Here is a 116,177-nt window from a genome sequence, read left to right on the forward strand (position 1 = left end):
AGCTTTTTAACTTTGCCTCACTTCCTTGCATGACTGAGTAAGGGTTGTGACAACCTATCACCTAACACCTGTAACTTGGGATCACCTATTAAAAGAGAATAAGCAGCTGTTCAAGGATGTGGAAAGCAGCACAGCTATTACTCACATGTTCTGTTGTTAACAGTTTGCTAACACATCGTGGGGCTTTTTTGGAGTTTGTGACTAATAGCTGAACACCCTGCAGAGTAATAAAACCAGATTCTTTCTTTGTTTCCACAAAGGAGATAATTCCTTTGTCTCACTAATTTAAATATTAATAAATTACCAGGAACCTAATGAAGATCATGCTCAGCCGGAACTCCAGCAACCTGCCTAGAAACTAGAATAAACTAGGGAGAATCTTTCATTGTAATCTCAGCTACAGCAGCATTTGCCATTTTGTGTCAGTCCCTTCCTCTGGACCCAATAACAGCTGCATCAAATGGCTGGCAGAGGGCACTGCTCCACAGTGTCGCCTCTGCATTGTTCTCCACAAAGTGAATGCCCCTTGCAGCCTCCTTTTCGCTGGAGACCAAGATTCCTAGTAACACCTCCAGCCTCCAACGTAGTCCTGTGATAAGATCTGGCAACAAAATATTTGTTATTATTTATTCGTCCCCTTTCACAATCTTTTTCCAGATAAATTAGTTGATAAACATTTTTTTTCTCACTATTTCCCACAGACTGGTCAGCTGAGAGGTCAATTAAAATACAGATACGGTTGGGAAAAATTCATTTGACGAATTTCACCAGATATTTAGATTAAGGTATTTAACCTTTTTAAAAAATCTTTTACTGTGCTCTAATCACAAAAATACTGGTGTCTCCACCAGTGTTTCTAGAGAAACATTAAATCTGAAGAATACCACAGAGCAAGACTCTCTAGCTAGCCTGCCCTTTCTGGAGTCCTTAAAAGGACGTTTCTCTGTAATTAAATTAATTGAAAACCAAAGTACCAAAGGCTTTTAGGCGCAGCCCTGAGAAAAAGGCAGTGTTCTTAGCTTGACGCGTCAGGAAACAGCACCTCTGAGCACCACTCCCTCCCTTCTTCCCCCACTTTACTGCTGGTCTACAACAGCAGCATATCATAACATTCTGCCTAGTGGCTCAGACCCTCCGACTGCTGTATTGGGAGTGTGTGTAAACAAAGCCCCTCTCAACCCAACTAGCCCAAGTAGCATGCATGACAGATGTAAGGTGGGGTCTTACTCTCTCTTTAGGCCTTGTATGGGCTTGTAGTGACAATCTGGCCCCAATGTTTTTTTATGGAAATTGGAGAGACTACTCAACCGGCAGTAGAACCAAACAACCAAATCAGATCCTCAGGTGGTGTAAATCAGCAGAGTTTCACTGTCCTTAATAGAGCTACCCTGTTTTACACCAGATGAGGATCTGGCCCATGATGGCTCAACAAAATATCCCATAATCTGACTACTGTAATTTGAATAAATGAGAAAAATGGGTTTCAACCAAAAAAAGCCACCGTTCTTCCCCTTGCCACCTGAGTTCTGCCATAAGAGCAGAAAAGATGATGGAAATTGAAGTAATTGCTACATCACAATGGTAAAATGATTCCAAAGTGTGAATCTGAGTGAAAATGTCCTGAAACTCAGCCATTTAGTACAGGCACAAAGGTGCTAGAAAGTGAGGGTAACCAGCTAAATGGAATATTCAAGCCTTTACTAAAAATTATCATGCTGCTGAGACATGAGCAACATAATCCATTCAAAGAAAGGCAAGATTCCAAAGTTCAGTAAAAATGCATCACTGAATTTTCAAGTGAAAGGTATGGGAATGACATATTGTACATCTCTCCTTTATCCTCCTATTTAGATTATGCCAGTCTGGCCCAGAGTGCACCATTAAGGAAAGCTGAATTGCATGTAGGTAGCTAGCCAATTTAGCTACATAATAGAAAGAGTTCTGAAAATGCTCATAGGCTGAATTAAGGGCTCCACAGGAGCCTTTGGCTCATTCCTTGAAGAATCTATTAGTTGCTCTTGCATACATTGTAAGGTTTACAGGGAAGGAGCCCAGCTCTGAGGCTTCTCAGCACTCCACAGCTTCTAAGGGTTGCAGGGAAGTGTGTCACCCCTGCGGACCTCCTAAGGGGTTGTGGAGAAGGATTCCCTCCTGGGGAGCATTGGACAGGGCTTGCCAATGTTTTCTAGTCAAATAGCTCTTGATCATCAAATTGACTCAGACAATTGCCATTGAATATCTAAGGTTATAGAGAAAAAAAGAGGACATACTATATTATTTGAGAAACAGCATATGATCATGTAATTCAGGACAGGATCATAATACATCGACAGGGGGCGGGAGGGAAGAGTTAATTTGGATTGCTGCTGGATTGGAAGCAACAGACAATCTATCCCACCACATCTTCTAAGAGGTCACTGCTTTTCTGCCAGTTAGAGATGCCATTAGTACTCATAACAGCTGTGGAATGAAGCCCTGGGTACTAGAAGAAACCAACATACAATCTTTATGTTTCTCCATCAACTCAAGACTACTTTGCACTGAGTTACAAAGTGCAGACTCTACCCATGCTCTCAGATGAATTGAATTTCAACCAGAACTAGTCCCAAGCGAAAGAAATTTCCCTAATATTAGAACTCTACCCCCTCCACTTTAGGAATACAAGCACCGACACTCATGCACGCAGGCACAAACACACACAGCCAGCTATCCCCAGTTACATAATGTAGGTTCAAATCCTGCTTCCCTCCTCACTGGAGTAGTCTCATTGCTTTCATTGGGACTATTTGCAGGAAAGCAGGATTTGGTCTATCATGTTGTAGATTTCATATACAAATATTTAGACATTTGAGGGCTGCAGAAGACATACATGTTCATGCACTTTATATCGTGTTCATAATAAACATTTTTAATTAAAAATCTCATTATACAGCAATTTTTCACTATTTAAAGTATGTAAATCATGGATAATGTTTGAAAAAGCCAATCATCAAACATACCTACAAAATGTCCTGGTAAAAACTGGATTTAAAAAATGTACACCATATGTGTTATTATATAATTTTGGCATACCTTTAGTTAGTAGTTTAACTATATTATTTTGGCTTACAGAACCATGCCACAAATGAACACAGATTTCAGAATATAGAAGAGTACGGCTTTCAAATGTTTACATAGCAGTAAAACGTATCATGTTGACAGTTAAGCTATTACATGTAGATACTAGCCCCAAATCATTACTCACTGGAATCATCTTCTCTACTGCCCAGCTCACATGGATACTGCATGAGCAACTGTACTCTATTTTTAAGTGCAGAAGTGTTTGTTCATATTAAAGCAAAGGAAAGTTTTGGAAAGGGGGAGAGGAGGTGGATTAAATTACGCTGTTGAACACTTGTTTTCCTCTGTCTTTACCATTCTCCACAAGGACTTTTTTGACAGTGGCACAAAGTAAATGGCTAAGACAAATGTAGAAAATCCTGATTTGACCCATTTTTATGTTGTTGGTGATTTTTTGCCCTCCTGTGTTTGCAGGGAGATCTAATGCTGCAACTAATGTTATGTGGAGAACCATTCCATGTAGTACCTAAAGAACTTAAAGAAATTGGACAGGAATGAAAGTTATTTTTTTCCCTATAGTGAGTTTTATGTCCCATAGGAACGTCTCAATTAAACAAGTAACGTAAGCAATTCTAGAAGTGCCTCTACAAACGCTATATAGTAGTAGCAGCAATAATGTACATAATTTGTGTTCCAGTTTAAAAGTTTTATCACAATCCCAGTATACCCATTATTAGATGTGTGATAAGTCAGAGTGCAGGTGAATAGTACGCCCTACTAATAGGAAGAGCATTCCTGCAATCAAAGCAAAAAATATTCCGATAGGAGCCAGTATGAAAGACCAGCCATAGTGCACATAAGCAACAAAGTCTGGGCAATCAATTTTTTTCATATTTATGTAGTTTTCCAGATCAGCCATTGCCTGGACCCAGATGACATACATCACGACCACCAGTGAAAACAAGATGCCTGAAAAAAAAACATGAGAGTTTTACTGTTAATGGATATGAAATAAATAATTATTATATTTACCGATTATGGTATCACCTTGGAACCAGTCAATGATCGAGTCCTGTTTGCTAAGTACTGTTAGCTATCTTCACATATTTGTTGCCTACTGCTGCTCTGAGCAGTATTAACTTCCCCTTTTTTGTTTCTGAACTGCTCCAGAGGTGCACAGGGAAGCATCAGCCCAAAGGGAGCCAATTGCAAGAGTGCTGCTGGTTCTGGTATGCAGTTCAAAGCCACAATGAAGCAAAACAGCAACATGTTTATGTCTTGGATTTGGCTGGGTATCCACTGTATTGTACTTGAACCTGTGAGGGCTCTAGAGATAACTCTCTGCTCCCCAAGTTCAGGGATTGCTTCTGTGTCTTGATCTTGTGCAGGATGTCAAGAGGGTGGGAGGGAGACTCCTGCATTCCCTTCACCTCTTTTATATGTCCACGCCAAGGCACTTCACAATAGTACCTAATGTCAGTGGCATCATTTAGAATGTATTCAGTTCAGAGATTCCACTCAATCATTTTATGGGCAAATCCTGTGGCATCACACTGGAAATGTCCCCAAAATTTCCCTCTGGAATAAGACTGCAATATGAAAAAAATTAAAATTTTAATAATAAAAATGAAGTTGTATGTTAATATTTACATCAGATTTACAATAGCTTCCTGAAAGGAATTCACCATAATACAAATGGCCTTTTCCTCCTGTCACCATTCTGGAGATCCCTTGGATTGCTTACAAATGGAAAAATAGGAACACACGTCCTGTAAACTTTATTAATCATTTTTCTACTACTTTATGTACCAGAACCAGGTAGATGGAGCCAAATGCACCACCAGTGCTGGCTGAGGTATTGGTTACATCCCCACTACTACATTTTATTCAATGGAATATTAGTATTTCAAAAATACGACCTTGCAGCATGGATGCCAGTCTGGAGTTGGGGATCATCTGTTAAGGTAAGGACCTGATCCTGAATTTTTTGCACACTCCAAGACTCCCATTTATGACAACGGGAATTCTGGGTATACTGAGATTACAGGATCAAGCCCTCAGTTTACTGCCTTCCATTTGTTCAAATGTTAAAATGTTAGAGGGATGTTCTACTTATTAAATCTCCATTCCATTATGCTAATATGAAGATTCCACTGTTCAGTAATATTAAAAAATACTCATTCATGGGCACTTTGCAACAAAATATGACAATCAATAGATTGCACAGGAAAGAGCAGGGGAGTGGGAGTCAAAGGTTTCTTCTGTGTTTATTCCAAACTCTGCCAAAGTAACATAAGCTAAAATATATTGAGATGTTGTCTGTCCAATTTGAGTCACCTTGGTACTAATTTTCACAGCTCCCTTTGATTTCAATTGGTGTGGCATATCCCGGCACTTCTGAAAAATCAGACCAAGGATAGGCACCCAAAATCTTTTGTAAAATTTTAACCTGAACTTCTCTGTGCATCATCTGTAAAATGGAGATAATATTTACCTACTTCAGAGGTTTATTGAGAGACTTACTGTTGGTGTGACCCTTTGAAAAGACAAGTGCTATGTGTTATTAAATAAATAAAGGGGTTTCCAGCCAGACATTCATTTTTGGAATGTGGTAGCATATTTGTGAAAACTGGAGGATTGAAATAATAATTGGAGGATTGGAATAATTGGAAAACAATTATTTTCTACTAGGAGCTTGGTTTTCCAGGTCTCCTAGTATGAAGTCAATTGCTATCAAGTAGTTAAATATAAAAGGCCTAAAACCAGCTGAATTGTATTCATGAATCATTAGTCAACCCAAATTCAGAGAGTTAAGTGCACTGACATGGTGCTTTATTGTCAAAACACAATACATTTATACTGCCTCATGAACATCTGACAGGAGACAGCTCACAACTGTTTAAAGTTTATGAAAACTAGACTTTGAAGACTACCAAAAAAGAGCTAAAGTGGTTAACCTGAGGCATAATCAAACCATGACTTAAATTCCCAAAGGATCTGCAATTTTAATGAGATTGAAGGCAAGCAGAACTGCTATATAAAGAGTGCGGCAGGTCTCTATACACACTGCCCATCTATGAAATACACATTCGGGATTACTTATTTTCCAAATGCTTGATTTCATGACAAAGTCAAAAACCCCAACTCTACAAGGTATAAATTAAATTTTGAAAATCTTTTAAGCAACATGTTGCATAAAGTCAACCTTGATTACATGTAGTACTGATGTTGTATTAGACAATCAACTGGTATCAGTGAAACAATCTGAGATAGAGGATCACCTTAGGGCAAAACATGCACAAGAAGAAATCAAACTGCAGATTCTCCGAATAAACGTGAAATTGAGCAAGAGAATCTTGTAACAGAACACCTAACAATAACAGATACTGTAGAGGACTAGCACAAAAAATTGGAACCAAACAGAATTATAGAGGACACAGTCTAGTATTTTTCTGTGTAACGGGAGAAAAGTCTCAGGGCCAAATACATTAATGGAGTACAGCAAAGATGGCGTTAGCCCAAGACAGTACCCAAATATTGAAAGATGCCTTAATAATAATGTGACAAAATCCATACATAGATTAAATTATCTCTCGGCAGATGGTCAACTGTGACTGTCCTTGGGGTACCCAGGACTGGAGTCACCTTGTTACCTCCTGCCTCTAGTGAGAGGTGGCCTTGCCCGTAGCAGGTGGATTGTTAGCTTCCTAATACCACCAGCCTGTCTGCCATTCAAGCACTAGTCTCTGAGCTATGCCAGCTCTGTCTTTGCCTTGCAGGTTAACAATAGGTGCGCCCCACATCCCTTTGAAGCATTCCCCTGTGATATCCAGCCCCTGACACTGGCTTCTCACAGAAATCCCAGATCCTCTGCCCCCATAGGAGAACTTCACCCTAGTCTACTAGTTTTACCTTGAATCACTGCGCCTGTATAACACACAGCACTTGTAATAAAACAAGAGAAGGTTTATTTAAGAAGGAATAGAGATTCCACTAGAAACAAATGAGTGGTAGAAATAAGTGGTTATTAAACAAAATCATAAAATGCGAACTACATAAACTGCCTACACTTATTAACAGTCACCTTTCCTATGTAAAAAGAAAAGGAGTATTTGTGGCACCTTAGAGACACGCCACTAGTCCTCCTTTTCTTTTTGCGGATACAGACTAACAGGGCTGCTACTCTGAAACCTTTCCTATGTAGTAAAGTAGGTGTTCCCCTCACTGTTCAGTCTATCGGAGAGCCGACTGGTTTTATAGGAACCAGGATGCAAACTTTCATGAAAACACCCCTGCTCCATAATGTCTCCTCCGTTAATGGATACAGAGTGCCCCTCCCCACTGTGTGTTATACTGAAACAGCCTTTTGTCTTTATTCACAGGCAGGGCGATCCCCTGTCTATTGTAATATTTTTTTTTTACCTCCAAGTGGTTTTGATTATTTGCAGTTGTCTCTGATGATTTTCCATTGATAGTCCTGGGGTGGAGCAAGGCTAGACCACTGAACTTTGCATTACGTCACCAGCTAACCAGGCAGAGGTGACAACTCCCTCCTGCACCACGACATTATCCCCTGGTGACTGACTTTTACTTGAAGTCCACAAAGCATACTTTCACTATAGTTACATTATTCCTTAAGTACTACCCATACACACATCTCACAATGATTATGAGTTTCGATAAGTTATGAGCTTTCTGTGGATACCTTATGTTATCCCCTCTGGATAAATAACCTGGAAGAGATGTGATCGGTGCAGTGAGTTTGTTAAGTCTGAAACAAGAGTTGTTTGCAAAGAACAGGGGACCTTTACCAAGGGGCCTACACATCATATCAACACCATACCTGCAGATCATTTTAATTCCCTCAAAAGAGGGTGCAAGTACGACCTCAGTGGCACATGGGCCTTGTGCTGGCCCTCTCCACAGGGATGTGTTTCACCCAGAGTAAGTAAAAAGGTGAAGTGGTGACATAGGTGCTTTTATTGTAACAACAGCTAAAAATAACTAGTCCTTATAGACCTCTAGCACTTTCAATCTCCAGTGCATTGTGCAGCTATGTACTAGATAACATGATTAGAGCTTCTGGTATTAAAAATGACTGATTCCTGAAATGTGATATCTTACTATCAGCACCGTGAAACGTGATATCTTACTATCAACACCCTTCATACTCACAGCAATAGTGAACAACCCTTATAAATTGTTAAGTAAGGGCCCAACTTTGAATAGCTGCAGAGAGGGGAGCAAAAACTGCAAAAGCAGTGAAGCAACATAGACTAAGACAGATATCATCATGTGATTTCAGAGCAGGGCATTGAGACTTATGTGTGCCAAACTGTAATGCAGGGAAACCTACTTAGGAAAATGTAACCTAAGCAGAGAGAAAAATACTTCTGGAAAAGGTAGAAGGAAATGAAAGGGACCACATATAAACCACATTTGTTAACTGAGGCACTAAGACCATTTTTATTGTTTCTAAGTGCCCCCAGCAGGTAATAAGGACTAATAAGTTTTCTACCTTTTAGTTTATTGCAGAATTCAAGTCAGATCTTAAATCCTTGTGCATTCCATCACAGAAAAGAACACATAAAATGGGTTGGGAAGCAGAATTTAGTAAGAGGCAAAACCCCACTTTTTTACTCATTTCATCCTGTATTCTGAGATATTAGAAAAAAACACCCTATTAATAGCAATGTCAGGATCTGAGGAGCAAATCATCAGCGTACAGTGTTTGCTTTATTGCTAAATCATCTGCTTGGAAACTTCTGATGTTAGGGTTGGAGGCTTCCTTTTAGTAAACCATCCCTAAGGGAAACCACACGTGTGTGCTAAACTTTAAGCACATGTTTAAATTAATTGTCTTTAATGGGACTTTCCTCCTGTTACCCATACTTAACAGATAGTGATATTCATTCAAAGAGAAGCTGTTTGCTTAAGGGTTTTAAACTGGCACCTATTACCATTGTATGTAAGTACTTCATTTTATATACAGGGAATATAATAATTTTTAAAGGAAGTTTCTCTATAAGATAATAAGAAAAACATAACTTGTTTTGGTGTTTGAAGCGTTGAGACAGCAAGCTAAATCAGCATAACGCTGTATATTCCCTGATATGTACAAGCTTTGGGCCTCATTTTGAAGCTAATTCACTAGTGTAAATCACAATAAATAACGAAGTCAGTGTAAACCTTATATGAGTGAAATCAGAATTATGTGCGTCATTTGTAATGAGTATTTATTTAGATAAAGTTTACATCACTTGTGGAAGGTTGCAGGAAATAATTTCCTGTTAAATAATTTGCTGTGGCTGCTCCATCTTATTTTTATAGACACAAATTTTCACCACTAGCTCATCTCTCTCCTTCTAAATATTAGCCATACCAATAAAAATCTAGCAAGCATCCATTCAAAGTGTAATTCGAATCTCAGTTCATTACAAAGCAGAATGTAGCAAAATGAATATCTTTATTGGGGAAATCTTATGCTGACCATCTGTCATGAACTCTCTTGGCCAAGCTTCCAGCCAAAATGACTGAGATTAAAAAAAAAAAAAAAACCCTCACAATTTCATGAAACAGATATTTTTAGCAACATTTCAGACTGTGGTATATTTCTACATTTTTTAGATTGTAGACCTTTTGCAAAGGGTGTGGGTGTCCATTTGCCCTTGCAAAACACAGAATAAAACAGCAGTTGGATGAATCAGGAATGATGGGTGAAATTATTTCGAGAACATGAAATATGTCTGAGAGAGATTAGGATAAATAAATACTTTCCCCCCCTTTTCTTTCCATTTTGCATTTATTTTTTTTAAGAACACACATGTTTGATACACAGCACTGTGCAGTGTGATAAGACATGGACTTCTCTGAGGTCACTCTTTTCTGTTGTTAGCATTTGTTCTTTTGAATTTCTTTCAAACAAATACTTTTGCATATTGCAGAAGAAAAAGAATACCGAACCTTTAGAAATGTCTATGAATTCAAGAGGCAGTTTCTTGGCCTTTAATACTCATTCTTCCCTCGCAGAAATGCCTTTCACTTGTCAAAGGAAAATGTCTGTTTATAGCACAAATCTTTCACTACATAGACATGAAGACAACAGGTGCTGGACAGAATGATGTGAGCCTTTTGCTTGTGCCTAGGAGATTAGAACTCCTCTAATTTGTAGGCAACTTTTTATAATCCCATTTTTTTTTATTTTAATTTTTTTTTTTGTCCTCATGTTTACTTCAGGCTTCTCTCACACTCTAACCACTGTCATTATCACTCCTGGGACCTTTATAGGAGATAGTGACAGACAAATTCTGCTCTTAGATATGCGTACCAGATCTCACGTAGAATAATAATGGGGTTGGCATGTACATCGGAGGGCAGATTTTGGCCATAATTGAGCAGCTAAAAAGAAGACGATTCCCTTCACATATTCTGTCTCTATCCGCAAAACAGTGAAATAATCCTCAATACATTTCTGATCTCAAGTGCCCACAAGGGCCTGATCCTGCAACGTGCTGTGCGTCTCATGGGGACTAGTGAGTCCCATCAAGAAAGCTCTAAATTCATCCCAGGAGGTGCACAATACCTTGCAGGATTACGCCCATGGTAATTATAGGCTTTACTGCTGTCAGTGAGTATGTTATGGAATGCACCCATTCCCCTTCTGTAATATATTCACACAGGAGGCAACCATAATGCTACTTACTTGCCTGCACTATGAAAGCCACTGTTGTTGCATGCACCGTAATGCTGAAGGAGGAGCTCTGGCTGCAAGGTCAGCATTCTCAGCACACCTCCTCAAGCATCCAGCAGACATTATTCCTTACACAAGCATACTGCCTCCCTCCACACTGCTCGCTCATACACACATACACACACACACACTTACACTTGTTCTTTACTGGGTCTAGCAGCCATATTTTGGTTCAAAATGTACCAGTCCAGATAATGTCACAAGTCATTCTCTTCGGTATCACTCCTGGTAAATCAGAGTGGGATTTTGTCCAATTTCTCAGCTTTTCTTCATTATTATTGATATTTCAGTAGTGCCTAGACTAGGTCCCTAGTGACCTAGGTACTGTACAAACTAATAATGAGAGGTAGTGTCTTTCCTGACATGTTTACAATTAAAATAGACAAAAGGTGGGAGAAGAAATGGAGAGATGTGAAGTGATTTGTCCAAGGTCACTCACTAGACCAGTATCAGTCAAGAATACAACCCAAGTGTATCCAGTGCCCTATCCACTAGTTTATACTGCTTTCCTACTGCCTCGTCACAAATACAAAAATTCTGCTGTCTCACAAGTCCAGACTAATGTCTTCAGAAAGAAAGGAAGAAAGAAAGAAAGAAAGAGCAGGGCTTCCAAGGATTTTTAGAGTGTAAAAGAATAAAGCTGTACAAGAGAGACAAGGTGGGTGAGGTGATGTCTTTTATTGGATAGTAAAAGACATTACCTCCTCCACCTTGCCTCTCTAATATCACAACACCACTACTGCATAAAGATTTACAAAGCATTTAAAGCTAGGAAAGATAACCTATGATTTTGTATAAATTCTTAACTTTTAAAAAAGAAATGATTACGTGGGAGCTAGAGGAACAAATGCAAATGTTTGGGTTTTTTTAAATAATCAATAATAATAATAATAATAATAATATAAAATACTTAGTACTTGTGCAGGGCTTTCCTTAGGTTGATCTCAAAAGTCTGTTAAAGGGATGTAGAGACTATTATCACCATTTTACTCAGAATTTGGGCCAGGGTATAGATAGATAAAGTGGTTTGCCCAAGGTCATGCTGCAGGGCAATGGCAGAGCCAGAAATGGAGGCCAGAGCTCTTGGTTTCTACCTCATAGAATTTATCTCCAGATTTTGTACAAAATAAAACTTGTTGGGTACCCCAACATTTATAGACTGAAACAACTAACTGAGACACATAACTTACATACCACCTTACATGTTTCATGACATTTGTTTGCTACCTTCCCTTGTTCCCGATATATTGGACACAACATCCCTATTCATTGTTCTGTCAAACCATCTTATCTTGTACTAAATTGTGGTGTATCTGTACTAACTTTGAAATATATTTACATATTTAATGCCTAATATGCTAGCAACAACTTTGCCAAGTTCATATACTGGACAGTGAACCTTTAAGAATCTGCTCTAATACATGGCCTGACTTTAGTTTACAGCCTTTGGCTTAGGCCTTAGATCTTGCACCAGGCCCAGTGCTTCATACTCCCCCTCTCTACTACAAAATGATACCTCATACTCTCCAACACTGACAAAGCAATGCTTCAATACGATGCCCATATCAATTGTGCACTTGTACATTGGGAGACTATCTATTGTGTAATATATGAGTTTAAGAGTAAAAGTTGCAACTTCAGCTCCGAGTGTTTGTGCTTTTGTAATATTTACATTATACCATTAAAGAGGAGCAGATGAAGTGTAGTGGGGGAAGGAGGTAATACCCTTGCAACTTAATAACCTGCCAACATAGTGTTATTTTTGTTGAGAAAGTGGTACTTTGATGGAAAATGGTAACCAGTTCCAATGAGCTATGGGAGTCAATAAGTGAGGGAATAGCATAACACTGCTTATTCTTTTATGTAAAATGTAGGCATCAGTACAAAAGGAGACAGAAAAGTGGCAGGAATATAGAAGAATATATTTAGGGCAAATTCAGGGACTCTAAGTTGCTATAAACTTATGCCTTTTTTCGGCACCCTTCATGTATTTTCATAGCAGCTTAGAGTCCCTGGGGGTATGTCTACACTGCAATGTAAGCCACCAAACCACAATGCCATCTGCACACATCTCTCAGACTCAGGCTTGGAACTAGGATCTTAGGATCCTCCCGGGGTGGAGGGTCTGAGCCCATATCAAGCCAGGACTCAGGGTTCAAGCCCTACTGATGTGCAGTGTAGATGGTAGATGCTTGAATCAGGTCCTGAGAGTCCACCAAAAGTATTTCACAATACCATGGGCCAACTTCCTTTGTCCTCTCTATCCCAACAATCTCCAATCAACTCAAGTAAAAACAGCATTAACCCTTCCATTGTCTTCTGACCACTGAGCTGCAAACGCACCATCAGAGAGCCTTCTGTGTTTGCAATGGAGACTGAACAGAACAAGCCTTTTGCAAAATGTGCTGCTTCATGGTCATGGGAGCACAGCCAGATTTTGGTGACTCTCTGGTCTGAGGCTAGCACAACTGTGGCCTTTAGTAAAAGTACCAGGAATGAGCATGTATACAGCAGATAGTGAAGAAGCCGGCAGCTTTACACATTTACCAGACCGGTAACCAGTGCAGGGAGTGAATTAAGCAGCTCAAGAGCAAGTACTGGAAGACCAGGGATCAGAACCACACCTAAGGCAACTCACCAAAAAACTTCTCATTTTATGAGGAGTTTGACTGGGTACTGGGCACTGCACCCAGCAAAGAGCCAATCATGGTGCATGATGACCTGGTCAGCTAGGATGATGCCCTGCTGGCCCCAGAATCCAGCATGGGGACTGATGGGAGTCAGCAGCAGGCACCGACTGAGGACCAGGAAGTTATTCTGTTGCTGAAACTGGTCCCAGAGCAGGCTTTGGAACAGGATCAGCAGCAAATTCTGGGTCCACACTCAGAGGAGCTGTTTGATACTCCCACAAGGAACATCCCACTGCTGAGTCTGCAGCAGACACAGAAGGGACAGAAGCCGTCCTTGATCCCACGAAGTTCCTGGCTCCAATTTAATGTTAATTGCTACACTAATGGGAGGTATTTCTACTCTAAGAACCAATGCAAAAGTTATGAGAAACATGCTGCAAGCCACGGCACCTGCCAATGGCTAGTGTCTTGTTGTCCTCCTTTTCCCCCTCCCCCACCACCTGGAGTTCAAAAGGGTGCCTGAGAAACGCAAACAGTCAAGTACACCTTTAAAGAGTATTTTTACTGGAAAGACACAAATTTTTGCTAGGGCCATTCCGGTTCTTAAAAATAAGAACATCACATTGCCATGCATTTAAGCTTGCTGCTCTAATCCGCAACAGTCTATGGAGCTGCCTGGAAACAGTGAACTGTGTGCGTGTGTTTGGGGAAATGTTTTCCATTTCCAGAACGAGTTCATTTCAATTAGACATAGTCCATGCCAACCACAGGTGACAAAATCCTGTGTCTCAAAAATTACTGTAGTTTGAATTTTTATCCAGATATGTGCTGGCTGCGGGGTGAAGGAAGGCTGTGGAGGTCTGCATGTTTGCATGAAGCCACAACAGGGTAAGCCAGGTGGAAAGCCAGTGCAGCATCCTGTTGATTCCTACATGAATTCTGACCCAATCGTGGGTGCTGATAGCTGCAAACTTTTTCTGAAGCAGGAACCCCATATAGGTAGTCACACGCTGGATAAGGGTGTATTTTCCACGGCCACCTCACATTGACATTATTTTATGCTCACTATCTTGGGGTAAACCACATGCCTGATTGCCTCAGAAACCTCTGCCCCCACCTTACCCACAGTCGACTTTCCAACACCAAACTGGTTGGCAATGGACCTACACCACCCTCGGGTGGCCAGCTTCCAGATGGCTGTAGCAACCCACTTTTGGACCGGCAAGGGAGGCCTCATGCATGTATCTTTACGCTGGAGGCTTGGGGCAAGTTGCTCACAAAGCTCCAGAAATGTAGCTTTATTCATGCAAAAGTTCTGGACCCGCTGCTGGTCATCCCAGGTCTGCATGACGATGTGATCCCTCCAGTCTGTGCTTGTGACCCTGTGCCAGAAGCGCTGCTCTAAGCAGCGGGCATGAGCGGCTATAACAAGGGTACTGAGCAGCATCAGACAGTGCTAGTCTGCCATGCCAGTGTACTCTTCCTCCTCTGCCTTCTCCTCTTCCTACTCCAAAGCTCTATCAGGTGCCTTTGGTGGGTCAGAAAAGGCTGCCAAAATGTCCACCAGCACCTCTCCCTGTTTTCTCACACAGGAGTGAAAGCGCAAGCAAGAGAACTTCTTGAAGAGGGGTCTCCTCCATGTTGCTCGACAGGCTGCACTGGCAGGCTGTTCAAACTTCCTCTAACGTGCAGGGTGGGCAGCAAAGATTTCCCACATGTTCAAAGAGACCAGGTTTTGAACCATGTTCAAAAGGACCACAGCAGCCACATTTCAGAAAGGCACTAGGGAGTCTGGGATATGGTTGGTTTGATTCGGGTCTGCATAGTGTAGGGTGGATGCCAGAGCCCCAAATTCGAGCCCCAGTTAGAAAAGTCTTGATGTAGGGTTAAGAATGAGTGTAGACACTCAAGCCCCAGTTTCTCTAACACAGGTCATCTGATTCATGTCCCAACTAACCCTGGGCTTACACTGCAGTGTACACTTTCACCTTGCAATTTGGGCAATAGTTTTGAAATTTTCTCAACACACATCCGTCCCCAGTTTAATAGGCCTAAATGGACTTTGCCTCAGCATATTTGAATATATGTTGTTTGTGTTTATTTTAATGTATATTATACATCTGAACACCATCCCTTTGGAAAATTTTCTTTCTGTACTCTGATGTGCAAGAACCAATGGAAACACACAAAAACTTCTCTAGTTTTTTATTGTTCCGCTCAATTTAACTGGGCTGTTACTATTCCTGTACAAGTCATATTTTGCTCTTCATCATATTTCCTGGATAGTAATTGACATTTTCAATAAAGAAAACGTTAAAAAAGGACAATATGCTAGTGTGTAACAAATGAAATCTAAATCAACACATGAACTTTAACTAGGGGACATATTTAGGGACACCAGAGAGTCAGAAGAGTCTTTAAGGTTACAATTTCACAAGGAGATGGGAAGTCAGCTATAAGCCATCCTTCGTTGATAATTTTTTTAGAGCTACTATTTATTCAAGTTTCACTTTACAAACAATACTCCCATGCACTCCAATCTCATTCAAAATCTTTCTGATATAATGCTCATATGAATGTACTGTGGCTTGCAACTTCAACAAAGTCCATTATGATCGTTTTTCTTGCAAAAATATCACCTTAAATCCAGCACTCAGAAATCACGTTACCATGGGCAGCACTAGTAAATATTATTTCATTTTGTTTGTGAAAAGTAGTCTAAAATTGAAATGTAATTGTGTGATTTAACTTAAATCTTGGGGTCTTTATCTTAACCCAAATGTAACTTTTATACAGATGTATGTCTAAGAAACATTGGAAATAGCATCTCCAAGTGAGGTCCTTGACGTACCCAGAGCACGGACGTATAGGATTTTTTTTTACTACTGGGGCTAATCAGGTAGATATTTAAAAGTGGGGAAAACAGCCCCACTGTGTTGACAGCTACCATTGACTGAGTGTACATGATACCCACCTGCAGCGATGAAAATGCCTCCTCCTGCTTTGTATAGAATATGGCTGGCAAAGGGAGCTGCACAGATGATGAAGAAGCTGGCCACCAGAACAGTGATCACCCCCAGGAGCATGAGCACAGTCCAGATACCACGATAAACTGGCAACCAGAAAAGAGGGAAAGAACACAAACATCCTTAGAACTCAAATACAGTTTTGTAGTAAAGATTTTTTTTTCTCTTTTCATTTTTCTTATTATCAAACCAAACAGTCATTCCAGGACTGCTTCCATTGAGTATACATTTTACCATATGGACTGAATTAGTTTTGAACCCTAGATTTTATCTGGTGATCATGAAATATATAATAGAGGGGTATGAAACCCTGGAACTCTGTATTTACACAGTGTATGTATGCTTAATAGGTTCATTTACTTGACCAAATTTAAGTAGTTTAAAAAATGGTGCACCAAAACGGTAGCCAGGAAACGTTTGGATCACTGCTCAGCTTGACTGGGTACAATTGTTCTACCAAAGTTGAAGGGGGGGGAAAAGTAGTAACATATTGAAATATCACCACTCAACAATCTAAGATCCGGCCCTGAATAGTTTTTTAAGAAACCTATCGCAGCAAAAATGTGAATGATGTTTCTGAAGAACAACTAAGTGCTTTTAATTAGACCCACTCTGTCAGTAAAGCTCTTTGTACTTTATTAAATTCAAAATGTAAACTTTCAGAAAACCCTCTTAGTCAAGGACAATCCATGCTGAATTAATGGATGAAGCTGGTGATAAATGGGCTAAGAGTTTTGTAATACATGGGCCAAAAAAGTGTTTCTAACAATTTTTTAACTGGTTAATTGCATGTCTCTTAAGATAAGTCATCATTTGACAAAGGCTAATATAGCAAAATTAATTCCTCTTGTAAATTTAAGAAGTGGTGTACTAATGCAGCCCATTAGCCAAATTAGGAGTTGTTACAATCTCTAACTCTGGATCTGAAAACTGCAGAGTTCTGGAAATTCAGTCAGTAAAAATATTTCTACCTGGCTAAGGAAAAGCATGCAAACCAGATAACATCGAAGAAAAAGTGACTTCTTAGTACCATTCACCACTTGTTGGCATGACACAACTAAGCAGCTTTTACATTTGGATTTGTAAACTGAAAATTTCAAATTTACAGCTCTTTAAAGCAGCCACTCTGGAGTCACTCCGATTTTGTCTAGACTAGGATTTTAAGGTGCACTGTTGGGTGTTAGTTAACACCTTCTAAGTAATATGTTCTAAAAGTCTACAGGCTTTAACTTGACCAGCTTAGCTTGTGTTGAAGTATACACTGCCTTGTCCATGGTAGACTTTTAGAATGTGTTAGTTATAATATGTTAACTAATACCTTCTTGTTAACAGAGATTTAAATATTAATCAGACAAAGCTTCAGAAAGGTAATCATATTCCTGTAGCATCCATGGGTCAGCTCAGGGGTAGGAAGGACTGCCCTTCCATCATCTGTCCTAAAGTGGCTATCAGAGCAGCTAACTGTATTTTTAGGTTCACAGCCAGCACAAAGGGTTCTTCCTTCACAGATAAACATTGATGGAGAGATCTCCTGGGAACTAGGGCCCCAGTTCAGTAAAGCATTGAAGCACATAGTTAAAGGTAAACACATACTTACATGATTTATTTAATGGACAGTGAATCACGGGCTGAAGGAATAAATCTCTCAAGGCCTTCAGTCTTGGGCCTTAAAAGAAGTGTCATATTGTGATATTCACATGGGTAGTTCAGGAAGTTTCATGACAATCTGCAGGCCCATTGGACATTACTTCCCCATTTAAAACCTAAGCTGCTAAACTAGTCTATAACCACCCAACTATTTTGTGTTGATGGCTCAGGAGACTTGGAAGTCACATATAGAGAAGGACATATTGGCAAAAACAGACTTGGAAAAGCTTTCCTCTGTATCTTTATGGTTGGTCAGAAAAGTCACATGGAATTATTTCTGTTTTCTGAGTGGACAAGAACACAAGCACCTCCAGCATAAAAATTTTGGTATATAATCTGAATATTTCTGGAACTACTCATACAGGCAGCTTTGAAATTTGCTTTGTGTGAAAATTCTACGAGCAGACCCTGATTTGCTTAAATGTTCATGGAAAATGAACACAAAGGGAGTACAAATGTAACTAATTCAGATTCATTAAAACCTTCACTTAAGTAAGGAAAGCTTTCCCAGTTCTACTAACATAACTTTCTTATTAGTATAAACTAAATACTGCTAACATCTACATGTGACAGGTGGTTTGTGTGTGTATATACATTTTTTGTTTAAAATATTTACCTATGACGCCTGTAAAAATAATGGCAAACTTCTATGATGATCCCAATCTCTTTTCTTGTAGCCAACAACACATTAATTGCCAATTTTCCACACTAGAAAGTGAAGCGAAGTCTGACAGGCAAGAGTATATAACTTTGCAAAATCAAAAATTGGGATTTTTCAAATCCACTATTTATTTGCCAAACCATTGTCTCTTAAAAGGGAAAAAGAAGAAGTCATAGTAAAATACATGGAGGGAAGCACTACCGGTAATGAAATACTCAGTTGTCAATGACATTTGTGGTACTTGTCTGGGGAAACACTCTAAAATGGTGTGCCTTCTTCCTGAAGGGCTGCACCCAGAAGCTGGTAACAGGCAACTTCTCTCCTGGTACCAGAGCTCTCAACTGTGGTGTTCTGTAGGATTCAGACCACTCTCCTAGCCTATTCAGTATTTACAAGTGGCATGGGGACAAACTGTGAGTCTCTATGGACTCAAATGCCAACAATGTTTAGATGATACTCAACTGTTTATCTTTCAGTCATGAAGCCCTCTGTCATTCAGCTATTCCACTATCCAGCCAAGATCAGCATATGGCTGTGAAAGAGTTGGCTGAAGTTAAACTCAAGCAAGAATGAATTTATTCTGGTAGTTAAAGGGAAAGATTTTACAGTGCTTGTCACTATGTGATGTCTCCACTAGTCAAGGAAGTTTGCCCCCAGACTTTAAGGTAGTCAGAAGTCTAGGAGTCCTTCTGTAGTGTCCACTGAAACTGGCCTCCCACATAGCGTCAGCCACAAAAAATATATTCATTCATCAATCACTAGCTAGGAAACACCATGCCAACTTGGCCAGGTGTCCATGAACTCCTTCATTACTTCCAGACTGGAATATTGCAATTCCATATATGGTGGCTTGAAACCATCATCCTTTGAAAAGGCTGTAACAGGTCAGAATGGAGTAGTTTGCCTTGTCAGCAACAGTACGCCAGTACTTTTCCACTCCGCTGGGTTCCTATTGAACAATGAGTCAACTTTAGGACCTCAGTATTCATTTTCCAGGTCCTTAAACACTTAGACCCAGATAACTAAAGGACTCCTTCATTCTCCAAGATCTCGCCAACTCCGCTTCTCAATAACAATGCAACGGTCTAAGGGCTTGTGTGTGCAGGAGACAGGTCATTCTTGGTGGTGGACCACTGATTTTGGAATACATTCCAGCGGGAACTATGGATGACCACGAACCTCACTACCTTCAGATCCAAATGCATATCCCACTTCTTTGACCTTGCTTTCCCACACAGCAACACTTAATCTATTGGCATCTCTGGAATAAATACACCAAATCCCACCTAACTCACTCCCCTTGGGGGCAGAATAGAAAGTATCTTTATCTGATTATGTAACACACATTCTTGTCATTATTTTAAACTCTGGAAGATATTTAGAAACCACATTGATGGGCCTGTCTAAGAACAAAAACTTAAATGTTTCAAAACTTGATTTACATGTAACATTGCCATTTTATTTTAGACTGATTGTGTATAAAGCGAGTACTCTGCATTAATGCATTCTGAGCCATGGACCTGTGCTACCACAGGTGCCCAAAATGAAATTACAAAATACTCCCAAATTGCACAGGAATGATATGTAAAAACTTGCCAACCACCTGGGAAAACTAAGGGTCAAATTATGCAGTCTTTACTCAAACTGAATAATACCTTACGCCACAAGTCAAACCACTACTACTCATAGGAATTTGGACATCAGTTTGCAAAACAGCCCATAGAAAGGGACAGTATGTTGTTGTGCTGCCTGAAGCTGCCTGGGATGGGGAGATTATAACTCCCCAAATCACTATCTCTCTGTCTCCCTGCTGCTCTGGAGAGTGAGTAAACTACAACCGGTCTATAAGGGTTGCAGCGTGCATTCCTCTACATGCCAGTGTGCTGCCAGGCATTCTGTGGGGAAGGGAGCAGAGTCAAAGCTCTCCACATGCCCTCCCTCTCCACACCTCTTTAAGGAGGGACATAGTAGTTCAGGGGAGACTGCTTGCAAGAAGCGATAGTATTGTGTGCCTGTGCAAGGGATTAAAGGGGAGTCTTACACCCCTTCTACTCCCTTGAGACAGTGCTTAGGATAGGCTAGGTTCTGGCTCAAAGTAAGGTACTACTCAACCGTAGCCAGGGTGGAAGAATCAGATCCTAAGTGAATTAATTTCCCGGATGTACTGAGTTGGCTAACTTCAGTACTGTATTGGTAGTATTTAAGTCAAATTAAGAAAGTACAAGGGAATACTGCACGTTCTGAGGTAACCCTATAGACAGTATTTATCTTACATACCACCATTTTATGGTGCAATAATTTAAAACTGAACAGTTCCATAAATCAGTTCAGCAAACTTTCCCTTCATCTCGACACAGAACTTCCCTTGGGAGTGTCAGGCAAGCCTGAAAATAGAATCGTGCTTGGAACAAAACAGGAGAACAGGCTGTCTGTCTTTGTGCTCTGCTCCATTCAGAATAGAGCACAGGAACATTAACATTTTCATGTGCTACCAGTTTTCCAAATTGCTTGGCATGTAATTTTGTCTTTTTATTTATTTTTCCTGAAGAACAACATCTTCAGTCACTAGTGAAGCACTCAGGTTGATTCTCTTGTTCCCTTATTAGCCTGCTTTATTCCAAAAACCCTATCATCTTTCCAACTGAGGATTAAGGGGATTCCCTTCAGAGCTTCTCTACATCATTTATTAATTAGCTGAAGTGGCTGGTCTTCAGCAGTGAACTGAATATTGAGAAATGGTTCCCGTGGTAGCTGGGGGAAATAGCTCTCTACCCCTGCTAGCAAAGGAATTCATGATCTGGTATTTTAATGCATACCTGTACTACAGATAGAGAAGACAAGTAGTGGTATGTTTGATCTAGGAAGACTTAAAGGGTGCCTAATGTAACTACAGCAGTACAACAGTGTCAGTGAGGTAGAGAAACATGATAGGACACGATCATACTGGCTTCATTAAGCATTACTCTCAGCTGTTTTAAAGCTTATGTCAAGGGATGTGAGAGGATTTTCCAAAGAAAGAGGGCATCCAAAGTATCACTGGTGACAAATATATTGTAAAATGTTATGCAGAGAATCAGGACTTGAATAGTCCACAACACACACATCATGTGCAAGGGTGATGCATACCCCAGAAACTATAAAGTAAGATATTCTGGCATAGGCTAGTTGAGGATACAACTGTAACAAGGGTGTGCACAGATCTCTAGCTGGAGATCTTAATACCAAATTCATGAAACTATACCAATTATTTTATTAATCTTTCTGCAACACCTAGAATTCTAGCTGCAAATGCCTTAAAATTTGGTCCATTCAGAGAACATACTGAATACATTTCTGACAGTCTATAGCAGTGGGTCCCAAACTTGTTCCGCCGCTTGTTCAGGGAAAGCCCCTGCCAGGCCGGGCCGGTTTGCCACTGCTTCCCGCAGCCCCCATTGGCCTGGAGCAGCGAACCGCGGCCACTAGGAGCCGTGATCGGCGCTGCGATTGGCCAAACCTGCGGACGCGGTAGGTAAACAAACCAACCCGGCCTGGCAGGGGCTTTCCCTGGACAAGTGGCGGAACAAGTCTGGGAACCACTTGTCTATAGAAAGCAACAATTTAAAGCAAAAGATACATTTCTTAAAATACTGTAAAGCCAAAAGCCCTTTTGACATGTGTGTGGGTACAGGTGTATGCAATCATGAAAAAGGAGTGCTAACTGATTGGGAGAAGAATTGACCTGAACATTAACCCACAAACTCCAATACTGAACTAAACTTTGTTTTTCTTTGCCTTCTTGTGTTCTGCCAGGGACAGAAGTATCAAAATGTCCCCCCAAAAATATAAAATAAAAGCTAGACGTAGAGGGCCTGATACAGCAGTGTAAATCAGGAGTGGTTCCTCTGAAGTCAAAACCAATGTAAGGGAGATCAATTGGGCCCATCCTGTGAGTATTGGGCCAATTCTTTCTGAGACCCAGCTGGAAACAGTATAAATCTTGCCAGACAGTTTTTTCTCATAAGATTTCTATTACCAGCAATTACCGCTGAGTAATAATTACTTCTTTTTAAAACAAAACAAAACACTGAATCTTAACAGTAAAATAAACACAATTTTCATGCTGCTGATACATTTCTCTGTTAAATATTTCTCCCTGGAAATGTATAGCTGGAAGATTGTTGGGCTCAAATATGTGCCCGTATTATACAAAACAATTCTTGCCCTGGAGATAGAAACCTTAGAGGTAACATATGACATTTTTATTTTCAAATGCCAGGGCTAATATTTCACAGACTAATCGACTAGACATGTACGCTAGTTCTATTAGGTTGGTCTCAAAACAGGAACACAGCTGCCAAAAATTTGATTCAGTCATTAAAACATAATAGTTGAAAAAACTGAAATTCTCCTAATCTCTATGGTCATTCTGCATCCATATCATTATGTATTATATGTTAAGTGCTGACAGTGTGTGCTCAGTACTGTACAAAACACAGACTATAAATAGTCAGATAGAATGAGGAAAAAAAGCTAGTAAGGGCTACTGTTAGGGTTCCTTCCCCACTCTGAACTCTAGGGTACAGATGTGGGGACCCGCATGAAAGACCCCCTAAGCTTATTCTTACCAGCTTAGGTTAAAAACTTCCCCAAGGTACAAACTTTGCCTTGTCCCTGAACAGTATGCTGCCACCACCAAGCATGTTAAACAAAGAACAGGGAAAGAGACCACTTGGAGACGTCTTCCCCCAAAATATCCCCCCAAGCCCTACACCCCCTTTCCTGGGGAGGCTTGAGAATAATATCCTAACCAATTTGTTACAAAATCATCAAAGACCCAAACCCCTGGATCTTGGAAAAATCAGTCAGGTTCTTAAAAGAAGCATTTTAATAAAAACAAAGAAAGGTAAAAATCATCTCTGTAAAATCAGGATGGAAAATACTTTACAAGGTATTCAGATTCAAAACACAGAGGATCCCCCAGAGGGAACAGGAATAAATCCCCCACAGAAAACAGGAATAAATCTCCCTCTTAACACAGGGAAAATTCACATAAAACAAAAGATGAACTAATCTGCCTTGCCTGGCTTACCTATACTGGTTGCAATATTGGAGACTTGGATTAGGATGGGTTGGAGAAGATGGATTTCTGTCTGGCCTCTCTCAGTCCCAAGAGAGAACAACCCCATAAACAAAGAGCACAAATAAAAACCTTTCCCCCGCCCAAACAAGATTTGAAAGTATCTTGTCCCCTTATTAGTCCTTTGGGTCAGGTGCCAGCCAGGTTAGCTGAGCTTCTTAACCCTTTACAGATAACAGGATGTTACCTCTGGCCAGGAGGGATTTTATAGCATTGTATACAGAAAGATGGTTACCCTTCCCTTTATATTTATGACAGCTACATGTCAGATTATTCAGATGGTATAAATCAGTGTAAATTCATGAAATTCAGTGGCTTTCTGAGTTGGCTTCAAAGGAGCTATGCCGATTTACAACAGTTGAGGAATGGCTCTTTATTTGCAAATCAATTTGGAAATATCAATTTTAAAATCAAATGAATGTCTTGACTAGGGACCAAATGTTACAACCCTCATTCTTGGGAAGAGTCCCAAAGAGGCCAATGGGATTACATGTGCAAATTAGGACTATTTGCATTGCAAGACCTGCACAATCAGTTCCAGATTTGAAAAAATAATAATAATATTTCTTTAATTCAAAAAACATGTTGTAGCAAAAGTTATTCGACAACATAGGTGATACTACTTGAACTTTGGTGTTAAGTGATCTGGTATAAGTCATGAGATAGAATACATTAATAATGATATCACTGCATTACTATTTTAATACCATATCCTTACTTTTTCAAAGTAGTGTGCAGCATTATCTGTGCGATTCCCACCAATATCATGAGAATTATGTGGCTAAAAATGAGCGTACATGTTTCTGATTAATGTATTTTGACGATTTATTCATTTATTTATGCACAGAATAATTTTGGTTTTCTTTCATTGTTCGTTTGTAACTTTTATTACTTTATAAAATTCAGTGCAAGTGGATCCAGTGGCAGTACAGCTAGAGTCTGTAGGTGTTTGCCTATTATCTGCACACTGTCATTGTAAACTGTCATTCTATCACTGAAAGACATATGGTGTTTACAAAAGTGAACATGTAAAGTAGCACAAAATAATGGTGACTGTATAAAGTGTAACAAGTTACAGTTTTGAAGCTGTGACTCTAACTGTTAAAAGCTGATCATGTAAGTGTGGGCAACAATGCAAGAAAACCAGGAACACTACAATGTACATTTAAATCTCCGAAAAAGCCAAGATTCTGGGTGGCTTGTGTCACCACATCTCTACCCCAGTTGCCCACTGAAGGCGTTGCAGCCTGAGTTTCAGCAGCAGAATGAATTGGGCTCTGTGCCTGATGTTTTATAAACTTGTATTTTAAATGTATCTACCAGTGTTTAAAGACAGCCATAAACTCTAAGGCCTCCATCTGCATGCACATTTTTGATCACTGTCACTGAGCATACAAGCATTGCAGCTTGAAAACTGAGCATGCAAAGGAATAAGCAAACAAATGGAGGGTGGACTGAGGCGCCTTTGAACTGTTGCCGCAAAATGCTTTGGGCCAAATTTTCACTGACATAGAATCATAGAATCAGAGAATATCAGGGTTGGAAGGGACCTCAGGAGGTCATCTAGTCCAACCCCCTGCTCAAAGCAGGACCAATCCCCAATTAAATCATCCCAGCCAGGGCTTTGTCAAGCCTGACCTTAAAAACTTCTAAGGAAGGAGATTCTACCACCTCCCTAGGTAACGCATTCCAGTGTTTCACCACCCTCCTAGTGAAAAAGTTTTTCCTAATATCCAACCTAAACCTCCCCCACTGCAACTTGAGACCATTACTCCTTGTCCTGTCATCTTCTACCACTGAGAATAGTCTAGAACCATCCTCTCTGGAACCACCTCTCAGGTAGTTGAAAGCAGCTATCAAATCCCCCCTCATTCTTCTCTTCTGCAGACTAAACAATCCCAGTTCCCTCAGCCTCTCCTCATAAGTCATGTGTTCCAGACCCCTAATCATTTTTGTTGCCCTTCGCTGGACTCTCTCCAATTTATCCACATCCTTCTTGTAGTGTGGGGACCAAAACTGGACACAGTACTCCAGATGAGGCCTCACCAATGTCGAATAGAGGGGAACGATCACGTCCCTCGATCTGCTCGCTATGCCCCTACTTATACATCCCAAAATGCCATTGGCCTTCTTGGCAACAAGGGCACACCGCTGACTCATATCCAGCTTCTCGTCCACTGTAACCCCTAGGTCCTTTTCCGCAGAACTGCTGCCTAGCCATTCGGTCCCTAGTCTGTAGCTGTGCATTGGGTTCTTCCGTCCTAAGTGCAGGGTCCTGCACTTATCCTTATTGAACCTCATCAGGTTTCTTTTGGCCCAATCCTCCAATTTGTCTAGGTCCCTCTGTATCCTATCTCTGCCCTCCAACGTATCTACCACTCCTCCCAGTTTAGTATCATCCGCAAATTTGCTGAGAGTGCAATCCACACCATCCTCCAGATCATTTATGAAGATATTGAACAAAACCGGCCCCAGGACTGACCCCTGGGGCACTCCACTTGACACCGGCTGCCAACTAGACATGGAGCCATTGATCACTACCCGTTGAGCCATTAACCCATTAACAGAGTTATCCCAGCAGGGAATTTGGCCTCCTGTGTGCTACTTAAATCTTCCAGGTTTAGAAACTCCTTGGCCTTGGGAGACTATTTTCTTTCCTCTGCCTGAGCAGCTTTAGCTGGGCAAACTGGAAATGATGTTCACAAATAACTGATCTCAGTGTGGTACCGGAAAAGCATGAATCTTAGTGTTTCTACTACAGCCTGCAGCTAGCACCAAATTGTTCTGATATGATGCAAAGCCCATTAAAGTCAAATCACACATACAGGGTCAAATCCTGTGCCTTTACTTGGCTTGAAAAATAAATAGCTTAGAGAAAAACTTTTGAAAATTGCATAACATGCATACATATATTTTTTCACACAAGTTTTAGCTTTAAAACTTCAGTTGTTGTTTTTACTCAGATTCATAGATTTTAAGGCCAGAAGGGCCTACTGAAATAATCTAGTTTGACCTCCTGCATAACACAGGCCATAAAACTTCATCCAGTAATTCCTGCATCAATCCCATAACTTTTGTTTGAGCTTAGAGCAGTGGTTCCCAAATTTGTTCCACTCCTTGTGCAGGGAAAGCCCCTGGCAGGGCGGGCCGGTTTGTCTACCTGCTGCATCTGCAGATTCGGCAGATCGTGGCTCCCCGGTGGCCGTGGTTCGCTGCGTTAGGCCAATGGGAGATGCTGGAAGCGGCGGCCAGGACGTCCCTCGGCCCGCACCACTTCCAGCAGCTCCCATTGGCCTGGAGCAGCGAACCGCAGCCACTGAGAGCCGCAATCAGCGAACCTGCGGACACGGCCAGTAAACAAACCGGCCCACCCTGCCAAGGGCTTTCCCTGCACAAGCGGTGGAACAAGTTTGGGACCCACTGGCTTAGAGCATCTCTTTTGCAATATGCATGTTCCAAAAAGGGTGGCTAGAATTTTTTTCAGAAGGAAAAGTGATTTTTTTTTCCCTCCACAGTTTCACAGTTAAAATGTGGCTTGCAGGATTCACTAAAAAAAAATAGTTCACCTTCAGGAAGAGACAAACTGGTGAATGTCTCCAAGGGTGAATGTCTGAGAAAGTTATAAGCATGTGAAAATGGGGGTTATAATAGAATTTGTTTTGCAACCTTGAGGTTGAGGTTAAGGTAAGCTGGGACCATCAGCAAACAGTAGAAGCACAGATAAAGGGAAGCAATAATATCAATATTTTAATAGTTTCCTTTTGTTGTATGGTTAGTTGAGATACAATATTGGACACTGCCAAACAGATACAAAAAGTAATAGGTGAAATCCTGGCTCTATTGAAATAAACAGGCGTTTTGCCATTCACGTCATCAGAGCTAAGATTTCACCCAGGGTATGTTAAGAATAAGAGGATACACTTCTAGTATTTCTAAATTTAACAAATGCTGATCCTGCAAGTTGTCAAAAGCTTGTTCTACTAAAATATTGTGGATATGGGAGTGCTAGACTAAAGATGAGTAAGTTTCTGTACTAGCAAAAACGATGATAATGTAAAAAGGCATTAAATAGCAAAGGGGGTTATTATGATCATGATAAAATATTCTTGAATGTAAATATCTGCTCTAATAAAAAATTAGACTCAGATGCTGAAAATGAACTTGTGTGCCATGAACTGGATGCAGAAACAATCTCTTTCTTACCAGACTTTTAATGAGCTCCGAAGCAATCCAACTGTATCTATTTGTACAGTAGGGATGGCTCTGAATATAGAGTTCCTGGGATATCACCTATTGTACAATTTTCTCTGTTTTTAATCTCCTAATACAAAATATTGTTAGGTAAATTATATTTGAGCAATGGATCTATTGGCAAATATTAACTAAAATTAAAAAGAAATGTTGATGATGTTCCTTTCTCCCATTCTTATTCTTTGTTTGTCGACTTCTGTGTGTAATCATATAATGTAATTTGGGGATTCCTTATGAATTTATGAATGATTAGTTGAATGCAAACTCCTCCTACGGTATTAGGAGAGGAAGGTTCCACAATATGTCATTGGAAAGACAAATTTCTCTGGTGTGCCGTAAAGTCATGGATTTGACCTGTGACCTTGATTGGCCACGTTTGACCTCCTCCTGGACTACTAGTTAATATTTTTAAAACGTCAACAGAACTGTTGACAGTACAAGTTATTTTCTTATGTAAGCAGTATATGCTACAAGAATCAGATCCTGAAAACACTTACTATTAGGTATACCTAGTTCATGACAAGAAGGTTTGTCCTAATGGGAGGAACACAGGACAGACTAAGAGTCCCACCTGTTGCAAGAGCAGGAAGGGGAGGTGCCTGTTTTTTCCTGTGAGGAACTGGGACATGTGAGGAAGCATAGTCCTCACAAGAAGGTAAAACATAGCCAGGAAAGGGGCCAGGTTTCAAGAGAGGAAGAGCCAGTTGCCCTCAATATGGGGCATAGTAGTGGTAGTAGCAGTAGCAGAGAAGGCCAACAGATTTGTAATGACAGAAAGTGGGAAGGAACTAGAAGGAAGAAATGGTCCCATGAAGATAAAACTGAATGATACTAGGACAATTACAGAGGCTAACCAATATACAGTGGGGAACTCAGATCCTGAGGGAAAGGCTGCTGAGGGAGAGCAGACCAAGGCAGGAATTACAAGAGAAGTTGGTAGCTGTAGAGCAAGCCATGCAAGTGGCTTCACAAGACTTAAAGTATTAGCAGAAGTACCAGAACACCATGGAAGAGAAGAGTAAACTTCTCTTGGTGGGTGACCCAGAGATGGAGCAAGATGACTTGCAAGCCCAGCTTCAGCAACTCCAGGATAGAAGGTATCCATACTCACCTCACACAAGGCATGAGCTGGTTAAATACGGCCAATTGACCTTATAGGCTGCACCATGAGGAGAACCAGGGACAAAATCTAATTGAAGATGAAGCACACCAGGGCAGGAGCAGGCTGGGGCTTATATAAAGCCTGGAAGTTGAGAGCAGGAGGGAGCTATAGGAAGGTGCTCTGCAGTCACTCCAGAGAGAGAAAGGGAATTGGCAAGAGGGAAGGAGATCTATGGGGAGAGTAAGCCCTGGACTACAGAGTGGCAAGAAGCCGAGAGGGGTGGGGTAGCCACTGCAAATAGAAGAAGCTTGCGTTGGTAAATCCTGAGGTGGGGCAGAAGACAAAGAAGTGAGGTAGGAAGGTGCCCAGGGAAATAGCAACAAGGTCTGAGATTGAGCAGATGGTGATTGCTAGGCGTCGGGTCCCTGGGCTGGAACCTGGAGACAGTGGAGAGCCAGGGTTCCCTACCAGCCAGTGGACCTGGACTTGGACCAGAGACTGTCTGACATGGGATATGGACAGCTTGTCCCGTGGGATGCTGACACCTGGAAGAGGAGGACTAAATAGTGATCTAGCTGGAAGGCCGAGTCACGGAGAGGGAGCACCCTAAATCCCAGCAGGGGGAAGGGGCACAGTACAAGGAACCAATGGAAGGGAGTGCCAGTCCAAGCAAGAGCTGATCTCTAGACCCAAGCACAAGGAGGCATCCCAGCAGTGATCGAACCCCATTACAAGCCCAACACGAAGACACAGGAACAAAAAAACATTGAGGGAACCACTAACTCAATCAATCAGAGAAAAGCACAAATAAATGCAATAGGATAATTCATCACATGAACAGTCTAATTCTATGAGACTGGCTCTTAGTTTAGTGGAGTTTAAGATAAATCTTCTCTTTGAAGACACTAAATTGTTCTTTTATATTCTTATACTATCTTCAATTTTAAGATTTTTTTGGGAAAGATACTTTGTTTATTGGGAAAACAGAAGAACAGATTCTTAAAAAGGAAATTGCACATTTGGAAACTATGCCCCCCATCCAGCAAAGGCCTTAAGCACATGCTTAGCTTTAAGGATGTGAGTAGTCCCATTGACTTCTATAGGATTATTCACATGATTAATGTTAAGCATGTGCTTAAGTCTTTGCTGAATAGTAACCTAAATATTATGGCTTCCAGAAATGAGCAGTGCAGTCCTGGTGAAATGAAATGATAGAATTTTTACTTACATTTTTACTTCCAAACACATTTTAAAATCATATGGACTATGAAATTCCAAAGCTCCATTAATTAAACTGCGTGAAATGATAAAGCTACTTCATACTGAAGTATCCAAATTGTTTTCCTGAAACTATAGGCACTGTATACATTTGAAGCCGAGAAAGTACTTACTGATTGCAGAGTCATAGGAGGTTGAGTTGTGTTCATCTCGGATAAAAGGAAATGGAGAAAGGTAGGCATGTGTGCAATTCTTAGACGGCGATTGGTTGGCTAGGGGGAAAAAAAGCCTAAACATTAATGTCAAGTATTTATATGATCATGAGTTGTATTTGTGCTGAGTAGAACACTTTTAAACACATTCTCTAAAGTGGCAGACTGAATTCTATGGGTCCAGCCTCCAAGTTCTTATTCAGGCAAAAGCCCCATTAACCTCACTGAGGGTTTTGCCCGAGTAAGGGATATCAGCACTGTCATCTGGGGATTCCTGGACCTAAGGAGAATGCCCAATTAGGGCAGCTGTAAGGGTAATTTGCACTGCCAAAGTAGTAAAAGCAATCATTTTGGTGGCCAGAATCTGGTGTGTGTGTGTGTGTGTGTGTGTGTGTGTGTGTGTGTGTGTGTGTGTGTGTGTGTGTGTGTGTGTGTGTGTGTGTGTGTGTGTGTGTGTGTGTGTGTGTGTGTGTGAGAGAGAGAGAGAGAGAGAGAGAGAGAGAGATGAGAGATAGTCCTTATTTATGAGATAATAGCATAGATATAGATATAGATATTGCACCAGATAAAGAAGAAAAAGAATTTCAGCCTTTGCATTAACATGGTAAAGGTAGTGTAAAAATATAAACTACACTTACTGTACCAGAATTTCCAAATATTGTTAGTGTCCTCTTCTACAACTCCAAGAAACCAGCACCTCCAGAAGAAACCTTCATGGTGGAAAGTGACCACCTCCTCCTGCACAAAACAAACACAATCTTTGTCGCCTGCATGCATGAGCACAGTCAAGGGATTTTTCAGGTACCTAACAGAATCAAATCCCATCAAATATAGGTTTTTAGTTGAAAATGCATCTTACCTGAATGTAGATTATTTAAAGAAAACCTGTACAATTATAGCTCCTTTGTCAAAAGCTCAGCTTGCATCTCGTGGTTCTGAGCACAGTGGGCCTGAACAAAGCCAAATTAAGTAAATAAAAATCCACTAACTGCAGTAGGCTTTGGATCAGGCCCATAAACACCAGAGTCAGACTTAGTGTCCATACAGTATGTTCTTTCTACGTGAAGAAGAGATTAACACATCTGTGAAACTAATACCAGCTATTATTCTGAAGAAAAAATATACATACTAACCGTGGTATTGTTTGGACCTTCTGAACATCTTCCAACTTCTGTAGCAAGAAGCCAGTAATCTGTCCCAAAGGCCACCAAAAAGAGCAAAACTCCCAGCGCCCCGAAGAAGCCTCCAAAAAATATCCCCACACTCAGTTTCATCATTGATTTGTTTCCAAATGAATCTGAATATTTTTTTAAGTATTTTAAAAATCAACCCTCTCAAAGTAAAAAATTAGGCAAGTGGACAATAGGTGCTGGTTGGAGAATGCACCCTGTGTTTGAAGAAATTTCTCTTTCCTTGCCTTTCGGTTTTTCCCTGTGCCTTGTGGGTTGATTTGTGTTCCCCGACTTGTGTTCCACAAGGCTGACTTCAGCCTGACAAATGGAAAGGCCCTTCTATTTTAGGACATTGATGGAAGAGCTTTACTCTGTTTCTCTATCAAGGCGTGGCCAGTCAAAAATAGCTGACCTTCCCCTAACTATTCAGAGAGACAGGGAGTGACTTGAAATATTATTGCAGTTGGTGCACCAGCAACAGTGAAAGGGAAATGAAGTTGCAGCGCCCTCATTATTCCACCTGGGCTGGATTACAGCACATAGTTACAACAAGCACTTACAACATGTAAATTTGGCAGTGAACATTTCTCCTGCCATTAGCAGGAAAACGAACACACACAAAATCCCAACTTGAATGAAAACTTTTGTTGTAAATTCAGTTTGCTTTAAAAGGGAATATTTTGCAATTAGCTTCAGTTAATTATGCTAGACTAAGTCTTCAAGTGCTTTATTTACTTGTTCAGATTTATATACAATACACCTCTACCCCAATATAACGCGACCCAATATAACACGAATTTGGACATAATGCGGTAAAGCAGCGCTCCGGGGGAGCAGGGCTGCGCGCTCCGGTGGATCAAAGCAAGTTCGATATAACGCGGTTTCATATAACGCGGTAAGATTTTTTGGCTCCTGAGGACAGTGTTATATCGGGGTAGAGGTGTAGATAATAGCACCTATCCAAGGCACTCAGCCACCCCCTATACACATATTAAACTGCAATACTGTAGAAAGAAAGCAGTCTCCAAAACCAGAAAGAGAATCAAATCCCTGCAGCCACAGGTCCCAGTCCCTGCTGCATAAATGTTAGCCGTTCTAAAAAGAAGGAGCTTTGCCACACGCTCTGAAGGCCAATGGAACATGACAAGGGAATGAATTCCTAAGTTCCCAAGTCCCCCACAGAGAAAGCCCTACCAGCACCCTTCTCTTTGGATGGCAAGTGAGCATTCCCAAGAATATATGATACAACATGAGTACATGGAACATTCCCAAGAATGGGTGCTGATATGGCACAGTGTACCAAACCCTCCAGTCCTTACTCAGGCAAAACTCCATTGATTTCCCATCCTGGGAAGAAGTGAAGTCAAGGGAGCTATGGCAATTTACCCCAGCAGAGGATCAGTCCCAGAGAACCCTATTATTTTGGATAAGCTAGCTACCCCGCCACAGGAACACTGCTGTCAGCAATCTTTCTGGATCTTACACAGGCGTGTTTGGGGAAAGAAAGTGAAAGAGGCTCCCTGTGCCAACCAACATCAAACCCATAGCAGAAAACCCCACAGCTGAGTGGTAAAGGTTTTTCAACGTCTGGATAAGATTACACAATTAGTATATTTAACCAATGCCACATTTGCAGGTTGTTAGACGACATATTTACTGCAAACCTGATATATATTTATTAAGTTAGAATAGCGCAAAATGTAAGTGTGATATTCTTTTACGGCGATGGCCCTTTTACACTGAACAACTTAGACACATGAAAGTAAATGAATTTTTCAATCACAGATTCTTTGTCAGTATTTCCTTTTTTTTAGAGTTACGGATACTATTTATTTTGTCACACTACAAAGAGGCATTAGCAGTGAATGTGGTTCAATTATAAAAGAAAGTAAAGCAACTTTTATTAAGGGATTAGTCCTGGATTAGAATGGTGTGTTCTACTAACAGAACCATGGAAAGTGTCATGAAACAATTATTTGAAATCAAAGTTATCCTAGTACCTTGGGAACTCTTAACTTACAAATCATTTATGCCCAAAGCTCAACAAATCTTGATCTTGCAATCACTGAAGTCAATGGGGGTGAGGGCGTTGCCATTGACTACGGTGGATCTAAAGTCATGCAAGTTCCTACCATAAGTGAAACTTTCCAACATTGTCTTACACATATGATATTATTTGTATTCTTTTTTTTCAGAATGATCACGTGTTATAATACAATCTATTATAATGTAAAGTTTTATTTAATAACTGGACACAAAAGTCAAAGTGAGCTGATGTGGAATTCATTTTGATTTGCTGTACATCATAGATTGCCTTAAAGAATATTATTTCCCAATTTTATGGAATATAAATTTATTTCCAATTTTATTAATTTATCCCATCAAACATATCAGTTGGACAACACTGGTGCCTGTATTGAGAAGGTGAACAAGCCTGAATTTGGTCTTCTTTACAATATTATTCTAAGTGAAAATAATAATATTAATACTTACAGGGTGTCCCTGGTATACTTCGGGGTTGCATTCTTGAAAAGGGCGATGGATATCAAAGCGACCTCTCAGCGCCTCCTGCATGCAGGGGAACAGCTGTGTCTCAGCATGCAGGAGGCGCTTGGAGGGAGGGGGAGAAGCTAGGCCACCGGCAGACAGGAGGAGCTGGGGGTGGGGGATGCTGGCTGCTGGTGGGTGCTAAGCACCCACAGAAAAGCCACGCAAAAGATGAAGCGACAGATAAGTGGATCAAGACCAACATTAATCGGAACACATTCCCGTATTGATGAGTGACGGATATGTGAAATGACGGATAAGCGGGAGACATATACGAGGGACCCCTGGTCTATAGTTGCTTTCTTCCATACATCTCAAATCATTTTATGAAGATAGATAAGCATAATTATTCCTATTTTTACAACTGAGGAAAGTGCAATTACTTATCCAAAGTTACAGAGTAAGTTAATGCCAGAGCAAGGAATAGAACTCAGGTTTCCAGACCCCAAGTTTTGTACCATAACCATTGCACTACAGATTGTGAAAGTAATAAAACACTTAGTTTAATTCTTGTTATATAAGCCTGTGCAAGAGACACTTGTAGTCAAGGCTGGCCCTGGACCACATGGTGCCCCAGGCTAGAAGCGTCTTCAGTGCCTCCCCTACCCCTCCATTTGTTAAATTTTTAATACCTTATTTTTTATTGCATTTGTAGCCCATGTCACAACTTTGATGCACAATTTGCATGCATGATTTATCCCTGTCATATAAGAAGATAAATTTGGATGCTAGGATCTGTAAATCTGTATTTATTAATGCCATATATATGCAAATAAAAAATTAGTTTCCTCTAAGCTGACAGAAACTTTTTTAATTTTAAGAATAACTAAAATATTCTAACATCAAGAAATTGAACTGTGCACCAACATTGGGTGGAACAGTATTTAAAAATGTTACAGTAGGTGACAGCCTTAGAATGTTAACCCTATTCCTTTTGTTCCAAAGGTCGCTTTTCTTACCTTTTCCCTCACAAACTCAAGCACAGCATTAGAGAGATCAAAAGACTGGCCAATGGCATTTTCAAGCAACAAAATAGCAAGCAATGTCAATCTCTCATCAGCCATCGTCGATCGAAGATATGTTTTAATGAGCCTGTGCTTCAAAAAGCTACGCTCACCACTTGCGTTTGTGGCTGGCAGCATGAGCAGAATCTTCAAAGCGATCCACATATTAGAAAATGTGTCCTTCAGCTCTGCATCATGAAAGAATTGGAGAACTTGAAGTGGAGAGTGCTTCCTGTGTGGCAAAATGTGACGGATGTTGTCCAATTCTATATAGAGATCTTTGTCATTGACATCCAACCATTCCTCGTGTGTCAGCATCCAATGAAGGTCCATACAATTGTTCAAGAGTGTTTTCCTGTCCACTGGCAGCTTACTGATGTCATACCAAACCCCCCAGATCTTTTTGTGGTGCTTCATTTGTCTGAACCTTTCTTTGATGGACCCTTGAGCAGTGTCAACAGCGAGCAAAAAAACTCCCTCTTGAATTTTTCTTCCGAGCTTCCCATCACCTCATCTTTGTCCTCATAACCAAACTGTCTCTTCTTCCAATGAATACGAGTTTCCTTGAAGACAGGCTCAACTCCTAAGTTCTCCACCCTTCCTTTGCAGCAGTGATGGCATCTTCAAATCCACTGTCTCTGTAGGCCACAACGAAATCAAGGCAGCTTCTCATCAAAGAAGTAGCAGTCGCGATGTCCATTGACTGAGTCTGTAATCCTAGAATCATAGAATATCAGGGTTGGAAGGGACCTCAGGAGGTCATCTAGTCCAACCCCCTGCTCAAAGCAGGACCAATCCCCAATTTTTGCCCCAGATCCCTAAATGGCCCCCTCAAGGATTGAACTCACAACCCTGGGTTTAGCAGGCCAATGGTCAAACCACTGAGCTATCCCTCCCCCCATGCCTTGCTTATAATGATTACTTGGAACGGGATATTGTGCCAAACCACAAATCACAACTGAGACCAGAAATTTGAAGTCAGAGATCTGGTTTGCCAGGCTTTTCGCCTCGTGTCGGATTCTGGCCTCACCTTTACTTGACTGTGCTAGTTCCATCAGGGTGTCATAGACCTCAGTCACTTGGTACCTCACTGGCCTTATGCTGTCAATACGGCTCTCCCAGAGAGTGTCACTTAGCGGCTTCATGGCCAGATTTGTAACACTGTCCATGAGGATCTTCCACCTGATAGCTGATGCTGAAAACAGGATGTATATCCTTTGTAGTATTCCAAAGAGAGATAACTGAATCTACAGAAGATGAAGCTGCATCTGACACAACCAGGTAAGGGAATGGCAACCAGAAGGCATGAAGAAAGAATCAGCACAAGGATCCTTGCCTGGGTGCCACTGTTTCTTCCCTTCGTGTTCACACCATTGTCATTGTCATAGCCTTGGTAAATCTGCTAATTCTTTAGTAATAGGACTTCCATCATTTATGCTTCACTCCCCAATTTCTTCTGCACTGAGATGATCACTCCTGCCTAAAGCACGGTCTATGTTGTTCTGTTTGAAATATTTTCCCATCAGATTTGCCCCTTGCTGCAAACTATATTGCAATCGAGCTTTTCACTTCCTATATGGAGCTCCTGCAGGTTTCTTCAGGGGCATCTTTTATTTTCTGTGGGGGGAAACAGACAGTATGAGGAAGAGCAAAAGTCTATGTTCCACAGTCTTAGAAAGTCATTACACATTACGTGTTAAGCATGGCAAAAGAAGTAACAGTATTTCTTTTATATTGTTGTGTAGAAAGGGGGTTGATAGATAGCTCTGGCATCTCGTTAAATATGTCCTTTATTAGTTGCTACTTATCTTCAATTCTTAAAACACAAGTACACTTTCACAATTACACAATAAAACAAGGTTCACAATATTGCAGCTGGGCTCTCACTTCACTTCAGTTCATCCTTATATCTCACTGACTGACTGGATACGCCACGCCACGCCACGCCATGCCCTTTATATACCTGCAAGGGCATGAATGACAATATTCTAAGAGGTTCAAGGAAAATGTAGTTCTCAAAAAGTCTGTTAGGTTCTCCAAGGTTCCACAAAGGTCCACAACATTCTAGGAGGTTAGTGGAAAATTAATCCACATATGGAATACTTGAAACATTTTACCTCAAACATTATGTTTTCCCTTTTGTTGCTAAACAATAGAAACAACACCCTAAGCCCGGCGCCCTCCAAGCCCAGCACCCCGGGTGATCACCTGGGTTGCCTGTCCCTAAATCCAGCCCTGCTTGTAGCAGACAGGAGGAGAGATACCTATGGCTCTGATCCTGCAAGCACTTCCACATGTGAGTAACTTCACTCATATGACTAGTTCGGTTGAACTCAATTGACAGCTACGTCATTTGTTTATTTTTAAACTACTGTACATGCCGTGTTTTGGTTCTTAATTTAGAATGTTCATTCTGAGAGGCCCTAAGTTAATTATTCTCTTCGTTATTTATGGCATGTTCTCTGGCCTTCATATCTTCCAAATACTCTAACATCTTCGGTATTATGTCTTTCTAAATTGGGAATGAATCAGAAGCCATATTAAGACTTGTTATGTCCTAATGAAAATTCATGTTGTCCACCACTTGAATACTTGCATTAAACCCTGAAGGTTCATCACTAGAAAGTAAAATCAATCAAGGTAAAGAAAAGAGTGTCTTATCAAAATAAAACAATCATTCTTTTGAATCTTACTGTAAGGTCAGTCACTGATTCATAATATCTAATGCCCATAAATGTCTGTAGTAAGACTAGGATTTTAAAAACAAAAGTTAACTGGGCCAAATTCATCCATGCTATAAAAAATTCCACTGAGTTTAATGAGTTTATTCTAGGGATCAATTTCTCTCATTACGCCTAATTTTTGTTAACTGATGTTGTTACTTTTTAGTGTGGCAGACTGTAGTAAAGGACCTAATACAAAGGATTAATTCAGATATATCATTTAAGAAAACTGACAAGATTTTTAAGATTCAGTCTGTTTTGAATAAGCCTACAACTGACTCCTAACTCTGCATGTTTCTATCTATTTATGTGTTTCTATGGCTCTGCAGCAAGTGCAGCATCTGAACACCTCCCAAGAATTCAGAAGTGAAATAACAATAACAGTCTGTCTCTTTTTTTCTTTCCCAGTTAGTAGGAGAAATGGCTTGATTAGTTTATTGGGTAGGGTGGGGGGTATTTGTTTGCTTGTTTATGTTTGTGTGTGATTGAGTCAATGTTTTGTGTGTATGTTTAGATTTGGCAAGCAGCTCCTTATCTGTGCTGGCAGATATATCCATGATCTAAAAACAGCATTTTATACTGGCTTGTGTCTCAACGTATACCAAGGAACTAGTATGGCAGTTGCTGAGAAAATTGCTCCTGCAGCTGAATCCTCCGAGGAGCTCATAGCCCATTAACTGCTAAAGAAAGACATGTTAAATAGCTTTAGAAGTTCTCGCTTACTCATACAGAAACTAGTCCACAGCAACCATCCCCAGTTGGATTATATGGTATCCATTACACCATATTCAGAATACTGGACACGCACACTGTGTGAAAATCATCTGGCCTAGGGACCTCTTAATGTCTATGGAGTTAGGCCACAAGTCATTACAACAAGGCTTAAACAAGACTAAAGTGGTGCATAGGCTGTGTGCTGGCCCTTTGCAATGGGGTGAATGTAACCCGTTCATATAAGGATTTGCAAGTGGTTCAATCCTTAGTCATGCTGAACTCATATCTGATGCAGCTTATGAAGAAATAAAGGTTGCCCTGAAGCTCCTTTATTCTTCCCCAATCCTGGGCACAAAACCAGCCTCCTATAAAAGTTAAAGCTGCTTTAACATGCATCAACTAGAACGATCCCTTCGGGCTCATTCACCAACAGGAGATCAGCAGAGCACATCACCCTTTGGCCCTGTCCCCGTCACATCCCCTCTCCGCCTCGGTATACCCCACTCCAGCCGGGATGCTGGGGGAATCTTCAGCTGCCTCTTTGCAGTAGCTTTAAGGTCACTTGGCACTGTCCGGAAGCAAAGTGACCTTTGTAGGACTCAGGCTCCTTCCCTATATGTTTATATGAGATAGGTATCGTAAACTGGATTAATATTTTGTGTAGGCACTGCTCCCACAGTGCCACTGTGGGCACTAACTATCTGACAGGTGTAAAGTTTTCCAGTGTGAATCCATGTTATAGTCATATGCAAGGCAGATGTTAAAAATATGTGTTTGAGAAGTGAAGGCATTAATACTCATGTGATGGAAGTGGAGCTGCTCTGTAATAATTTATGAGTGCTGTGTGCTGACCTGGTTACTGAATGAATGAATGTAGGATGAACAGGACTACAGCAGTTTCAAAATGATTGAGGGCAAGTTGTTTGGGGGAACCAGATTAAGATACAGGCATGTGCTGGGACGTCTGCCTGGGTTACCATCAAGGAAGAGTAATACTTCAGGTAAGACGTGTGTAGACTGTTATCCTGAAGTCCTTTCTCACTAAATGTTTTGTTCCTATTATTAATAAAAGCAATACTTTGGTTCAAGCAGGCTGTCTGATCGCTATATACTGCTGACTCCCAAAAAGAAGACCACAGGTGTTTGAACTCAGTCAGAGCTGGTAAGCACAGTTGATACATGTGGAACTGTAGCCCCAAGCCCAGCCTAGGAGAGGGGAAATTGTAGAATTCCACCCCAAGATAGGTAAAGGCATACGGCCTGATGCCTAACATGTGCTCATAGAGTCCAGAAAAAGGGCAAAAGTGCAGCTAGCCCTGTAATCGTGACAACTCTATCGAAAGATGTCCTTAAGATGGTTCATGAAAGTCTGAAAAGTGACACAATCTATTTGCCTTCCTGAAGGATTATATTCTGTTTAAATAAATGACTAATAAATTAGGAGTATCAACAAAATGACATAGCCTATTTAGTTCAGATCTGTGTGGCTGGGACAGAGAGGGTTTATTGTTGTTCTTTAATCTCAGAGGTAACATAAAATTTATCTCAGATCTAGCAAGCAAGAGAACAGGCCATGTTGTATAACGCCTCAAGCTCTAGAAATCTTAATGATCTCATTGAAATGTAGTTGGAGAAGCAGGGCCTGCAACAGCTCATACCTCAACTGTTCAAACATTGTTGATATCATGTACCAATCACTTGGACCCAAGCTGCTCTTTCAAAGGTACTCTTATAGGCTACCTTTTACATTTTATTTTTGCTCATCCAGTAACTCTGCCCTAGAAAAAGTGGCCAAGGTTCTCAAATTTTGTTTTAGGACAAGCACATCCTTTGGTGTTTCTAGGACCATAGCATCATTCCATAGTCTTAACCATATGCTTGGATCTCTAGGATTTCCTGGTTGTCCTGACAGAGATCCCTAAATACCATCTTCCGATGTGACATGGAGTCAGCAGGATCCCCAGAGCTCCAAGCATAAAATGCACGGATTCAAGGTGTGTTGTTTAAAAAAATAGTTCTAACTTATTAACACAAACAAAAAAATATATAAAGAGACAAAAGTTGGTTCTCTAATTGGGCCTAGATCCCTTCCGTGTCTGCAGCCTACCAAATTAAGCTTCTTCTGCTAGGATTTCTCTTTATACCTAGGGAAGATTCTCATCATGCCTCACTCCGAAAAGGCACTCAGTCATTTCTCTGAAGGCACCATTCCTCCCTTATGCAGAACTCCTAAAAAACAGAAGTATGTTGGTTAATATTTTTGATAGACATATAAAAAGAAACAGAGGACAAAGGTAACTGCTATACTCAACTTTAGTTACACTAAAAAGAAAAGGAGTACTTTTGGCACCTGAGGAGACTAACTGAATGCATCCGATGAAGTGAGCTGTAGCTCACGAAAGCTTATGCTCAAATAAATTTGTTAGTCTCTAAAGTGCCACAAGTACTCCTTTTCTTTTTGCAAATACAGACTAACACGGCTACTACTCTGAAACCTGTCTAGTTACACTAGCAGTGAAAACACCAGAAGAGAGGAGAAAGTTGAATTGGGCTATATCCTTGAAATAATTCCTTCCATTAACCAGATTTTTTTTTAAAAGAAACCCTTCTAAGTCACCCTGTCACTAGGGTGACCACCAGTCCCGAACTGGATGGGACAGTCCCAAAATGCAAAGTTCAAATCCCAGTGCCAGGCCGAATGATGCCAGGACAGCATTTGTCCAAGATTCCTTGCAGTGCTGCTCTGTACCTACCAAAGGCTCAGGGGTGGTGGAGGGAGGGGAGGCTGAGGTGAGCCTTAGCCCCCCTCACCACAAGGCCCTGGCCCTGCTCCTCCTCTTCCCCCCGAGGCCCTGCCCCGGCCAGACCGGAAGCTGGAGCTGGTCCAGGCCATGGTAAAAGCTGCCTAGGGAGCCCAGGTCACTGAGGGGAGCTCCAGACCCTCCACCTGCCCTGGGCGATGGACCAGGTGCCTGAGAGCAGCCCCCAGCCCATGTCCCCACCTCCTGGGGTGTGCTGCCCAGGGCAGGTGGAGGGTCCGGGGCTTCCCACAATGGCCTGGGCTCACTAGGCAGCTTTTACCACAGCCCAGCTCCAGCTTCCAGCCTGGCCAGAGGGAAAGGCCTCAGGGGGAAGAGGAGGAGCCAGGGGTAGGGCCACCGAGGGAGGTGGGGGCAGAGCTTCTGCATGTATCCCACTTTGCCTTTTGAAAAAGGTGTCACCCTATCTGTCACACTCATCAAAGTGTATAGCTTTGAGGTTGCAGTCAATAAAAAGACTAATTTTCATGTCTCAGATCTGTAAATAAGCACATAAGAATGGCCCTGCTGGGTCAGACCAAAGGTCCATCTACCCCAGTATTCTGTCTTCTGACAGTGGCCAATGCCAGGTGCCTCATAGGGAATGAGCAGAACAGGTAATCATCAAGTGATCCATCCCCTGTCGCTCATTCCCAGATCTTTTAGAAGAGATTACTCTTCAGATACTACTAGTATGATCAGCAGTTTTAAAACTCCAATCCATTTACAGTGCCTCAAAATTTTCTGGACTGGTGGATTGTAAGTTTTTCTTCTGGGCTCAATCTGTATATGAAAAGTTGAAATGACTGCTAAATGCACTCTAGTGATCTGAAGTTGTAAACCAGAATGAAATAAGTCATTGTTAGATTTTGTAAGTTTGATGATAAATGGTACATTTGGGGGTCTTGATCTTGCCTATTTGTAATGCTCAAATTCAAGAATGTGTTCCATTTACTGCAATAAATTGCATTCGTTGTCTTAGATCTGTCTCACAAAATGATTTTAAGAACTTTAGATGAAAATTTATAAGGCTTAATATTTTGTCTCTCTTGCTGAGGGACTGAATATGTTCTCAAAATTTTGTTAAATTTTAGGATGTGCCTGTGATGGGAGTTCAGAGGGCCACACAGTGGTTAGCACATCTGACTTCCAGTCCGTTGCCTCTGTCAGGGCAGTAGAGACACCAGTTCCTGATCTTAGGGTGGGAATCTTCAGCTTTCCACCCACATCTGGGCCTCCGTGGCCCTTAACGTTACATATCTGGGAATTTGGACTGTCTTCTTCTTGTCTTCAGGTCTTGTTCTCAGAAGACAAACACAACTCCATCTCCTATTGTGTACCCTATTCTTGATCAAGACCTTAACTCTGTAACTGACTATTTAAAAACACATGAAGGTATAATTTATCAAGCTCGCAGGTACACATCAACTGTTGATTTCTTTTGTCAAACATCAACTATCATTCTTGGTTTTACCAAGTGGCTAGAATAAATTAGTAAACTGATAAGGACTGACACAATGAATTTAGGAGGACATATTCTATAAGAGAGGCTTTGGCTAGAAAGGTGATGGTAATAGGTCAAGGATTGGCAATCTTTGGCATGTGGCCCATCAGAAAAATCCGCTGGTGGGTCGGGACGGTTTGTTTACCTGCAGCGTCCGCAGGTTCAGCCGATTGCAGCTTCCACTGGCCGTGATTCACCATTTCGGGCTAATGGGGGCTGCAGGAAGTGGCGCGGGGCCTTATGTGAAGTCTAATTCTTCTTAAGACATTATTGCAGGTTTTGAAGCATTGTCCAAGACTTTAATATTTTAAAATAGGTTTTGTTTTATAAAGAGTTTATGCTTAATGTAAAAATATTGAGCTGCTCTTCCTTCGAATTTCTTAAGTTTTCAGAAAGTGTAGCCTTGCTGGGTGATTCCTAAGTGGCTGAATTAAGAAACCTCTTCTGGTTTTAACATAATAATAATACGTTGCATTATATGGCAATCTTCATTTGAGAATCTCAAAATGCTTTACAAACGCTATTTTATGTATTTGAATTAAAAGGCAGCATAAAATAATGCCTACCAAAGTCTTGACATTCAGAAATACACAATACAAAAATAGAAATACAGAGCCAAAACAGCAGCACAGCTCCTGTATTACAAACCAAAACCTCTTAGCATCCATCTCTTCGACCATCTCAGCCCATTTCAAACACCAAATCGAACAAATGGGCTTTGCAGTGTACCTAGCAGGTCAACAAGATGAGAGCCATTTCAGATTACTGGGTGGGAGGGCATGAGAAATTTTCTACATAAGAACAGCCATACTGGGTCAAACCAAAGGTCTGTCTAGCACAGTATCCTGCTGAAGGTGACCAACTAAAACCCCTCCAACGCATTATTAAGGATCTACAACCTATCCTGAAGGATGACCCAACACTCTCACAAATCTTGGGAGAAAGGCCAGTCCTTGCCTACAGACAGCCCCCCAACCTGAAGCGAATACTCACCAACAACCACATACCACACAACAGAACCACTAACCCAGGAACCTATCCTTGCAACAAAGCCCGTTGCCAACTGTGCCCACATATCTATTCAGGGAACACCATCACAGGGCCTAACAACATCAGCCACACTATCAGAGGCTCGTTCACCTGCACATCCACCAATGTGATATATGCCATCATGTGCCAGCAATGCCCCTCTGCCATGTACATTGGTCAAACTGGACAGTCTCTACGTAAAAGAATAAATGGACACAAATCAGATGTTAAGAATTATAACATTCATAAACCAGTCGGAGAACACTTCAATCTCTCTGGTCACGCAATCACAGACATGAGGGTCGCTATCTTAAAGCAAAAAAACTTCAAATCCAGACTCCAGCGAGAAACTGCTGAATTGGAATTCATTTGCAAATTGGATACTATTAATTTGGGCTTGAATAGAGACTGGGAGTGGCTAAGTCATTATGCAAGGTAGCCTATCTCCCCTTGTTTTTTTCCTACAAACCCCCCCCCCCCCCCAAGACGTTCTGGTTAAACTCGGATTATTGCTGTGCACATTGTAAGATGAGCTATTGCCAGCAGGAGAGTGAGTTTGTGTGTGTGGTTTTTGGAGGGGGGGTGTGTGTGGGGGGGGGGGGTGAGAAAACCTGGATTAGTGCTGGAAATGACCCACCTTGATTATCATGCGCATTATAGAGAGGTTTCAAAGAGGGATGGGCTATTACCAGCAGGAGAGTGAGTTTGTATGTGTGTCTGTGTGTGTGGGGGGGGAGGGGTGAAGAGTGAGAAAACCTTGATTTGTGCTGGAAATGGCCTTCCTTGATGATCACTTGATGATCACTTTAGATAAGCTGTTAGCAGCAGGACAGTGGGGTGGGAGGAAGTTTTGTTTCATGGTCTCTGTGTGTATATAATGTCTTCTGCAGTTTCCACGATATGCTATGCATCCGATGAAGTGAGCTGTAGCTCACGAAAGCTCATGCTCAAATAAACTGGTTAGTCTCTAAGGTGCCACAAGTACTCCTTTTCTTTTTTCTTTTTACGAATAGAGACTAACACGGCTGTTACTCTGAAACCTGTCTGCCAACAGTGTCCAATGCCAGGTGCCCCAGAGGGAATGACCAGAACAGGTAATCATCAAGTGATCCGTCCCCCTGTCGCTCATTCCCAGCTTCTGGCAAACAGAGGCTAAGGACACCATCCCTGCCCATCTTGGCTAACAGACATTGATGGACCTATCCTCCATGAATTTCTCCTCAAGGAGCCAGCTAAAGGTTTATAGTTTGTGTGGTCAGATTCTTCTTTTCAGGGCTGGGTGCAGAAAAGTGTGTATGAGCTGGGGGAGGGGTGGCTTTAAACCATCTTTAGTGCCCCTTGAGTTTTGGCTCCAGGGCTGCTCTAAGACGCATCGGCTCCTAAGGACCATGGGTGTGCTGTCACACCTTTACAAACGAGCCGTTGCATAGTGTGCTCGGGCCAAGACCTCTCCTGCCCTTTCTACTTTTGATACAGTTTAGTATCAAATTTGCAGATGATACTAAACTGGGAGGAGTGGTAGATACGCTGGAGGGGAGGGATAGGATACAGAAGGACCTAGACAAATTGGAGGATTGGGCCAAAAGAAATCTGATGAGGTTCAATAAGGATAAGTGCAGGGTCCTGCACTTAGGATGGAAGAATCCAATGCACCGCTACAGACTAGGGACCGAATGGCTAGGCAGCAGTTCTGCGGAAAAGGACCTAGGGGTGACAGTGGACGAGAAGCTGGATATGAGTCAACAGTGTGCCCTTGTTGCCAAGAAGGCCAATGGCATTTTGGGATGTATAAGTAGGGGCATAGCCAGCAGATCGAGGGATGTGATCGTTCCCCTCTATTCGACACTGGTGAGGCCTCATCTGGAGTACTGTGTCCAGTTTTGGGCCCCACACTACAAGAAGGATGTGGATAAATTGGAGAGAGTCCAGCGAAGGGCAACAAAAATGATTAGGGGTCTAGAGCACATGACTTATGAGGAGAGGCTGAGGGAGCTGGGATTGTTTAGTCTGCAGAAGAGAAGAATGAGGGGGGATTTGATAGCTGCTTTCAACTACCTGAAAGGGGGTTCCAAAGAGGATGGCTCTAGACTGTTCTCAATGGTAGCAGATGACAGAACGAGGAGTAATGGTCTCAAGTTGCAATGGGGGAGGTTTAGATTGGATATTAGGAAAAACTTTTTCACTAAGAGGGTGGTGAAACACTGGAATGCGTTACCTAGGGAGGTGGTAGAATCTCCTTCCTTAGAGGTTTTTAAGGTCAGGCTTGACAAAGCCCTGGCTGGGATGATTTAACTGGGAATTGGTCCTGCTTCGAGCAGGGGGTTGGACTAGATGACCTTCTGGGGTCCCTTCCAACCCTGATATTCTATGATTCTATGATTCTATGATCTAAACTATTCTCAGTGATAGCAGATGACAGCACAAGGAGTAATGGTCTCAAGTTGCAGTAGAGGAGGTTTAGGTTGGATATTAGGAAAAACTTTTTCACTAGGAGGGTGGTGAAACACTGGAATGCGTTACCTAGGGAGGTGGTGGAATCCCCTTCCTTAGAAGTTTTTAAGGTCATGCTTGACAAAGCCCTGGCTGGGATGATTTAGTTGGGATTGGTCCTGCTCTAGGCAGGGGGTTGGACTAGATGGCCTCCAGAGGTCCCTTCCAACTCTGTTATTCTATGATTCTATGATTCTTTTCTCCGACACAGCCCTTACGCCAGAGCTGTCACACTGACCCGCAGAGAACCCCCGCACCCCATGCTGGGGGCCGGCCGCACAGCCGCAGCCCCTGCGTTTGGCAGCGGGGCAAAAGTGGGACTGCGGGAAGCGAGAACGGGTCCGCACAACGGCGCCCTCTCATGGGGCGTAACAGGCGCAGTCTGGCGCTGGACGCTGCAGGAAGGCACTGACAAGACTGGTCCCCTCCGGTGACGGGTACCACCCACCTCTTAAAGCCCCAGCTCCGGGAATCTTGTTCTTCTGTGACAATCCCAGCAGGGGTCCAGCTGCTGGGCGGGGGGGGGGGGAAGATGGGGGAACATGATTTTTAAAGGCTTCAAGCCCTGATGACAAATCAAAACCACCTCCACCGACCCTCGCTTATCACTCGTGTGAGATCATGGCTGGCAAATACGCGACCCCGGTCTCCGAGGCTCTGACCAGCTGGCTCTGCCCGACCGCCTGGCTCAGCCCCAAGGGGGCCCCGCCCCGCGCTGCGCCGCGCATGCTCCTTCCCCCGCTGCGGCCGCCGGCGCCGGGCGTGGCTGGAGCATGGGGGCCTGGGAGCCGCCGCCAGCCCCGCGGCCGGGCCCGGCGGCTCCTCCTGCTCCGCGCGGGGCCGGGCTCAGCCGCTTCGTGCGGTGCCTCTACCTGGTGGGCTTCCTGGTGAGTGCGGGGCCGCAGCATCAGGGACCTGCCGGGCGGGGGCTCGGTCCCCCGCTTCCTGCCCTGGCGGGGGGGGGATGTGTGTGTCCCGGTTCTTGCCCTGGCGGGGGGGGGGAATGTGTGTGTCCCGGTTCCTGTCCTGTCCTGTCCTGGCGGGGGGGGGGGGGGAGGGGAATGTGTGTGTCCCGGTTCTTGCCCTGGCGGGGGGGGGGGATGTGTGTGTCCCGGTTCTTGCCCTGGCGGGGGGGGGGGGGATGTGTGTGTCCCGGTTCTTGCCCTGGCGGGGGGGGGAATGTGTGTGTCCCGGTTCTTGCCCTGGGGGGGGGTGTCCCGGTTCTTGCCCTGTGCGGGGGGGGGAGGGTGTCTCCACTGGAACACTGCTGCTTGTCTCCACTGGAACACTCAAAAAACCCTGAAAAACAATCCTCAGCTCCATTGCCCGGCACTCCTGCACCCCATGGCAGATCTTCTCTGCTGTTTGATGGGGGATGTATAACAAATGTAACCTTAAATATGTGTAATCCACGTATAAAATATAATCTATCCCATACTGTAAATGACCCTAGAGCATCCGGGTTCGAGAGCTGCCTTTTTATAGTCTGTTCGGACACCACCCATTTCTCCTGTGTCTGTATTTAATGTCATTGTCATGGTTGAAGCTCCCATCGCATTGACATCAATAGCAACTACCTGGCCAAAAAAAACCCTGAGGTTCCTGAGGGAGTCCTAAGGGACTGAAAAATTCCTCCAAATGTCTGAGTTTAGGGATGGGCAAAGACAATCTCTGTTCTGTTCAGTACTCACCACATCCATGGCACTACTGAAAACCCTGAGATTTTGGAGGCAGTTCTGAGGCCTACGAGATTTCCCCAGGATCTGACACTTTGGCTAAAAGCTGCATTCCAGCAGGCATACCCTTATCCTTGCTGCTGTCCTTTATTTCCCATCAAATAAGATGACCATCTATTCAGTATTTTAAGGCATATCATTTATTTAGTGCTTACTTCCCTATGACCCATATCCAATAAGGAGTTACATTTTATCTGAGTGATTCTTAGTATGTTTTCAATAACCATACAAAGGATCGTGCACTGTTATACAAAAATCATGCATTTATATATTGACTAAAACAGTGTGGGGTAGTTTCTCCTAAAAATAAGGTTTTTTTCCCCCCATACAGTTGTCCTTAATTTATTTGAAATGTATATGGTCTACCCTAGTCTCAAATTATATCTTCATCTTCACAAAGTGGGACTAAAGGAACATCTTTGGTTTACAAAGTCATATTTTTAAAACAACTTTTCTTATTTTTTTTTTAAAAATGATTGGATGTATATTCTAGTCAATAAATTTTAGTGAAGACAATTTGTCAGACACTTTTATTGAACTAAATCATGTTAAATCTTGCTTTCTGAGCAGCTCTTGTTAAGGGATTGAGTGGTTTGTTCTGTGGACTCGGAAAGGGAGCTGCACTCAGGAACTCTTCAGCTCTAATCCAGGCTCTGTCACTGACTTCCTGTGTGGCCTTGGATGAGTCTCTTAAGTTTTCTGGGTCTGATTCTGCTTTGGCTGTAGAACTTCCAACCCTGTCCTATTCCCAAATCTCCCCCTGCATGCAGCCATGCAGCATGCCCCTGTTGAGCTGAGTATTCTGAATGGGGAGTGCAGTCACCAAATCCTGTTCAGCCCCTTGGAAAGTGGTACCACAGTGGTTTCTGTTGTCAGACGCCACAGGTGTGGTGCTCTGCTCTTGTTCAATGATGATAACAGTCGGCTGCATGCGTGTTCCTGCTGTGTGCTGCCCCAGCTCTGCGCAAATAGCTAACACAGCAGACCCCGAGAGAACCCCGAAAAACCACAGACTCTAGTAAGATATGAAGGAACCCGAGCCAGGTTTATTGTCAAACGAAGCACAGTAATAGTTCCCTATAGACTCTACAGGGCATACTACGAATTTGTGCTCCCTGGCAATGGACGCCGCTCAGTCAGTGGCGGGACACTCCACTGCCCCCTAGGCTGGACAGAGACACCCCCCCCCCCAGGGATGTATTCTTATACACAGGTACAAACAAGTTACATAACACTCCTGACATATTGAGGTGCAACCCCTTTACGTAACAATGCACCACCCTTCTACGCAGTAAGGTGCTGCCTCTCACCTTGTACATGTTGGTTCGAACAAAACAACTCTATCCATCATACTAGCCTTTTGCCCCTGTCCTTGTTATCTATGTGGACGGTATAAGAATGTTCTTGTACCATTTGTGTGTGGCTCTGGTATCCAATACACTTTAGATACATGTATGTGCAACAGCATATATTTATGCAACATCAGCCCTTTCCTTGCCAGCTTCTGCAAGCAGGGCCTGCCTCTGGCTCGCAGCTTAACTTTGCTTTATGTCAGCAAAGTCTTGACCATTACTTTAGCTCAGGCATTAGGTCTCATACCAGGCCTCTGATACCAAGGGTTTATGTTTCAGGGCCTCATCTTACTACAGTTTCATGCAAATATAGTCTCTATTAACATAGGCAAACTAGCCATTCATGTCTGGGACTTTGAGTGCTTTCAGTTCAACTAGCCAGTGTGATAGTTTAAGGCAGAAATAAGCATCTAAGATTGATGAAACGGGAAAATGCTTTTGTATGTATTACTGCAAGTTACTTTTGTTTAAACTAGCCAAAGAGAACTGACTTTTTTCTTTTATGTCTTTTATATCGTTTTCCATCATTTCCCCCTTTGATAAATCTATCTCATTTTTGCTTTTTTTCCTTTGTTTGTGCTTCCTCTTTAACTCTGTCTTTTTCCTTACAAGTCTGAAAAAGCAGTAGGCAATAGTGCTCCATAGAGCTTGTCTGTTGTGCTGCATCCGATGAAGTGAGCTGTACCTCACGAAAGCTCATGCTCAAATAAATTGGTTAGTCTCTAAGGTGCCACAAGTCCTCCTGTTCTTTTTGCGGATACAGACTAACACGGCTGCTACTCTGAAGCTTACATTTGTGTTTGCAATGTTTCATAAACTGCCTTATGCTCATTAAAGGTAATAATTAGAACCCTTCTAATACTGAGGTAAATTTACTTTGCCATAGAAGGCAGTTGGCACATTTCTAAGGGTGACCACTGTGAATAGTAGCTGAGCGATGTCAGTGAGCTGTTGTCTGCTACATAACCTTCCCATAGCCAATAAATTAGAGTTTAGAATAACATACACTTCTCTCTTTAAAATAAGAAATAATTGCTGTTCTTCACTGACATGCAAATGATGATAACAATTACTGGGCTTAAATATTGTGTTACTTAAGGAGTGCCAGGGATCAGCTAATTAGTTTTGTGAGTGTATGTATATATAAAAATTAGCCATCATGACTGCTTAATGAGATATTAGAAGCATGTGACTCGATGGTATTTATAATGACATCTCTGTTCTAGTTTTGGATGGACTATTATGAATGTTTAGTGCAACTGCAGTAGTCTCTGATAAAAGGTGAGACTGCTTCAGTAGTCCCCTTCAGCACAGTTCTACTTTGATGTAGAAGTGGCATGCAAGCAGCATTGTACAGTAAAGAATTAGCAGGTCAGTGTGGTAAGTTAACAAAAGATAAAAATTTGAAAGGACAGGCCAGGAGATCCTTGTACAGTATCGGAGTGAAGAACCCTCACATGCTGTCTCGTCTTCCTCTGATGCTACTGAGGAAATCTCTGCTTCCCTTATGCTTTGCCTTGCCTCTGTGCTGTATCCTACACTTTGCCATTGTAATGCAAGAAAAATAATGTAATCTATTTACAGGAATGGGCTGTCTTGAAAGTCTCTCTTCCCATTATAGATGATGTTTTTCAACTGAAAGGCTACACTTTACATGCATTTTCCGGTGCTTTAAATGTTTGTTTTCATAACTTAATTATTTGTACAGAGAGAAGCTTTTTTTTTTATTTCCATGATACACCAGACTATTTATATTGCTGTATTAAAAATGCAATATAAATAGTGTAAGCCTATCATTTTGAAAATTCAGAATAATTATTCAACTTCCAATATATATATTAAGCATTAAATATTTCTTAACTAGATCTTCTGAAAATGTGTAGTACTGCCTTTTTCATGTATTTAGAACCATTCAGAAGATAAGTAGTTCCTGTCAGTTTTTAGCTTAAAAAATTGTAATTTGTGAACATACCAGTCAAATTGCAAGGATTATGGAATGCAACACAACACATTCTCTGTCATGCAAAACTTTTTATTTCTTGTTGACCAGATCAAACTTTTGGTCAGGGGTGTGATGAAAGTGTGATTTGTGATCAGCATAGCTGTGCCTTCTAGAACCCCTAGTGTTGATGCAATTATGCCAGCAAAGCTGTGCTTTTACCAGTACAGCTTGTTTCACTCAGGGCAGCTGGAATAAGCTATACCAGCAATAAGCTGCATCCACGCTAGAAGCACTTGACCAGTATAATATGCTGGTATAGCTGTGCGGGTGGAGCCTTCCAAATGTAGACCTGATCCTAGATTGTTATTCAATTAAAATATAAAACCCTTTTAAAATACAGAATCATTTATTCCTAAATCTTGACTTTCTGTATCTTTGTAAATATGCTCAATTACTGAAATTCCATTCTCCCTATTCTTTCAGGACTTCTTTGGTGTAAGTATGGTTGTGCCTCTGTTAAGCCTTCATATCAAGTCTCTAGGAGCAAGTCCAACTGTTGCAGGAGTAGTAGGTGAGTACAGCATGGGTACTGATTACCCAGGACATGATGTAGAAGTCAGATACAGTAACTCCTCACTTAACGTTGTAGTTATGTTCCTGAAAAATGCGACTTCAAGCGAAACGATGTTAAGCGAATCCAATTTCCCCATAAGAATTAATGTAAATGAGGGGGGGGAGGGGTAGGTTACAGGGAAATTTTTTTTCACATATATATATACACACACACACACAGTATAAGTTTTAAACAAACAGTTTAATACAGTACACAGCAATGATGATTGTGAAGCTTGGTTGAGGTGGTGAAGTCAGAGGGTGGAAGAGGGTGGGATATTTCCCAGGGAATGCCCTACTGGTGAATGATGAACTAACATTTGGCTGAGCCCTCAAGGGTTAATACGTTGTTAATGTAGCCTCCCACTCTACAAGGCAGCAGGAATGGAGGGAGGGGAGATAGCATGGTAGACAGACACACACACCCTGTGTGAGAGAGATGCACATTTCCCCTTTAAGAACTCTGACCTCACTCTAAGTACATTGCCTTTTTAAGTATATCAGGAAGTTTAGACAGCAGCTGTGGCCAGCAAGCTCTCTCTGTCCTGAGCCCCGTTGTGTCGTCTCCTCCCCCTCCCCCCCCAATATGGAGAAGGAGTAAGGGGGGGGGCAGGAGCAGGGGGGAGGGGGACACCCTGACATTAGCCCCCCTCCCCCCAGCAAGCAGGAGGCAGGAGCAGCACATGGCAGTGGGGGGAGGGACAGCTGAACTGCCAGCAGTTGATAGGCAATTGATAGCCTGCTGCGCGGCTGCTGCACAGGGAACTTAGGGGAGCGGGGAGCTGATGGGGGGCTGCCGGTCCACCCTGGTTCCAAGCCTCCATCAGCTAGCTGCAACGGGCTGCTCTTCCTGCAAGCAGTGGACAAAGCAGGCGGCTGCCAAACAAGTTATGGGGGAGCATTGTGCAACTTCAAACGAGCATGTTCCCTAATTGATCATCAACGTAACAATGTTAACCAGGACAACTTTAAGTGAGGAGAAAAGGAGTACTTTTCTCACGAAAGCTCATGCTCAAATAAATTGGTTAGTCTCTAAGGTGCCACAAGTACTCCTTTTCTTTTTGCGAATACAGACTAACACGGCTGTTACTCTGAAACCTTTAAGTGAGGAGTTACTGTATGTATCATAACTAACCTTCAGTAGCCACACAGTGGAAAACAATGGCAAGATCTAAGCAAGACAGACATTCTTCTGCAGCTGATTCTTCCCCCTTATAATCATGATTGTCCCACTATTAAGTCATTGAATTTCTTCATAGTTGTCTTCAGAAGCTACTATATGGTGGTTCCAAATGATGACCTTTTTGGATTCTGTAGCTTCCTCTCCTCCACTAAAGTGATTCTGGGGTGCTGGCTTATAACACAAATACAGGTCTAGTGCAAGTTTAGAAATCGTAATGATGATATAAATGTCTTCTTTATATCCAGATTTTTAATATCCTGCCTTTTCAGTTTGCATGGAATAGAACTCCTTCTGATGTTAATCCTATTTCTGAGTTTAGTTGACAGAAATGTTGTTTATGCAGTGACTTCAACGTACAGTACATTATCATCTCTACACTTTGCATTGACTTAAGCGTTCAAAAAGCCAGGGAGCTGGGGTGTCCTTTAATCAGTAAAAGAGGCTGATAAATATTGTACTGTTGACTCCATGCTGGAATTGTTGTTTTCTTTCTGTTCCTTCTCTCCTACTGCCAATTGCTGCTAGGTTCTTACCCTTCATTTTGAAGGGTAGGATTTGCAATTTCTTCCAGGCCTGCTGCTACAGTGCCCTGTCATAATGTTTGGTGTAGGATGCCAGCTGTCCCAGTTTCAGTTATTTCTCCTGGCAAAGAAGCATACTGCTGCTTCCACTCTTCTCCGTTGAATAGTGTTGCAATTTTCAGACACTCAGAAAAAGAGGAAAATTCATCCATCAAAGTGGTGAAAATCTTGTTCATGCTGGACTCCACCCCTGCTTTTCCCTATTGCCTCTTCCTATACTTCTAATTAATTATTTTGTTAATTTTCCCACTTTGCAGAACCATTTTAAAGCCAGTTTCACAAGTCTGTTCATGCTTAATTCTCAGTGTCTTTTTTCGCTATTTTTATTTTAGGATCTCTTTATGGTTTACTGCAGCTCTTTTCCAGCACATTTGTGGTAAGTTTTGAATACTGGATCTTAAATATATATTGGTGTTTCTATTAACTTTGCAGGAAAATTAAAAACATTAATGGTAATATTTTGGGGAATGTGAAACCGTACATTTGCTAGCATAGCCCACATACCTCCTGTTCTGTCACATCTAGTGGTACTGAGACCACTGAGAGAGAGAGAGTGATTGAGTCTGAGTCTGCTCTACAGCCTTAGCTAACAGCTGCTTGTCTTTTAGTTCATGTGGTAGAGGCTCATGCTCTAAGCTCCAGAGGTCCCTCGTTTGATCCTGCTCTCGACTACCAGGGTCTGTCGGCGTTACACTAGTGTTTACACAAGCCTTTGAGGTTGGAGGAACTGCTCTTACTCTATGTGGACTTTTTGTTTCAGTTATAGGGACTAATCAGATCCTAGTACACAAGATGAAATTTTTAGCTGAAAACCAAATCTCTGCCTAGATTTGAAAGTAGTAGTTTAAGCAGTCAAATATTACTATGTGTCAGGCATGTTACATTCTGTTTAATGTTGTGTTGCTATTAGAGCAGTTTTCTTTAACGCGGTAGCCTCCATACAAGAAATAGTATCATAGGCCAGATCTCTGAAATTGTTATATTCTCCGATTAATATGGAGTCTGTTGTAATTTGCCATTGGCCTTAATTCATGCAATGTCTCTCAAACTTTATTTTTTCCCCACAGGGTATGCTTTTTCCCCTCCTTTCCCAAAACAAATATGCACAAGGACACAACCCAAGGCCATAGGTCAGGAATGCGTACTGTACCTGCCAACATTCAAATCTGTACTTTGGAGCCAGTGCTCCTAGGTTTCATCCACCCATTTTGCACACAGTCACCTTTTCCTCTGTCTGTTGCAGCTTGCCTGAACTTATGTGTAAGGCTCCTACCCTTCCTACTTAAAGACCCTCTTCTGCCATGCTGCATGTGGTGAATTAAATTGACTTATTTTATATAGGTTATCTTTTAATTTTCCCCTTCCCGTGACCTCTTTCTGTTTGTCTGCCCTCAGACTGATAGCTCCCTCAAGCCAGGACTGCCCTCTTTGAGTGTTTGGCAGGCATCTAGCACACAGTAGTTGCTATCATATATAAATAATAATGGTCAGTGTTGGTGTGATGACATTTTCATTAGACTGTCGCCCATGATATGTCACTAAATTGTCATGGGTTTACATAAAACTAAGATGAGACATTAAATTAAATTAAGCTTGGCTTTCATACCTCATCTAGTAAAATTAATTCATGGTGGAAGCAGGTGCCTCTCTGATTGACTTTAGGGTTGAATTTAGTCCATCATGTCCAGCCTCTGGCATCTAGACACAATACTATTATGAATGTTATCTAATCTGTTTATGAATGTTTCCACTGATGGTCCCTCAGGGACCTCTTTTTTGAGAAAAGAAGTAATCGATCTAATTCAGACATGCATATTGTTCACAACGGGTTGTTCAACACTATAAAAAACACTCATTTATTGTCTTACCAGGGCTGCTGGAGTGATGTAATAGGAAGACAGTATTCCCTGATTGCCTGTATCCTCTTCAGTGCAGTGGGTTATTTGCTGCTTGGCATGTCCACCAGTGTGTGTTTGTTTGCCATTGCTAGGGTACCTGTAGGTGAGTAATTGACTTGGTACTTGGATTTATATTTAGTCCAACATTGGTTTGAGAATTATTGCTGGGGAAATCATGGTATTTAGATGTGGGGACAAGCTAGATAGCAGCTTTGAACAGTTTTACTTATCACAGGTACAATGGTTCTTTGGCACCTATGGAACCCCAGCTTTGAAAAGACCTCTAAGTTGATCTTTTTACTTTTTTTTTTTAAATGAGACATGTGACCAGTGATTTCTCAGGGCTTGGGTTTTTTTGAGGGTGGGGGAGGGGGTAAACAACTTCTGAGACACTTCAGTGCAGGGACTGTTTTTTCAAAGGGTGGGTGCTTGTCACTTCCTGAAAATCAGGCCACTTTAACGTTTCTCAAGTTGAGCACGCAAAGTCACTAGTAACTTCTAAAAAAGTTAGTCTGTGTGCACCACATAACATCATATAAGATCTTCAATACATTTTTGTCATACTGAACATATATTTCCAAATAGGATATCATCTAAAAGCTTGGCTCACTACTTAACAGAATGTGTATGTTGTGTAAAAGCATATTTGTTAGTGCCACTAACACGAAGTTTCCATCAACGGACCTAGGGGTTACAGTGAACGAGAAGCTGGATATGAGTCAACAGTGTGCCCTTGTTGCCAAGAAGGCCAGTGGCATTTTGGGATGTATACGTAGGGGCATTGCCAGCAGATCGAGGGACGTGATCGTTCCCCTCTATTTGACACTGGTGAGGCCTCATCTGGAGTACTGTGTCCAGTTTTGGGCCCCACACTACAAGAAGGATGTGGAAAAATTGGAAAGAGTCCAGCAGAGGGCAACAAAAATGATTAGGGGACTGGAACACATGACTTACGAGGAGAGGCTGAGGGAACTGGGGATGTTTAGTCTACGGAAGAGAAGAATGAGGGGGGATTTGATAGCTGCTTTCAACTACCTGAAGTGGGGTTCCAAAGAGGATGGCTCTAGACTGTTCTCAGTGGTAGCTGATGACAGAACAAGGAGTAATGGTCTCAAGTTGCAGTGCGGGAGATTTAGGTTGGATATTAGGAAAAACTTTTTCACTAGGAGGGTGGTGAAACACTGGAACGCGTTACCTAGGGAGGTGGTGGAATCTCCTTCCTTGGAAGTTTTTAAAGTCAGGCTTGACAAAGCCCTGGCTGGGATGATTTAATTGGGGATCGGTCCTGCTTTGAGCAGGGGGTTGGACTAGATGACCTCCTGAGGTCCCTTCCAACCCTGATATTCTATGATTAACGTCTCTGTATGATAAAACTCTCATAACAGGTTTTTAAAATTCTGACTATCTAGCCTCATTTCAAAGAAAACTTTTTTGTTTCCTTGATAGAGGAGGCAGTGGGTTGGTTTTGGTTCTTTTTTTGTATGATAAAGAAACTTCAGTGGTTTGTTTGATAAATCTTTAAAATTTTAACTACCTCTTTAGAGTTTTTGTAATGCTCCTATATTGCCAGTGGTTGTGGACTGTGGTGGTGTAAGGTAATCCTTTTGTGAGGAAGGAGCAGAGAAAGAGATTTTATTGTGCACGTGTGGCATTTTTAGAATGGCCCAGAATTCATATTAATTGTTGCTGTTTCTCAGCCTACCAACACCTACCGGTTAACAACCTGTGATTGTACTGTACCAATTGTAAGTGTCCGTAGCCAGCCGTGTCATTCTTTCCCCAGCACTGACTACAAGATGCGATGTCTCTGGTAGTTGCCTCACCTCTACTGGGATCCACCAATCAGAGGTGCTGCTTCTATCCTATTTGAGCTGTTGTGCTCACTTGACGCAGATGTCTGTTTAACATGATTCCACTAGCCGAGGGAATGGTTGCTGCCAAACTCGTCACACGTCCAGCTCACCACTTCCATGACACAACCTCTATAGCTCTGGCATTGGACGATTTCTAGCTTATGGAATTTTCAAACAATAATTAAACACAACCTTATAAATTACATCCTATGCTAAATAAATATGATATCGTTTTCCTATATGTTTTTATGTTAACTTGCAGGTATTTTCAAACACACTCTCTCCATATCAAAAGCTCTTCTTTCTGACTTGGTTTCTGAGAAAGAGCGCCCTCTTGTAGTAGGACATTTCAATGCAGCCTCCAGTGTTGGTTTCATTCTGGGTCCTGTGGTTGGTGGCTACTTTATGGAGCTAGAAAGTGGCTTTTACCTGACATCTTTCATCTGTTCTTTCATCTTCATTCTGAATGCTGGTAAGTTGTATGTAGTATTTTGCACTTCAGGCTTTTTCAAGAGATTTGTCTTCGTGTTGTTTGTACAGTAATTTGACTGTAATCCCTTTCTGTTCTGTGCATTCAGACTGCTCTTTGAATGTGAACTACTTCTCACGTTTTGAAAATAGTTCATTTAAGACAGCCTTTCCCCTCTTTATTTCTTTTTTATATCCAGATACAAGAGATGGAGTGTTGTTTTTGTGTCTAGAGCTGGAGAGTGGGAGTCTGAATCCTGGGTTCAGTTCTCAGATCTGCTATGTATATGCTGCATGAGCAAGTCACTTAACCTTTTTCTCTCTTATTATAGAGCCCCATTTTAAATATGGGGAAACCAATAGTAACTACATGGGTTATGTTGTGCTTAATTTTTGTAAACTGTTTTGTGATTATTTTAAGATGAAATGTTGCCAACAAAGTGCAAAATACTTTCATTTGTCTTTGATTTATACAATTAGAGACGCCATTAAAACATAACAGTAACTTACATGTTTGAGCATGGGGTAAAGAGTGTACCTGTCTACAATTAACTGATCGTATTGCATTACCTCTACAGGCCTGGTCTGGATGTTACCATGGAGTGAGGAACACACAGATAGTAATGAAAATGAACAGACCACCAGTAACAGCAGAGTGACAGCAAAGGCAAACTATGACCTGCAGGTTAAATCACTAGTTAATGGAGCAATGAAATATGATACTCCCCTCCAGTCCCTATGGATTCCAGTTGGGTCAGTGCTGAAGAGGATTAAAAGCATTGCATGCTCTGATCTGTGGGATGTATTTTTAGTACGGCTACTAATGTCTGTAGCTGTAATGCTGTATTATAGCAATTTTGTTCTGGCAATTGAAGAGAGATTTGGGGTGAAACCTAAGCTCACAGGGTACCTCATAAGCTATAGTAGCACCCTTGGAGCACTTGCTGGTTTTCTACTTGGACCAATAACTAGACTTTATCAACATAACACTTATGCACTTTTATTACATTCCACTGTTCTCACCTGTGTGTTGATAATGCTATATTCCACAGCACTCAGCATATGGACGGTCATTTTATCGTCAACATTTTTGGCGTTTTCAACCACTGTAGGACGCACTTGCATCACTGACCTTGAGTTGACCCTGGGTGGGAATCAGGCCAGTGGCACGCTCATAGGAGTTGGTCAGTCTGTGACATCTGTGGGACGCATAATTGCCCCTCTTCTCTCAGGAATTGCACAGGAGTTCAGTCCCTGTGGCCCTCCAAGTCTTGGTGTGGGGCTGGCGCTGGTAGCTATTCTGATAATGCTCATGAACACACCACGATATTGCAGCGGTAGAACTGCTAAATTAAAAAGTGAATAGCAGCTTATTTTGGACAGGCTGGTGCATCATCAATAAAATGCAAAGCACTAAAAACCTGTATTGTACCAACAGGCTGTTTTCTCAAAGGAATGGTACAAGTTCAAGGGGAGGCCAGCCTGCCTGAGCCCTCAGATTCATACAGACTTATCTGCTGCAGGATCATACCTCAAGACAGGAATGCTCAGAGCTGTAGTTCAGAGAGAAATTCTCTTTCAGAGGTGCAGGTATCATTTAAAAACTTACATAAATTGAGAATTGTATTTTCTTTGTGCTAATAAGGTTGAAATCCCTTCAAGAAAAATGATTCTGAGTATATAAATGACTGATGAATAATCCAGTTTGCAGCCCCACATTGAAGCATGACGGTTAGACTGATAGGCTCTTTGACTGAGAGAGACAGACTAGTGAAGTTTTTTATTTAGACAAGTACAATTTGTTATGTGCACTTATCAGTATGAGACATTAAGGCTGACCTGTATAAACCATTGGCCTCCTGTGACAATGGCTTGTTGATAAATCAGAGGTTGCATATATAACTTGTGACACATGCTCTGCCTAGAAGCTTTCCCATGCAGCATAATTAGCCATTCCCAACTGGCTAGCCGACATTCTGCTTTCACTCCTCTGTTCCAGTATTTCTGGTAAATAGAGCTGTGTATGCTCTAGTGCTTATTTTTCTTTTATATATACTATATAAAGTATTTTAAGAGAAAATGCCATCGTGCAGAGTAAGGGTGATTGAAGATGAGACCACGTAAATTACAGTGAAATTTGCACTAGTGGTACCTGGACTAGTGAACACCTCCATCTGGCAACCTTCTCTCATAAGTGAGTATTTGAAGGAACTCCTAGAACTTCCTGTGCAATTTTGTTCCATCTTCATTTTAAGAATAACCACTCTTTCCTATTCTTTAAATGGTTGTTTAAGATACATTTTGGAAAATCTAGTGATGTTTTAAAGTGTTTGTTCCACGTAGGATTAATCCACTATTTTTCATCTCTGAAGACATAAATTTAAATCCCAATTTAGGTAACCAGGGAAAATGTGTGTTTGGCAGCTTAATCTTCGTTTGTCTGCATCCATTTTAGCAGGCCAAAGCTAATGGAGGTTGATGCGGGTAAAGATTGAAATGCATTGACAGATTTATGGAGATGGTTTCCATAGTGCTGACCGATACTATACCAGGTTCAAGTCAGCGTTACTAGCCCATCACGTTTTTGAGCATTGCATTTGAGCCACTGTTTTTAAAAAAAGTTTGTTCTTATAGTGCCTTTTATCTGAAAGTTTCATAGCACTTCCCATTTAATTATTTGATGTAGTATACAAAGCCGCTCTGCAGATTTTTTTAATTGAATTTAGCATATATGATGTGCACATGCAACTTTAAATCTTACTTCAGAGCTGTCACAGATGGCGTTTTGTAATTTTGTTTTTAAATCAACTTTTCTCCTTCTTAAAGTCTCTTCTCTTACAGAGTGCCTGCTCCTGTTTGAAATCACTGGCAAAATCCCTTTGATCTCAGTAAGAGCACAATGGGAGCACATATATATATTTTAATAACTTTAAATTTTATAGGCGGACACAATGAGACTAGTCTATATATGTGCTTTTTTTCGGGAGGTACCCTTGATTTCTGTGTGAGAGTTAAGCTTCATGCAAAAAATGGAATCTTCTCATTTTTAATGTACTGTAGATTTCATCTTTTTTTTTATTGTGCCCTGGGATAAAGTTTTGCTATGTGACTTAGGCACTTAGGAGCCCAAGTCCTATTGACTTTCATTTGAGACTTAGGCAGCTAAGTCACTTTTGATAATTTTATCTCTGGTGACCATTTAAGCAAGAGCCTCAAAACATCGCCCTCACTAATTCTCTTGCCCTTTTTCCCTCCACTAAGGAAAGAAACATAATTCCCCAGAACAGGGACCTTTATCATAGAATCATAGGAGATTAGGGTTGGAAGAGACCTCAGGAGGTCATCTAGTCCGACCCTCTGCTCAAAGCAGGACCAACCCCACTAAATCATCCCAGCCAGGGCTTTGTCAAGCCGGGCCTTAAAAACCTCTGAGGATGGAGATTCCACCACTTCCCGAGGTAACCCATTCCAGTGCTTCACCATCCTCCTAGTGAAATAGTTTTTCCTAATATCCATCCTAGACCTCCCCCACTGCAACTTGAGACCATTGCTCCTTGTTCTGTCATCTACCACCACTGAGAACAGCCTCTTTGGAACCCCTCTTCAGGTAGCTGAAGGCTGCTATCAAATCCCCCCCTCACTCTTCTCTTCTGCAGACTAAATAAGCCCAGTTCCCTCAGCCTCTTCTCATAAGTCATGTGCCCCAGCCCCCTAATCATTTTCATTGCCCTCCACTGGACTCTCTCCAATTTGTCCACATCCTTTCTGTAGTCAGGAGCCCCAAACTGGATGCAGTACTCTAGATGTGGTCTCACCAGTGGCGAATAGAGGTGAATAATCACTTGCCTCGATCTGGCATGCTTCTACTAATGCAGCCCAGTGTGCTGTTAGACTTCTTGGCAGCAATGGCGCACTTTGCTGCTGCCACTTGGAATGAAGTGGAAATAAAGCATAGTGAACTGGTATTTGGTATAAAGGATTTAACACCTTTGGTGGTTGTCTTGCCCGACAACCAACAGATAGAAAGTCATCCTAACTTGTGACACTGATAACAAAAGTGTGGGGCTTTCTTAGACCAAATGCACCATGAAATTAGTTTACACTAGATTTAACAATTGTCTGCATACCACTCTTTGGGGTGATAGGACTCAGCACTTCATTTTTTATGTTTATGCACAAGCTGAAGCACTTTGTGCTTTCCACAACCTTTTTTTTTTATTTAACATTGATTTTTGGTTTGGAAGATATATTGTATTTTTCTTACTGTCTAAATCTGTATTATGGAAAATTAATATTTGGAGTGAGAAGCCTGTGGAAGATGTGGTCTCAGGGACATACTGTAGCTGATGCTACTGGACAAAGTGGCTGTATTTATAATATAATGTGATTTTGAAGTACTTTAGAAAGGATTACTCTCTGTAGTGTTAGTTACAAAAATTGCACTAAAATTCTTTCTTTTAAAAAGCAATAAAGTGAAATGACATTCCATTTTTAGTAATGTTTCAGTCATTGTCTTCTGTTAACTTTATATATTGTTCCTTGTAATGCATTTGAGAAGACAGGTGACCAAGTCAATGGAGTTGGATGGGATGCACATCCAATGCAGTATTTAGTTTCCGTGACTGCCTTCTTTCAGTTCTTTAGTCTTCCTCTGCCTGATTGACTTCTTGGGTCCAGTTGACCTCTTGCTGCCTGATCAGCTAGGCACCCATTCAGGAAAACATCTCTATTCAGGACATCATTTAAGCATGTGCTTAACTTGAAATGCATATGTACGTCCCACTGCCTTCTGCATGTACTTAAAGTTAAACGTGAGTGCTTTTCTGAGTTGGGTCTAAGAGCAGAAGGAATTGGGGAATGGGGCTGGGAAGGCAGTTCAGTTGCATATGGTAGTTGAAGGGAGTGCAAGAGGGTTCTCCATTCCTTAGGAACTGCTGGTAATACCTTCTTGTTCTCTTATTCCTGTAGTCCCCAGAGATGAATGTACTGTCTCCAGCCCTGTCACCAGCTTCCCCTGCCAGTCCTGCTCTCCAGCTTGCCTCTGTTTTCTGGCTCCAGTCTATGCACCTCCCTGACCTGACCACACCCCTTTACACAGGAGGATGTTATTACTAGGGGCTGCTCCTACACTTTTCTCCCAATTTCCATGTTGTTCCTGGCAGTGCCTGCATCTGCAAGGTTTGGATTCCCCTCTGCGGAAGGTAGTTGCTGCTAAATGCTATCTTTGGAGATGCCAGCTTTCACTTAATGGCAAATGGGATTTGATCTCTACTTCACCCAGGAAGGCAGGGCCATCAATGGATAAAAGAGAAACAAAGAAAGAAAGGGGAAAGAGCTGGAATGCAGGTTCTGAGACTGGGCGTCCAGAGCCACCATTTCCAGTGCCTAGGAAAATAAGCTTGGCATCTTGCCATTCTCACCATTGCCATCCCCATGAGTCACACCTCACTGCTTTTCGTCTGCCTGGAGTCTTGTCTTGGGGGGTTTTTTGGCTTTGCAATTCACCTCTTGAAGCTTCCATGTTTAATCATTATTTCTAGTCCATATGACTGTAAAGAGAGCTTTCTGAACTTAAGACAGCACAGCTTTGACTCAATAGGACTGCAGTTAAGGTTGAAACAATGGCTCGAAGCCGGTGGCATGAACACATTCAATCGGATGTTAAGTCAGAAATTATTGATCATATTTTAAATAGCAACACACAATATTTCACTGCACAGAAATATCAAGCTAATGTTTTTATTCCATGTAGCTGAATGTTGCATACATGTGAAAGGATACTGCTATAAGCTTTCAAGTTCAACCAGATTTATTTTTTGTGTTCTCTGTGTATGAATTTACTCCAACCCACCATCACATCCTGCAGAATTACAACACCTTGCCTTCCAGAAAGTACTTCGTGAATTGAGTGATAATATGTTAAAGTTTCATTATAACCAGATGGCTAATCTCCCCCAGCCCTTCAATTTCAGTCTCCAATCTTTGAAATATGCCCCCACTACTTAACCTGACAGAACTCAGGTCCCAGTTGTCTCTGGACTAGACCAAGGATTTAATGCCCCAGTGTGATATCCTATTAGAGGATCTGTGCTAACCTGCAAGAAGTATTCTCTTTGTTAGGTAAACAAAGTGCTGATCACTGTCCCTATAGATCCCACAATATTTTTCACAAGAACAAGTATGTTAATTTCATCATCCTGGCCAAACTTCAGTTTAATTCTGTCTCCCTAAATTTCTCCCTTTGCTTCTGTGTTACAGAAATTATTCTGTCATTGCAGACTTGTTTTTCTTGAAGGGAATGAAAACCATGTCTATAGTCTATACATCATTTCCGCCAATAGATGGTGCTAGGCGACAGACATTTATTTGGCTTCTAATTTCCCAACACCCACAAACTTTCTTTGACATGGGATAACAAAAGACAAAATTCACATTATAGGCTATAGCTGAAGGTGCTGATTAGAAAGTCTTAAAGATAATGTTCCAATTTACTTTCTCTCTGTAGGGAAAAAGGTAGTAAGAAACATACTTCAAAATATTGTGAGTCTGTAACTGTATGGTATGCGTTTACTTACTGCTCTTCATTCATAGATCTCAAAATGCATTTAAAAATAAGCATCATCCTGTTTTATAAATTAAGTAATTGAAGTACAAAGAGGTTAAGGCCCAAGTTTCCGAAAATGGCCCCTAATTTTAGGTGCCTCAGTTTTTGGGTATGCAGTTGGGGCTGTCTTGTCAGTCACACTGAGGACCCGCGACTCCAGCTGAAGTCAGTGGAGCATGCAGGTTCTCGGGAGTTGTGAGAAATCAGGGGCCACTTTTGGAAATTTGACCCTAAGTGACTTGCTCAGTTAAAAGTCGCTGATTTAGTCCTTATCAGCAAAGGAAAGAGAGAGTGAGTAAAAAAAGATAACATTATGCATGCAGAAGGTTAGTTTGGTTTAAAGTCACAATTCAAACTTAATGCAAACCCCCAAATATCATAACATAATCTCATGATGGGGAAAATTTGGACCCGGATTCAAATGTGAAAATTCCAGCACAGGCTCATTTCTAATTCGGATATGACAAGAGTGAGTATATGCTGATCATTCAAATAAGTGTAAAAGGGAAAAAACCCAAGATGCTGTTGAAAAATGAATTCAAAATTATTTGTATAAATTAACATTGTAGCATCACCTCACTCCATCATAAACCAAAGAGAAAAAGATGGCCATGCACAGGTGACTGATTCCCACAATAACTAAACATGGCCATGGTTCTTTTTGCAAAAATCAGTATCTCACAGTAGAGAAATTATCTTGACGTGGGCCTTTGACTGAGACTTTAAAAAGATCATCTTTCCATCTGCACACAATTGAAAATTTGCATTTGACAGACGCGAGAACTCCGCATAACCTGAACGGTAGAAAAAGATTACAGTAACTGCAGCAAAATTTAGGAAAGTTTGAGCCATCCAAAAAAAACCCCAAAACAACCCTCAAACATAAATAAAACAATAACGGCCAGCTCTAAACTGAGATGAGAAAGACATGGGTGTTTTAGCAGCAGTAATAGTAATTTATTTATTTTATGGTAGTATCTAGTGACTCCAACTGAGGCCCCATTGTGCAACATGCTGTACAAACAAAAACAAGAGATCGTTCCTGTCCCACAGAGCTTACAATCTAGAAAAAGACAAAACAGACAAAGGAAGGACTAATATCCCCATTTTACTGAGGGGATACAATGAGACCAAATGAGCCACCCAAAGTCACAAGCAGTGCTGAGAACTGGACACAGATTTCCTGAATCCGACTCCATGCCTCACCGTGACACCATCCGCCCCCTGCCTGTGATGAGTGTTATAACAATTCTGCTGCATTTCCACAGCAGCCACAAACTGAGACAGAGGAGGCATCAACTCCTCTGAGGGCCCAATCCTGATAGCACTCAGCACCTATCTACTCCCATTGAGATGAATGAAAGTTGCGGGCATTCATTGCACTGAAGGTGCTCAGCACCTTTCACTGGTTATATGCTGGGGGAAAAATGTTGATAGGATTACTCTGGAGCTAGTGTCCTTCACCTGTCTTTACCGCCCATTTTCCATGAACTGAGTGTGTTTCAGAATCTGCTTCTGTAGCTAGGTCTTCTTTTTCTGACCTTGTTCCAGCCTTCACAACCCCTAACTGCATCCTACTATCCTGGTCATTCTAACAATAATCTGCAGTGATTAATGTATTTGTCTTGCAAGGTCTATGGGACAGGGGCATAGTGCAATTTTCAGTGCTATTCACATTAAAAATCTGATCTAGACAAGCAAAATTCAATCATAAATAACATCTTAAATGTACTAGAATATTTTTAAACATTCTCTTCATTGTATGAGTTTTTAAAACATTCTTAGTTGGATAATTAAATATCAAACTTGGGTTATTTGGTTCCAGAGCTGATGGTTCCAGAGGTGGTGATGATAAAAGGCACATTTTCCCCTTAGTAGTAAAAAGAACATAATTGTCAGAGCATTGCTAAAAGTTGTTCATAAAAGATGTTTTCTTTTGCATCTTGGGTTTAGTATTTGCTGTAGTATTTCATCCAGTTAATTATATGGGCATGCAACCCAAAGGATCCACACCAAGTTTTTAAAATAGATCCCATTGTGCAGTCAGATGGTTTAGAATACTAATTTAAATCTGTAGTTTATTATTGTTAGTTCTACTTCAGCTGTTTTCAGTATGGCTGATTCGGAGATGTATTTTTATGCCTTTCAGCTTCTGATGCCCACCTGACTATTCGCGGTGGTGGCATTGGTCTTGTTGGTCTAACATCTTCAGTCAAATTTTCTTCACTCGCTGTTCCAAATCTTGGTCTCGATAGCAGTGGTTGCCTGAACCCTCTGGACGCTTGAGCTTCATTGTCCGTTTCTCTGCGATCTACCCTTCCATCCTGGTCTCCATTAACTTCATTTCTCCACTCCATTCTAAATTGCCGCAGTGGCTGCTGCTGGCTCTGGTCTCGCAAAATTTTTCGTGCTCTGGGTTTTAAATTGAGCACTGTGGTAGGAAGCTCCAATTCAGAGTCACTGCTGTCAGCACCCCCTACTGTTAATTTTAAAACAAAAATAAAATGTTAGTTGAAGAATATCACTGTCTACACAGTGCTGTAAAACAAAATAACTGAGCCATGCACAGTATCAACCACAAGAAATAAAAATGCTTATCTGTATTTTGAAATTCACAGCCATTTTGCCTGTTTTCCCAGAAATTTGCACAGATAGAATTTTGCACTTGTGCACAGTTGGCTGAATTTTTCACAAGCATTTGTGACATTTCCTTATACACTTCCAGTTGTTCTAGACAGCAGTCCCATCTGCTCCCTTCCACTTACACGAGGGAAAGGGAATGCAGGCATGTGGATGGGGCTTCTAGGGCACTTGGGGTCGCAGGGCTTGGACCATAGGGCTAAATATTGCAGCGTAGACATTCAGGCTCAGACTGGAGCCTAGGCTCTGAAACCTGTGATGGGGGTGGGTCTCAGAGCCCAACTGACCCAGGCCCTTAGACTCAGTGACCCGGGTTTTTTATTGCAGTGTAGATGCATCCATAGGTTACATCTACACTTCGAGCTGGAGGTGTAATTCCCAACTCGGGGAGACATACCCGCACTAGCTCTGATTGAGCGAATGCACTAAAAATAGTGTCGCCGCCATGGTGTGAGCAGTGGGATGAGCTAGCTGCTCCGGTACAATCCCATCTGAAATACTAGGCGTGTACTTGGGCAACTAGCCCCTCCCACAGCGCCACGGCTACAATTCTATTTTTAGCACACTAGCTAGCTTGGAGGGTATGTCTCCTCAAGCTGGAATTTATACCTCCAGCTCAAAGTGTAGCAGTGTCCATACTGGGAAAGTGTCAGGTCTGCTGCATTTACTCCCTCCCCAGCCCTGAAGAACTCCCACTGGGAATGTTCCACAGATATTGCTTTGGTAGGGTTTGTATGGGCAAGAGGGGTGGATGAGCTGCTCTTTGCGATGTTTTGCCCTCTCTGTGCAGCCATTATTACACTGGGCATCCTTGCCTAAGTAAATAGTACTCAAATCACTATTAAGTCAGCCTCTGTGCATGCACACTTCTCCCTGAAGGAACTGCATGGCCCAGGGTGGAGGAGGTCCAGAGAAGCAGCACGAAGGGACCAACCCTCCACCAGACAAAGGATCTTCCCTGGGGATCTGTGGAGGTGGTAGGTCATGTCTCCTCCTCTCTATGCCACCAGAAGGGACAATGTCAAGGAAATACCATGTAGTAAATCTTACAGTTTCCAACCCCTCAAACCCCTTCTCATTGGTCTCCCCAGGGAAGAGTACAAATTGTCTCAATGAAAGCTGTGGTAATTTATCAACAAATAATCTTAAATGGTCACTGTCTGGTAGTTTAAGTTGATAATATTCCTGAAGATAGATATAGATCAAAATGATTTTCCGTTTAGCAGCATTCCTTTAAATTTCTTAATATTTTCCTCAATATTTGCATACTTTCCATAATTTTAATACTTCCATATTTTATAGCATTTACTATTTACAAATGAATTGTGGTATTTCCTATACTTAAGTCAGTTATGGTGCTTTAAATCTATTTTTAATAGTATTTAAGAGGAGTACATTGTGGGACTGTCATAGGAATGGTTCCCATTAGTACTCTTCACAGCATAGAGGAGGAAGAGGTCAACAAAATATATCCTCATATAATTGTCCATTCACCCACATAATTTCACAGAAAGAAAACCTTTCTCCATCTCTGGTGGCAGGCTTATTTCTTTTTTTTCTAAATGTGTCAAATTATATATTTTTTGACAATTGAATAATCTTGAGGCACATTTCCTTTTCAGTGTTTAATTCTAGGTGACAGTGGATGACCTCTGTAGACAGAGCTACAGAATAAAAGGCATCACTACACTCCAGGAGAGCAAAGACATAATTACCAACTTGCAAGGACATGGTCCATCGCTAAACTTGTGTGGAGGTCATATTCCACTAATTATGGTGGGCAGTATGGTCTGGAAATGTCACTGAATCTAAATGTAGGTTTCAGAGTAGCAGCCGTGTTAGTCTGTATCCATAAAAAGAAAAGGAGTACTTGTGGCACCTTAGAGACATGCTCGAATAAATTTGTTAGTCTCTAAGGTGTCACAAGTACTCCTTTTTAATCTAAATGTATTGCATCTTCCTAGGGGTAGCTCTTGATTGTTACTTTACGTGGAAGAGAATCAGATGGAGCTCATTCTATCTACTTATAAATTATAATAAAAATAATATAGAGGGCAAGCCAGAGATGTTCCATTGAAACCATTTTTCTATGGAAAACTCAGATTTCAACAAAAGATATTTTTCACAAAGGCTGTCTATTTTCCATGGAATATTAAAAAAATTTTGGTGAGAAACCAAATGCCTAAACACTGGTTTGGCAAACACTGAGATATTTGGGGAGTGAAATACACTACAATGTCCAGAAAGACTCATCACCCAGAGGGAGTCAAATTCATTCATTGACCAGCATTCTGAGCCAGTTGCCATAGTAACACTCAGCTTGTTAATAGTGCTTCATTTATAGCACAAAAAGCACTTTGCAAAAGAGAGTAAGTAGTATCCCCATTTTGCAGATTGAGAAACTGAGGCACAGAAAGACACATTGATGTGCCCAAGGTCAGTGGCAAAGTTAGGACACTCACAGTCTATTCCCAACTCCTGCCAGATGTTCAATGACCTAGCCACTGGTTACGGCTACTGTTCACCTGGTTTGGACTAGTCGTTCTCTTTGGACAATAGTCTGTGGATCTAAGATTTCATTCTTTCTAATGCCTGTGACAATGACTCTTATCTGCTATGTATGGGTTGTAATGCAGAGAAGATACTCATTTTTTAGCATCAAAGTTTGGGGTGAAAGGAGAAGCAGGCCAGATGTTAGCATCTAACCCCATGGGAATCTTTAAAGGGGATAATCCCTATGGTGAACATATAAACAGAGAAAGTCAGACACTGAAACACAACAGGGGCCCGATCCTGCAAACCTTCACTCACAGGAATAGGCTTGACTCATATGTGCCTGTTCCCACTGAACTAAATCATAATCTCTTACTGATTTCAGTGGTACAGAACTGCTACCATGCGAAATCTCACTGACTTTTATGGGAGTAGTTATGTAAGGATTACTCTCATGAGTAAGGGTTTGCAGGATTGGGCCTTAAATGCAGATATCCCTTGGTATTAAGAAAAAGGGAATCATGGGGGAAAGGTGTTTGTATTTTGAAGACATGTGAATCAAGGCCTAAATATTTTGCTTTTCAAATCTTTGTTGTCCTGATTTACTTATTTGTGTTGTTTCTTCTGACTCCCTTTTCAAATGATGTGACCACTTTTATCTTACTCTCACTCACAGAATATAGAGAGTGGAATCCTGGGCTCACTGCAGTCAATGGCAGAACTCCCACTGGCTTCCACAGGGCCAGGATTTCACCCACAGGGTCCACGCTCTTGTTCTCACCATTCCCCCCTAGCTTGCCCCCAATTAAATATATTCTGCCACCACCAAACTTTATTGGAGCAAAAAAGCCACTTTAATTCAGCTAATTATCAATAACTTATTTCATCTTAATTTTTAATTAGCACTGGTCTTAATAGCCCCATAAGAGCAGTATTTGCAATGGCAAAGTAACACAATACCATCTTAGGCAGTGGTCCCCAAATCGTGGGGCACGCCCCACCTAGACAGGTGCGGAGGAACATTCAGGGGGGCATGCAGCGGGGTCTGGGCCAGCTTCCACAGGGGGCAGGAAGGGAGTGCCATCCAGCCCCATGCTGCTCCCAGCCCAACTCCGCCCCCAGCTGCAGCTCCACTCCACGCTCAGCTTTGCCCTTATTCCTTCTCCACCCCCAGGCCAGCCCCTCCCCCATCCCCAGTTCAGCCCCCAGCACCACCTTCAGCCCAAGCTCCTCTGCTGAGACTACTGTGCAGTAATTGGGGGGTTGGTGTGAACAGATTCCATTCCTGGTAAGGGGGTTGGGGGCACTGTTCCTTCTAAGCTTCAAAAATTTGCACAGAAGAAATTTTTTGCGCACACAAAATAACGTGTCAAAAATTAGAGGGAACATTGGTTGGGGGGGAAAGTGACAGGAAAAATATGGGCACCACTGCTCTAAGGTGACATTACAAAAATACTTCCTTTTCAGCTGAATAGTGCTGAGGTCTTAAAAACAACTGAAGAAGTTACTGAATCTGTAGTTTAGGAGCAAGGATATGGGCACAATCCTGCAAACCCTCACCCAAGCAAGTAGTCCTTACTCATGTGAGTAATCACGTTGATGTGAATGCAATGGCTTGCACGTGTAAGGATTACTCATATGGGTAAATGTGGCCCTATCTGGGGAGTCTGTCCATCCCAAATATGCCATATAGTAGGCCGTGCTGCCGTTGGTATCAGAACATGTTGCATTACCTCTAAAAGATGTTTTATTCCTTATTCGTAATTTCTCTGGCAGTTTAGCGTCTTTAGGCAGGGACAGAAACCGTGTTGCTTTGGAGAGAGCCTGTATAAATAAATGCAGGAAGTGTTAAATTATAGTAGAGTGAAATATCACATAATGAACACCAGAAACACAAGCGAGATGTCTGAAAGAGTTTGTCTACTTTAGGAAAAGAGCTGAAGGTTAGGCTGAGGTTAGCAAACACATGATAGTTGGTCATGATCTTTTCCCACCACAGACCCGAGTTAATCTTTTGCCTCCGTTTAGCTGGCTGAGGCCTGCCCTACCCAATGGGAAGCCTAAGGTTAATGTCAGCCAGCTAAACTGAAATAAAATATATTAATATGCATCTATACTAGAGAAAAGGTCTGGATAGGTCAGAGTTAGTTACATGTTCATTAATCCCAACCTTTCCTTGACCACTTTTGCTAATGTAGGAAAACCCAAAGTCTTTCTATACACAATCCCTGTTTAGAACTTTATTACTCAGTTATTAAAATTAGCTCAAAGTTGAAAGTTGGCTTACAAACTCTCAGAGCAGGAATAAATCTAGGCCCTGATCCTGTAATCACCTATATATCTGAGTAACTTGATACATGTGAGTAATCCCAGTGAAGTCATGGGGCAACTCATTGCATAGAGTTAAACACATGTAAGAGCAGGGCCTAAAAACCTAGCTCCTGCAAGGTGCTGAGCCATTAAAATCATGTGGAGTTGAAGACAGCAACTGGTGGTAGGTAGCTTACTGCATAGGACTCTTAATTTTTTATCTACAATTTCTCAAGTGAATCCAGTTTGTGAATCACTGTCAAGAGAATTTTTTATATAACTTTTAAAATCTGCCCCCTTTTCCTATCTACCCATCCCACTCGTGTACCCAAAAGAAACTTGAAATTGAAATCCGTTTCCTATCAGACATTTGTCCTCTGGATACTGCAGTGCTACGCATAAGCACTGAGCTGAACGCATATTGGTTAAGTAAAAAAAATCCAGCATTATTTAAGAAAAATTATTTTAAAATTTACTGTCTGTGCATTTTGACAATCTGACTCGGACCCCCTGTTCCTTTTCCCACCCACAAAATTTCTTTGTCCTGTATTTCTCTCTGGCATCCCTGACTAGTAAATCAGTTATTTGCATGACCAAGGCAATGTGTAGCCATGGCTGCAGTGACAGAAAAATATTGTGATTCCAGAACAAGATCCAGTGTTACACTAAATGCCATGGTAGCCTCAATAATGATAACCAAATACAGTGATTCTCGCAGATGTCACTCTGATCTCAGCTGTAACAATGAGTACAGTAATTACAAAGTAACCATGGAATGCAACAATAAATATTCAAAGAATGGTTAATTTTCCATTCTCCTAAAGTGGGTAGATGGATTGATTTCAAAGCAGCTGCCAGTGTGGCCTCTGCTGGAAGACCCTTTCCCCCTAGTCTTTCAGATATGACCGGAACTTTGTGATTATTTCAGTACAGGTTGACTCAGCCCTTCACATCATTTGAAGCAGAATAAATTGCATACCATGCAATTTACTTGGTGGGGAGAGGGGTCCTTTATGTGCCTCCTCAAAGCTGGAGGTTTTATATGCCCTCTGTGGATATTGCAGAATGCCTGGCACTTTTCAAATGAGGGGGTTGGTCTGATGAGCTTGGTCAAAATTTCTCCTCTTTACATTGTTGCGGAGCATCCTATGGACAGATTTTCTGCCTCAGTGCCACTGTCTATCTCAGCCAAGCAGGCTCTGTTAACATACAGCTGTGTGTCTGTCGTGCTATGTGTATGGAGTTTGTGAAGTTCTTTTTGTGGACATTTCAGATGACAGCTGCAATAGAACCTCACCCTACAACATGTTCCACCCAGATGCAACTGCATGGCACTCTGTGAGGTAAATGGGGCTTCGCACAAGCTCCAGGGCTTGTGCACAGAACAAGGTGCAAGATCAGAGCCTAAGTGTCAGTATTACAAATGACTGATTTTTACATGTTCCCTTACACATTCAAGTGTTCCTGTGTTTCAGGGGGACATTTTGCATGATATTTAGCTATGACGAGTTCTTTTCTACAAACATACTAAAATGCAAATACCGGTTTGTCCCTAGACAGGCTGCAGGTTTTCTTTACACTCTCCCTCAGGCTGTGCCGGCGACGGATAAGAATTTCTTTGGCCTGTTTTTCACTTGCATCTGCAGCCAGGCTGTGTCTGTTATATGACATTGTCTGAAAAATAAAGGCAGTGGTAACATTTTCAGAAGCACAATGGCAAATGCATTGAAGATTTACAAACAGCACAAAGTGCACTCTTTGCTTTAATATTCTATTAAGCATCACAAATATCTTGCAAACCAAATCACATTAAACATTGATTAAGAACAATCTGAGTGATTAGGTCAATGTTTCTTTAGTCATCTGTTCCGCAGGCGTTCTGTTCGGCACCTGCCTTTGTTAAATCTGCCAATATTTATCATGAAAAAGAATTGGGGGGAAATGGCTTAATACAGTGTTTATGCCAGACTCACACTAGCTCATTCAATGTGTCAATAGAGGACACTCGTTTGAAGGTGATAAGATCAGTCACCAAAGGGGGAGAATATTTTCAGCTCCAGCCAGCTCCTCATTTGAACACCTTCCAAAAACACAGACACACAAGCCATTTTAGCCACAGGAGGGTGTAAGTACCGTGTCCTTTTTGCTTTTAGTTCACGACTTTCTCAGCTCATCAATTCGTACTCTCAATAGAAACAACCGCACAGCCACTGAAAATGAGCAGAGCAGTCTCACATCAAGAGCTGACCAAAACACTGGCATGACAGAACAGGGACAAAACTGGAGTTTGGTTTCATGGGGCTGTGTGCACATGACCCTTCAAAAGTAAAGTAAATAAGCTGGATGTAATGTAACAATAATATTTAGCAGCCATACAAAGGTATAAACACCAGTAAAGCCCTTATGGCTTATTGTGAACATAAAAGAGACAGATCCTCAAGTGGCATAAATCCAAATGGAGCTCCACTGATTTTCACCAACTGAGAATCTGGTCTGAGAATGGATTTTACAGATAACCTTTACATTCAAAACTGATGTGGGACATTCGATTAAGTATAACTTCACCCTTACTCGATGTCGTATTTGATAGAGATTCTTTGTTAATATTTCTCGCATATTATCCATTTCAGCAGGGGAAAGCGGCCTTACTTTATCTTCCAACAGATAGTCGCTGTTGCAAAGTAGAAAAAAAAAAAGAGCGAGAGAGAGAAATGCTTAATACCTGATCATACAAATTTAAATTACCAATTTTCTTCCTTAGAGATAAAAATAACATTTTACATGGGGGGGATTTTTTTTTTTTTTACAAGATGAAGGGTGTAATCCTGACTCAAAGCTCAAAACTCACCCAAAAATGTCATGCTCTCTCAAAATTCTATACAGGTTGGATTAAACTACAGATTTGATTGAGGTACTTTTCAAAGTGCCCCTGAAACCTCCTTTCCAGCTGCTGTACCCAGGGCTGGCCCTAGACTAAATGGACCCCACACACACACACACACACCCCCCCAATTTGTTAAACTTTTGAATAACTTACAGCAACCTGAGCCCAGCGCCCCCAAGCCCAGCACCCCGGGTGGTCGCCTGCCCCTAAATCCGGCCATGGCTGTACCAGCTGCTTTCAGAAGACCAGGCACTGTCCCAAAAGTTAGACTCAGCTCCCTATGGGAATGTGCTGCACTCTGGGATACTTGTGCCATCAGGCTCTCCAACCTGAAAGAGCAAAGGTCACCTTCAGTCTCTGAGGGCTGAAGGTGAAACTGAGCAACAATGAATCCCTTCACTTCTCTTAGTGGGGCAGTGCCCAAGCGACCCCAAAGCTATAGCCATCACTCTCGCTGATGGTATTCATTTCAGATTCATTGTGGGGAAAATGGTAATTGCACAGTCAGTGTCAGGCAACACTAGGATACCAGCCTTAAAGAAGAGATGATCCCTGTACACAAATGGTGTAGTATAATAAACCCACACACCTACATGGAGGTTTATCCACACTGGCTTTACTCACTTGAGAGAATCTGAGGATGGGACTGTACTTATCATCCCACTTTCTGCCATCTCAATGGCGTGTTTGATTTCCAGCTTCTTGTACAGGGAAACAATGCTTGATTTGGGCTGGTTCTCCCGGATTAGAAGTCTCCGCAGGAACTTATTGTCAAATTTTTTAAACCTGTGGGGGAGGCAAACCAACCCGACCAGTTAGATTCTGTTACAAATAGTTTGGGAAAGCAAATATTCCATGGCTGCAGCGATGGGGATGGAGGTTACTCCCTGCAGGATGGATTTCTGGCATGTCTATCAAATATCATTGAATAAGGTAATCAAGGATCAAGTAAATCTTTCTTTTTGCTGGGACTGGCCTGTGTTTGGACTCATACATTCATCCTCTAACAGTGACCTTTAGCTTTTAATTGTGTTGGCTTATTGACAATTATTATTTTTAATTAGCCATTTGCCTAAAAGACAAAGGGAGCAGTAAATATTACTGTAATAGCGACAAAAAGGCCTTGGCTTGAACTCACTGCCTTTCATGCTCTGAACTTTTAATGGCCCCCTGAAAAAGAACATTCAAATTTGTTAGAAGTTCTTGCCTCTAGTGCAGCAACTGGATGCTTACTGAACCACTATTGATCCTCCTTCTCCTTACTAAGTTTGAAATAAAACCATCGAGAACCAGGCAACAGACAATCTGCTGTTCAGATATTCAACTCTTTCAGGCACCTCAAAGTCAACTAGTTCCTGAGTCTTCCTGTGATAAGAGCCAAAGATTTCTGACTAGTTTCCACCAAGCAAGGAGCTAACCCTGTGCTTCAACATTACAAAGCCATACAGGCTGGAATAGCAAAGCAGGCTGGGGACTACAGGTTTAGACAGACTCTCAAAAGCCATACAGAAAACATTGCAAAAACAGCCAGAAATGGGGAACAAATAGTGTGAGGTGATGGAATTCCACAGCCATGGGTCAGAGGGCTGGGTTTTTTACCTAGCCTTAGGGTTTTGTTCTGTTTTCCTGTAGTTTTATAAAACTGTTTTGTCTCACGGTGTAACCCACGCATGCTAAAACCAAAGCAAACAGGAGTAAAACCCTGAGGCGTCAATCTGCTGCCTGACCGGCTGCTTTTGCGCTTGGTGGGCCAGCTCATCCACTCAGCCAACTTAGTCTCCCTTCTACAGTGAAGAGTTTTAAATAACATTCTTACTTATCTTTCCAAAAGTTGTGACCCCAGTGTCCGCACACATCTTCAATTCCCGTCTTCACATGATCAAAGAACTAAAGGCAAAAATACAGATTCATTATGAATTCCCACAGACATCATTTAGCTTGCTCTTAGATATGACATTTTAACAATAGCTTAGTTAAATCACTGAAGTCTTGTCTATATTAGAAAAGTTGCACCAGTTTAACTCAATCAATTCAAAAGTCAATCGAGTTAAAACAGTGCAAATCTGTAAAGTAGAATCATAGAACCACAGGGTTAGAAGGGACTGCAAGGGTTAATAGATGCACTTTAACCAGTTTAGTCTGTGTTGAAATTGCTTTAGGTTGACTGGAAGGATTGTCGAGTGCTTCAGGCACTAGCCTAGGACTCAGGAGACCTGGCTTCAATGTCCTACTCCACCACAAACTTCCTGTGTGACCTTGGGGCAAGTCACTTAGGGTACATCTACATTGCATCTAGGAGCAAGCCTCACAGCCCAGGGGCACAGATTTTTGTTAGCGGGATTCATGCTAGCGTGTATAAAAATAACTGTGTAGACATTGCTTTGATGTTGTAACTTGGGCTCTCAAACTGGGGTGTGTGGGAGAGGCTTAAGAGCCTGAGCTCCAGCCCCAGCAGCAAAGTCTACACGGCTATTTTTAGTATACTAATGTGATCCCCGCTAACACAGGTCTGTGGACTTGGGCTCGGAGGCTCACTCCTAGATGCAGTGTAGACATATCATCAGGCTTAGGCCCTTAAAAGCATTTAGGCTCCTAAATTCCACTAAAATCAACTGGCGTTAGGTGCCTGAACACCTTTGAGGATCTGAGCCTTCATCGCTCTGTGCTTCAGTTTTCCATCTGTAAAATGGAGATAATAGCACTTCTCTACTGCTCCGAGGTGTGCTGTGGGTAAATACATTACAAATTGTGATGCAACCAGAGTGGGATTCACAAATGTATTTAGGCACCTAACTGTGGGAGTATGTATCTTAGATTCAGAGAGAAATTGATGTAAGGTAGGGTTAAACGTGTTTAAGTGTATCTACATTAGGGTTTCCACTGGTTTCACTAGTTGAAGTTAATATCAGTTTAGTTAAACATGTGCCACTGTTCTAGCATAGGCAAGTCCTAAAACTGCAGCAAATTCATATATAAAGAGTAAAAGGAATGTAATTTTAGCACAGCAGATCAACAATTTAGAAAATGAACAATCCAAAGGCAAATATATATATAAAAGAAAGTTTATCTCCTTGTGGCACAGGCTCATTACAGGTCAAATCTGATCCTACTGAAGTCAATGGGAGCTTTGCAATTGCCTTCAGTAGAGCCAGGATTTCACCCTATAATGCTGAAGTTATGGCATACCCGATTGTAAATTTCTTCACTGACAGCTGGCTGCTTTTTATTTGATCTTTTAACATCAAGAAACTCCACCAGTGGGCGAATTGTTATTCCCTGTACAGAAAACAGAAAAAAAATCCTTGTTTACTCATAGACATAAAGGAATAGAGACATACATTTCAGTCATATGCCTTCTTTTTTTTCAGTCAAAACTGTGACAACCAGCCTGAGGGTCCTCATGGCTCCCCAAAGACAAGTATGGTACAGTAGTTTCAAATATGAATTCACCCCTGTAATTAGCAAGTGTTGCATTTAGTCGGCAAAGTGCTCTCTCACATAACACAGTCCCCACTAGCGAATCAGAAATGAAGGGAATCTCCAGACTAGGATTGATGTCCATAAAAAAAGGATGCATTCATCTGACAAATCCTATTAGTGACATGGCACTTGCTAACGGCAACCATTTTTTTCCAGTAAAAGTTTTTCAAGAATTCCACAATGAAGAAAAACAATCAGCTTTTGAAACCAGAAGCAAATCTTTCATAATTCAAACACAGATTTGTTACATTCTCCATCAGCTATTGTTTTAGAAATTAAAATTCAGGGCTGGCTAAACAGTAATATGGAAATTAATATCCAAGAGTAGGTGACAGTGGAATTTCTGGTTAGTATTTATCCTCAGTTGGTTATTTTAAGAGAAGGCACCAACTTCTGGCTTGCCCAACATGCTGTGTTGGCTTTTAACATATACTTATGGAGGAAATGTCTTCTTTTTATTTTAATGCTACTTACACATTAACATAAGCTGTTAATAAATACCTGACACACCTTTGCTGCCTAGCTGCTGGCTACACTGCATTTTTAGGTACGGTCATGTGACAAAACCCTCTGAAAAAGGCTCATTCAGGCAGATTAAACATTTTGATTTTCTTCTCAAATGCTTCTTCACAAAACATCTGGGAAACAAAACCTGACAGGAAGAGAGTTCTCACCTGAATGAAAACGGTAAAGAATATCACCACAATAGTAGCAGTAATGAACAATTTCTTTCTGGGGATCACAGCAGCAGGAAGCAGAAAGACAAGAGAAAAACAGATGGCTCCTCGGAGACCTCCATAGGCAATAATGAACTGGTCCTTAAAAGTTAGAGGAATTGTCCGGAACACGTTAATGATCTGAGTCAAAACAAAAACACCTGAGGAAAGGATGAAGACAATAGTCAAAGGGAAAATTGAGGTGACATGGAAAGCCTCATCATTACTGATGTTTATTTTTATGACACAGAGTTTATTTGTTTTTGTTTTTAAGAAAGGAAATGTTTGTTTACCAGATTGAGAGATTTTTAATTTAAAATGTTGGTAACATTTTCAAAAGTGCCTAAGAGACTTAGTCTAGACCAAGTCCTATCTAGACCTTAGACCTTAGTCTAGACCAAGTCCTATCTTCAGAAGTGACGTAAGCACTCCATTGGCTAAGTCTCATTGAAAATGAATGGGCTTTAGCTCCTAAGGGCCAGATTTACACAACTATTTAGGCACCTAGGTCCACCCAGTGAAATTTATATAAGCATGAAAGCTGGTTAGGTGCCTAATTCCCACTGAAAGTCTATGGGAGCTCAGTTAAACTCCTAAGAGCTAGATTCACAAAGGAACTTAGCCATAGTGGTGCTGTGTGTCACAACACCTAACTGTTAGACAACTAGAAATCACCAGCATTCACAGTCAGTTCCCCAGCCAAGCTAGCCTATGGGAGATGCTGAGGAGAGGGTTGTGTCCTAAGCCCCACCTTTCTCAAGCTCAAAGAGTTAGACACCTAAATCCACATTGGATAGAGGAACCTCCCTCTGCTTTGGATTCTCAGCTGTGAACTCCCTTGAAATTAAATTCCTATGTTGTTTTCTGCAAGAAGCCAGAGGGGAGAAGAAAGAGGAGCTCCCACGTAGCTTTTAGTTCAGCGGCACAATACTCACCTGGGATGTGCAAGACCCCTGTTTCAAGTCCTCCCTCCCCTTGAGGGGGAAAAGGGGATCTGCCACTTCTCAGGTGAGTACCCTAGTCACTGGGCTATGGGACATTCTGATACGGGGGTTCCCGCACTCTCCTGTTGAAGCTGTTCCACTGTTCCATATCATTAAAGAGGCACTGAAAGAGAAGGAGAGGACCTTGGGTCTCCCCTGTCCCTGGTGGACACTAGGTGTCCTAAACACCAGACTATAACTGAGCAATTCTCAGCTCTTGTGCTTTCAGTCTCTCTGGCCCAATGACCCTTTAATTATTTATCCACAGTGGAACAGCTTCAACAGGAGAAACTAAGCCCCACATCAGAATACCCCATAGCCAGTGGTTAGAACACTCCCCTGGGAGCCAGGGGATCCCTGTTCTAATCCCTTCTCCTCTCAGGGACAGAGGGGACTTAAGCTGGACATCTCCCACATCCCAGATGAGTACCCTAGCCACTGGGCTAAAGGTTATGAGGGAGCTTCTCCTCCTCTTCCTCCTCCCCCCATTTTGTGTGAGGCCTGATTCAGTAAGCAGACTGGATTGGGCGTGCAGGAGAGTTAGGTGGAGAAGCACCTATCCTCCTCTGGTTTGTGCATTACTCCGGAGTTTAGGCATACAGACACCTAATGTGAGGCTGCAGTGCGCATGGGCAGAGGTGGAAACATAGGTGCCCACAGAACTTTTAATGCAAAAACTCAGGCACTGAGCAAGTTTGACACCTATAGGGTTTGGTGGCAGCTGAGGGGGGTGGGGCTTGTGAATCCCGGTAGGGCCTGATTCTGAGATTTAGGTGCCTAAATGCACGTTTCACTTGTAAAGAATGCTCAAGAACAAAGTTGGATGTCAAGACTTTCTTACCCAGTGCACGCCAGATCAAACAGAAGAGGAGGGTGAAGCTAACAAAGGCCCAATTCCATTCATGGTTTTTTCCAACCGTGGACACTCCCATGAAAATAAAGATCAGGGTCTCACTGACACTGCTCAGCATCTTCATGAAATACTTTATGGTTGTGTAGGACTTCTGGGAAACATTCTCCTCCACATACTTATTCATGGTCATGGCACAAGCTGTTATCCTGCAAAGTTAAACGTTAAAGCATTTAGTTTATTTTTTAAACCCACTCATCTAAAGAGAACCCTACTGCAATGTTCAGCTAGGAAGGACTCCCTTCGATATTGGTTGTCTCTTAAATAAAAAGCATAATTAATTCTACCAATGACCTATTTTCAATTATATGTAGAATGTATTTATTGAGGGGTTTTTTTCACAGAGGTGTGTTTTCTAAAGAAGTATTAGTTTGGAGAACCTTTTCTCACAGGCTGATCCACACAGCCAAAATGAAAGGCCCTCTGCAGGGTCACTCAAGATTCTAATGGTGAGCTTTCAAAACAACCCCTTCAAAGAAACACAAAGCAAGACATCATACCTGTCCTTCAGCATACGTATGTTGCCAGCATGAGTGACTGAAATGGGGATGCTCATTACAATCATCCAACATATGAGGGAGGAAGCAAAGCTTACTAAGACAGACATAGACAACAAGGGCCAAGGACCTAGTAGTTTCTCTCTGTTAAAGAACAACATCCGTATTTCTCCCTTATTCCTCCATGTCCTCTGATAACAGGTATTTCTATGTCCTTGTCCATGATGGTCATAACTCAGTATAATAATCTGTTTCTGTTCATGGACTGACTCTGAAACAGGGGCCTTGGGTAAAAATCTCAAAAAGATCTTAACGTTTCAGAGTAGCAGCCGTGTTAGTCTGTATTCGCAAAAAGAAAAGGAGTACTTGTGGTACCTTAGAGGCTAACAGATTTATTTGAGCATAATGACAGGTTTCAGAGTAACAGCCATGTTAGTCTGTATTCGTAAAAAGAAAAAAGAAAAGGAGTACTTGTGGCACCTTAGAGACTAACCAGTTTATTTGAGCATGAGCTTTCGTGAGCTACAGCTCACTTCATCAGATGCATAGCATATTGTGGAAACTGCAGAAGACATTATATACACACAGAGACCATGAAACAAAACTTCCTCCCACCCCACTGTCCTGCTCGTAACAGCTTATCTAAATTGATCATCAAGGAGGGCCATTTCCAGCACAAATCCAGGTTTTCTCACCCTTCCCGCCCCCCCCCCCCCACAGACACACATACAAACTCACTCTCCTGCTGGTAATAGCCCATCCCTCTTTGAAACCTCTCTTTATAATGCGCATGATAATCAAGGTGGGTCATTTCCAGCACTAATCCAGGTTTTCTCACCACCACCACCCCCACCCACACACACACACCCCTCCAAAAACCCCACACACAAACTCACTCTCCTGGTGGGAGGAAGTTTTGTTTCATGGTCTCTGTGTGTATATAATGTCTTCTGCAGTTTCCACAATATGCTATGCATCCGATGAAGTGAGCTGTAGCTCACGAAAGCTCATGCTCAAATAAACTGGTTAGTCTCTAAGGTGCCACAAGTACTCCTTTTCTTTTTTATTTGAGCATAAGCTTTCTTGAGCTACAGCTCACTTCATTGGATGCATGCAGTGGAAAAACTGCATGCATCCGATGAAGTGAGCTGTAGCTCAAGAAAGCTTATGCTCAAATAAATCTGTTAGCCTCTAAGGTACCACAAGTCCTCCTTTTCTTTTTGCGAATACAGACTAACACGGCTGCTACTCTGAAAACTATTATTTTTAGTGCTGCAGCACAAGCCCCGTGAGACCAAGTAAGCTGATCCACGCTCTGAGACTGGCTGATGCAGGGTGTTGTTTGCTGTGTAGATGTATCCCTGGTGTCTTCCAGTTTTCAGATGGTACTGTCCCTTCAGTATTCAGCAGGCTGCTCAACGAAACCTTTAGTCGCACAGCACTTATGTCATAATGGAATATTGCAACCAATTTATGAGCAGGCACAGTGACATCCAAATAGACGGGCATAAGTGCAGGAAGCTAAGTGACTAAGAATTTACCTCAAGTGTGTGTGCTGAGAGCATGATCCCTAGCTGAGATTGTCAAACAGCTGTCCCCACTGTGCTTAAGGGGATATGCTACCACCAATACAGCTCTTTGCTGATTTCCCAATTAAAAACTGGCTTCGTATAAACCTGCATAAGAGTTTTCGGTCAAAGCACATGAAGCCCAGTGGTTTGCAGATAGAGATGGAAAGACATGTATCCATTTTGCCTTTCTGCATGTGGCCCCTGAAAAATAGCCTGTACTAAAGCTGCACATCCCAGCATGCGACCATAATTCAATCCCTTATATGTTTGACATGTGTGTTACAACACTCAGAGTCACAGAAAATTCGGGTTAAACTTGGACCTATACTCTTCTGGTATTTGGGACATGGTTTTCTGTTCTCCAGTAGGATGATGCCTCTTGTCTGTCTGTTGGAGACTTTCAGGGCAGAGGGCACTCAACTGAGAATGTTCAGCGCCTCGTCACAGAGTCCCACCTTTGAGACAGCCTTATCATCCCTGTCAGTCATAACCGCCCCACTGGGGCACGGAAGAAGTGGCACTCATAGAGAAAGGTCAGGCCAAACCCATTGAGGGCTCTAGAGATCTGAATCAGCATTGTTATACACATCCAAAATTGAAAGGAGAGCCAATGCAAGGTACAAACACAATGAGACAGTGTGTGCTCCATAGTATGCTGCAGTCATCCAGTCTGGAGGTGGATAACCAGGACTAGGACTGTCTTCTCGTGGAAAGAGCAAACTAAATGTCCTTGAACACCAAAGAGGGAAGAAGGCATTTCTGGTGATAGATCCTATTTGTGCATCCAAAGTCAGCAGTGAGTCCAAAGTGACTTCAGAATAATGCACTACCTTGAGCAGCTGTGGGAAGATGACAATGGGAGAAGTTGTGGTTGTAGTTGCTGACACTTTCTCAAAATGTTACCCTCTCCTACTAAAACTGCTTCTATCATTTCCTGATTTAGCTCGATCTTTTGTCCAGGTTCCAATTTCCTTCAGATACTGGGAGACAGTGTTGTTTGCTCTGGATGAGAAAGACTAATAGCTGATTATATTAAGTCCTTGACTCCTCCAGGATCCCTTGGCACAGCCAGAACCATAAGTGACTGATGAGTCTTACCCCAGTCGGGGGGGTATCCAACTCTTCCCTCTCCTTCTGGCAGGCAGGGCTGGAGCTGTGTGCTCTGCTGATCCCTGACTAGCGGAATGGTCCCCAAGAGAGTGCAATATGATAAGTAGAACTGGGAAAAGAGGGTCAGGTTTCAGGAGGGAATGAGTTTGGTGAAGAAACAGGTGCCCAAAAATGCAAGTTGGGTGGGGCTAGGGCTAGGCTAGGCCATTACCACTTACACAGCAGATCCTCATCGTGCAATACTGGCCCCAGCATGCTTAATAATCTCTTTCCTACAATGCTGTCTTCCTGCAGGCTCACTTATTGCTAATGAAACAGAGACCAGTCAGTGCAATCTGGAGCAGCCATTTGGCTCCTCTAATGTGCTTTGAGAGCTGGCTCTGTCCCTGGACAAGTTTAGGATGGAGGAGGAATAAAGCTGGTTTAGAGTTACCTTTGCATCCCCTGGCCCTCATCTGTGCTAAGCATGAGTTTGACATTGGTGAGGATTGTGTCAATATCTCCTCATTGTCTCCCCAGTGTTTTTATGCAGTGTTGAGTAAAACTGCAACTAGGATGTAGTCCTCTGGGTCCCTACAGAGGGACTCTTTGGAAAGAGGAGCTCGTCATGACAGTCCAGGACCTGTCAGAGAAGAATGGGTGAAGATCTCATTCTTCCCCCCTCAACACCTTTGGTTTAGCTTGAATGTATTGTCCATGATAACGTAGCCATTGTCTTTTGCCAGGACTCACTAAGGTTAGCCTGAGACAAATCCCAGAAGGCTATGTGAAGAAGGGTGTCTAAGCAATATAATATTTCACCTTCCTAGCTCACGAAAGCTTATGCTCAAATAAATTGGTTAGTCTCTAAGGTGCCACAAGTACTCCTTTTCTTTTTGCGAATACAGACTAACACGGCTGCTACTCTGAAACCTTCCTGGCTTTCTGATTTATTGGAAGCCTGGCCATCACAGTGTACAAACTAAATAGAAAATGAAATGAAGTGTTAGATTCTATTGATTACCCTCTTAAACTTAATTCTTATCATGATTACAGACATGTAGGAAAGCCCTGCAACTCCAGGGTGAGTCAGCCAGTTCTGGGAGCAGTTTGTTTTTGGATCCTGAGCTAATGGAGACTCTGTGTGCGGATGTCTGAAAAGAATCTGTCACCAGATTAATTTGTCCCTCTGTAACTTAATACATCTCATATTTTTAACCACTAAAATTTAAAGGGACAGCATCCTCATTTTTTATATTTTTTTCCAATACAATATTACTTTCACTTATTGAATGTCAGTAACTGACTTAATTCAGTAATGTACAGGGATTAAGCCATGCTAAAAATCTTCATTAATCTTCAAATGATGAATATACTACAATTAGTCAATGTGCAATTTTGCATTTGATAGCTCTTTAGATTAGTTACTTCTGTTTGAACAAAAAAATCCTATGTGAGTTTCTTTATTTGGCAAAATGAAATTACAAGATAGCTACCAAACTTCTAAAAGGTGCAAAGTACAAATATTATTTTAATATTTTCTTTCCAATGGAGGTTAATATCGTCAACATAATCTGCGAGTGGGAAAGCCTGGGTGTTCTCTTCATTTTGTTTTGTACTTCCTGTTCACATCCAATTTACATGTAGCTCCTGCATTCTTTGTCCTCAGACTGTTGACTCTGCCATGTTAAAATCAGGAAAAGAATAAAGGACTGATTACCATCAAACTGTATTTTGTCTCCCTTTGACGAATGTAAGACCACTTGCACTAACAGTGCAGGTTTTGTTGTGGCTGGAATAAACTAGAGCTCTGTATTAAGTCCTCAAGTTTCTTTGACGTACTAAACTTAACGGTCGTTTCAGTGCGTGTTTCTTGTAGGCTGTTCATTCATTGTTGCAAAAAAAGAAACACATATTAATAGTTCTGCTGTTTCACAGCCCTTCTAAAAATTATAAATAGAAAATGTAGCAGTATAACTTGAGGTGGCACTAGCCTGAAAAGTTCAGCTCCACAGCGACTTTTTCTCGTTCATGGTTTTGATTCAGGCCCAGCTCTAATTACAGCGTAATACATGTCCTCACCTTCAGAGGAGAACACTCTAATCGGGACTATCTAGGAGATGATCAATCCATTACAACCAACTATTTTTGATGAGTCATCTGGCCAGGAGATATAAATGGCTGTTTCAAGAATCACTTGTCTCCATGACAAGTATGTTGCATGGGATATTTTGGTTAAAAGGAAAAGGCATTAACTCCTTTTTTTCCTCTTCTCCTCTGACTGCAATCAGTTTCACAGCTGCACACAGGTGAGGAGACAGGGTCAATAGATATTATTTATTTGATAATGCTGCATTTTCCTTTCCAGTAATTTACCAGTGCCACAACTTTAATATGTCAGTTTCAGTGTTTCTTCCATTCAAGTTTCAGAGTAGCAGCCCTGTTAGTCTGTATCCGCAAAAAGAACAGGAGGACTTGTGGCACCTTAGAGACTTCCAAATTTATCTGAGCACAAGCTTTCGTGGGCTACAGCCCACTTCACTGGATGCATAGAATGGAACATATAGTAAGAAGATATATACACACACACACACACACACACACACACACATACAGAGAAGGTGGAAGTTGCCATACAAACTGTAAGAGGCTAATTAATTAAGATGAGCTATTATCAGCAGGAGAAAAAAACTATGTTCCATTCTATGCATCCGATGAAGTGGGCTGTAGCCCACAAAAGCTTATGCTCTAATACATTTGTTAGTCTCTAAGGTGCCACAAGTACTCCTGTTCTTCTTCCATTCAGGTAAATGGAAACTGGATTTTAGAAGTTCAGGGCTAAGTGGCTGTGATATATGAAAGCCTACAGCTGGGGGGCGGGGAGAAGAATTTCTTTGAAAATAATCTGAAATTAATCTTTGAAAAAGCATGTTTTAAATTAAATGTACACAGCCTTCCATCTGCATTGGTACAGTGATTCACTGTTCAATCATCTCTGGCACCTGCAGCTTTCATGTATGCCTCAGACATGTCAACAACCTTTTCCCACAGTGTAAGGATCCAAGACTTCTACCTGGATGATAGAGTAAACACCACTTTCAACCTCATTTTCAAAACAGAGAAAAATCTGATTTTCTAAATAATACACTATAGGACTGTTCTGATATTTCATAACTTCTGTCTAGACAGCCACTAGACAAAAGTGGCCGGGTTTAAAGTCTTCTACAAATGATGAAACGTCTGGCAGTGCTGTCTTCTCCAGGTACTGCACTGCAGTGTCAGCACTCACTGGGAGCCCAAGTCCTGCTGTGGGACTGAACCCACACCTTCTAGTCTTTGCTGTTCAAGATGACTAAATAGATGACAGAGGAAAACCTGGACCTGCTATTACATTTTTTATTTCAATGCCATACACCATATGCTTTTTGTGCTTTATTAAATTAAGAGGTAGAATATGCTTTTGCCCTCTGCCCAGTGTATGGGGCAATGCATAACTGCACTGCCCCCAGAGACCCTCTGTCCATATTCTCAAGGGGGAGAGAGGAAAAATAGATGCACAGTGTCCGCTTACCCTATCCACACCCGGAAGGCCCAAGTAGACACCACAGAAGAATAAAGGGGGAAGGGAGCTTGCTCCCCAAATGGGCCCACAGGTCAGGCTATGAATGATCGTTATTAATCTATTCCGGAAATGACTGAGCACAGTATTGTGGATATGGCATGTTATGGCTAGGAGTAAAATATTTAACAATATGAAACAAGTTCAGAGTAAAAACACATTCAAGATACATTTGATGATAAATATATTGTGGTCACATAGTTGGAATAGTAATAATACTACCTACCACTTCCTCCATCTTTCATACCCACGCAGGGACCAATCACATGCTGACACTAAGGCTGTCATAGTAATGCATATTTATCGATACAGCTGTATACTTTCAGTAGTGTTCTGCCCCCATGTGCTTATTCCATTTATACATTAGGAGACATGCACTGTAATTAGTTTTATATTAGGCTCACAATGTCCAGTTCAGCATTTTCATGCAAACTATTATGACTTTTTTATATAATGCTTCACTCCCCTTTTTGATATGGAAGCCCTTTAAGTACATGCTGTCAATGACATTTGACTAAGAACAAAAGGAAACTGGAAACCACACAAATGCTATGAATAGCAACCAGTGGAAGAGATGGGTCATTTCAGAACTAGGTCAAATTGGATTCGTATATTACTTTATTTCAGTTCATATCTGAGAAAGAAACACATGCACCCTTCAGTTCCTTACGTCCATTAGCCTGCCTTCCGCTGCTTTCTCTTCTTCTTTTTGGGGATGGGGAGAATATTTCTATGTTTATATTACTTAAATAATTAGGTTTGTTTTCCCCATTTAATTGCTTCTTGGCCCTGGAAAAACTTAAATTACCACACCAGTGACAAATAAACAATTCTGTCTTCAATCAGATACTAGAAAAGGTTCTAAAAGCAACAACAATTTCACCAAGTATTAGAGATACTAAGTAGTAACTTTTAAGTTTCATAAAATGTTATCGCTTCTAAAACCTGACTGCCTCATGGTTGTCACGAGAACAATGCAATACTTAAGTGAAAGAAGATTGTTCTTTACACAATATTGCTTGGAATTACAATAAACTGTTTTAATTTATTTGATGTCATGATGGTCTTTTCTAAAACTGAGGTCATTACAGGTCATTTTATGCAGTACAGAGAGGGTGACTTAGCTCTTCCTAGTGAAGTGCTATAGGGGAGTACAACAATACTTTTATCTGTCAGAAATAACACAGAAAATATTATTTTTATATGTAATTACACCCCACCCCCCAAGGGCTAGACTCACAAAATGACTTAGGAGCCTAACTGCCACTAGAGGTGTCTAAATTCAAGAAACAGGCCCGCTGGGATTCACAAAGCCCCTGCTCAGCTGCCTCCAAGCCCTGTAGGCATTTAAACAAGCTGAGCACCTAATTTTTTGCAGTAAAAGTTCCCTAGGTGCCTATGTTTCTGCATGTGCACTGTAGCCCCATGCCAGTTATATAGGGAGCCTAGGTGGCAAACTCTGGCTTGGAAAATTCCAATGATTTTTCTAGGCACCTAAAAGTAGGCATTTTGATGCTCAAGGTATGTCTACACTGCAATAAAAGACCCACATCACAGCCCCAGCTGGCCCAAGTTAGCTGGCTGCAGCTTATGGGGCTCAGGTTGCAGGGCTTTAAAACTGCAGTGTAGACATTTGGGCTCAGATGAAGACCAGGCTTTGAGAGCCCACAAGGAGGGAAGGTCTCAGCTCCTGGGCTCCAGCCAGAGCCTGAACATCTACAATGCAATTTTATAGCCCCACAGCCTGAGCCCCACAAGCCCACATCAGCTGACCCGGGTTTTTATCGCAGTGTAGTCGTACCCTCAATGTCAACACGCCTACGTTTTTTTATGAATCTAGCCCAGTGGTGGGCAGCCTGCTGCCCGCAGGATGAATGCGGCCCATCAGGGTAATCTGATTGTGGGTCGTGAGACATTTTGCTGACGTTGACCGTCTGCAGGCACGGCCCTCCGCAGCTCCCAGTAGCCGCGGTTCGCTGTTCCTGGCCAGTGGGAGCTGTGGGAAGCAGCAGGCCACAGGGATGTGCCAGCCGCCACTTCCTTCAGCTCCCATTGGCCAGGAATGGCAAACCATGGCCACTGGGAGCTGTGAGGGGCCGTGCCTGTGGATGGTCAACGTCAGCAAAATGTCTCGCGGTCCATAATCAGATTACCCTGATGGGCCGCATGCGGTTGCCCACCACTGATCTAGCCCCAAGAAGCAAAGATCAACAGTTATTATAAGATCACCTTAGAGCAAGATTCTGAAATTCTTACTCCCATTGGTCCTAATCTTACTCCCAATTTAGTTTTTTCATTTAACATTAATGGAACAGCATTGTCTCCATTCAACAGTACTTATTCAAATAACTAAGTACTACTCGTTGTGAGGTACAGGCTGCAGAATCTAGCCCCCTCACTGATGTCTCATTTTGCGTTGCCATTTGGTGCTATTATTACTAAAGTACCTTTTTCGTGTACTTACGCCATAATGCCTGAGAAGTGAAACATTTCAGCTGTTATGTATGACAAGTAACTGTAGAGGAAGACAAAAAGTGGCTCAATCACTCGGATTTTATGGGTGAAACGGGTTGTAAATGCTGCCACAAATCCCAAAAAGATTCCAATCAACACTCCACCAATCCCCACTACAACGAATTTAGCAATTCCAGCAAATACATCAATGGTCTCAATTGTGTGCATCTGGCAGAAAGTCTTGAACAAATTGTACAGGACCTACGGAGAAAAGAAAGCACATTACTTTTCAAAAGCCTTCCCATTTCCTCTCAGTGGCACCGTAGTCCTGCATTCTAATGGAAGACTTTGTATTTTTGTCTTTACCTTGAATTCACTTTAAAAATATGCTACTTATATACTTATAATATGTATTTATATACTATTTTTATCCATAGATCTCAAAGTACTTTACAAAGGGGTGTAAATATCAAAATTCCTGTTTTGCAGATTGATTTTACAGACACTGAGGTACAGAAAGGCCATCTGACTCGATCAAAGTCACTCAGCAGGTCAGCGGCCACGCCAAGGGTAAAACCAAGTTCTCCAGATTGATGGGAATTCCTGTGTCCCATCTATGCTGCCAATCATTTTCAGATTTCCTAACTTCACACGTTCCCTGCCTGAGGCAATATTTTCCAGACTCACAGTGCGGGGAAAAAAAAAAAAAGAACGATTTGTTTGATCACCAGTCAAATCAAGTAATTTCATTAGACATTTGAGGCTATGGGACAACAGGTCTGAAAACATATCTGCTCAGCTGAACTGTGACAGATGCAAACCCTAAATGGCCACAATGCCGCTCCTGCCAACTTCTGTTTAGAACAATATGGAATGTGATCACCTGGGTTATATTTTGAATACAATCAACTGATTAGAGCTGTGCAAAATCATGACCAGAAGCCATAAGTAGGCCCAATGCCAAGATACTGGGCCTTCTAACAGTCATTCAGATATCTTTAAACTCTCACGGGCTCTGAAGCGGAACTGAATTGATTATAAACTCCCATTGACCGCAGGTATTCTGACTCCGAAACATTTCTGGATAAAAATAGAAGCCCAAACAATGTCTAAAAAAGACCAACAAGAGACCTCAAAGGAGCTGCAAGGTGAAGTTGTTAGCATGGTTGGTTCATCTGCTGAATGAGGTCTGTTGGCCTCATTCGGTAGGTCCATAAATTGTGTCCTCTATATCTGACCCCTACAGGCTCAAAACCTCTGTGATAAATGATTCTCTTCAGAAGCAGGTAGACAAACATGAAGACTGTATCAAAGATCTGCAGTCTGGTTACAGCACCACCACTGCAGTGTACGTACAGAATGGTGGGTGGGAGTCAGTGTCATTTTGATCATGGCACACGTATTTCAGGCCTCAAAAACAGTGGGCTTTTTAGCAAAGTGTGCTCATTTGTGTTTAGGTTAGATGCTGAAGAGTGATTGTTTTCAACAAAAACAATTACACAATGAGAAGGCTCCATATAAACACGGAGAACAGCCATTCCCCAAATATTCATGCAAACAGAAATGTCTTTGCATGAATGATTGTTAAGAGTAAATAAAGACAGGCATAGACATGTCTGAACCAAACAGCCATTTGGAATTGGAATTAATATTTGCCTGCGTTGTTTTTGCAGTACTGTGTTTGGCCAAGCCTAATAACATCATAGGCATGGATAGAGAGCTTCAGCTATAAACTAACAAGAAAATCAGGCTTTAAGAAAAGCTTTAAAGACAGGATGTGAGTCAGTGGCTCGGAAGGACATAACATCAGGTAGATTGGGAAGCGTAAGTGGAAAAACAATATCCCAACTATGGAGGATCATGGGAAGGGAAAGAAAAATGGCCAATACTGAAGGATCAGATAGAGTGGATGGGGGAGATGAGGTCAGTGACCTAGACTGGAGAAAATCCTTTCAAAGTTTAAAAATCGGGAAGACAACTCTTTGTTGAATTAGGAGATGAATAGGTTTCAGAGTAGCAGCCGTGTTAGTCTGTATCCGCAAAAAGAAAAGGAGGACTTGTGGCACCTTAGAGACTAACAAATTTATTTGAGCATAAGCTTTCGTGAGCTACAGCTCACTTCATGGGATGCATGCATGAGATGATTAAGAAGCCAGTAATGGAGAAAAGAGAGAGAGATGGTTCCAATTCATGGAGCTGTCTGGTCCTTGTGACATGTGGAAAACTGGAGTTACATTGATCATCAAACAGGACATTACAGGAATGATAACAGGAGATTATTTATGCATGGGTAAGGATTTCAGGAAAGATAAGGACAGGTAAGAATAAATGCCAGTAATATTTGAAATACAGTGACAGCGGATTTACACATGGGGAAGTGGATGGCTCAGGGAAAGGGTAATGGGCTCTGCAGACTTTCATCTGTAGGTCAACACAAGAAATTCAGCTCAGTTAATCATTAGACATCTGATGGCTACTTGGTGTCCTATAGGAAATAATTTGGTGATCTCAGTGCAGCTCTAACTGGGCAGGCGCCCAAATCAAATTAGCACTAATTGGAAACTGTGCTTGTAGTCTCCATGTGATTTGCACTCTTTCTGGGTGTATCCATGAAAAGTCATGCTGAGCACCTCTTCTCTCCTCCCCTCCCACACAGACATTTCTGCATCAGGGGAAAACCTCTGAATTTTTATTAAAAATTCAATGATAAATACCTAAAAACTTCATACATTAAAATCTATGAAAAATTTATACGCCTCCATTAAACATTAACATGTAGGTCTAGTGTAAAGAAAGAATTTGATAAACTGGCTTTGGCTCTCGGTAGATAATGGCAACTAGATAGAAAGACATATGGCATGATGGTGCCATGTGGTCAAGTAGCAGCAACAGTAATTGTTTATATAGTAACTTACCACAGTTACGGCATCATTCAACAGAGACTCTCCAAACACTAGGATGTAAAGCTGTTCATTGACATGAATATTTTCAAAAACAGCCAGCACTGCCACAGGATCCACAGCTGAAATTAAGCTTCCAAAGAGCAGAGTCTGCAGCAAAGTGATATCAGTCAAGCCAAATATTTCAATCTGGCAAATTCCAAAGAGGGAAAGCCCAATGCCAATAGAATTCCAGAGTGTTCCCACTACCGCATACCAGAATATAGTACCAAAGTTCTCGAAGAAAAGGCGAGTTGGCATGAAATATCCGGCATCGAGTACAATCGGTGGAAGGAGATACAAGAAAAAAATATCACTCTTTATTGCAGGTGGGGACTTTTCCTTGGCTCCAAAAATAATTCCACCCAGCAGTAATCCAACCAGAATAAGGAGGCAGCTCTCAGGCACGACCGAAGGCAACTTGTGATAGAGATGAAAGCCTTCAAGGGGAGTTCAAAACACAAGAAAGTAAAATAGTTACTTCTCCAGAATCTACAAGCATATCATGTTATTTTCTTCTTTATACTAAAGAAATAATAATCACATGATAACTTTATTTTCACTTCAAAGAAATGTTCAGGGAAGCAGAAAACAAACACACATAATCTTGTTGTGCAGCAAGAGGTGGAGATAGAATACTGGCCCTGTTCGGCAGATATGTAGATTTGGTAGCCATCTCCCAACCCATCCATTCACCAGGCAAATCCAGACCATGCAGTAAATACACATGTAAATGAGCAGTAAGAGATCTGACTTGACATTTGTGCACAAGTTTACCAGTTGTGGTAACTGTGCACTCTAATTAGGCAAGAAGCCACTTAACATTTTGCATTTGCAATTCTTAAAATCTGGGCCTTAGTGCCTCATTATTTCACAATTCTATTGAATGCCCAGTGTGCTGTCTGCTGTACAAATACATAGAAAAATTCTTGGAAGAGACTTTCAGTGGTGACATAAAGGTTCCATAACCTATAGGCCCGGGCCAGATTAAGGCAGGGGCTTTAGGGGCTGCAGACCAGGGCCCCAACTCAAGTGGGCCCTGCAAAAATAAATCACAGGCAGTGATCTCCAGGCCGCTAAAAGGGGCTGTCAGGCAGGCTGTCTGCATGCCGCGGCCCCACACCACTCCTGGAAATGGCTGGCTGCTGGCATATCTCTGCGGCCCCTGGCAGTGGGGAGACGGTTCCGCAGCTGAGCTGTGGGGACAGCACTTGCGGGCGCAGGCAGTGCACAGCGACCCCCTGCCCTCCTCCCCACAGGGGCTGCAGAGACGTGCCAGCTGCCAGCCGCTTTCGGGAGTGGTGTGGGGCTATGGCAGGCAGCCTGAGCCCTGCTGCACCACCAGCCACCGTCCAGGAGCTGCCTGTGGTAAGCACCTCCCCACTGGAGCCTGCACCATGCATCCCGTCCTGCACTCCAACCCCTTGCCCCAGGTCAGAATACCCTCCTGCATCCAAACTCCCTCCCAGACCCCGCACCCCGTCCTGCACCCCAATCCCCTGCCCCAGCCCCCTCCTGCACCAAAGTTCCTCCCGGGAAAAAGACTTGTATACAGGGGCACCACAAAATCTAACAGTCCCGGGCCCACAGGAGAGTTAATCCAGCCCTGTCTGAGGCATCCAGACAGTTCAGTTTTGCTTTTAGGATTTGACATGAATGTACCTCCTACACACCAAGGATACATTTCAGGTTCGGCAGATGCCAGTCTTTTCCATACCACCCTTAGTTATATTTAATGCCTGTAATTATTTATGAATGGAAAATAGGGCTTGTTGAAAATCAAGAGCAAACAAAGCCCACCCATAAGGTCTACAATTCTTGGCTAACTGGAAAGCATTGTAATGGTTTTAAATTGGTTTTACCATTCATAAATATAGTAAACTTTGAATGTGGTAGTAAACATCATCTGACTCCCCACACTTAGAACATATGGTAATATAAACCGATTTAGGTCCCAACTGAAACCCACTGAAGTCAATGGCAGGGCTCCTATTCTCTTCAATGGGCTCTAGATCAGGGTTTAATGAGCCTCTGACACCTCAGGTTACATTTTGTGAATTCATTCCATAGACGCCGACTTCCTCAGTTCCCAGGGGGGTGCTCGACCCCTACTGTGCCCCAGGCCCTGCCCCCACTCCACCTGTCCCACCAAGTCCCCACCCCCGCCCTGCCTCTTCCCACCCCTACTCCACCCCAGACCCTACACCCACTCCACCCCTTCCCCCAAGCCTCCATTCCTGCCCTGCCTCTTCCTGCCCCCGCTCTGCCCCAGCCCCACTTCTTCCTGCCCCCGCTCCTCCCCCTCTTCCCAGTACCTCCTGCACCCCGCTGAACAGCTGATCACAGCAGGTGGGAGGTGCTGGGGGAGGGGGAGGAGCTGATCCGTGGGGCTGCTGGTGGGTGCTGAGCACCCACTATTTTTTTTTCTATGAATGCTCCAGCCCCAGAGCACCCACGGAGTCAGTGCTTATGACTCATATTTAGAAAATAGGTTTTTTTCCCCCTTGCAAGTGTGTTTCTTCTGTTTCATTTTTCCTCCAAAATATCAAGAATGTCAAGTCTGATCAGACTTGGCTTCACTGAAGGATCTGTTGGGAACTCAGGGATCTTTAGTAGCCCCTCTCATTTTTAACGCAAGAGATGGAGAAGTTGAACCTTTAACAAATACATCCAGAAAGTGTTCTTCAGTCCCTGAAGTTTAATGGCTGTTAACATACACACCATTTTTTAAACAGCCTGACTCTCAATCCCTTCCCCTCTCAGAGCTATCTATACACACAAATTGTACCAATTTCACTATATTAGTATAGTTAAACCAGTACAATCCCCCTACTGTGGGTATAGTTACACTGGGATAAAGGGCCCTATATTTCTATAGCTATTCCCATACAGGAAGGGGAATAAGCTAAACCAGTATAAGGGCTTGTCTACACTTGTCTAACGACTTCAGTGAAGATGCTACCTATGCTAACAGGGTGGGTTCTCCCATCAGCATAGGGAATCCACCTCCCCAAGAGGTGGCAGCTAGGTCAATAGGAGAATTCTCCCATCAACCTAGCACTGTCTACACCACATGTTAGGTTGGTTTAACTGCATCACTGGGGGTATGGAATTTTCATACCCCTGAGCAACACAGTTATACCGACCTAATTTCCTAGTGTACACCAGGCCTTAGATGCCTGTATAGAGACATAACTGCATCTCTACTCCAGATGGTACTGATTTAACTATTTCAGTAAAACTCACACCCACGAACAATATAGTTAATTTGATACAAAACCTTTGTGCACACCAGGCATCAGTTGCCCAGCTTTTGATCTTATAACACCATATTTCACTAGTTTTCTGCTCACCATAGAGTCTTCTAGGGTAGACAAAGGGCATGGGTAGATGAACAGCGAGTGTGTGGCAAGATGGGGTGTAAATCTAAGTCATGCTAGCATGCTACAAACTACCCGTCTGTGTGGATCTTGGTACCGTGCACTAAAAGTTCCCTAGTGTGCTCTGATCTACTCCCATTTCAAACAACATTAACTGTGCGTCTAGACAAGCCCCATGTCTGAATTTCTCGTGTAAAAAGCAAACAGAAAAAAACTGCAAACAAAAACCTTATAGGCCTTTTTTATTATACACCATAAAGATATTTTTAAACTAAAAGGGCACAAGCATAGTTATTTTTTCTGTTACAGGGCACCGATATAACAAGTTTGCCCTCCAAAATATATCTAGCGCACGTAAATTCAGATTTTTTTTTTATTTCAAGAATAAGAATCTGAGTGAATGTGGAAGAGCTGCCAAACTCACTCAGTACCACCTGCACTAGGACACCTCCAGTTTGCTGCCTGGTCACAACTGGTGAGGGCTTTAAGGGACATGAGTACGAGCCATTGGGGACCGTAGGTGGTGTTTTGCACCTTCCAATCAGTTCCATGTTGAATTGTCATGCTTCGCACTGGTTTCTGCCATGACAGAAGACCAAACTTTCCAGTAAAGAGAGTGAAATCCCACCAGACCCCTGGAGTCAAGTTTCACAGGTTTCTGGGGCTTGCTCCTCCCAGAAGGATTCCAATTTTTCCTGCTAGTTTAGCCCTGCGTGCTTGTTGTGGTCAACTGAATCAAAAATTTTCTTTCTGACACCTGGATTCTGCACAGGTAATATAAAACCATAACTATGCCTTTTATTGCATCAGGGTGGAGAGCTGGCAACTCCTAGCTTTCATGGATTACCTTTTATTGTGCACCTGTATTTTCACAGGATGGCACAGTAAGTGGAAATACATAGCATGGGTATGCAAAGACATTGGGCAAGGTTTACTGAAACTAGCAGAAGACAATGGAAACTGCACCTCAGTATGTCAGCTCTGAAAACAAAGACTTTAATTAATGAAAATTCCAAGTCTTAGTCATACTGCTATTACTGCCACTTAAAATATTGAAAGCTGGTTATATGAGATTTGGGGTAACATTTACAAAAGTGCCCACGTGATTTAGGAGCCTAAAGGCCATTTCCAAAAGTGACAGGCTAGATCCAAAGAGGGACTGAGGTGCCTAACTGCCACTTCAGATGCCCAAGTACAAAATTTAGATCTTCAAAACCCCTGCTCAGCTACTTAGCCTTGGAGGTGCCTGAATTTCTACTGGTGCAAATGTGCAAAGCCACCCAAGTCCTGACACTGCAAATCTGCTCAGCAGCTAAATTCTGGCAGATTCTCAAACTAAGCATTCCCCGTCTATCCTTCTAGGGGGGTCCAATCTGGTAGACATTCTCAGAGCACACCTACACCACACAAAAGACATCCAGAAGGAGGCTCTATTAGTGGTTAGAACACTCAAGCAGGATGTGGGAGTTCAAATCCCCACCCTGTCTAATTTGAAGCAGAAATCTGAAGCCAGATCTCCCCCAGAAATGCCTTAATCAGTGGCCTATAGAGCTATTTGGGATGGTACTCTATCAGTTTCTCCTCCAGAAGCTGTTTCACTGGGTATAAATAATTAAGCATCCTTGGGCCAGAGAGAGTAAGAATGACTGCATAGGCCCACTTTGGATAAAATGTTTAAATATTCATTGGAGCAGGTACTGGAACCTGCTCTCCCAGGTGAGCGCACTGACCACTAGGCTACAGAGTCATTCTCACACTTTCTCTGGCCCCCTTTTGGAAATTTTACCCCTTAGGCCAAACCCCGTAGTTATTATTAATACAAAGTAAAGCTGGTAGGACATGAAAAAGCTAATTTCAGAAAAAACTGAAACATTGAAGTTGTTTTCATTGCCAAGAGTTCAAAGTGTACCCATTTTTTCTGTTTTGTTTTGTTTTTTAATTTGTCATGAATTTTCTTCAGGAATTTTTCAAAATGCTTATCAGAAAAAGTATCAAATGCCTTATTGAAATAGACTCTCTAAAATTAAAACTTTTGAAAATCATTTCAATAACTTTTTTTATTTTAAAAAATCTGATTTTTTTAAATGCATGGAATTGCTCATAAAAACAAACATTTTGGTAATGTAAATAGTTTAAAAATCATTTTGAAAAAAGCCATTGTTTTCATTCTGTGTTGAAACAAAACAAAACCTTTTGTGAAACTGCATTGTGTCAAAATGCCCATTTTTCACTCAGAAAGCTCAGGTTTCAGATTCTGGGTTCTCTTACTCTCTCTGACTTGCAGTAACCACAAGCCACCCCCGCCCTCTGAAACCTTCCAGATGAAAACACTGATGAGATCGACAAGTTCTCTGCGTAACATTTTGGCTTCAACAAAACTGCATATTTTGACAACACTACATTTAGTCAAAAATATTCCGACCAGCTCTAGTAATAACGCCACATTTAAATATACTTGGCCTTCAGGTGCATGAAGTTCTGTTCATGTGCAATGAGAGGTTATAAAATCTGATCATATCCTATGAGCTTGAGTAACTTTTGAGAGGGTCTTACTGTTTAGTGCATTTTTTAATAAAGCAATGTTCTGTATTACTGATAAAGCTTTCGATTATTGTATCTGAAAGAGTTTAAAATCTAATTTACTTCTCATAGTTTATGCTGTTTGTTTACTTTTTGCATTGCATTCATCTTAGAAAATAAAATTAGACTAGTCTTTTTCACCTTCTGGACTCTTAAGCATTAGCAAAGTACTGCAATATTTGGATAGCAAACAGTCCACCAGAATATTTATGTTTTTAAATGACATAATTGGAATTATAAAAATAATCATAAAAATATTTCCATTGGTCTTAGCTTCTGCAAGGCTTTTTATTACAAAACCTAAATTTTGGCCTAAATCAACTTTACAGTACTCTTTTAAATGGGGAGAGATAGATACAAAACGAATGGCATGTGTTTCTATCAGATGATTAGTTGTAATACATTGGTGCTCTATATATCAAAATTAAATATATAGGCCCTGACCCTGCAAAGCTTTATGTACATGCTTGAGGTTAACCACATAAGTAGTCCCATTGGAAGGGTGTAAATTCTAGTAGCTCTGTTGAAGTCAAGGAGACTATTCTTAAAGTTAAGCACATGCCTTAAGAGTGTTTGCAGGAGCAGAGCTATATGGCTACTAAGCACAATGTGGCTCTGTATATCTAGATTTCACAAGTAGAAGACTAAAGTTTGTCTAGTAAATGATAGCTAATTTGGCTCAATAAGTAGTTATCCACATGAATGTATTCATAGTTTTCAGTGAAATGTGTGATACAAAAAAAGGCATTTGAAGTCAAACAAACATGGTAATGTTATGTTTTCCCATTTATTCCTCAAAGCAGGTTCTTCGAAGCTAAGATTCTCAAGGACTGCTTAGAAAGAGACCTAGTTAAAAGAATGTCATCATTTATACATGGTCTTACTGATTTTTACACAGTTCCTAAAATCCTTTGTTTTCCAGATCGCTCTGTTACTAGTTTAAATTCATATTTTATTGTAACAAGAAATAAAACAGTTAATTTAAAAACAAAAATATATTTCCCGAATAAACAGAAGACAACACCGTGAAACTATGCAATACAAACTTTTCCCACATCAGAGAATGAATGACCTTTCCAACCACTCAGTGCTCCTCATCTTTCAGTGACTATTCCCTGGACACAGCTGAGTGGTAAAAAAAAAATTCTAAGGGGAGGCTTAATCCACACTGATTAACATTTTTGTGTGCTTTCCATCAGTCCCTTGCCATCCATTTTCTTTCGCTAAAATTCTTTGTTAAAGATAAATTATATAATTGCCTACGATTACCTAGTGTAATATTTTGTGGAAAGGAATACAGTGTTCATAGAAGGAAAAGGAGTACTGGTGGCACCTTAGAGACGAACCGATTTATTTGAGCATAAGCTTTCGTGAGCATCCGATGAAGTGAGCTGTAGCTCACGAAAGCTTATGCTCAAATAAATCGGTTAGTCTCTAAGGTGCCACAAGTACTCCTTTTCCTTTTGCGAATACAGACTAACACGGCTGTTACTCTGAAACCAGTGTTCATAGACTTCTTGTAAATATGTATTAGAGACTCTAGGGAATGTGTTTCATGTATACACAGAAGGATGAATGAAACTATTCGTTTTTTTAGTGCTACATTTTTAATATTTTGCAACCAAATGTTTTAAGCTTTACGTTTTGTTGAGCCCTATTATGAGGGACATTTTCTAAGGGTAATTTAATCTAATGTTCTCCTTCATACTGGTTCTCTCGAAGAAGCAAAAAAACTGTCAGCCAAATCATGCCAAAGGCTTCAAATTACATCACTAAGCAATAGAAGAAAATCTAATGGTCACTTGTCAGTAACTCTAAAAGTCAGCTACCACTCTGTACCTGACCTATCAGTCCTCATTTTCAAAGGAAATCTTCACAACACCTTCAAAAGACGAGCCTGGGAGCTTAATTCATAACTTTGGAGACACTACAAATCAAGGACTGAACAAAGATGCTGGATTTACAGTTAATTGCAACAATGTATAACCCACTAACAACCCCCCACAAGCTGCCTTCCCTGTCTCTTTTCCATTCTCCCCATGAAGGGGTGTAAAAGGGACACTTCACTTGGAAAAGTTCCTTAAATATGCTAAACAATCTGTTGTTTCACCTTGTATTTACCTGTGACACTGAGCCCTTTCCCAGACCCGAAGAAGAGCTACAAAACTTGTCTCTCTCACCAATAGAAGCTGGTTCAATAAAATAGATTATCTCACCCACCTTATCTTTCATCTGAGCAGTTTTCACTGAACTTGTCACACTGAAAGGTAATTCACAGTGACTTGCACTTGTTTTAGTAAATCAATGCTGTTCACTGTTCCTCTTAAAAAACCAAGCAGGGTCATAGTGAAAGCCACGGTTAAGTTAAAATCTAGAATCTAGGTGGGTGTTTGCCAAATGAACAATCAGGGAATACATATATAAATGAAGCCATATCGTGGGGATTTTCTCTGCTTTTCACGGGTTTCTGAACAGTCCTGGGACTCTGAGTGAGCAGTAGCCTTATGTGTTTGCATTCTCACTAGCCCTCAGTGTATAAACAGACAGGGAGAGCCACATTATCTACCCACATATTTGCCTGTTTTTAACAGTGAAATAAACAGGCAAAGCGTGCATTGCAAGGCTCGCCCTTTGCCACACTGGTAAAGCTTCCTGCAGGCAGCTTTCCCCCGCCGGTGAAGTGCACTGGGCGCTGCCCCCACCCGCCCGCCGACCGGCTCACACAGGACTCAGGGGCAGCCGCCCAGCCTCAGCCGCCCCATCGGTGCCAGCCCCAAGGCTCGCGGGCCGGGCCGGGGTCACTCACCGATCTTGGCCAGGGAAGCCAGCAGGATCCAGAGGGTGATCTCGAAGGGGATCTGCACGTGCGGATAGTCCAGGGTGAAGATGTGGACCCGGGTCTCCTCGAAGGGGGTCCCGCTCGGCGGCTGCGGAGTCCCGGAGCTGCCGGGGTCGGGGCTGGCGGTGCCCATCGCCGCTTCGGAGACGGCAGAGACCGCCGCGGGCCCCAGGAGCCAGGCGAGGAGGAGGACGAGGGGCCCGGCAGGGAGCCGGGGGCAGCGGCAGCCCATGGGGGCGGCTGGTCAGGGTCCCGCCCTGCCACTCAGAGCATGAGCCCCCCTCTGCCGGGCCGGGCACCCGCGGCCGCTGCTGCCTCGCTCCCCGGGCTCTGGAGGAGCCGGCTGGATGCGCCCCGCCCCGGGGCGACGCAGAGGCGCCCGCTCCCTCTGCCCCTTTGCTGCTCGCCCCGCGCGCCCCTTCCTGCCCCGGCCGCCTGCTTCTGCCCGAGGGCCAGCCCTGCGCTCGCCCCGGCAACGCCCCTCGGCGGCCGCCCCGGGCACCGGGGCGCTGGCTGCCACCGCGCACCTGCCGCCGGCTCCCAGGGGCCAGCCCGCTCCGGGCGCGGCCGCGAGCGAGGTGCGGCTGGGCCCAGGAAATAGGCAGCCCCGGCTCTCCGGATCTGGCTGGGCAGGAAAGACCCCGCCCAAAAGCTGGGGTTGGGGACAAGTGGGGAAAAGGGGAGCCGCTAGGCAGCCCGATCTGTGCGCGCCGCATGGCACAGCCCCACCCCGGCCGCTGCAGTTATGGCAGCCTTCTGCCACCTGCCCCAGGATCCTGCCACTGATTCCTCCTCCTGGGACCACCTCACCTGCACTCTGCCCACTAGGCCTCCTCCCGCTTCTCCCAGCGCTCCCAGCTTCTCCCAGCCGTCCCTCATCTGCCAGTGCTGACTCTGAGAAATCAACCAGCCAGGGAAATGTGGAACTCCCCCACCCACACCCCAATATCTATATATATACACTGACCCAAGGCCCCGGACAGAAGGGACTCAGTTATGCCCCTCCCCCCTTGGTGATGTCTCCTGGCCCCCCATAATGCTTGAAAGGAGAGATTTCTAGCCTCCTAGCAGAACACCTGCCATTTGATCCTAGCCCCGGAAGGTCCCAGGCTAACAGATCTTAAGACAGTGATATACATGTCTTATCTGTGAAAAACAAGCTACCCGCGGCTATTTTAGAGGTTTGCCTGTGTCTGAGTCCCCTACAGCCTGGCTCCTGGTAACTGGGCCTGATGCTGCAGACATGTATGCATGTGCTGAACTGTAACATAACTTTAACTACTCGTGTGCTTAAAGTAAAGCACATACATAAGCGTTTGCAGGGTGGGGACCTAAGACATTGAGCTTTACAGGTGGTTAGCTACAAAAGCAGTCCCAATGTATTCTTGTAACTCACTACAATATATTTAAATAGATTTTATAATATGAATCGCTTATACAGAGCACATGACGGGAATTCTGGTCCTCACTGAAGGCCACTAACTTCAAAGATATTTGCCATTGACTTCAAAGTGGCCAGGATTTACCCCAATATTATGGAATACATTTTTTACTGAGACTTATTGGGATAATCAGCATAACTTTCTTCTGGCTTCCCCACTAATGAGTAATGCAGTATTCCAAAACTCAGACCAATAGAAACTTCACTGGGCATTCTCTTGCTCTTAATAGTAGTTCAATGCAAATACTAACAAAGACAGCAGTAACAGCTCTTTTATTCTAACAGTCATGGGGAAAATTACTTTTGCCATGTTTAAATACTTTGTTTTTTATAGGATCTGGGGGAGATGGAGTGAAGCCATAATGAGGTAACTGGCATTGTGGATATGGGGATTTACACAGTTACAGTTACAGTTTATGTGATATATCTTGTTGTGTGGTATATCTTGTTATGTGATATATCTTGTGATATATACAGTTACAGTTTATGTGATATATCTTGACTTTAGCAAAGCTTTTGATATGGTCTCCCACAGTATTCTTGCCAGCAAGTTTAAAAAGTATGGATTGGATGAATGGACTATAAGGTGGATAGAAAGCTGGCTAGATTGTCGGGCTCAACGGGTAGTGATCAATAGCTCCATGCCTAGTTGGCAGCGGGTATCAAGCAGAGTGCCCCAGGGGTCAGTCCTGGGGCCAGTTTTGTTGAACATCTTCATTAGTGATCTGGATGATGGGATTAATTGCACCCTCAGCAAGTTCGCATATGACACTAAGATGGAGGGAGAGGTAGATACGCTGGAGGGTAGGGATAGGGTCCAGAGTGACCTAGACAAATTGGAGGATTGGGCCAAAAGAAATCTGATGAGGTTCAGCAAGGAAAAGTGCAGAGTACTGCACTTAGGACAGAAGAATCCCATGCACCAATATAGGCTGGGGACCGACTGGCTAAGCGGCAGTTCTGCAGAAAAGGACCTGGGGATTACAGTGGATGAGAAGCTGGATATGAGTCAGCAGCGTACCCTTGTTGCCAAGAAGGCCAACAGCATATTGGGCTGTATTAGTAGGAGCATTGCCAGCAGATCGAGGGAAGTGATTATTCTCCTCTACTCAGCACTGGTGAGGCCACACCTGGAGTATTGTGTCCAGTTTTGGTCCCCCCACTACAGAAGGGATGTGGACAAATTGGAGAGAGTCCAGCAGAGGGCAACAAAAATTATTAGGAGGCTGGGGCACATGACTTACGAGGAAAGGCTGAGGGAACTGGGGTTATTTAGTCTACAGAAGAGAAGAGTGACTACCTGAAGGGGGGTTCCAAAGAGGATGGAGCTTGGCTGCTCTCAGTGGTGGCAGATGATAGAACAAGAAGCAATGGTCTCAAGCTGCAGTGGGGGAGGTCTAGGTTGGATATTAGGAAAAACTATTTCACTAGGAGAGTGGTGAAGCACTGGAATGGGTTACCTCGGGAGGTGGTGGAATCTCCATCCTTAGAGGTTTTTAAGGCCTGGCTCTGAGTAGGGGATTGGACTAGATGACCTCCTGAGGTCTCTTCCAACTCTAATATTCTATTAATAAAAAGCAGAATTGAATCCTTGCAGCTTTCATTGATTTCAACATCTTTCAAAGTTTGGCCATTGTACTTAAGTTTCTAATAGATTTAAGAGCATATCACTAGGTACCCAAATTTGAATTTTTTGGCCATGAGGTATCAAAACCAAGGTTTTTTAGAAGAAAGCTATGTATCCTCTAGAAAATCAAATGGAAGGAAAAAATAGGTCTGAATTTCTAGCCAGTCTACAAATGTTCCAACTATACGTTGGGTTTGGTAACCTTCTGCAATGTTGCTTTTGATTCTTGTATTAAGTTCCCTGAATTAAGAGAGGGACTGCTGAGTACTGTTCATACTAAGGAACTCTCCATGGACGGAGACACAGATACAGAAAGAAAAGATTGTGCAATGCCAGGAAATTACCTCTATCCATTGGCCATTTGTAGGAAGAAAGGCCAGCCTACAAATGAAGCTTGCTACACCCAAGCGACATTACCAGGCCAGATGGATCTATGTTTCTGTGGCTTCAGGACATTACACCGGTTGGAGCAGTATCTTAACCAACTTCCCTGAAAAAGCTGTAGTAAGGAGATGGTATCCACACCTACCTATCAATGGTAACCCTATTCACATAGCATCAGGGGGTGGGTGGGGAGGGCTTTCAATCTTTATTGTATCCTCAGCACACTCCTGTGTGGTAGTACAGTACTATCATTCCCCAATGGGGAAGTGAGGCACAGAAGAACTAAATTACTTTCCCAAGGTCACGTGGCAAAGTAGAGTCTGGGACCCTCCAATTCTGAGTACCACACTAGCACCCAAAGCACTGGACCATTCTTTCTCTTAGATACAAGTAGAGCTGGCTAAAAGAAATGGCCACATTTGCGTGTGACCTATTTTGTTGACATTTTCTTTTCTTCAAAGTTTTGAAAAATATCAGACACCTGTTGGTGTGCCAGAGTACAGAGAAGAAAATACGGAGAGGAACGTACGAATGCCTACAAGTGTGTACTACTGGACTAGCTACCAGAGTGTGGTAGAACTCTCTCTATAAAAAGATGATCTTGTGAGTTAAACTATTTCTCAGAACTATTAGGATCCAAAGGTTCCATATTGAGTTAATGTAAATATAACTGAGGAGCAGATAAGAATGGAAATTGGTATAAGGGAGAGAGGAAGACAGTGCATGGAGCGGGAGGTGTTGTCATAAATCCTGGGACCAGTGATTTACCTGGTAGATAAAAGGGGAAGTGATGAAGAAACATATTGCTACAAGCCAAAGGTGAGAAAAAGGGAAAGGCACTGAAATTGGAGCTGGCGAAAAGGGAATTAATGGAAATGGCTATGTTTACGTTTATTGTTACATTGAAATCTCTATATAAATATTTCCTGCATTTGTTTTTTAGGAACAGCAATTGCATGTTTTGTGTAATAATGGTGGCATTTAGATAATCCCAGTTAGGCTTTGATGCTCCCAGTTTACTGAGATAAATGGGATGGTGCTTTCTGTCTTCCTACAGCCTCTGAACATTAGAGACTTGCTCTGTTGTAATTACCTATCATTCTGGTCGTCCATGTTGCCTTCAGTTCTGTAACTGGATTTGTGTGGGTGGATCTCTGCACCCTTTCAGAGCCCCCTGAGGTCAATGGGGTTCCAGACATAAGGGTCCTTGTGTCCACACATAAAAGCACTTGTAACCGTGCACAAGCACTGCATTTGTATTTGCTTTTAGAGCAAGGCTGACCGCTATGGTATCTTGCCTTGGGTAACTGCACCATTGCAGTGCTATTGCAAACAGAAAGCACTGGCATTGCAGCTGTGCTACTGTAAATGGCCCTTCCAGCACAGTCCCACAGTACTCCTGCACACACTCCTTTGGCCATGCCGTGCAATATCTCCTGTGTTTCTGATTATTTTCATGCTTTGAGTAGCTGTCATTTTATACATAAAAATTGTCTGTTTTATAAGGTACAATACAGAAATCTTCAGGCTTTCCTTGTTTAAAAAAATGCAATACTAAATGACATTTAATTTTACAAAATATGTAGTCATTCCTACATTTCAGTTTAAAAAAAAAAACAAATATTGATTGCTACCTCAGTTATAGAGAATTGTGCAGGATACCCACAATGCATTGATATTGCAATGGTGAATATGAGGGAGTGCTGGTTCTGGGCATGATTAATAGGTTTGCACTGGCCAGGATGGTTAATGCAAAGATTCTGAACAAGTTACGATAGTTCAGTCATACCTTTGCAACAATACATTTCTTTAGTATAGATAGAGGTTTTGATTTAAAAGGGTGGATTATTATCATGCTGACTTTATCTTTACAATGGAAAAAGATATTCACTTGTTAACATTGTGCTCACTCTTTTTCCACAGTGGAAAAAGATAAACATGTAAAAAGAGAGAATGCTCACAATATTGTAGAATTCAGTCATATTTTCAGAGAGACCCTAAAACCACGTGATCTGCAATTTTATTTGCATGTATAATTTTCTCCTGACCTTAAAGCATTTGTCTGGACAACACCGTTGTGTATGTTTCAATAGTACATTTGCAATGTCCCTCGAGTAAATGGTCCCAGCAGTAGCCTGACAGTAGCCACCCCTTTGTCAGCCAGGTTTGAAAAGGCTAATGTGCAATGAAGTCTCAAAGAAGATGGCATTTCTCTAGGCCCTGTTAAAATCTTAATAGATGCCCATTAACAATGTGATCCAAACTGCAGCTGTAACATGGAGCACCCCATTAAATAGGGAGATAAAATTATTATATTACTGTATAATGTTTCTCTAAACCAAAGTTCACTGTTCTAACGATTATTGCATTGTCTCTGATATTTATATGGCTAGGATTTGTAATTCTGCTTTAAAAAAAGCAACAAGCTGCAGCTAACTGGAAAACAGAAAACAATTTCTTGAACTTTTTAATGAATATTTGTCCCCTTCTTCATCAACACTTTGACAGCAATTTTTCAACCACCTATAAAACTAATAAAATAATGGAAAGCAATTTTCATTAAATTCTGGTTTCTTTTCCATTTTTCTATTAAAATTTTGTTCTCATGAAAGTTTTCTGACCAGCTGTATTCAAAGGTGATTTTTAATTGCATACAGCTGATATCCTCCACTCCAAAAGATAGTAAAGCATATATTCCTTATTAAGTAAAAGTATAAGTTTTGTCCCTCTTTCATCCATAACTTAAAAAGAGATTAAAGGATTTTGCTCAAAATATCCAAAAGAAAATTGCAGCTGAACAGAGACTACACATGGAGCCAAGTAGGTGGATAATTCTGAAAGTTATCAGCATTAGAAAACAGAATGTTATATGATTGAAACTGTTTTGCAACAAGAACTACAGCAATTGCTAAAGATGACTGCTATAAAGATAATATATAGCAATAAATTTACAGTTACAGCACCACCTTTGTCTCACATTGCTTGTTAAATAATCACAAGGCTCTTAAAATCAAAGTTTTGTTTCCGATAATAAAATACTACTAAGATAAAAATATAATAAAAATAGTTTCTATAGTAGAACAAAATACAAAAACATTCAGATCACCACAGGTAAAGAGGACGATCTTGTCTGGTTCTTATTTCACTTCAGCAGCCAAGAGGAAGTGATCAAAATTCTGGGAAAACATGTGCTCATGGTATGCGTAACTGAGATGTCCAGTGAGGTAAGGGATAATTGACATTGATAGCTGATGTACGTTTTCAAGGGAGGCGAAAAATAACCTCTTTCATAGAATTTGAACATTAAACAATGTGAATATGCACTGTTGAAAGGGAAAGGTTTAGATTTGTGTACCTTTTGTTTTTTTATTATAGTTCATCTTATACGTGACTTTGAATAGTGTTGCTCACATATCCTTTTTATAATCTATAGTCAGATTTCCTTTATTAGTGTAAGCAGAGTCAGGTTGAGCTCTACCTTGACATCTGGTGGTGAGTTGTGGAAAAGGACTTCAAGGGCTGATCTCATTTGTATGAGCACACCCACCCCGCCTAGCATGATGGGACTGCTTGCCAAAATGGTCTCTTTGGCTGCTGTGGGATCCCCAGTCTCTTTGTTATTGGGGCAGGAGTAATAAAGTGTTGTTATTTTGGTTATGTGAACCAAGGAAAGTAGAACTGTACCTGGCATTTTATGATGGAGGGACTTGCCCTCAACTAAGTAGCACTCGCTAGGCAAGGGACATAGGTAGGTAGGTGGATGGATGGGTGCATCTGGTGGTGTGGGCTCCTTCTGAGGGCTTTAAACATCAATTTCACCCCTGTCTCTCCCCACTGTGTAATATCAGAGCTAATTTTGATTCTATTAGGAATCTGGTTATAGGTTGCTGAGCTGAATTCACTTTGGGCCAATGTTGCACCAGTACTGAGGCTCCCCTACTGTCATGTTATTGACTTGAACTGGGACCATATAGAACATGGTTGCAAGCAAGGTCCTGTAGTAGCACCAAATCTTATATAAAGGGGTCAAATGAGGTATCTAAGACAAGGTTATGGTTTGCTGATTATAATTATGCTGACTATATGTGTGTATCATTTTTGTAGTTAAAGTTAAGAATATTGACTGTATACTGTCTGTATTTCAAACTTATGCTATGCTTCTGGGTGACACCCCAGACAAGTTGGTGTCAGCTCTGCCTAGCCTGCTTCATGGCTCATTAAGGACCATCAGCTATACCATTCACCTATTGAGAGAAGGCAGACATGCCTTTTGACTCGGTAATGTATGCAGGGACCTGCCTATGGACAGAACTCTGAGGTTTTTCCAGGCCATGTGATGGAATGCTTGTCTTTGGAACAAAGAAAGAAAAACCACATGGCAAGAGAATATAAAAAGCTGCTGCAGCTCCTCCATTTGGTCTTCAATCCTGCTTCATACCTCTGGAGGGACTTTGCTACATTGAAGCTTTGAACCAAGGACTGAAAGACCCATCCCAGCTGTGGATGTACTCCAGATACTTGATTTGAACCTGCAGTTTATTCTGTCACTGCTGCAAGCCTGAACCAAGAACTTTGCCATTACTCTATGTAATTGACTCCATTTAACCAATTCTAGCTCTCATCTATATCTTCTTCCTTTTATGAATAAACCTTTAGATTTTAGATTCTAAAGGATTGGCAACAGCGTGATTTGTGGGTAAGGTCTGATTTGTATATTGATTTGGGTCTGGGGCTTGGTCCTTTGGGATCGAGAGAACCTTTTTTCTTTTACTGGGGTATTGGTTTTCATAACCATCTGTCCCCATAACAAGTGGAACTGGTGGTGATACTGGGAAACTGGAGTGTCTAAGGGAATTGCTTGTATGACTTGTGGTTAGCCAGTGGAGTAAAACCAAAGTCTTCTCTGTCTGTCTGGTTTGGTTTGCCTTGGTGTGCATAGAAACCCCAGCTTTGGGCTGTAACTGCCCTGCTTGAAGCAATTTGTCCTGAATTGGCACTCTCAGTTGGGTCCCACCAGAACCAGCATCATAACACCTACTATGAGATGAAATCACTAAAGAGCTAAAATTACTAAGAGCTGAAATCACTGAGTGCTGTTAAGTAGTGGTGGGGGCTGAAGATATATTGGTGAGCGGCTAGCGGGACGTCTGCTGGAGATGAGCGGCTCTCAGGATGGTTGTCGGAATGGCTCTCAGGATGGCTGGCGGACCGGAGCAGCTCATGGTGAAGGCTGCAGCAGACCCCTGCGGAAAGGCAGGGCAGTCGGCCGTCGACACGAGCAGTGGAACACGTAAGGTGCCCCCATACCTCCCCCCTTTTCCACCCAGGCTGGGAGGTAAACTCTACAGATGAACTTTTGAACTCTGGGGCTGCGCTGGACTTTTGGGACTTTGGGTGACTTTTGGGTTGCTGGACTTTTGGGACTTTGGGTGACTTTTGGGTTGCTGGACTCAGGAACCAAAGGGAAAGGACACAGTCCAATCTGCTGGGGGGTGGGTCTTCTGGTTCATGGTTTGTGTTTATGAACCCTAGTTGTGGTGTTTCCCCATCATAATGATTCATTGTTTCCCTCCTTTATTTAAAGGGGTTTTTTTTTTTTGCTACACTCAGACTCTGTGCTTGCGAGAGGGGAAGTATTGCCTCTTAGAGGCACCCAGGGGGGTGGTATGTAATTGTCCCAGGTCACTGCGTGGGGGCTTGAGACATTTTTGCATTGTGTTGTTGAAACAGAACTCCTAGATACTGAACCCTGCCCTTGTTGCTGCCAACTCTGACGGGCAGAAGGGTTACGTTAGATTGATACATCTAAGGCCTTGATCCTGCAATTATTTGTGCATGTGAGTAGTCCCATTGCCTGTTCAAAGAATGCATAATTGATCAGTTGAAGTGTGAGATGACAGGAGCTACAATAACCCAATAACTACATTTTTGTCCCAGGTTTGTGCCTGGCACTGCTGAGCAGTCACCCCTACAATGGTGATTGCAATTCCAGATTATGGGCAGTCCTGTCTCCTGAGCAACAGTTGAATGGGGCGTTGGGGTAACTGTATCTGGGTAAACACTGATCCAATGCCAATGGCCTGCCCCCATCACAACTTTTCACATCATCCTGTACTGGGCTGGTAGAGAAGCCATTTCTCCTGTCATGTGTAGACAACCCTGGGACACCACTCCATTCCGCAACCCTTATTAAATGACACAGGGAGCCTTGCAGGGCTCCAGAGCGCCATGGGTGAATTTCACCCAGAAGAGGAACACAAAGGAGAAGCACAACAAAGCTAGGCACTGTCATAAATATAAAGGGAAGGGTAAACACCTTTAAATCCCTCCTGGCCAGAGGAAAAACCCTTTCACCTGTAAAGGGTTAAGAAGCTAAGATAACCTCGCTGGCACCTGACCAAAATGACCAATGAGGAGACAAGATACTTTCAAAGCTGGAAGAGGGGGAAACAAAGGGTTCTCTCTGTCTGTTTTGATGCTTTTGCCAGGACCAGAGCAGGAATGCAGGTCGGAACTCCTGTAAAAAGTCAGTAAGCAATCTAGTTAGATATGCGTTAGATTCTGTTTTGTTTAAATGGCTGATAAAATAAGCTGTGCTGATGGAATGTATATTCCTGTTTTTGTGTCTTTTTGTAACTTAAAGGTTTTGCCTAGAGGGATTCTCTATGTTTTGAATCTGATTACCCTGTAAGGTATTTACCATCCTGATTTTACAGAGGTGATTCGTTTACCTTTTCTTTAATTAAAATTCTTCTTTTAAGCACCTCATTGCTTTTTCATTGTTCTTAAGATCCAAGGCTTTCAGTCTGTGCTCACCTATGCAAATTGGTGAGGATTTTTATCAAGCCTTCCCCAGGAAAGGGGGTGTAGGGCTTAGGGAAATTTTTTTTTGGTGGGGGGAGATGTTTCCAAGTGGGCATTTCCCCTGTTATTTTTGTTAGACACTTTGATGGTGGCAGCATAAGGTCCAGGGACAAAAGGTAAAACAGTTGTACCTTGGGGAAGTTTTAACCTAAGCTGGTAAAAATAAGCTTAGGGGGTCTTTCATGCAGGTTCCCACATTTGTACCCTAGAGTTCAGAGTGGGGAAGGAACCGTGACAGGCACATTCATGTAAAAATGTGAAGGTGTATTAACAAAAACTGTTTTGCAGTACTCACCCATTTCTAACAACTACACAGTAGCAGGGCCGGCTCTAGGATTTTTGCCGCCCCAAGCAAAAACATTTTTGGCCGCCCTCACTTTTTTTTGTGCCCCCCCCGCCCCAACTCCACCCCTTCCCCCAAATCCTTGGCCCCGCCTCCTTCCACGGGGGTGCCACATTTCCCCCACCCCCCATTGCTTCCTGCGGCTCCCCCCCTCCACCCTAGCTCAACTCTGCTCTGCCTGCTCCCCTGAATATGCCGCCGCTCCGCTTCTCCCCCCTTGCTCTCAGGTGAGGGAGAGGCAGTGCCTTCAGGGGAGCAGGCGGAGTGGAGGTGATCTTGGGTGGGGGAGAGCGCAGGAAGTAACGGGGAGGGTAGAGGAACCGCTTCCCGCTCCAGCTCACCTCCGCTCCATCACCACCACCTCCCCCGAGCACGCCGCTGCTCGGCTTCTCCTCCCTCCCTTCCAGGCTTGCCGCGCGAAACAGGTGTTTGGCGCGTGGCAAGCCTGGGAGGGAGGGGGGAGAAGCGGAGCAGCGGAGCGGAGGCAAGCTGGGGCGGCATGGCCAGTGCCGGAATGCCGCCCTTAGAAATGTGCCGCCCCAAGCACCTGCTTGTTTTGCTGGTGCCTAGAGCTGGCCCTGCACAGTAGTAACTGTTCAAGGAATGTTTCAAATGTCACAAGATCACATTTTTGGCAGGAGGTACAATAACTAAGAAGATACTTTACATTTCCTGAATGAAAAGTGCACTCATTCTGCTGTAGCAACACTGACAAACATGGGAGAAGGTGGTTGTTGTTTTTCCCAGTCAGCATTCCTTAAGTACTTGCTACCCAGTTACATCACTGTACCACTGGGAAATTACATTGTTAGTAACACGCTGTCTGGGCCCAAAATCAGAGACTACAGACTGGCCACCATTCTGCTTAATGGTGTTTTAGCAATCAGAAGAGCCTCCCTGTTTAACGTTTAAACAAAATGGTTAATGTTTAAAGAGCAAAATTCTTCTTTGATGTCTTGTGCTAGGTTGCAGCAGTATTGCTATTGGTCTGTTGATCTCTGATATGGAGTCCCCAATCTTAGTCTCAAAAATACAGTCACTTTTCATCAGTATGAAACCAACCACTACGGAAAAAGCAGAAATGCTAATTTTAATAACATGTGTTTGTTTATCTTCTAGGCAATCTTTGGACATATTCATTACTTTTGCAAGAGATTACTGTGACAGGGATGTTTTCTTCTCCTTCTTTCAACTATGGCAGTGTTTAAAAGATATGGGTCTACATGCTGCTGTTAGGCAAGGGGTAGTGTGGAATTGCCTCACCCTAGCATTAGCCTTGGGAGGTAGTGTCAGTCATACCCCTCTAATGCACAATTCCCTACCTGCACCCCCTCCACGTTGGTGGGATGATAACTGATAGCAAGAGCTGGTTGAAAATTTGTTCTTTGTTAAACATTTGACAGATTTTTCTCTTCGAATTAAAAAAACCCATAAACCTGAAAAATACATTGCTGGTTTTTCAACCGGTTAATAGAGCAGACAGAACATTTCAAAAATTGGATGAACTTTATTTGATGAAAAATTTCAAGAAATCTGCACAAAAATGTTTGTCTGCTTTTTTTAATTATTTAATCAGATCTACTCTCAGCCTATTCCCAGCCGGCCCTATGCTGGCTCACCTATTCTGACCCACAAGAGAGAGGGTGGAGCTAACTTTTTATGTGCTCCCACCCCGCTTCCTACTAATTCCATGCCTTTTCCCAACCACTCCCCATCTACCAGCTTTAGGGAGGAAATGAGCAGGTGGTAACCTTGCTTTCTCCTAAGTGCCTGGACCCAAGATCAGGCTAAGGCATGTAAAGGGGCCGGGAATTATTCTCTTTACTCCCTGGCGCAGGTGCATAGTCTAAATTCGAATCTAGCCCGACTAAGATATAGACAGAGTGTTAAAAAATGCCAATTTTAATCAAAATTTTACATGTTAAAGCAAGTCTAAGGCCTGATTCTACCTTCAGTAGCATGAGTTCATCTGCATAACTGAGGGTAGAGTTGGGCCCTTCCTATTTATATGTGGCTAAAAGTGCTTCTGAGCATGAAGGGATGTACAGCACAGCATGCCCCGGCAAATGACGCTGTTCATTTTTATGATGAAAATTAATCTTTCTGTTTACTTTTAAATAACACAGGATTGTATTTTTGTCAGCAAAATTGCTAACCAAAACCATTGCAGTGGGTTTTTGCATTACATTCTTGAGTTTTCCCTCTGCATCAGTTCTGTGATTACTTCTTATATACATTTTTGTTTTAGTGCATTTTAAATATATTTTTAAACAAGTTTCAAGGGTTTCTTTCAAAGCATGAACAGTAAATAGTTAGGTTTCAGAGTAACAGCCATGTTAGTCTGTATTCGCAAAAAGAAAAGGAGTACTTGTGGCACCTTAGAGACTAACCAATTTATTTGAGCATAAGCTTTCGTGAGCTACAGCATCCGATGAAGTGAGCTGTAGCTCATGAAAGCTTATGCTCAAATAAATTGGTTAGTCTCTAAGGTGCCACAAGTACTCCTTTTCTTTTTAGTAAATAGTTATGCTTCTTTGGATAGATATTCAGGCCTGTCTGTAAAGGCCTATACTCTAAGAATTTTGGTGTATTCTTATCACTTGGCTAGTTATAGAAGTATAAAAGAGAGAATCAAAATCACTGTCTGCTGGTGTAAGGTCCTTCTCTTACTGTGACAGTCTGAGGCCCTGTGCTTAGGCTGAGATCTCTGGCTAAGCAACAGAGGCAGCCATAAGCTGGGAAGCGAACGGTCACCTCCTTACATTCCAAATTAGTCACATTGAAAGAAGGTGCTATTGGGCTGTTAGGAATACAATGCTGACCTGATAATGCCTATCACCTCCAGAGAAAGGGAAGTGCCTAGAAGATGTAAAAGGAAACTTAGTTTGATAGCATCCTGTCTGGCAAGAACTCACTTATCAATAGCTGGGATGTGAAATCCTCACTTCTATATTGTTTTGTCATTATAGTTCCCACTTTGCTATTGTTTATTTGCATGGTCTCTGTCTGGATCTGTGATTGTTTCTGTCTGCTGTATAATTAATTTTGCTGGGTGTAAACTAATTAAGGTGGTGGGATATAATTGGTTAAATAATCATGTTACAATATGTTAGGATTGGTTAGTTAAATTTCAGAAAATGATTGGTTAAGGTATAGCTAAGCAGAACTCAAATTTTACTATATAGTCTGCAGTCAATCAGGAAGTGAGTGGGGGGGGGAATGGGAACAGGGAATGGGGGTAAGGAAAT

The 116,177-nt window shown here is 42.1% G+C and overlaps 3 protein-coding genes across 12 annotated transcripts; 1 reads left to right on the top strand and 2 right to left on the bottom strand.

The window, feature by feature from the left end:
- Positions 1-2,406: 2,406 nt before the first annotated feature.
- TMEM182 (transmembrane protein 182) lies at positions 2,407-37,647 on the bottom strand. Of its 4 annotated transcripts, XM_074945087.1 has the most exons (8): positions 37,608-37,647; positions 36,430-37,016; positions 35,355-36,116; positions 31,315-31,414; positions 30,638-30,736; positions 18,064-18,132; positions 16,415-16,552; positions 2,407-4,029 (listed from the first exon to the last, which is right to left on the bottom strand). In XM_074945087.1, exons 3-8 carry the CDS (start codon positions 35,814-35,816, stop codon positions 3,794-3,796), a joined length of 1,104 nt encoding a protein of 367 aa, XP_074801188.1. In that variant the 5' UTR covers positions 35,817-36,116; positions 36,430-37,016; positions 37,608-37,647; the 3' UTR covers positions 2,407-3,793. The 4 variants fall into 4 exon arrangements, with proteins under 4 accessions (XP_074801188.1, XP_074801196.1, XP_074801203.1 ...); XM_074945095.1 differs by lacking the exons at positions 18,064-18,132; positions 37,608-37,647 and having other exon boundaries at positions 2,409-4,029; positions 36,430-37,011; XM_074945102.1 differs by lacking the exons at positions 35,355-36,116; positions 36,430-37,016; positions 37,608-37,647 and adding an exon at positions 31,810-32,183 and having other exon boundaries at positions 2,412-4,029.
- Positions 37,648-47,471: 9,824 nt separating this feature from the next.
- On the top strand, positions 47,472-67,461 carry MFSD9 (major facilitator superfamily domain containing 9). 7 transcript variants are annotated; one of them, XR_012641162.1, is made up of 8 exons: positions 47,472-47,544; positions 52,171-52,258; positions 54,396-54,439; positions 55,935-56,064; positions 58,077-58,286; positions 58,861-59,035; positions 59,721-59,872; positions 63,251-67,461. XR_012641162.1 is itself a non-coding variant. In XM_074964766.1 (8 exons), the coding sequence occupies exons 2-8, from the start codon at positions 52,189-52,191 to the stop codon at positions 63,261-63,263; spliced, it is 726 nt and encodes a 241-aa protein (XP_074820867.1). In that variant the 5' UTR covers positions 47,472-47,544; positions 52,171-52,188; the 3' UTR covers positions 63,264-67,461. The 7 variants fall into 7 exon arrangements, 5 of the variants coding, with proteins under 5 accessions (XP_074820867.1, XP_074820873.1, XP_074820880.1 ...); XR_012641163.1 differs by having other exon boundaries at positions 59,721-59,866; XM_074964766.1 differs by having other exon boundaries at positions 58,861-58,967.
- SLC9A2 (solute carrier family 9 member A2) lies at positions 65,888-102,502 on the bottom strand. Its single transcript, XM_074964746.1, has 12 exons — positions 102,238-102,502; positions 93,448-93,911; positions 90,543-90,793; positions 81,234-81,451; positions 79,368-79,570; positions 78,400-78,489; positions 77,030-77,100; positions 75,838-75,999; positions 74,901-75,000; positions 73,872-74,003; positions 71,753-71,843; positions 65,888-67,365 (listed from the first exon to the last, which is right to left on the bottom strand). The coding sequence occupies exons 1-12, from the start codon at positions 102,500-102,502 to the stop codon at positions 66,995-66,997; spliced, it is 2,418 nt and encodes an 805-aa protein (XP_074820847.1). The 3' UTR covers positions 65,888-66,994.
- Positions 102,503-116,177: the final 13,675 nt, after the last annotated feature.

The sequence above is a fragment of the Natator depressus genome, chromosome 1 (assembly GCF_965152275.1).
Source record: "Natator depressus isolate rNatDep1 chromosome 1, rNatDep2.hap1, whole genome shotgun sequence".
Classification (NCBI taxonomy): domain Eukaryota; kingdom Metazoa; phylum Chordata; order Testudines; family Cheloniidae; genus Natator; species Natator depressus.

Coding starts and splice junctions, on each gene's coding strand:
- TMEM182 (XM_074945087.1), bottom strand. CDS start 35,816: ATGAAGCACCACAAAAAGATCTGGGGGGTTTGGTATGACATCAGTAAG. Junction 31,415..35,354: donor TTGAGTTTGTGAGGGAAAAG/GTAAGAAAAGCG, acceptor TGTTTTGTGCAG/GAGGAGGTGGTCACTTTCCA. Junction 4,030..16,414: donor AGGCATTTTCATCGCTGCAG/GTGGGTATCATG, acceptor TTTTTTTTTCAG/GCATCTTGTTTTCACTGGTG.
- MFSD9 (XM_074964756.1), top strand. CDS start 52,189: ATGGTTGTGCCTCTGTTAAGCCTTCATATCAAGTCTCTAGGAGCAAGT. Junction 56,065..58,076: donor CATTGCTAGGGTACCTGTAG/GTGAGTAATTGA, acceptor GTTAACTTGCAG/GTATTTTCAAACACACTCTC. Junction 58,287..58,860: donor CATCTTCATTCTGAATGCTG/GTAAGTTGTATG, acceptor TTACCTCTACAG/GCCTGGTCTGGATGTTACCA.
- SLC9A2 (XM_074964746.1), bottom strand. CDS start 102,502: ATGGGCTGCCGCTGCCCCCGGCTCCCTGCCGGGCCCCTCGTCCTCCTC. Junction 90,794..93,447: donor TGAATGATGCCGTAACTGTG/GTAAGTTACTAT, acceptor TTTTCTCCGTAG/GTCCTGTACAATTTGTTCAA. Junction 75,001..75,837: donor CCATCCTCAGATTCTCTCAA/GTGAGTAAAGCC, acceptor ACTTTGCAACAG/CGACTATCTGTTGGAAGATA.